Raw genomic sequence first — 144,179 nt, 5'->3', positions numbered from 1 at the left:
GACCCTAACGTCACGTTGTGTAAGAAGCGTCGTGATTCCATAGGTTTGTACACAGAAACACTGGGTGATTTTTTTTGCTTTCCAGATAACGCATTTCATTCTCTTCACTTCTATCACAGAGGGATATCACATATATTTTTACCCACAAGCTTGAATTTATGAAATCTACAGTTTTGAACTAGTTTTTGCCATATTTATTTCCTGCTTACTTGGCGCAAATTTCAATTCTATCTGCATTTAGATTATGTATAATAACTTTTCCTGACATAGCAATTTAGGCCCAATAAGAGCCAAACAAAGAAATCACAAAAAAGTAGTGAATAGTTGTAGGTTTACAACAATTTGAACAGTGAATAATTTTGAGTGCCATTTTCATCTGAAAACGAAAAAAAAATGGATTCATAACATGGAAATGGAAGAAAATACCCAATGCTTTTGTACACAAACCTATGGAACCACAACCCTCCTGACACAACGTGACGTCATCATTTCCAGGCGACATGGGGGTGCTCAATCGAAGCGTACTTTGGAGGAGTAGTTTCTTTGATTTTTATTTAATATTTTTAACTATTGGAAGAATCATTACCTTTATTTTAATATATGATTGTTTTTACACCGGTCAGGGTCTTTATCGAAGAGGCTTCATGTACATCATTGGCAATATCATTTCCTGGCTACCTGTAGCTAGATAATAATGTAGCTGAACAACAAAAATAATTGTACGCATTATCTACATGTTCATGTAAAGTAAATAAATAAACTAAAAGTTCCAAGGACAATTGTAAAGATTTTCTTCCAAAATCTAATGCACGCATCAAAATCCACATTTGTGAGATTAATCTACTTTTAAAAATCAATAATGATTTTTATTCTGTTTTCCTTATCCCTTTCACAGCTCTGTACTAATCTGTACAAAGTACATGTACTTCTCAACCCTTTTTGTCATACTCTCTGACCATGGGTGTCGATCGGTATGCTTGGTTGGGGGGGGGGGGGTGATTGACACAAATGTTCTTGTGGATGGGGATCTTTCAACATTACCCCCACTAAAATTACAAGTTAGGACATTTGAGAGTGGTTGATATGCATGGTGTTCTTGGAAATTGCTTAATGCAAAAAGCATGAACTAGCGTTTCTTCACTGGACGTAGGGGAAAAGTAGGGGATTGTTGCAGTGTACTTTACTTATATAATTTTTTTTTAAATTCAATTTGTGTTACAAGTAAGCTTATTATAAACCCATACGAAAGAAAAATGACAAAAATTGTCTGGACCATGTACAAAGTGATATGTTTATTGAGCATGATGTATACAACTTCTCTCTTAAATCTAACCCGACTGGCAATATCTTTTTTCTTCTTAATGCATGATCATGATAAAATGCACATTCGGACAAAAAATATAAGACTAGCACAAATTACAAACTGTGTGGCTTCTCGTGTGCCATCGGGCTTACCGTCATTCCTTAGACGATTTTAACCCTGGATTTTAACATGAAACAAAAACAAACATTAAAACAATCAAAACTCAACTGTCATGTTATGATATTTCTCCAACATTTTCTTGAACCATCAGTGTGTAATATCAGCTAATATACATTATGTGTTAAAATGAAATTTACGTACCGCATGAGTGTGCTCATATAGAATGTAAAACTGCCATCCCTTTCCAAACTCAAAAGATATTTCTTTTTGCCAAAATAAGAAAAAAATAATCAAGTTTAGTTATTCAAGTCCATAACAATAACAAGAATAACATGAAAAAAACATCCGATGTTCATATCCTCATATCCGCTTTAGAGAGAATGAATGATTATTCTTTCTGAAACCATCAATTGATTTCACTTATTAAAAAAATTGTAAAAATATGATCATATTATATTGAGCTCACTGAACCTCAATATTTTCATGAGAGGTATCTGATGGGGTCACATGATAAAATGTTTTAATATCAATTACATCCAACCGCATACAACAAAGGCACCATATATGAGATACTGATCACCAAACGACCATTATGACTTTTTTTAAAGTGAAATTTTTGCATTTGATGTGGGCTCACTCTTTCATGACTATAGGCACCTCATTTCCACATAGATAGATAATGAGGACATCGATGCTCTCCTGCAAAATATTATTGACCAAAAGTTATCGTTCAAGTCAAGGTATTTGGATATACAAGTAGGGGTGACTTTCGTTTTGTGCACATCTTGCTTTTGGTATATTTTCTTGTTCAAGTTACTGAATGCCGAACTTAATATATAACTACCATGACATACATCGGTAGAGTGTGTATAACCAGGCAAATAAATGAAGTGATAAGCCTATACTCTATAGAAACGCAAAGGTATTTTTCTTTTTCTCTGAATTTTCTGGGAATGAATAAGAAAAAGGTGAAATAGAACAACATCTATTTCAGGTAGTCTCAATAATGTCCGAAAATCTTTCGCCTCATGTCAGACCTCATTGCAAATAACTTTTTATGACAGCGATCCCTGGCGATTTACTTATTTTACATAACTTCAAAAATGAAATGATATTCAAAAGGGTTGTAGATTAAATGGAACAAACATCATGCACTTGGATGTGGGGAGGGGTAAATCTGAGAAAAGTTATTTGTACTTTTTCAAAATTGCGGCCCTCTGGGATTTACGTCCATGGGGTTTTCCCTGTTTACTCCCGTTTATTTTTCCACCCGTTTATTTTCCCACCCTTTTGAATTAATTGATTTATTAAAATGTATTTATTCACCAATGCCTGGTGGGATAGAACACCCTATCAACAAAAGTTGTTTTTAGTTCATCGGGGTCCTTTTATGTCATGTGTTAAAAAATATCATATACATAAACATTTAAATTTTTGTCATCTTGAACCTCCACCCATCTGTTTTAAAGTCCTGGAAAAGAATGTTCTTATTTAATAACAATATACACACATTGCGACGGAAACAAACTGATTGATGGCATACTATAATCATCACTATAATTATCATGATCATACTTTTTCATTTTTGATCATCATTATTTAATTTTTCTACCCTAAATTATTGGGGGGATGATAATACAGGCCATCCCCCACTTGAAATATTAGGGGGGATATATCCCCCCATCCCCCCCCCCCCCCCGCCCGGTGATCGACACCCATGTCTTTGACAGTGAAATATGTGAAGAAGACTTTGAAAATGATATATTTACAAGTGCCCACAGTAAAATGTACCGTGATGTGATCCATTCACAAGAATGAGACTTTAATTACATTGTATGAGTCTAAATTTTCAATACCCATACTAAGACAAAATGCCTTTATGTAATTACATGTGTAGATGAAGAAGAATATAAAATATATCATTCAAACATGTACATTAATTATTCCATCTGAGTAAAGTGGAAAAACTGTCTGTATTGTTTTGAAGTTTGAAATTTGGTACATTAGCACCTTCTTTCATATATCATGATGGTAACATCATACCCACAGATTTAACCAAGATATGCACATAGAGTGAAATAACTATTATGCATGTAACAGTAATTTCCCAACAATGAAATGTCTATTTGTAGCCTTAAAAGTAATGAACTATCTTAAACTGTCGTATGATACATGTACATGTATTCACATCACATAGATCACGGACGCTCACGTCCCTGCGCTGCATAGATCTACTACATCAATCCCACGTGCACAATGTATGCACACAGCTGATAACGAGTGTGCAAAACGTAAACAACGTTGCACTGTTCGGCGCAGCGAGATTGACAAGTAACTCATGCATATTCATGAGCACTCGTCCGTTGACCTTTGACCTCTGACGTCACCGCTGAGCAACTGATCTAGACGATATTTCCTCGGAGTACAGGTTCTCGGTTTTGCGCGCACACTCGGCTGGGCGTACGCACGGAATAGAACGTATATATCGGTGCAAATAAATTCGTTTAATATCGTCTAGAACTAGACTAATTTAAACGCTGTTTCAAAACGCCGATCGTAAACTCACAAAAAGGTGCGTTTGTAAACGTCGTTTGACCAGAATCAGGCTTTCTGGGAGAGTATTAACAGAACCACGATCGTAAACGTGTTTAAATGACGTCATTTGGTACATGCTTCCGGTGAGATGAAAATCCGCGGGCAAATACAGTCGCTTAATTTGCTCCATGGTCGCATGTTACCTCGACGGAATTACCTCTCATCTCCCTTGTTTTGCATGTGTAGTACTATTACTAGTATTACTCTTCCAATTTGTCATCACGATGAAGGTTGAGGGATTTACACCAAAAAATCCTGGAACATGAGTTATAATGAGGAGACATCGCCAGATGCCCCAGTAGCATAAACAAATTGATATTTTATTATTTTGTATACTTAATATTCTTTATTTTTTCTTACTATTATGCTCACCATGGTGGAATTTATATGGCTATATCAAGAAGCTCCATGCAATGACTAAAATATCGGAAATTGTTCGATGTTTACATAACAGTCGAATTACCTTCCCCATAACAACACTCAGAAAAAAAACTTTCGAAAAAGGGCGCGCCCAATTTGACCTCGCTTTCCTGCTCAACGAAAATTACGATGCGAAGCCAGCTGGAGATCGTGATTTCGCCTCTGAAAAGTTAAGCATAAACAGCACTCCCAGAACCACGTTTACGATCGGCGTTTTGAATCGACGTTTGAAAACGCTGATTCTGTCCTCGCAATGGAAGCATAAACACACCCAAAGATACATAGTAAGATGCAAGTAAAATTTTTTTTAAAGGATAAGATTGTACAAGGATATTTACAGTACATGCATAAAAATGAACATGAAATGGGAAGCTGCAAAAGCTGCTGTCGAGGCAGTCCCTATGGACAGTAAAATATAAAATTCAAGACTTGTACTGATAAAATAAACATACAACAATTAGGAAATATGATGGGATAAATCAAATTAAGATGTTGGATGGTTGAAAAGAAAGTTTTTCAGCTTGGATTTAAAGAAATTTAAATATGAAATCAGTTTGATTGTATGGGGAAGAGAATTCCAAATTCAAGGTCCTTTGAATTTAAAAGAAAAGGAAGATGCTGTATTTTTCATTCTTCAACATAATAATTTTCAGGATTTCTAGTGTTATAACTGTGGATCAATATTTTACCTTTGATCATAGAGGCAAGATTATACGGTACTTTATTTTGTTTATGTTTAAAAACCGTTAATGCCATACAATATTGATTCAACTGATATACATTTAGGAAATTAAGTTTTTTTAAAGTGGTTTTGAGGGAGCATTAAAATCAGACATGCAACATATTTTAACAATCTTCTTTTGTAATTTTAACAATCCAAGGAGCCCGGTGTGATATGTGTTCGCCCAGACAGTGTTACAATACATTAAATAAGGCAAAATCATCGAGTGCTTATTACTCTTTTCTTTAAAAATCAAATTATTCGAACAAGACTTCAAAAGGTGAAATACAACATTTATTTTTTAAATCTGTTTTTTTTTAAGAGGACATAATTATTATTTTTTACTCTATTAGGTGGAAGTCTACTTCCTCAAAGTTGAATAATAGTCCAGATGAATAAAAAAGAAATCATAATAGATTGAGTTGTTTATAAATAAAAAAGAGATATTAACTTATTTTGGTTCCAAGAGATTGATACACAAATTAAAGTCTACTCCCTCAAAGTTGAATAATAGCCTAAAGAAAAAAAAATCTTTATATCAGATTGCATATATTGTTTATATTTTACCAAAAGACACATTTTTGCCCAAGTTGAATAGATTTTTTTTTGTAGTTCCAAGAGTGTACCGTACTACATGTAAAGACAGACCCTACTAAGCCTCGGATCACCTGTACTTCTGTTGTTATAGATATATTTATTTTTGGAGAAGTATGGGTGTTCTGTAATGTAAAACGAGAAGAGCAATTTATAAAGTATGTGTATTCCAATATACCAGAGTTAAAGCAGTATTCCTCAAAACTTTGTTACTGATTTTGTTTATTTTCTTCGCTATTTCTCCAAGCATGCATGTACAATAATATTTTGAATATGTTTTAATATTCTGCAACATAATGAACTTTATGAACTTTGAACTTTAAGATTGATACTTGGAAATTTATGATTCTCTAAATAACCAAATATAGCTCTAACTTAATTCATATACCAATTATATATGCAGTAATTATTATTTTTTTAATATTTCCTGATTTGACTCTAGGAATTGAGAGTTCGAGAAGGATTGTTAAACTTTAACCCCACCGAGGAACCAGTTAGCCGAGAGTTATTATCAGAAAAATTCACAGTCCTGGTAAGTTATGTTTGATAATTAATGATGACACCAATGTTTGATAGGTGATCAGAAAAGAATTGAGACCTTTAATACGAAATGGGCAAGTGATGCTCTCAGAATGAACATCAGAGTCGGATCAGTTATTACATGTAGGTGGAGATAAAAAAAGGGATAAATATAGTGTTGGATCATGACAGTCATTTTTGCATTTTAGCTAAGTAATACCACTGGAACTTGATGCACCTATAAAAAATATCACTATTCATATTTAAAACTTCTCATGATGTTGTTTTATACATGTTTTACATTGTTGATATTGAACGAATAGCAAGAGAAAGGAATAAGTGTAAAAAAAACAAAGACATAGATTTTATACACGTCTGAAAGCATGGCCATCTTGCTGACTCAGGTAGGGCAGTTGAACAATATCAATGTCAGTACAACAATAACAATGTCAGTATACATAAAAGTGAAATATATTCATATTTTCCAACTTTAAATGAACAAAATTTTATTATGGAGTGCAAGATTTCTGAGTTTTCTTGCTAAAATGAATCTTCCCTGAAATTATTAAGATGATATCATCCCATTCGATGTAGACCACCATACAACTTTGCACATAGATTTTATACACGTCTGAAAGCATGGTCATCTTGCTGACTTAGGTAGGGCAGTTGAACAATATCAATGTCAGTACAACAATAACAATGTCAGCATACGTAAAAGTGATATATATATTCATATTTTACAACTTTAAATGAACAAAATTTTATTATGGAGTTCAAGATTTCTGAGTTTTCTTGCTAAAATGAATCTTCCCTGAAATTATTAAGATGATATCATCCCATTCGATGTAGACCACCATACAACTTTGCACTGCATGCCGGGATAGTACTAAGTTTATATAGTGCCATCTTGGGGCAAGGGGTGGACAACGTTGTAAGTTTGAGGCTATAGAAATTGATTTGAAATTGAATTTTAAAAATCCTGCACTTAAATAAATCATCCTTCCATAGTTTGATATCGTCCATCAAAGGTTAGAAATTGTAAAATTTTTAAATTTTTATGAGTTGTGAGCATGTGCCATGTTATATTGATTTTGTATTTTATTTTCCTAGAAATCATCAGGTTTTTTTAAGGAAGTTTGTTCTGCTTCTTAAATGCAGATCTTTACCCCATTAGAGGGGAAGTTAACTTTGAAAAAAAAGTTTGTTGTAAAAATAGCAGAAAATATAATGAAAAAATCTTGCCGAAGGTTTGAGAAAAATCCATCAAAGAATTAAAAAGTTGTTAGGATTTTATTTATTTGATTTGTGACGTCATATGCAAGCAGCATTCCTACTTAGCAATTGGTAAAAAAAAATCAATTAATTGTCATTTTCTCAGAAAATTGAAAATGTTTTTTACTGTACCTTTTGTATATCAATCGACTACCGTAATCATTTCACACATGATCATGAAAAGAAAACAAAAATCATGAACCATTAAATAAATGAAATTCATGCGTTTTATATTACATAACATATGGGGCAGCTGCTTGTTTATGACATCACAATCCAAAACTTGAAATTCGAATAACTTTCTTAATCTTTGACAGATTTTCCTCAAACTTTCACCAATATTTTTTGTTATTTTTTCTGCTATTTTTACAGCAAACTTTTCTGCAGGGTGAACTTCCCCTTTAAAGACCAAGACTGGAACTAAAAGCAAAATGGAGTTATTTTTATAATGCAAAATACTCACCTGACAAGCATTGAAAATGCATTAACCTTGTGTGTAGTAGTGAATAAGCTTTCGATACATATGATTTGTCAATTTCATTTTTGTGTCCAGTCTGGATCTTTACGATTACTGTATTTGGGTTATATTGTTCATTGATTGAGCATTATGATCTTTTCCAACATTTCAAAGTTTAATTTTGATAATAACATGAAAATTAACTTTCAATTTTACAATCATATACTGTTTGAATGTGAAATAACTGTAGTTTAAAAAGATAAAAACTTTGTAAGCATTTTAAAAAGAATACATTATTTACTAGTACTACTGAAGTACTTTTTTTTAGGCTTATCAAGAGTAAAGTTGGTTTTAAAAGGGAGCAAATTTTTTTTCTGTTATACATAGATAGTTTTGTACCACTTTAAAAATGTGGAAACCCCGATTGTAAGTACATTATAAAAACTTTAAAACACTCATGTCGTGCTATTTCAAACCTCTAAGCAGCACTTTTGAAACCATGATTAGGATGATGTGATATTCATGTACATGTGAGTCATGACCGATGTAGTATGTGTATGTACGGAGAGCAGCATGAAGTTGTTATGACAAAATTGGAGGCAATTCTAATATACTTCCTTGACGACAGGAAAGCATTTATTGCAAAGACAGATGAATCCCATTAATGATACCCATCTCTTATTATTACAACAGGCTCTACACATTGGTTGTAGGAGCACTTCAATTATATATCACAATATTTTGATCAAACTTCATACTCTTTTTTTTTTTTTTCTCAAATTCTTGGAAAAAAAATGTCAACATGAAATGACATGCAGGGCCATATTGTCATTAGCCTTCTGTTAAGAACGTGTACCGGTAATTGATTATTCTTAGAATCCCTTTCTTTATTTCCAAGATGAGTTGGAGCGTGCTCAGAGAGCGGACTGAGCAGGGGAACAAATACATGGAGGCTCAGGGCGATTTAGCCCCTGAAAAGCTCAAAAGAGCCCTGGAAATTCTTAAAAGAGCCTCGGCAAATCCCCATTCATTGCATTTTTCAAGCTTATACAATGTGAGAGATTTAAGCAGGAAGTTATGAAAAGTATCTCCCCCCCAAAAAAAAAATTGCCTGGGACTGAGACCTCCTGATGATGCAAGTTGGTGAATATTATGAACAGCATCAAGAACTAAAATAAGGAAAAATGACCCAATCCTATCAAAATGGCTTCATGATTCATGAAAAAAAGAATACATACATGTACATATAGGCTTGTATTTTCGAAAGAGGTTTTGATTGTACCATGGTACAAAACCATAATTTGTGCAGATTTCTTGTATTGTGGCGCTTCCCTTTTAACACACTTTGCCGAAAGCGGGCATTAAATTGGATTTTTCTTTAATTGTGTACGTCATGAAATAAGCGTAATTATCTTTTGATAAGGACAATTCTTAATCTTTTCTAACCAAACATATTGGTATTCGAATCATAGTTGGATTTTCTTATGAAAAAATGATGTAAGAGGGTAACAAATAGTAATACTTTTGATGACTTTTTTATTATTTCTGTGGTGATATTTACAAAATTTTGATCTTATATCACCTTTCCCCAAAACATTGCTGTTATATCAACATCTTTAAGATTATTATTGTTTTACGTAGAACTCCTCCACATACATGTTCATATATAGGACTATTTTCTTGACCTTTCAAGATGCTATTGTTTGTTTTGTTACAGCCATTACGAGATGGTGCTGGCGCTGCCATTGCACTCTTCTCAGCTCGCTACCACGCTCCCAACTCAACGCCCACGCAGGCAGTCCTTCAAGCTGCTGTTTTTCAACTTGACCAAGCCCTTAGCAGGTAAGGAACAACCTTAGGGCAATTAATGTAATACTATTATTAACATCAAATTCATCCATGGTGGAGGCCCCGTCTGCAAAAAGAATTGCGATTGATCAACCACAACCACAACTATTGAAAGCCAGCAACGTCAACATCTTAACTGCACGTTTGTTAAGATATTTTCTAGATATGATGTATATATTCGATTGGTACAATCGTTTTCTTGAAAATTCAGTGTGCTTCTCTCTCTTTTCATAGGGCATAGTGTAAAGTGGAGCACACTGAATTGTCATAAAAACGATGAATGTGTGAATATATATCTGTATAGAAAACATTTTGAACAAATATGCATTATTTATGTTGGCATAGCAGGCCCTCCATAGTTGTGGTTGATTTGATCAATCGTAACTCTTTGTAAGACGGGACCCAGGAGTTCAATGCAGACCACTAATAGTGAGACAGGGGGAGCAAATGTTACTTTTGAAATGAATGAAGTTCTGTTCTCACTCCCTTTCTCCATTATATCTTTAGCGCCAAGCCTGGCCTGGGCCCCATTTCATATAGCTTGTTCTTAAAACAAGTTTCCAATAACAGTTTAAAGCTACTGAAATCATTCTATTTGATTGGCTGATACATGTAGTAAACTTGTTATAGAAATTGTGCATCTTTAATCATAGCAAATCTTTATGAAACATTAAGACAGAAGGTCTAATTTAAAAACAAAAAAGCTTTGTTATGACTCAGCCGGGGTTCAAACCTGGGACCTTCCCATTCATAATGCAGACGCTTTACCACTAAGCTACCATGCTGGGATAAAACCTGGCAGGAGGGATTCTTCGTCAAAAGGAAATAGAGAATGAATGTGTACTCTTTGCTAGATGTTTCTTTCAATTTCAGTAGATTGGTCCTGCATCAGAGTTGCAAGATGGTGCATGTTCATGTAGAATCCATGTCATTTGTTGCCATTGTGGTATGTCGCCCTCTTTTGTTCAGAGGTAGTAAATGTTGACATGGTTTCTTGACTGACATGTCTCTTCATGATAGTTAAAAGGGGGAATCTTACCAAAATAAAAGGTTTTTTGAGGGAAAATAAAAAAAAAACAGACAAGTAGATAGATGAACGTTTGTACGATATTGGAAAAAATAGGAAAGTTAGGAATATCTTAAAAGTTGTAGAAATTGGTAATCATTATAATTCAAATTGGCCACATTGGTGATTTCCTTGTGATGTAAAAAAAGGCACAGAATTCTTTTAATTCCATGGGTGAGGACTACTCTTCCAATTACTCCAATACATAAAATGGCGATAATGCTCTTTCTTTTCAAAAGTTTTGCTTGAATTATATTTTCTTTCGTTAGGATTTAAAAGTAAACAATATGCTACCTAGGTATTGATTACTGCCTGGGAGGGGGGGGGGTTGGGGGAGATGTACTTCGAAGAAAATCACAAATCCCTGGTTTTTTTTAGATGCCAATGGGAAAGTTATCCTTATTACTTGCCATAATTTATAAACCCAGTTGCCAATTTGATGTTTGTATAGTCTTGCAGATCTCAATTTTAAAACAGCTATAACTTTCTTATTGCTTGTCCGATTTCTTTCAAACCTTTGCCATTTTGTTTAAAGGTCCCATGAAATACAGCAAAGATGCTGACTTATTCGTTAGCTTAGTGGTTACTTATTACGATTCAATCAAAATTTTACCCGAAAAACATCCCACATCAGGTTCAAAGGCAGTTTTATATTGAAAATTGAGCCAATTCGCCCCGCCCACAAAAAGTCAGCCAGATTTGGTTTCGTATATATCACGTGACAATTATGACGTCCGGGAAGGAAGCTGCTGAGTGTTGTTGATGTTTGGAGCGTGAAGTGCCTATTGTGGTTGCACGTGTGGATTCAAAGTAAATAAATTGAATTGCTGGAATAATATTCAGAACCTGAATCTTCAAAGTCTGAAGAATCAGACGCAGCTGATGACGATGCTGCAGCCATGATCAAAACCTCTTTAAAAATCTAAAAAATCCGTTAAGGATGAGCTCGGTCGAAACAGCAACTACACGAGGAACGTGTACAATAACTAGGGGTCCCGCTGCACAGCTGGGAAAGCCTTCCTTCGATGACGTCACAATGATTGACAGGTCGATCGGTCGGACTCTTTCGAAAATTTTAGTGGGCGTTCCCGTTGAAGTTCATTTCCATGGAATAACTCAACACCGGTTCGTCGTACACAGGAACCGTTGGCAAATTCGTATTTTTCAAGTAAAACTACCTAATAATAGATATGTATCTAGAATAAGATGGAATTGGTGTCATAGTGCCTTAAACTTATTTTTTCTCTTCTCTCACACATTTTATGATCAAGGTTGGGCTCTCCTTAAAAGAAACAATAGAATCTGAAAATTTTGAGATTTTTTTTTTCAGTATTAGGGTTCAAGAAATTGCAGGACATCCAAGGAAAAGAGTGCTATGAAATAAGTAATAATGTTGCTCTAATATTTTATTTAGGAGTTTAATCTCATTTTCTTCGACTTCAATTAACTTTCATAATATTTTCATCAAATTTCTTTCAATATTAGCAAAACTTATATTTGTTTAAAATATTGCTCTTTGTTACAATAAACTCTGATCTGTCTTAATAAGTAGTAAATATTGTAATTTTACCTCGATTATGATTTCATGATTTAATAAAACATACAAATATATATTTAAAAAATCTTCCAATATATAGCAGATTTCACTTTGTGACAGAATTCAACCACATATTTACTATATTTGTTGCACAATCACTTTCGATTGCTGATCAACTTTTAAAAGATACCACTTAGCCCCATATTTGTCAAATCATGATGTATAACGGATATCAAATTGCAGGAAATAGTGCAGAATTCCAGGAAAACTGAGAGCCCTTATCAGGAGAAATAAAAACAACTTCAGTTGTGAATACACTGGTATAATTTTTACTGGAGTAGTTCACCATAACAACAAATCATGTACTAAATTATTTTAGGATGAATGTGTCTGAGTGTTTGGATTGTTAATACTGATTGAAGACTTTAAATAAAGAGAATATCCAAAAGCCTGTCAATCATATTTATTCAGGCTCCAAGCCTTGACTTAATTGTTCGAAAAAAAATGTTATACAATCTGTTCAGGAAATGAAAAACTTTAATCATATGACTATGCCTATGAATAATAATAATAAAGATGATAATACATGTAAATAATTTATGGCAAAATTGCAAATTGCCTCTAAAATGGTAGGGAGAAATTAGAGACTGGAAAGAAAGAAAATATATTGAATAACGAATATAACACATTACAAGTATTCCACGGTTATCATCCATGTCGCCCAGTGGAATGTGCTGCTGGTCCAACTTTGCTGTACTTGTATTAAAGCAACTTACCCACACTTCTGATACATCATAGGTCACACGTTAACGATGTCGCTTCGACATGATTTTTAGGGGCGCAGATTGTGGAGTTGAAAATCAGAAAAGCTAACTTTTGAAATGATTATTACAGCATGCCTATTAAGAAGTTATTATTTTTATTTTGGTGCTTTTGTCTAATTATCACTCCTTGTCACAAAAAATGAACATTTATTTTTCTAATTTAGTAACTCTTTATTAAATGCTTAATAGGACAAATCCACCCAAACAAAAAGTTTATTTTAATAAAAAGGGAATAATCCTACAAGCACAGTTCACTGAAAATTTCATCAAAATCAGATCTAAAATATTAAAAGTCATGATATTTTGAATTTTTGCTTAATTTCACAAAACAGTTATTTTTGCATCCTGGTCTGTACATGCCAATGATGGGACTGATGACTTCATCCACTCACTATTTCATATTTAATATTTTATTATATGGAATATGAAGTATTTTAATTTTCTCCTCTTTGGCCTGTGAATCACGTGTATTCCTTCCTAAACATGTGGAATTACCATTGTTTTAAGATTTTATTGTTCAGTCAAGTTGGTCCTTGTTGTATAATCTGTAAAACTTTAAATATTATGTAATTCAAACATAAAAATAAGCGAAACTTTGAAATGTTATAACTTTCCTATTTGATACGATTCTGATGAAATTTTATGCTTGTTAGATTTTCGGAGTTTGTGAATGCAATTTTTATTCAATTATCCGCATTACTCATTGGAGGATGGGTTTATGAAAGGGGTACTAGATTGGGGTAATCTTGGTTGCAGTCCCACCCCCCTCCCTACTGAGGTAAGTCACTAGAGCACCCCCTACATCTCATCTGGTTTTCGAGGATACTTCACCAGGACTTGAGAGGTTTGGTGTAAAAATGATAGAGGGGCAATTCCAAGCAAAAGTGGACATTTTCCAAAAATTTATATTGGCTCTATTTCAAATCTGGATCAAATTTTTCTATCAAAACTCATATGGAATTTCAAAAATACAAAAGGGGAACATAATTAGCCACAATTTTTTTCTTCTTACGCGTCTCCTAATTAAAACCATACAAGAAATTCTATACATGGGACTACATATATTGTTTTTTACTTAATTTCAATTTAACAGAAAATAATTTTGCTTGTTTTTTGTAAAATTTTCTTTTGGATAATCTGAAGGTCATCATTTTACATCATATCAAAAAAAAATTAAGATATTAGTTAATTTTATGTTGCCTGTGTTTGGATATTTCTGATGTCACTCTGTAACGGTCACTCTGTGAATCGGGTATGGGTTTACGTTTTAAGTCGTATGTAATGAAATAATACACCAATTTTGTAAAAGAATGTAATGCAGCATATTAAAGCTAGAACAACATAGAATCCAATCAATAAATCAAAATTGTGATAGCAATTTAAAGTTCACAGAGTTTGAGCAATATGTTTTCTCCTAAAATATGCATGTCCATTTTGCATCACTCCGTAACCATGTTTATGAATATTCATATCTCATTATTTAAGTCAGGTACCATTTCTTTGCAAGTAACTATTCAAATATGAGTGATATCTTTGTTTGAATGCAAAAATTTGTTTCTGAATGTCACTCCGTTACCTTGGAACTGCCCTGAGGTTAAAATGGTAGAGGTGAAAATGGCAGTAAAACCTCTGCCATTTTTACTTCCGCAATTTTTACCTCTGCCATTTTAACCTCTGCCATATTTACTTAAGCCATTTTTACCTAAGCCATTTTTACCTATGCCATTATTATCTATGTCATTTTTACCTACCTCTGCATATTTTCACCTGGCACCAAATAGAAAGCTTTGAATTGCTTCAAATTGACACAGTTTCCTCATCACATCTGCCTCATGAATTCTAGTCATGCTAACCAGTCAGAGTCAATGAAGACATTGAATTAGTTTGTATACTGCCCTCTTGCGATGTTTATTGTATAGTGTTTTGCCCCAGAGGTTCCTCATAACATGTCCATGCTCATAACAACATACTGCATGCCAGGGTTTCAACTTTTGTTGGTTTTCATGAGATTTCGAGGTTATCAAGAAAAATTATAGAAATTGAATAATTTCACAGATTTTTCAAGGATATTTAAGAATATTAATGATGAGAGTCCAAACTTGCCCAAATATTAAAATATACTTGATTGACACTAAATTAAATGTAGATCTAGGTTTAGATCTAGGTACTGCATATGCCTTTTTGCTTGCTTGCAATTGCAAAATCACTATAGCAAGGCATAGTTTATTTAAATGGTGTTGCAGCAATTAAAGGATATAACTCATCCCCCTAACAACTCATACGTAAAAGAACAAACAAAAGAGAAGTCCTTGCCTCTGACAATAATTTCAGGACAAATGAGGAACTTCCAGAAAGTTTTAGTGTTCATTCCAGGACAATTCATTTTGAAAATTAGAAGCTATGTCATGTGCGCACACTGAAAATATAAATCTAGGAAAAGTGTTGCATAAGGTTGACTGTCAAAATTATATATCATTGTTCAATACAGGAGATACATGTACAAATTGACATAAAAATAATCTAATCCCGCATTGGCTTATTTATGACAGGTGTACAGACAATAGTCAACTTACCTTAAATTGGTATGTAATTTGCAGTGTCACATGGTTTCAGAAGTGTTTTTTTTAATGATATATGGAATTATTTAAAGAAAAAACTCCTAGCTTTAGTTGCTTCATATACATGTACATGTAGTTCCACATTAACAAAACTAGTATAAACAAATGCACCACATTATGGTAATTATCATTATGATATTCTACAGAGACCACTTTTATGGGATATATATTATCTATTCAAAAAGATGCATCCATTCTGCATGTTTGTTTGGAACATGATTATTCATGATCATGTTCACAGTTCTTTGCACTTCAGTTCAAATCAGGAAGAAAAAGGCTTGGTCCCACTGTACTTACGGATGCAGAGAGGATGTAAAACGGAAAAGAATCTTGCCATCCAATGGAAAAAGTTATGTATCCGTTGTGAACTCTTTGCATACGTGTTTCATAGGCTTTCTATCCGTCGAGCATCCGTCCACAGGGATTTCATTGTTCGCCCATCTTGTTCATTGTCTGGAGTGGATGAAAACGGATGGAGCCACCCCGAGATTTTGCTTGTCCGCTGTATCCGTTATGAATTCGTTTTGTGTCCGTCAGCCAGTGGGATCGGGCTTAAGCATTTGAGTAATAGATGTAGAAATCCCTCAGATGTATCACACCTTTTTTCTATCTATGCACATAGGTCCATGAGAAAAAACAGTGCACAAGCATTTTCAAAAGTAAAGGAATAAATGATTTAGGAAATGATGTTGATGGTGGTGTTGGTGTTGGTGATGCTTCTGCTGCTGCTGATGATGATGGTGATTATGCTGATGATGATGATGGTGATGATGATGGTGATGATGATGATGATGGTGATGATGGTGATGATGATGATGGTGATGATGATAATGATGATGATGATGGTGATGATGATGGTGATGATGGTGATGGTGACGGGGATGATGATGATAGTTGTGATGATGGTGATGATGGTGATGATGGTGATGATGATAATGATAATGATGATGATGATGGTGATGATGGTGATGATGGTGATGATGATGATGATGGTGATGATGGTGATGATGATGATGATGTTGATGGTGGTGTTGGTGATGCTTCTGCTGCTGCTGATGATGGTGATGGTGATGATGATGTTGATGATGGTGTTGGTGATGCTTCTGCTGCTACTGCTGCTGCTGATGATGATTATGATGATGATGATGATGGTGATGATGATGATGATAAGGATAAGGATGATTATAATGATGTGATGATGATGACGATGATGGTTATGGTGATGTTACTTTTTTTCTTGAAATTACCCCAAAAGTTAAAGCTGAAGTTGTATTCTAATTTCTTTGTGTAGATTTTTTTTTTATTATTATTATTTTTTTTTTTGGGGGGGGAGGCAGGTTAAGAATTAGGTGTGAGAATAAGGTCTGTACTGGAATAATCTGCAAGAAACAGTGATTTTTTTTGGAATGACATTAATGACTCTATGTGTAAGTAGTATGACTTAGAGTTATACTTAAACCCCAACGCGCACACGTTATATATATATATATGTATGATGGATGTGTGTTCTGTGCGCATGATCTGATCAATTGCGGCGATGCGTTACATACTGAAATTTAAGTGCAACTAAAGTCACACCTAAATCTTTGTGAAACACTCCCCCTCAATTTTTTAGGGTCTTTGTCATTACCGGGTGTTTCTCTCCACAGAAGCACATCTGAAAAGGCACAACTCTTTTTCCCAAACTTTTCAATAATTCAAAATTTTAATATGGGCCAGGTTCAGAATACATGTAGCAATATAGGGGTTTTGATTTATTGTGGGAGCTATAATTTTTATTGGATATTGCTGCACATGCCCTAGCATGTGATTTAAAATACAGAATGTTGGAAAATGTGATATTATTTGATAATAATTCCTTTCTCAGAAATGCTTTTATGTGTTTATGAAATGAAATAGATGCCTGAAAATTAACGATGTTTTACCACTTCAAGGAATGGATGAAAATGGATTCGCCTGCCTCTCAATAAAATAAGCTGCAATCTTGTATGGCATTTCATGGAATCATTAAGAATGCATAGTTTATTTTCTACATCAAGAAAAAAAAACATATTGGAATGATTTTGCAGTTTCATAATAGAACTTTGTTGGAATGTGAACATGATATTATGATATCAGATCCTTGGGCATTTGGGCTTCTTTAATGCAGTATGGGGCAAGTGCAGTGAGTGAATGCTTGACTCTGGGCTTATTAAAAGATATTTTTGTGACCACAAAAGTTGGAAGAAAAATCACATTTGTCATTTATATATGCAAAATGGATTGAAAGTTAAGCTAATACTTTTCTTTCTATAGATCTTTAACTTTTCCCCACAATTTCGTATATTGCAGAAAATTCTTGGACGAGCTTCATAAGGTACCAAATCTTGAAATCCTTGACTTGAAGTTCAAGTTCTGTTTTCCTCAGTTTAAGTCTGCCACTAGCCCCTGTCCCCTTCCCACCCACCCCTTCCCCAAGCAATCTGGTCGTCCCTTTGATGATAGAACTGTCATAAACAAGTGCTATGAATCAGACTCGAAATTCTGTGGTCAGGAAATCAAGAAAAGCAAATATTGAATTTGATGGGTGATTCATTTGTTTTTCATGGTTCAAAATTATGGATCATCGTAGAGTTCATTTTGACATTTAAGTGCAGCTGCCCATCTCTGCTCTGGTGATAAATTCAGCCCCCCCCCCCTCCCTCCCGTCCTCATTTCAGTTGTCGCTGATTGTGGAAGATCTTCTGTGTTGAAGTGGTTCTGATGCTCACCTTGTAATCAGAGGGTCATGTGTTCCAGTCCAACTGTGGCTGAGCACTGTTTGACAAGGCGTCAATCCACACTTTACCACTCTCACCCAGGTGCTAAGTGGGTGCCCACTAGGATGTGAAAGTCATTGTAGCTTGTCCACCATTGTGTGTGCCTTATTGGTGACTGGCTGGAATACTCCTCAGGGAGTGGAGGATGTGCAAATTTTATGTCAGGGGGGGGGGTGACTGGTTGATTCTGATGATAAGGGTAATAAATCTGTTAGCGCATTAAAGGGGAAGTTCGCTTCTTTAAAGAAAATTTAAAGTAAGTCAATACGAACCATTAGAAAATGAAATGTATGCATTTTATATTAAATAACATACATGTATGGGGCAGCTGCTCGTTTATGACATCACAAATAAAAAATTTGTAATTCTAATAACTAATATTTTCGTTGAACCTTCGCCAATATTATTTATTGTTTTTCTGTTATTTTTACAACATTTTAAAGTTTTCGAGATGATGATGATGGTGTTGATGATTATGATGACAATGATGATGATGATGGTGATGCTGATGGTGATGAAAAAGATGAATTTGATGATAATTAGCTGATTTTCATTCTTTTAATTAATAACAATAGTAACAATAATCTTTTCACCCTTGGTGATGGACATACATGTACCTGTATACTGGAAAATCACCTATGTATATGGTATCCTACATGTAGATGAAGTCTTGTTGTGATACATCGTGTATCGGATAGTATTTGCAAAAGAAAATGAGTATTACATTAAAGAAACTGATATAAAGTTATTAAAATCTGAACAAAACTCGAAAAAGGAGCATTTCCAGATTTTGTCTGTCAGAGGTTTAGTTTTTGTTAAGAAGATGTTTTCAAACATCAAATTTTTTGTGGATGGGAATTCTGAAGAGGGTTAGATTTGTGAAGCTGTTGTGTAGGATACTGATTACCACGATTTTCGGCAATCACAAGATATGTTTAGCACAGACTTCAGAGTCTCACCTCATAAAGACTTCAGACTTGTTATAATTACAAATGCATGATCTCTATAACCAATTTGCTATTAACCAATCAGATTGAAGGATTTCGGTAGCTTTTATCTGTTAGTATAAATTTGTAATTTTAACAATTTGTATGAAATGGGACCTAGATGATAACTTCTCCTCAAGTGACAAAGCTGGTTGACAGGTAGCACTATGAATTTTATGTTTATTAGAAGTATGTGTGTGATTGTGATATTTTTAGTTCTGGTATGGCAACAATTGCTCTATAACTTAAATACACAAAAAAAAAACGAAAAAAAAACAATTGCTCCGTAACACAAAGGTCAATAGCGATTAATTACTAAATGAACTGGCCTATTGTTGCATGGGTATTTTGCTCAATAGACTGACTAGGAACCAATCAGAATCGTTCTTTCAAATTAGCAATTAATTGCTAATCTTTGTATTTTGGGTCCCTGATGGAGTTACCCAGGGATATGTCAGTGTCACTTTATTATTCAGTTAGATTCTCATAGGGCTCATATGCTTTGTGTCAATTACAGGCCTAATTAGGGCATTGCCACTTTCGTTAGTACCTGTTAAGCGCAAATGGGAAAGATTTTAAAGGGCACAACAAAACTACAAGGTCAATGCAAGGTCAAAGGTCAACATGGCATCCAAAAAAGAAACCTTCGCGTTGGATTAATTTTAACCCTATAATCACAATTCTTATTTTTCTTTTTTTTTTTCATTCAAATTTTTGTCTGCTCAGTTACGAGACGCAGAGAAACGGATTAACATGGATCTACAACATGACTGGATCTTCTTTCACAAACTTTGATTTGAATATGAGCAAGAAGCTACTGGGCATGCTCAGAGATGGGTATCCGGCAAGATTAAAGCGTATCTACGTCGTCACACCCCCTCTGTGGTTCAAAGCCATGTACAAGATCCTCACGCCACTTTTGAAGGAGAAAATCAAGGAGAGGGTAAGTTTTATTTTTCCTTTTTTTTTTTTGCTCAAGAAGCATCTACTGGATATGGGTTTGCTTTGTAAAAACATACCTGAGACATACCCTTTGGGATAAGTTCCCGAAGTTACGAGTATACATGTGCAGTATAGTCTACTGGATATGGGTTTGCTTTGTAAAAACATACCTGAGACATACCCTTTGGGATAAGTTCCCGAAGTTACGAGTATACATGTGCAGTATAGTCTGACAAGCAGGCAAGGTGCAAGATTCAAATCGCTAGCTTAAGATCAGCCACCCAAGGTGTGGGTGCCCAACTACACAAGTTCCTGTAATTTGCTTTCACACTGCCAAAATACCTGCGACCTAGGAAAAATCCCCGCGAAAGATCTCCTGATTTCGACAAGTACCTACTAGTTAGCGGGTATTTTCTTTCGGGGATATTACGCGTAAAATGCTTTCACACTGCCAAAATTACCTGGTATTTTCTGATCGGGGTAGATCAGTGCAAATTTCCCAGTCAGAGAATACCTGGGACTGACTGAATTCGAGGCAGTCTGAATCCACCTATTGGTGACATCTAGTCTTCAAGCACAGACTCATACTTGACACTTTATAAAAAAAACACAATATTACCATGTCTAGAGGTATCACAGGCCTAAAACATTTCCCATAGACTCGTGTGTTTAAAGTGGCACTTTAAAAAAATTCATATAAGATAAAGGAGGAAATTCGAGGGTTGAATGTTTACTACCAGTGGGTAGGATATATATGTCTGACGTTCCATTTCTGACCAGAAAAGGGTACCTCGACCGGCTCATTTAAAAAATACATCGGCATTTATGAAGACTACACCTGACATGATCAAATTCATCACTTGAGAGAGTAAAATGGCCCTAATTCTTCCACCAGTAAAAAAAAATAGTTCCAAAGTGGTGATATATCTTTCCAATTGGAAAAAGGAAGTTCAGTAGGTCCCCTCCCTTGAATCAGTGTTAGATTGTCATTTATATTAATTCATTTTTGTCAATCAGCAATATCAAATTTAAAAATTGAGAATGGGTTGGCTCGAATGAATATCTTTTGCCTGCCAGTTGTAATTAGGCCCGTGTAACCTACAGTCTGGGAGGGGTATCTTCAGATAATAGAGTTAGAATTCAACTGTTTCCTCTGATATCCTCTTTCTGTGCTTTGTTGTTTTGTTTTTTTTACATGCTGGAAGCCTACTTTTCAAGAGCATTTTTTCTTTCCCCCTGTCATCAGTGTTTTGTTGACACCACCCATTCATATCAATAACAGTTTGAAATTGTTGCTCCAAAGATAAATATAATTTCCAGTTGGACGTGGGAATGAATTGGGTTGGAAATTGATTATAATTCACTTCATATTTGCTGTAAGACTCTGGAATCATCAAAATAATCAGAAAGTAATTTTATTTTGTTGTGAGGCACATGCAAATTACACACGTACATGTATATGGGCATTTTCACCACAGATGGACACAGAGGCGAAAAAATCAAGTTGATATTCATGTCAAATGCTTTATGTTTTTTAATAAAACAAGACCTGAAGTTTGTGAGACAAAAAAATTTTCGGACTCTGGCAGCCATTTTTTATTTCAAAATGGCTGCCAAAGTATGGATACAAATTAGTGTTGAAAATAGTATATTGATACATATTTTGTTTTGACAGATTTTTAAAGAACAGGTTTGATCATGATGTTTTCGCCTGTGATTTAGCTTGCTATTATAACACTTTTTAAAATCCCACAGAAAGAAACACCAGTAATTCATTCATCTGATAAAAAAACATTGATGAAGTATGTGATATGGTATGTAATGTCAGTTACCGAAAACATGAACTTTTTTTCTCATTTCCTGGAAAAGAGGATATATTATATGAAACTTTGTAGATTTCCTCTCTAGGTAACACCCCTCCCTTCTACACCAAAATTAAAGATCACCAATTAACAATGAAGCCATAGGGTACCATTAAATATATGTAATGTCAGTTACCAAGTGGAAAATGTAATGTCAGTTACCGAGATGTAATGTCAGTTACCATGATAAAACGTTGGTTACCAATATTGAAATGCAAATATGTGGTCAATTTTATGTTGAAGAAATATTGTATACTTGTTATTTAAGTCTTTCACTTTAAAAGTCACACCAGAAGGAGCTTGCTATTTACTTTTAAAAGGTATAGTTCACAAGGAATACTATATGAAATTATGAAGGAAGTTGCATTCCCATCGTGCAAAAAAAAATTACTATGAAATTGTTTTGTACATGCACTTACCAAGTACCTAATTGTTTGTATCAGACAATTTTTTGTTTGGTTTTCGGGGGGGGGGGGGTAGGGGGTACTTTTCCCAACCTATTGCCTAAATCTGCAACATTTTTTAAGCTTAACATTGTGATGAAGGGGATTTCCAGGGTCCCTTTTTTTAATTTCTAGCTAAGGATTCTTTTGAGCATTGCCTCGCTAAAAGTAAATTCAATTTTGTTTTTGGTTTACAAGTATAGATGAAAAGTGAAATTTGACAGTTCTGATCAATGTTGCATGGATCTACTAAAACTGTTTTTTTTTCTTCTAATTTACAAATAGTTCAGTTTCAGTTTAGAAGCTGGAGTTTATTTTTGTTGACAGCTTAAAAAAGAAATTAGCAAAGAAAATGATTAAACAAATTATGAAGAGAATTGAAATCCAACAGATATGAACAAGCATTGCTTGCACTGACCAGAATAGAAATCAATAAAACTACATGGCTGCATGAGATTCGGGAGAGGGGTACGTGTAGCCTAGGGGAGGAGACCCTTATTCATTTTGCCTTTTTTTAGGGGAGGGGGAGGTTGGAGAAGGAAAAGGTTTAAAAAGTCAATATAAAACTGATGAATATATTATGGGTGTATAGTCAGAAAAATCCGTGTACAGTCAATGCAATATCAAATTACTATAGGAAAACATGTAGCTGCTATGACCCCCCCCCCCTCCCCCCGAGTAAGTAAAACATACATTTCTTATCTTTTGATAATTAAAAATGTGAAGTATTATGAAACTTTTATGATTTTAAAAAGCCTTACATATAAGTACCAAGAAAATGATGCCTTTGAAAATCATATAGCACTGGTAAATGTTAATGTGTATTGTCAGTTACCGACAAGTAATGATAAAAATGTTCAAATCAAAGGAATTAAGAAAAAGTTTTTTCATTGAAATGTTCCTAGAAACTCTGGCATACATCAAGCTCACTTTAATGTGAAGCCCTGCACAGAAGATACAATGCAATGATTCCACACATTTGACTTCCATGTGTTATCTCTATGGCAAATTAAGTGTAATGTCAGTTACCGTAATGTCAGTTACCAGCATGGTTGTGGAAAAATTATCATAGCCCCCAAAAGACAAAAACAAATTGTTTAATATTTTGACACATCTTAACCTAGTAATGGAGGTATATTCAAATTATTACTCTATCTACTCAGGGACATGAGATATTTCAATTTTAATGAACACCCTAAAATTGCATGTCCTTTTGCGTAATGTCAGTTACCGACACATTTTTGCTTGCTGATGCGTAAAAAAATGTGGTTACATAGGAAAACTTAGTATCAGAGTATACAGCAAGGTTCACTTTATCAACTCTATCAAAAGCAAACTCCCATCATTTGTTGTTTTAGAGATTGTGATTGAAACATTGTGCCGTGTAATGTCAGTTACCGTGAAAATGCCCATATGCATGTATGGGACTAGACACAGAATTTCAGCTCAAGTATGTCTTTTTCATTTTGAATAGTAGGGCAATCAATACAATCGATGGTAATCGTTGCAGTGGACATTTGATAGTATTCGTAAATGACTCAAGATATTGTAACAAACTTTCACTGAAGTTTTCCTCTATCGCGTTATGTTTTCTGGTTAGTCACTGCCTCGCTTACATTCTCATCCTGCATTTTCGAGATTCTTAGGATGATTATGAAACAACGCTCCTGTTCTCATTTGGATTTTCTTGGATACAGTCTTCTTCCTGTTCTTCCCACACATGTTTTAAATAGGAGCTTAACATCTTCAATGAATCCATGCATTACCCTACCCCCTTGTTATTGCATCTATTTTCTGGAACTGCTGAAACCTTACAAAATATGATCTGTGTTATAAAGTAGCAACCTTTTTAAAGTCTCCATAAACATAATTAGTATGTAATAGCATGGACCTACATGTAGTTTTGTAGGTCCATGGTAATAGTCTCTTTTCTGTCTTGTTGCTTTCTTGTGTATCTTCTTTCTCTGTATCTCCCCTCTTTCTTGAAAAGTTGCCTTCATTTCTCAAACATCTCATCCACCAGTAAGACACCTTTTAGTAAAAGTGTCATTGGTCTGGCTACCATTCCTCAATCTGCGAGCGAAGATCTATTTGTGGGACTGAGGTGATAATGGCTCGTGGGGATGCGTCAAGCGTGTGGGAATGCATCTGCGCGAGTCCGACCACAGACTACGTCCGTGGCGTGGCTGAGGGATTAGACTAGCGGAATGCAACGCCTTGCTTACGCACATTGTAACTGACCCACTAGGAATCCACCACATTATTAAAGGTGTGATTTCTTCTAGGAAGTAGCTCCACAACCAGCTTGCTTTTGATTGCTGTGATGTGTCTTTGCTTTCCTCTTGTGTTCAATTTGCGCAATGCCACAAAGAGTAAAGCCATTACGTCAATACGAAATACCGCAGGGACTCCTACTTGTTTCGATCGGTTTCCCTGCTTCACATAAATTACATACCTGGTGATTGATATCTGTTTTACATGAATAGAGAAAATAGTTATTCTTTCTGCTTATCTTTCACAGAATATTTTGGTTATTTGGAGTTGTGTACCATGCAGAAGTAAGTTGTGTTTTGTTATCAATGTGAAACAACATGCCAAAATGTTACCCCATAGAAAAAAAGAAAGATCTTTAGAAATTTGAATGATCAGTTTCAATTTTCATCTTGACATCATGACAGAAGCAAGACAATAGCTGTAAGCTTTTTCCAATCATACTCTTATCCTGATGGTATAAAGTCCTATAGAGGAGGAGAAATCAATTATCACTGATCATTTTGCATGAATCTCAGGTCACAGAATCAAGGCCAAATATAATTTTAGGTCAACAAACATATAAAGGTTTTGTTGTGTTATCAACCTAAAAAAAAAGACTAAACCAAAGAATATTGAAGTCACAATCGCATATGCCTAAAAACTTTCACATAATGATTAGGCCTGTTAATGGTTATCCAGAACCACAAATATATGAAATGAATATACAGTTACCTCAAATTAAGAATAATTTATTCTATACTTGTGTCCTATTTGTAATTATGAATATGAAATTGTGATGAACCAACCAATTAATAGGGCTCATTCGCCCCCCCCCCAGAAATTTAAAATTTTGAATTTTGTTTGAGGGTTGCTAATATGCGTTATTGTTTTAATTCCCAAGTGCTTCAATATAATTTCCATACATGTACTTTCAATTGGAATTGACTTGATTTTCACTGATTGGTTAAAGATATAGTTTGCCTTCATTAAAAATGAATCAGGCTAGACTTTGCAGTTGTCATACGCGAGGTACATGTACATGTAAATTGCCAGTTCGTCCACTGCCAACTTGTCCACTCACCACATGGTCTACCTTCATTTAGTCTTATGTCATTCGGTCCATCAACATTTTGTCCAACAATCATTTGGTCCAATCATCACTTCGTCTAATCACCAGTTTGTCTCTGACCATTTCGTCTCTTAACCAGTTGATCTAATATTATTTTATTTTCATTCATTCTGCCCAATTAGCACTTAGTGATAGTCTAATTAGACCAATGGTATATGGACTAAATGGCTATTGGACCGACTGGTTATTAGACATAATGGTGAGTGGACGAAATGGCAATTAGACCATATGGATAGTGGACGAACTGATGGTGGACCAGATGATAGTAGACAAGTTGGCAATTGGACGAATTGGCATTGGACCAAATGAAAAAAAAACATATGCTTATTGTGCAACATGTTTGTAATGTCTGGTTGCACTGTGAGATGAGACTGTCTCTTTAAAAGAAGGCAAGGTGAAGCAGTCTAACAGATGATCTCCTTCCCTCTCACTAGGGGTGTGTTCTGACTTCCCATTATCAGGGTAAAATCATGTGTTTGTGACACGTATAGTTCAAAATGTGGTTGTGTATTCTCTCATTTTCGTTTAAAAGCCAAGCATTATATGAGCACAAAAAGGTGCCTTAAATCTGCGACTCTTTTGGGGAGCATTTAAACATAACATCAATTCTAAATGTTTTTTATATATATACTGACACAATATTTTCTATTAAAAAAACACATAAAAACTCAACTATATGTAGATTCCCAGGGTGAATGTAGAATCCTAAGTGTTTTGTGAGAGGTAAAAAAAGTAGGGTGCGAACATTGTTTTGTAGAAGTGTTTTTATATAAACGTTTCAAAACGCTTTGTCAAAGAAAGTGTAAACTTTGTCATGGAAAGTGTAAAGGCTAGAAGGAGAATGTTTGGATGCTCTGCATCAGCTGTGCTCAGAGATCCGACACTTCATCTTCTGCAGTGCCTCAAAGCTTTGGTGCGCTTATTAACCCAGGCAGCCGTTAATTGAATTAAAACACTACTGTAATTTGCTTCTGAGAATCCCGCTCATTACTTGCATTCATTATTAAGGAAGCAAGGCTTTTACTTTGGAGAGTGGTATGTATTCGTGCTGTGTGACAACTTGACATCATATTTGGTGTTACGTGCATGGCCTGTATGGATCTCCATCAAGGCTTTGTTTCATGAACCTCTAATAATCAAGCTACTGTTATAAGCAACTGAATTATTATAGCGCCGCCAGTCTCAATAGGATCACTGTTAATTGCCAATGAACAAGTTTTATGAGATGGCTAGGCCTACATGTATGTGAGTGTATTGAAGAGTTCAGTTGAAAGCAACATGGTGTGTAGATGCACAGGTCTGCCAAAGAATGCTGTGGATAATTAATAAATTTGATGATAAATCATAATGATAATGCTAGTATTGATGATGATGATGTTTATGATGGTGATAATGATAAAAATAAATGATAATAGTAAGTGATGATGATGATGATGATGATAATGATGATGATGATGATGGTTGTGATGGTGATGATGATGACGATGATGATGATTATACTAATAATAATAGACTATGATAATAATGATAATTTATTCGTTACCAGCAATCATGATTATAAATTTCTGCACCGTAGACTCACCACCACAAGCAGACCATTCATTCTCAATGTTTAAAAATCATACCGTACCATTCTTACAACAGACTTTTACAAAATCAAGTCAAGAAAGCTTTTAATAGTGACAACTTGTATATGATGATCATAACAATGATGATGATGATATTTGTTTCAAAACTATTCATCTCTTTTCTTGTTTTATTTTAAGAAGCAAGAGAAATAAAAACAAAGCCCCAATGTGGTATCAACACCTGTTCAAGGAAGCTTCTATGCAGTATCACCTGACTTTAAAGACCTTTTTCCCAAATCGGGAGTCTTTATCCTCATGATATGTGCTTTGTATTCTCAACTTTCGATCACTCGGGATAAGGCACTTTCTAAATCCATCATCATTTCATTATTTAGTCATGTCTTTATTCTGAGGACTGTATGACAGAACTATTAAGTATGAAGCTGCTGAATAACAATGAGATAGATGAAATGAAAGGATATAAATATAGCAGCTGCCAATTGATTCATGCGCAAGGTGCGGATCTATGGCTAAATATAGTGAGGAGATGTATAGCTATTTTGAGAAAAGGATTAAACTGCACGTTGGTTTTTCTGCTTTGCTGATGAGTACATTGACACGATTATTTCATCAATTGTTTAGTTTACGGGTGACATGATATGAGGCTTTTCTTATAAAGAATCAGCAGTTCTTGTGCAAAAATGAAGAAGTTACCATGGAAACAGGTAGCTGACTGTTCTGGCCGATGTTTCTCAAAGGTGTTTGTAAGTTTCGAGTGACTTTACGAGCAACTGGTAATTCTTTCTTGTAGTCAATTTTGCACACCAATTTTTCATTAGTGATTATTGATCTCCTTAGAATGGATCACCAGTCGTTCGTAAAGTCACTTGTAACTTGGAAGTTGTATTATAATCTCAGGGGGTGTTTCACAAAGATTTAAGTATGACTTAGATTCGCACTTAATTGCCTAGTTGCATGCGGTATAAAAGACATCACAGCATTGGTCAGATCATGGCAAATGGACGAGCATTACTGCGTATTGATCAATAAAATTGCACGTTGCATATCATGTATGCGCCGGCATTTAAGTGCGATTTAAGTCATACTTAAATCTTTGTGAAACACCCCCCTGATTGGTCATAGCGATCTGTCCATGAAGATGTGGTTGGATCCGTTATTGTCTGAATCAAACATGTCAACCATCCATCCATATTTGGCTAGGGGGTCACTCAATTCACTCCTTCCTTTATATACATGTACCTTCCTTTATATCCTAAAACTACACTATATTTGCATTGATCAGAATTCAGTACATTATACGGGAATCAATTGAGAATCCGGGTATGAGGAAAATGAGTGGGATATCCCTATTTATTGTAAGGTCCACCACACCCTCGGTGGTCTTCCACAGATTTTAAATATGCTCAAAAAGACAAATATTGTCTCTTCTTTTGGTTCTATTTGTTGAATTAATTATATGCCTTATGGTGAATGTGTGAACTTGGACATGGGAACACTGTTTCAAAAGCTTTTGATACCAAAGAATTTTACATTAAAGGCGAAATCATTAAAAGTTTTGTCAAATGTTATTTGCATCTTTTCAGAGAAAATTATTCAAGATCTCCACTGTATCCAAGTATTTACATCCTTTCATTAGCTTTTAAAACCTTATTTATGTTTTGCTCATGAATGAGTAAGTGATAAGTTGAGAGATAAATGCAGAGAGATTCTGAGTTATCTGACTAATTTCCTTTTGTAATGACGAGAGAATGCTACAGGTCTTTATATACAGTATATTTACTGTAATGACTCAATATTTGATGTCTAATTGCTCCGCCAATTAAATGCTTCCAGAATACCATTCCATTCATAGGAAGGTCTTTTCTTCTAGTTTTCCAAGGGACATATGTTTTCAAACACAAATCTTGCTTGAACATTTTCATTTTATAGGCCTTCATGTAGATGAAGTTTCTATGGAATCGTATAGCAAGCATGACTAGTTTCGTTGAACCCAAAAGCACACCCTCACAGTTTTAGGATTTATATGATCGATGTGAAGGTTTATGAAGAGCAACTTTACCTACAATAAGGTGATGTACAATCTTAGGCACAATATCATGCCTCCAACAGAAACACCAAAATATCCATCAAGAATCACCATAAAATATCTTCATATTACTATTCTTTCTGGGCACATAATTTTATGCATTAATGCATTCTGAAATACTGTACGAAAATGGTATTAAGTGAGCTGAATGGAGCTATAGTATATTGCCTCTGTGAGAGAGTTGCAAGTTTTCGCTCTGCAACTTTCGGGGCTTTCAGCGACGTAGGCATATATGGTAAGCCCTATTAACATTTATTCCTATTTTTTATTTTAAATGATTTTTCTATAGTGAAAAAATAATAAAAATTGAATTCTTGGCATAAAAAATCAGTTCTTGGTATCGAAAATTAGGGGGAAATGTTAAAAGGGCTTGCCTTATGCCTGCAATGCTGGAAGCCCTGTACATTACTTAAAGTCCACCTCAGAAAAATGTTGATTTGAATAAATAGAAAAAAATCAAACCAGCATAACGCTGAAAATTTCATCAAATTCGGATGTAAAAGAAATAGTGAGTGGATGACATCATCAGTCTCCTCATTTGCATATCGACAAGGATGTGCATATAACTGTTTTGTGAAATTAAGCAAAACTTTAAAATGTCATAACTTTCTTATTTTACAACCGATTTTGATTAAATTTTCAGTGTTATGCTTGTTTGATTTTTCTCTTTTAATTCAAATCAACATTTTGTTGTAGTGAACTTGTCCTTTAATGAAAAGTCACTATCAATAATTAAGGTCCTATCATGACAAATAAGTTCCTCTGTAAAGGTGTCAAATGACTTCCTGGACAGACATCAAGTCAGCCAGGGATATATGTCTATTCACCAAGATTGACATGTATTAAGCTTGGATTCAATTCTTTCTTTTTAAATATATAACCTACAGATAGCCTAGAGCTAACCTTGGATTTTTTTTCAAAATTTCTCTTTGTTTATTATGAAATAAAGGTGTGACTATTGTGAATAATTAAAAAAAAGTATGTTGTGCTCCATGTAATTATTTGACAGGAGAAATGAAAACTTACTCTCAAATTTATATGAATTGCAGGTACATTTCTGTTGGAAAAAAAAATCAACAAAACAAAGAAATTGTATTTTTGTATGTTTTATATGGCCAAATAAGTTGGACTATGAATTTGTTGTTAGTTGGGCCAAATCAAGTCCTGGATTTATTTTGATGCATTTGCTTTAATCAGTTTCCTCACGGTATTAATTTGATGGAAAGTTCAATCGACGTTCAAAGAAAAAAAATCCACTATTGTCTTCGATGAAGATTCCCTCATATTTTGTCAAAGCTATAATTAAAATGCAGAATTCTGTCACACATCAATCAATTGTTCCTAGTATGGAGACCTTGTAATCAACTATTTTTACCCAAGGACAAGAGATAGGATTAATTTCAGTCAATATTTTTCTTCCCAATCTGTATCAGGTTTAGTAAGTCTATTTCTTGAAGTGCATTTTTACCCCCCCCCCCCTCTTCTGAATATTTGGATTGAAATTAGAAATTAGTAATAAAAGTTTTTTTATTTTAAATATTGATATTTTTCATATTATTTATCAGTAGCTGTGTAGGAACTTATGTTATATTTTGTTCATTTCCTCATTATATTGTATTATTTTTTATATTGTTTATAGTCATTGGTAGTCATTAGCCCTATTGAATCTCTTTAAATTCAACTAACCTGAAAATCAAACAAAATCGATCTCTTTAAATTTAACTCACATGAAAATAGCAAAGTATTTCAAAATTTCATCATCATTGTCATCGTCGTCATCATCATCATCGTCATCATTGTCATTACATTCAAGTGTTAATGTTTACCTAATGCTGGGAGCCAAGCCGGGCTGGAACTCGTAACCCGGCGAGTTAGGGGGATTTCCGCTGGGTCAAGCCGGTCTGGGTTGAGAGCTAAAACAGCAGAGATCGGAAGAAGTAATACGTCAAATAAACAGTGAAATAGTGTAACTATTAATACCTCCATGGGTGAACCGAGCTCATATTTACTCCCAAATAATCCAGCTTAATTGATCTTTAACATGAATTTTAGCCCCATCTAGTATCGGAAATTACCTTATTTGCCTTCGGTCGCAACGTCTTCGCTCAAATTCTTAGTCAAATTTTGCCAAATGAACGTAGAGGGCAGCAACACTGTTGTTGACTTCGTGTTTGCTGGTTCTAGTCGCTAATTTCAGCACATTTAAAAAATAATATACGGCGGAGTAAGACCCTAAATCTGATAATTTGAATGATGAAATCAAGATCAAAGCCGGAATAAACCTGTTCCTGATGCTCAGTGAGGTTGAAACTCAGGTTAAGATCGTAACTTTGGAATTGATTTAGACAAAAATGTAGGTTAATTTAGTTCGCTGACATCGCGGGGTACCAAAGTGCATTTGGGCCTAGCGTGCACCTAGCGAGGCCATGCTTCTCAAGGGGCTGCAGTGGCGGTGTTGAGCGGTGGCTCCGAGTTCCGGGCTGATCCAGGACCCAGAATTTTTTTTTCCTAAACCTTCTGGTCCGGGCTCAAGCCGGGTTTTCTTTCCGGGCCCTAAAATTATGTTTACCCTAGCTCTTAATAAGTTGCAATTGATTTGAATTTCGTGAACTCCATATATGTTGAGAATATGCACTGTTAAATAATTATCTTTTATATCATTTTAAGATTGATATACCAATATTTTGAATTATTCCATCACATTTATTAAGCCATGATTCCATTGATTGTAAATAAAGTCCAATAACATCTGACGAAACAGTGCAATTCTTTTTTTTCCAGTAATGGCATGATTTTTCCATTGGTCTCTGAGTCACTCACTGCAGATTCCTATGGGTGGTATAGCGGAAGAGCTTGATTAAATTGAGTGAATCGTTACGAAGCAATGGGATCCCAATATGTTTTTGATAAACATAGAGATATCACTCATGAGAGATCGTCAGAGCACGGTCGATCAGCGCCGGGGATTTGGGGGTCGGCTGAAGCGAATACAAAAGAAATTCGGACCAAAATACCACCTTGTTCCAATCCCGGGGATGTGGAGATATCTGCTGACAGACAGACCTAACTCAAATGAGTCAACAAAATTTGTGCGTTTACATGTACATCTCCATTAAAAAAACTAGTCAAAATGATTTTTTTTAACAACTTGAACTGATTGTATTGAGTATTCATAGTGGAGCTTGGTGTCTACATATACTAGAAAAAGTTCACTGTTCTAGGTGTTTTGCGGTCTACAAGCATGTTAAAAACTTGCAGTTGAAGATGATATTCACAAAGTATTTATAATGCTTGCAGAAAACAGGGAAGAAAAAGGCATTTCATTGTCCTTTGCCATCAAAATGTCCAGGCTCTTTCTATTTGTTTAAGCCTGACGAAATAGAACGTGAATGATATACCCCCCCTCGAGTCATATCTGGGGCCCATTTCATAAAGAGTTACAACTGTTGTAACTTCACCATTATGGCAACTTCCATGGCGACAGGGCTCAGCAGCCAATCACAATCAAGGTATACTGTCTTGATCTGAATGCTTCCTCAAAATGTAATTTTCTGACACCTTCTGTTTACTCATTTATTCATGTTGTATTTTAAGAGATGGCAGGCTCGTACTGGGCATTGATATTTGTCTGAAATCAATTTATTAGATTAGATATTTAGAAAGGGAGGAAAAGGAAAATAAAAAATGACACAAAAAGTGACATTGGTCTGTGTATTGTGTCACAACAATCACTCTGATTCCCACACCCACGTGAAGAGAATGGTGAACAATAATTAAAAAAAACAATGATAGTTGAAGGTTTTCACTCTTTTTATTGTCCAAGTTTCTTTTAATACATATAGATATTTGGCAGCAATGGGGGATTTTATTTTACAAATCTTTACTGAAACTGGACATGTTGGCCATATTCTGAAGTCTAGTTTGATATAGGCCACGGTCTAACTCTGGCGAAAGTTATGGGAAGCCAAAAACTAAAAATTCTTTTGATGTTGTATGTTTCCTATTTCATTTTCCCTTGCTTTCATGATGAAGAAAAGAAATTCAGTTGTCTTTCCCAGACAGCTATGAATTATTTTAGTTTCAAATAGAGGTGATAATTTAAACATGTGCGATTAGAAATTTGTGCCACTATTGGCTATCCATAGTTAAACCACAACTAAAAAAAAACTAAAAATAATTTAAACCCCAGTTCAGAATACGGACTTATGAAACTACTGCCAATAATCCTCAAGGCGCAAGTTTATTGGAGTATTTAAGAAAATGCATGGAATTAATTTTTGTTTAACCATCAGAAGGTTTTAAAAGGAGCACCAGAAGATATGAGATTCTCTTTGTTCTTTTTTAATTTTTTGTAGCTCCATAAATGTAGTTATTCATTGATCTTCAAACAGGCAACAAAGGCAATGAATAATGCAAGGTGGGCATGCATGTAAATGTATACATCCTCACTGCACGCCCAGAGCAACGGGATCTCCAACTGAAGCTGTAATTTCAGCACTAATTATATCCAAACAAGGGAAAAGTAGAGGGTAGCCCCCGATTGGGAGTAGGAAGCTAGCGGGAGGAAGAAGCGTAAATGGAAGAAAGTGTCTTGGACATCGGGGTAATTTCATTCCCGACAGGATATTACGCATCACAGAGTGGAACTGGGGAGCGCTCGCAAATGAGGAAAGTCGAAGTGGGTATCTTGATTTTCTCTTTTTTTTTCTTCTTCATCTGTTGCTCGATTGCCTTGGGTGTATATTCTTAATTTCTGTAACTGAATATGTTAATGGGAGTGAGTCACTCAATTCCAGAAACTTTTTTTTTCAGGCAATCTTTACGATTGTATTTATGGATTTACCACTTCTTCTTGTATTAAATATGTAAACCTATCTGATTGAAGACCAAAGCTTAGCAATGATCGTAGAACATTTTTCTACGATTGATTCCATTGACTACAATGTACAATCAATCGTAAGAATCAAGCGTACGATTAATCGCTAACCTTTGTGTTACGGGACCCAGGCTGGATTCGGTTATGAATTGATTTGGGATTTAGGCAGCTAAGCATGTAGACCTATATGATTAGAGTGAAAAGGTTATGTACACCTAGGCAATTCCAGTCAAAGTCTTCACTCATCAAAATGAGTATTATTCTGAAATATTAGAGCTATTACAATGACTTAGTATCAAAAGAATCATTATACTACTTCATCTGACACGTACTGTATGTCACTATAAAGGTAATTAATATGTTTATCATCTTAACATTATCATGTTAAGCAGGGCCCGCTGGGAGAACAGTTTTTTAGGTAAAATATGACTTTATTACCATTATTATTTTTATCCAGGATTTTAAACAATGTCACCTCTCCTACTGTTTGTTGTAATGATAAATGTGAAGAAGGGATCGTGAGGAAGACAGAAAAGAGTATTGATGCACCATCAGTGAACAATTTCAAATCAGACCTCAAAACACATCAATTTAATTCATAACAAGCACATCAGTGGTCTTTATAAAAGCACATGATCGTTTCTGTGCGCTTTCCTGTCTCAACTTCTTCTATTTGTGATCATGTGTCTACTCCCAGCCTCATTATCATAATCACAAGAATAGAAAAAACTTGCGGCGTGCGGATTTCGTGGAAGGAAGACCTTGCACATCCCGAGTTGCTCTTGAGCTCATCCCACACCGCTGTCGGGTGACGGAAGGCTCTTCCAAATATGCAAATTGCCTGCGTCATTACCACTTGGAGTGACTTGATTAGGGTGTGGCGTGGGTTTGAAGGCTCTTATCCTCATTTAAAGAAAAGGAATATAGAAGTGACTTCATGTATAATTAGAAGATGTAACGAGCTAGTCATACAATGAAGAACATAGAGAGTTAAAAACCATCATCTGTCACATGCTCCGTATTGTTTGTTCTGCAGGCCTTGCTACTGTCCCTATTTAAGTTTTTGTTTTCAATTGTTACCCCCAGCTGGTCATTATGATTTAACCAAAACATAACATTGAAAACAAAGACAAAAGAACAGCCAAAAATATGAGAAGCAGAAACCCAATTCAAGGCCTCTTGCAATTCAAAATGCAGCATATAAAATGAAAATTAAAAATGTATATATATATATATATAATGCTATGCACATTGTTGAAAGCTATGCAGCATATTGCTGTCATCTTCATTTTTTTTCTTCCTAAATTCAACCCAACAATAAAAATAAAGCATTGGATTTTCCATGGCTTCATTTTGCCTTGGTCCCCATGGTCCGTGGTTTAACACCTTTTCAGTTTATGTAACGTATGAAAAGCAGTTTTCAAAGACTTTTAGTTGAAACCATGGCTGCATGTTTGCAGTTTTCTGTGGGTTGTAAAAAGAAACCGTTTGAAAAACTGAACTTTATGCAAAAAAAAAATGAAAAACTATGTTCTTAATGAGATTTTTCTGATTTTTGTGAAGAAGCACTTCCTGGAAGCCATAAAGAATATATAGCCCAGGAAAAGATGGGGGAAGATTGGTGTAGGCATTGTTGATTGCTTTTATTGGTCAAGAATAGATGTGGTTACAGAGTGAAGGGTCCCTCATGGCTGATTATCACAGCTAGTGGGTCTTGTTTGTTCAACCATCACTTTATGATTATGTTGAGGAGGAGGAAGATGATGATGGTGATGGTGACGGGGATGATGATAATGATGATGATGATGGTGATGATGATGGTGATTGTGATGATGATGATGATGGTGACGATGATGGTGATGATGGTGACGATGATGATGATGATGATGATGGTGGTGATGGTGGTGGTGGAGATTGTGATGATGATGATGATGATGAGGGTGATGATGATGGTGATAATGTTGATGATGATGATGACGGAGGTGGTGGAAATTGTGATGATGATGATGCTGATGCTGATGATGATGATGACGGAGGTGGTGGCGATGATGATGATGATGGGGATGATGGTAATGATTGATGATAGTCATGAAGATGATGTTGAGGAGTAGGATGGATATTAAGTTGGTGATGGTGATGATGATGATTACAAAATACAAGAAAATGAAATATGTATTGCCATGGTGATTTCACAATATATTTTCCATGAGTATTTGTGGTTGGATTGATGGACTTAAATTCATCAGGGAATATGAATGGCCATGCCTGAATGCCAGTATAAAAAAGATAAGATTTTTACCAAGATTTAACTTACCTCAAGTGCAAAAGGAGTTTTGATTTTTCACCCGGTTTAATACTCTTTCATATTTGACTAAAAATAAAATTCCTTTTCATATACTTTGGTTAAATTATGTATTAAAGCTAGACCAGGAATCTTTGCGTAAAAATTACCATGAAAAGAACATACTTGTCTTTTCATTCAGCGGGTGAACAGGCACAAGGGAAACAATAAAAGACACCTAGCTGTGCAGAAAATCTATGGCCTAATGGAGCATGAATTTATTTTGCTCTTGGTATGAAAGGGGAACAAAAATAACACAGCATAACAAATCATCAGGATAAGGAAAACAAAATGGAAGACATGTTCATTCAGAAGGGATGGGTGGGTGGGGGGACAGGGTACTTGGGGTTATTCAGGAGGATGAGATATAGATAGATGCCTCGCTGTGCCTAATCGAGCCGAGATTTATCTTGCTGTGCTCTAAGAGCTTGCCATAGGATACAGTACAAACACTATGGAAAGAACGTGTGTATGGCGTGTGTGTGTTGATTTTCTAGCGCTGCCGAGTGGCAGTGCTGTGAGCTCTGAGTGAGACCAGCAGGATGCAAGCTCATTTTACTGTCTGACCTGTGAAGCAACAAGACCTCTGTGTAGGATTGCAGTTGGGAAGATCCATTGGAATCGGAATCATTCACATCATCTCTCTAATTACCACAGCAGACTCTAGCATCGAATATTGAAAGCTTTGATGCCCTGTGTCTCAGCTTGTTGCTATTCTCCTTCATCCGTCTTGTGTATTTCACATTTTGACATTGTATTGTATTATGCCCAAATCAACTGACTCCTGTACCTTAAGGATTGGGAGCTGATCGGAATATCATTATCATATGATTCCGTTGGCTGCTTGTTGCCATTGGTGGACGGCTTATATCTGGATCCTACATCTGCATTCATGAAAGCATTGACATTCTCCTGCATCATTGACTCGGTATCAATGATCATGATTCATTTAAGGCAATAGATTTGAAAACATTTCGCTTTGGCATATGATAAGATTTATAGAGACGTTTACCCGTAATGCCATCGAAAGCAAGAAGTGGGCGCATCATGAATGCTCTTTTGAAAAAGCTGTCCTTTGGGACTCGCGTTAGCACTTCATTGGTGAGTGATGTCTCTGAGGTAAGGAGGTTACAACATGGATAATATGATATGAAGGCTTCATGTAACATTTATGTCTGCACTGTATAGATCCGAGTGAAGGGTTGAGTAGACCTGTATTTTTACACTCAATCGAGCTACACAAAGACAGTCTGTTGCGTATCATAAAGCTATTCTTAAGCTGCTAATGATTTTTTATGAATTTAAAAGGCATAATGTGTTAATTTTAGTCATGATTTATTGTTAAAGTTGAAATATAGGCCTAGAGTTGCTTCACATTTCTTACTGTAAGATTTTTTAAATCCATTTTAGTACGAAGTATGTTATTTCACTTATTTGCCAGTTTATTAAAATGATTATAACTTGTTGACTACTGAAGTTTTTGAATTCCCATAGAAGGACCACCTTGTACCTATAGCCAACAGGTAAATTGTAAAATGGACAAATTACCTGGGGGCACAGGGCAAATTCACCCCTGAAATGCTGTACAGAGCACTGGAAAACTAATAAAGAGCCCCTGAAATTCACATATGGTCTAATATCAACTAATACATTTTAGCAAAATTGGGCTGGTGAGCTCAAAAGAACCGGTAGCCCCCCAAAAGAATTTTCAATAATATTTTCCCTTTTGTGAAAATTTGTTTAAATATACAGGGAAATATAAATTGACCCATACGATGGCACTTAATATTCCAGTCATCTTAAAAGTCCTGTTTTAGGCCTACATGTATATTTTGGTAGATTTTTGTCTTTTTGTTCTTCTGTACATGTAATTGATTCACGTGATACCTCATGCACATTTTGTTGGAAGTTCTGTGATTTGATAACAAATCAATCATGAATACTTTTACCATTGATTCCATTTTTTTTATAATCATGTCACATATTTCTTGACTCCGACTTGAGTAAAGAAACTTGAATAGATCAGCCTTCCATTCGGTTGAATATTATATTGAAGTGAAAGCATTTTTTTTATAGACTGGACTGCAAATCATGTGTTATATACATGTACCTGTTCTATTTAAATTTGTAGTTCAAAATTATGGCATGAAAATAAAAATCCCTATTTTTTGTTCAAAATAGAAATCTGAAATAGAAATACAACAAAAATTCATTTTGCCCAATTGATCGTGGGCCTGGCAGTGCAGTTCCAGATCGACGTTGCTCTATTCCTTAAATTGTTGAACGGCAAACAGCGTAGCAGCAACTCCCATTAACATCGTTTGGCTCTGATACAGCAGGGGCTTGATCTCCTGACCTCCCAGTTGTGAGACACGGATGATCTACCAACTGAGCCAATACTGGTATAATGCAATTTTAAAGATTAATTCTTAAGAGCAATAATGCTCTTTGAATCTAGTAACTTTTCGAAAGTACAAACAGTTGTTGAAAAATATACAGTGTACCCATATCAGAACTTCAGATTTTGAGATATTTTATACTTACATTGATTTTTTTTTTGTATTTTCTTCCCTTTTCTTTTACTTTTTACCTATTATTCAAGGTAACCCTGGTAAGCGCTGAAAGACTATGTCGATACCTCCCTGCCACCTCGCTACCCAAAGACCTCGGTGGAACGGCAGATGTCAAACACCTAGACTGGCTCAACTCGTGTCTGGACCAAAACAGCGATAAAAACCGCAACTCACGGGACCTCAGTGATTCCCTAGTGGATACTCCAGAGGCCTTGGAGGCCAACCAGAAAGCAGTAGAACTGTACGCCCCAGAGAGGATCGATAGGATTTCAGATATAGACTCCCCTTCGGCTGGATTCTTAGTGGACATTAGCCATAGAGGTAGTACGGACAGTCTACAGTCTAGCCATAGTGGCACACTGTCGGACCCCATACGTGGCAGCATTGAGGACATGAAAACAACTTGTAGTAGCGACAGCGCCAACGGTACAGGTAACGGTCAACTCATCACGGACTCCAGGGGCAATGGCTCCTTAAAAGACCACAGGTTTTGCGACATGGACGATGAGGAGAAGATCCAGAAAGACGCTAAGGAAAAACACGAAACGGAAATTGTCGAGAAGGACGGAGACAGCGACGGGATCCCGGAGGGTCCGCCGCCCAAACCACCCCGTCCCCGACCCAACGATTCGCCACCCCCGGTTCCAGATCGAAAGGATGTACCTGTGTTCTCTGCTACGGAATCGGTGCATCAGCCAACGGATAGCGGCATGGACATAGAGGCCTTGGTATCCTATATCCTCAATATGAGGCAAAGTGGTATTTATAAGGAGTATGCAGCTATCCGAGCCGAACCACCAGCAGGAACATTCTATGCATCAAAGTAAGTACTTGCTCTATCATCTCCTCATGCCATTTACCAAACTTGTATTAATTAACTATTTACATCAAACTTTCATTATCAAAAAATCTGATAATTTAAGATAATTACCAAATATCTTATGCACACATATCCACTTCCAAGTAATACTCAAGGTGCCTGACAATCCAACACAAATTAGAAAAAACAATGAAATCATACATAAATGGAAAATATGAAGTTATCCTTGAAATAAAATTATACTATAATTATTAGGGAGAGGGAGTTTACCAGGGTATTAAAGAGACATTATTAGACATTAAGATATATTTTCAAGTTTCTTTGGAATGACAAAAGATTTGAAAACTCTGGACATTTTAGATGGCAGTTATGTATTTAAAAAAGTTACTTCTAAATCAGAATTTGTCATTGTTTGCATCATAAATCAGGATGAATGTATTGTAAATCTGTATTTTTTTTTTATGTATGGTATAGTTTCTGTTCCAATGTTCATATCATATAGGTGTTGACCAACTCACATGAAAAACTTTAAGAGCAGTTGCTCTGTTCTCAGTAGAGAGGAGAGGGAGAACAGGGAAAAGAGAAAAGGGAAAGGAGAGAAGAAGAAAGAGGAAAGGTCGAATGTCAGAAGGAGGAGAGGGAAATAAGGGGAGTGAGCTATAAAATGGGATAGAGAGAAGGACAGGAAAGGAACAGAAGAGGAGAGGAGAAGTGATGGAAGAGAAGGGGGTGTAGGAATAGAGGGAAACAAGGGGAGAGGAGAGGGGTAAATTGGGTAGGAAAGTACCTCGTGAATAAATTGATACAAGTAAAGATTATCAAGAAAGAAAATTAAATATATGCATTGCCGATATAGTTGCGAATGGAAAAGGGAAAGAAAAAACAACCCATGGTATGGGAGAAAAACTACAGTTTAATATTTTATGTACACATGTATCATACAAGCATATAAACAATATCATATGAGAAATAAAATGAGTGAAGTGACACATTAAGAGTCATGGGCAAGGTGGATTTACTAAAAACTTCCAGTGATTGAAGATATTTCAGGCATCCCGTGGGATAATCTTTTTCTACTGAAGGGGAAGAAAAATTGAGGGGGAGAAATAGGAACTGTTGAATTAAACCAACTGGAAATATCAACGAGTAGTACGTGAGGGCAATGCATATCTTGGTGGATATTTGAAGGCTGGTATTGATTTGTCTGAGTTCAGAAAGTTTTATTGGCCCCCATCTGGAAATAGTATAACTGTAGTCAATATAGTCTACACGCACTATATTATTCATCTTTTGATTGAAATCAGTTAAAGCTAGTCATCATCATGATTGCTATAAAAAGGTACAATGCAAAGGTTTCTGCAGTATCTCGTGAAATTAAGGATTATCATTATTGGGATTCTTCTCAAAGATGTGCAGGTCGTGCATCTGTAGGTCATGTGATAGGAGGCTGGTGGATGATGAATCAAACCTTTACATGGCATTCTCCTCTGTGTTAATTGTAGATTTCATAATATTTAGAGTTGCCACTTTCAATGAAAAAACATAAATTATTGCTGTGCACATTATTTAGTATAAAGCCCCAAATAGGTATGTGAAACATGGTGAAAATATCCCTGTTCAGATAATTACTGATTAATATTTCTTCCTAACTATAGATCATATAAATTCAAATTGAAAAAAAAAAATACAGCACAGGGAATAATTTTCCTGGTATCGCATCACAATTTGCTCCACATTTTTGAAAGACTGCTACATGTATGTATTAAGTCTTTTGTATAGCATATTTTTACATAGGACTGTACATTACTTTATAGTTGAGAGTTTTTCTCTTATGACCCAAAATGCTATTCAAATTGAAGCAAAATTATTCCCTGACAGCGTGTCCCACAAAAATGATGGTCGTCTGTCTTTCTGTTCTCAGAGTGACTTTTGAAGAGAGATTGTTGATCTTGAGGTCTACATGTATGAAAGAACCAATGCAGTCATCACTGTCATTTGCCAGCATGCTCTTAATAGCAGAACAGCGGGACATACTGCTGCAACTATTTGGTTTTGATTTTATTATTTCTATCTGTCATATTGTTTTATTCACGCAGAGATCATGATTTTGAAATCAGCCGTCTTGTTCCCAATGGTGGGAATTTTCCTGAGGATGCTCTCGAGGTGTGTTTATACAGTAAGATTTGTATAAACACACTTGGGTGAAAATGAGCACTGTGGTCCGCAAATAGTGATAGTTAATAATAATAATAATGATGATAATAATAGTAATGATAATAACAATAATAATAATTATAAACAGTTCTTGTACAGCACATATTACATTAAAATTATAACGTCTCTATTTGCTTCCAAAAGACTTGGATATTATTACCCCTGTTTTAGCTTTGCGGGGGTAATTACTTATAGCGCACAAGCTTTTCAAGGAATAAATTCCTACACCAAGTACCCATTTACCTCACCTGGGTTGAGTGCAGCACAATGTGGATAAATTCCTTGCTGAGTTTATGAGAATCGTGATCAACAATTATAAGCTTGCTTGAGCGTCCATTCTACTACCAGGGTTGCAGTTGAGAGAACCTTGGTTAATATTGATAGCACACTTGCAGGCAAATTTTGTACATGCCACATCAGGGGCCCGTAACACAAAACTTAGCATTCATCGTAGAACTTTATTTTACAGTTGATTGCATTTACCACAATGTACAATCAATCTTGAAAATCAAGCGTACGATTAATCAATACGCTTTGTGTTACGGGACCCAGGGGCCTGTTAGACAGAGAATTGCGTTTAAACGCAACCAACAAAATCAAGCGCAAGTCCCTAATAAATCCTAGTGTGGCAAAGCATTTTAATACTGGCATTATTTCATTTTGTGGGTAATTATTGCATCTATGCTTCCCCGGACACTGCATTATCAGATAAACATCTATATCACATTTTTATGGGCATTGAACGGAAATTGTGATTAAAAAATGAAAGACTATAAATGAACCCTGTATTATTAAAAATATATATATTTTTTTAATCAGAAAGGATATGCCCATGTATTATAATTGTAAAACAAGTGTTTCAACATGAATTTTCTGGCTTCTGAATTAGATTATGATATGCTTTTCACACTGCACATATTTTCCCTAACCCTGGGAAATTGGTGGGGCTAAGGGGGGGTCTTATCCCCACCAATTTCCTGGGGTTAAGCTTTATAGCCCACTTCGTTTTCACACTACATTTTAGCAAAGTGGGCTAGCGTGGTAAATAGTACATACCTACATGTACTATCTGGCCTTGCAAAATGCAGGGTTAGCCGGCTTGTTGCGGTGCCAAGATATGCAGTGTGAAACGACACCGGGCTAAGGAAAAGTGGGGCTAAGCATTAGCCAATCACAGAAATCAAAATTTCACGTTAATCATGCCCTGTGTGGTAAAATCATCAATATTCATGAGCTGTGCAATAGTCTGGGGTTAAAGTGTTAAACCCGGCTCAGTAAATAGTATGGGTTAAGAAAGACAGTGTGAAACGAAAAATGGGGTTAAGAATAGTATGGGGTTAAATAAATGCAGGGTTGAAAATACACAGGAGCAACGAGCGATTCCGCCCTCGTGTGCTTTGGAATCGCTCTCGCAACTGCCTAAAACTGCCAAGTACCGAGCGACTCCCAACATGAAAATTGCTCCCATCCGCGCCTGTCCAGTCTCCCATTTACGACTGCATATAACCCAGCGCAGCTGAAGTTTTTACTTTCGTGTATCGTCACGTTCTGACGTGTAACTAAGTGGATTTTTTTTAGAATCACAGGTGCGGGGCTTCAGAAAAATGTATATCGAGTTTCAAACTCTCGATATATTCGGGGTATTATTTTTCAAAAACGCTGCGCGGCACCAGCACTTCGCCATAACTTTGATAGTAAAAAAAATCCTTTTTTATTGGATTAATTTTGAAGATACCATCCTAAATTTGCAAGAAAATAAGATCGTGAACTCAGAAGAAAATCACAGTTTATTTTATTTTAGAGCAATTTTCGGCGACTCCACTTCGTGCTCTGGAAATATGGCGCAGATGCCGCAATTTTAAGACCGAAATTAAGATTTTCAGTGGGGAATTTTGGTGAGTAACAGTCAGTGCCCGAGTGTATACATGTATTGGCGCTAATGCAGTTTCATACCCGCCTGTGTTGCGGTGATGATTGACTGAGAGCTGTGCTGGCGTAGGCATAGCTTAGCTTGAGAAATAGTTGACATGTTGATGTTAGCTGTCAGGCTGTGATGCATTCAATATTTCATAAAATAATTTTCAAGTGAGTTTTTATGAAAAAAGTAATTATGAAAAGGATTCCTCTGAATACAAATTCTGTTCAAATTTGATAAACAAAATTGTAGAAGTTAAAACGTCCAGTTACTTTAATCTACGAAATACAAACAATAAACATTAGACCTACATGTACATGTAAATGAACAACAATAAATTAAATAATAATTTAACAATAACAATGAATGGAAAAAAAAATACAATGTTTATGAATTTGTAAACAAGCAGGACAAAATGCAATGCAAAACCATGCCCTGAATCATGAAAAAAAAATGGCTCTCGAAAACTGAAAACGGCTCTGGTAAAATGAAAAATGGCTCTCATTTGTTTTTCAAAATGGCTCCCTAAAATAAAAAGTAATTTCAACACTGGTGAAAAGCATATAACAAACTTGTCTCCACCAGGTATAGGGACAGTGATTTTCCGCGATCGCGGAAAACGGACGGAATTCACGGAATCGGCCTTTTGAAACGGAAAGTGGCTTTTCAAACGGAAAATCACGGAAAACTTGTTTTTTCTCAAAATGCACAAAATATCAACATAAATAATCCCAAATCCTCAACAAAATACTTTGCAACAACAATCATGACAATCAACACATCGTAACTACATTCGAGCCCCTCCATCACTCGATCGTATCTAAATTAGTTTACACTGACGTCCGCATATAAGGCAGAATACGGCCGTGTGTTGCTGCCCTCTGCGTTCGGTCATAATGCAATGATCACGGTGATTCAACAAATCCAAAATGGCGGATAGGCGAAAGTCGTCGACTACTCAAAACGATGTCCGAAAAGTCCCCAAATCAGCAATAAAATCCCATGTAACCATAAAATAATGCTAATAATATGAAAGGTGAGGATGTATTAATGTTGATTATGTTTCTTTAAATAGTTTTTTAGCTCGAATCTCTTCGATTAAAATGGATTTTAGAGCGATGTTAGTACATTGGTAGATGCAAATTTTGACCAGCGCTAGCATTTTGACATAGCGCTACTCATTGTGTATTGGTTTTCTATGTAAACGGAATTGTCACTTTTTCATGTACACAAAGTCTATGAGGAAACGGAATTTCCGTTTTCTGACATGCTGAAACGGAATTTGAGATTTTCTGAAACGGAAAAGGCAATTTTTAGAAACGGAAAATCACTGTCCCTACAGGTAGTCAATAGAGGATTCAGTAGTCAAGTGGATGAGATCTGTGAAAATATTAATAGTTTTCAGAAGACTTTGTCTGCATTCTCTGCAGTGACGTACAAAAAACATGAAAAAGAAAAGAAAGATATCCATTTCTACCAACTATCACCGCTTCCTGATTATGGTAACCCTGGTTGTTGGAAGTGGAAAAGAGTTTACAGTGGTTGTTATTAGATGTTTGGGATAAATTTAGTAGGCAGAGAGTTGATTAAAGTTGATAGACGCATGCCTCATTTGAAATAAGACGGTACCTCCCTAATAAATTAGTTTTCCCATTAGAATTCGATTGAAAAGAATTATTTAGAATCCTATGCTCATCTTAGTGTGCCCACTTGAATGATACAATTTGGAATAATTATAAATAAATAAGACCGCCCCCGCAAAGAGTTTGTGTGTCTTGCGGTACGTAGCCGGTTGACTACTCTTTGAGTGGGTTCAGATAGATTACTGAGAAAGAGCCTGCAACAAGTTCTTGATGACAGGTCGTAGCAGGGGAAGGTTCCGGCAAACTTTTGAACTTGTTGAGTGGGCTGCACTCAGTATGAATCATGCGTTACACCAATGGCTGGTGTCCCAGACCCTGCGCAGACCTGCCCGTACGGAGGAGAGTTTGTTGTTTTGTTTCCTGAGCTTGAGGCTTGTTGTCGAGCTCAAGGTCCCCTCGTCTTCCTGCCTGGGGTGTCTTTAAAGCCTACGTACTCCGGTCTGGTCCTGATAAAGAGATCATGTAAAGTTCGCCAAAGTGATGTTGTAACTAACTCGATGGATTAGGGAAGTGGACTGATGGTTATGATGGTATCTGCCTTTGATGGCAGTGACATTTCCTCTTGTGCACATCTTTTTTCCAAGTAAAAAAAAGGTATCTGTGGGAGGTTGGTTATTGTAAAACCTCTTTTTGGGTAAAAGGTAAAGATGTCTGTTATACATAATGATAACAATGATTACAATGTATGTGTGAACTGGATATTATATACTTTATCTGAAGTTTCTATGCGCCCTATAGTAATGCAGCATAATTACCCTGAATTTAATAGCAGAGCAGCTGTTATTTTGCTCTGCGTTTAAAGGAGTAAATTTCTACCAGGTGCTCATTCACCTCACCTGGGTTGAGTGTGCACAGCACAATGTGGGTAAATTTCTTGCTGAAGGAAATGGCGCCATGGCTTGGAATTGAACCCATGTCCATCAGATTGAAAGACGAGAATCATGACCACTAGACCATGAGGCCTCCACATAGGAATGATCCAATAGTGCTCATTGAGGGCACTAGGAAGAATTACATGCATAAGGTACAGTCTATGAAACAGTTCCTAACACGTAGACCACAATTACAGTGAAAATTACTATAGTAACAGACAAAACTTTCAACAATAACAGTATAAGACAAAATTGAAACGCTGTTTCAGTGTATGACATAAATATAACAGGGAATCTAGACTGGATCATGAATGAAGAGGTCATTTTAAATAGATTTATTTTGTGTTTTTGTTAATCTTTTCAAATACCCTGTAAGATGGGATTCCAGTCCCAGATACGTGGCATTAACTTGTCGGAAGGCATCTATTGCAGTGGTGGTTTGTGTGACTCAATGTTGACACGTGCGTAAGCTGAGCATACAGATGGAATAATCAAATTGCAGAGAACTAGATCAGTGTAATGCCAAACCAGTTCAGCTGGTCCATCTGTCGTTGTGGCTCTCTCCAGAGTGAGCTTCTCCAGGCTGTCAAGGGTGTCCCTGTGTCCTCTGGGTGTAGGATTCCTGAGAGGTTTGGTTGATTGCCAATCGGGGGGGGGGGGGGGGGGGATGACTCGGCCCCTCCATACATTTCATTTTCAGAGAAATTGTCCTGATGTATCCATGACATGGACAGGTGACCTGGCGCACTGCCACCTATCATGTCAGGTTCACTCTGCTGCCTGCTATGTTGGGTTCAAACTGCTGTCTGCCATATCAGGTTCACACTGCTGCCTACCATGTTGGGTTCACACTGCAGCCTACCATGTTGGGTTCACACTGCTGCCTGCCATGTTGGGTTCACACTGCAGTCTGCCAGGTGGGGTTCACACTCCCGCCTGCCATGTTGGTGTCACACTGCCACCCTCTAGTTGGCTCTATGTTTTTTAATTACAGAGATAGATAGGAAAAACATACACAATGGATAAAAACAAAGAAAATATTAAAAACAACAGTTGATAATTGTTATTCAGGAAGTTTTCAGCAACAGGCTTTCACCTAGAGATTTTCCTCCAAAATCCTCTTTTATTTCTTAGGTTGGAATCGGCAGTACCGGCCGCTCAAAAATGTTGTTAGCGCTAACGATGCAATAACAGAGGCCCGGTTACAAACTAGTAATACCGCAGCAATGCCCAATGTCTGAACAACACCTTGAATCAACGTTTGACATCACAATCTGAAAGATAAGATTGGGGCTTACTGTTTATGCTAACAACGTTTCTGTGTGGTTGGTACAGGTTGTTGCATGGTTGATGAAATGTGTTCACGTTCCCAATGATAATTAACCAAAGGCTTCCAAGAGCTGGGTGATGCCTTCAGTAGATCTTTGGAATTCTATTCATGCAGTCAACATGAACAAGGTACCTCCTCTTGGTATAATGCTTGCTTTTCAAAACAGTGTTTGGACAGTGTGAACATTCTTTCTGCATGGTCTTTGGATTCCATTGAGGTATGAATCAGAAAGAATCCCTTGACGATCATGCCCGTAAACAAAGGATTAATCATTAGTCCTCTCTTTCGGAGCCAGAATATGGACTTCTGTCCTAAAACCCACACGGGTGTGTGTGATTTCTGTATGCTTATGAAGAGGTGACTTGAGCGATCAATTCTGCATCTGCAGCTTGCATTTCTTTTGGGTACCATTTGTGTCATTGTCATTTTGTCAGTTGAATGAGTGAATGTGCCCATCCCCAAGGGCCATCATTCAAACACCAATGTAATCTGTAATTCAAATGTCCAGGGAGCGCGCTAGGCTTTCCATCGTTGACTGAGTGAGTGACATATGATAATTCAGTCAGCTTGGTGAGTCATTCCTCGTTCCTTGTGTAGCTCGAAGTTAAGAACCGTTATTCATCCTTTTTTTTTAAGTTTTAGTTAAAACTAGTTTGCAACCCCTAAAGTTGAGAGAAGCGGTCTCAAAATCCAGTCTGAATTGCATGACAGGGATTTGTGCACAGAAGGTTGCAACTGCATTTTGTCTTGTGACAAGACCAACTTGTCGATCAAAATTTCAATCAGAGTCTTTGCCTGGAATCGAGATTCAAACTCAAAGTTTTGTTCAAGCAAATTTTCATCCTATATGAAAAGAAACCTCCTTCAAAGTAAATATATACTTGAAATGTTGTGTATTAAAAGGCAATTTTTTTTAAATCGAACTTCACATGTTAGAAATTCTTTGTATGGTCTACTTGTGGAGTGTTGTGGCCCAGTCGATTAGTATTCTGACTTTGAAACAGAGGGTCGTGGGTTCGAATCCCAGCCATGGCGTAATTTCCTTCAGCAAGAAATTTATCCACATTGTGCCGCACTCAACCCAGGTGAGGTGAATGGGTATCCAGCAGGATTAATTCCTTGAATGCATGAGCGCTGAAAGGCAGCTCGAGCTAAAGCCGGGGTAATAATGATAATAACATCATGCCTCGGAATAGAATATTTCTAGATAGATGGCGCTATAAATGCCTATTATCATTACTCAATCTCAAATATCGAGTTTACTGACTTGCATTGTAGCCTTCCATGTATAGGGCATTATGGCCTACTCTCCAGGTTGACCTGTTATGGGTCTACAGTACCTGGGTAGTACGATGGGCTATGGCTAGCCAGGCTTGAAATAAGGGAGAATCAGTGTTGATGAAAGATGACTTGAATGCTATCCTGCAACCATGCCTTGTAACGTTCCGATATAGGTACATGTAGGATTCACATTTGTGATTCTTGTTAAAGCATACATGTACATTAGCTTGTATGCACCCTAAGATGCTACGTGCGAGTGTGTTTGTGTGTGCGAGAAAGAAAGTGTAAAGGTATCGTGTGGGTGTATGTGAGAGAGAGAGACAGAGTGAAAGAAAGAGGGAGAGAAAGAGGCAGACAGAGAGTGAAATAAGAGAGAGAGAGAAAGAGAAGCTGCACACTTCAAACCTTGTGAATATTTGATTGAAAGAAATCCATTATGAATGCATACTGGTTACATACTCGCAATTGAAGACATGGCTACACATGCGTGCTAGCCTCTGGGGGCCTTCCTGAATGCATGTCAAGTGAAACAGGATACCAACATGCTATCGAGGGCAACTATCATTAATGATAGTGATGAAATGGAGTACATTTGGACCCTGTTTCATGAGGAGTTGCGATCGATCCAATCATTAGCTGTTATGGCCTTTATTGGCGATTCCATCATCTAAATTGCCTGTTCAAAGTGTTCTCTAAAATGCTCTGTATACCTAGTTCTACATGTACATGTATGTCCATGCAGGGTATTTTCTTTGTCCTGACAAGACAGCAATTTCAGGAACTTTGTGATCTATGTTTCACCAATATTCCTTCCAATGTATTTGATGCATTTATGTTTAGAAAATGCAGATTAAATAATGTTTATCTGTTGAAGTGCCCGGACATCTGACCCCCTCCCCTCTATAGTCGACTTAGTCGTAAATGCATGACTGCCTCTTCTCTTTGTTTCCAAAGAAATTATGTGCATTTCCTACATCGAGAATTATGTCATTGATGAATTTCCAAAGTTGTGATCGATTGGGTTGATCACAACTGGGTTCTGCTTATTAGCAGGTATAGCTTTGTGAAAGAGGGGATGAAGGAGATGGAAACATATAAAAAGGAAAGCGGATGTGTGCGAGAATTGACCAGTAAGCATGCAGAATACAGCTACATGTATTGTGGTATTTGAGGTACATGATGGGAAATGCGCAATTGGAGCTGGATGTCACTGACCGACAAATTGAGCAAATTTTCTCATTACGCATGGCCCCAATAATTACACGTCTGTCCGATCGCGTTAAGAGGTTTCACAGTGATCACAAAAGATTTATACATGACAGGCAAGTGCTAGCCAGTCCTGGGCCGGATCATTGATGGCTTTCTCATTCAATACTTGCCTTGCCCGATGAGCCCTCGCCTCGATTTTCTTTATCTTTTACAGAAACTCATTCAAAATTGTATGCTGTGTCTGTCTAGCCGATGAAATCTCTATGACTTGAAACCTGCGATCACCTTATGCCATCATCAAAAGGTCCATTCCAAAAGCAATTCTGACCAATGTATCAGTAGTATCCAGGCACCTACCTTATGTAGTCTGTTGCTACAGACCAGTTTATAACTAAATATTAGAGTTTGATTAATTTGTGATACATCTTGGTGCCTATAATCTGGATTCATTTTGTGTGTCAATTGGTCCAGTACAGAAGTGAACGACCCTGTTCTCATGTGCGTCCTTGAACTAGTTAATAGTGGAAGCCAGTGTTTAGTGGTAACCACTTGTAATGGGAACGCTCGAAGCGGTCTTGGAAGTGTTCATGATTTGTCTTCCAAAACAGTTTGGAAAACCGAGGATTTCAGCGAATGTCTGTCAAGACCGCTCACAGAGGCTCCCACCCTTGGTTTTATTAAATTGCCTTATTGAGGAATGCCACCCCTTTTCGTCAGGGCATGGGGCTATTAAGACGGGGATTTAAAAAGCAATAGTGTCTGCTGGTGTCTGCGATGGGGATCACAAATGACCAAGAAGACACTTCTCAGCTCCCAGGTATGACCAGTAATAGGTCATTATAAGGGCAGTGATGTCATGCAGGTCTTATGACATGGCATCCTTGGAATCATTATTGGGAGGCATCAGCAGGTGTATTCAGACCGCCTCAATCACCAGAGTACCCGTTAGATTGCGAAAACCTTTTCAGGCTCGAAAGTACCATATAAATTTTATCTGCATTCATTATGACCCTTTCGGGCGAAGTTCTCAAAGTCACGAGCATGCGCAGTATGGTCTGAAAAGCAGGCAAGTTAGGGATTCAAAATCGCTAGCTCAGCAGCAACCTAAGGCGCCCGCGCCGAACTACGCACTAGGCTAAAAATTTCCCGTAATTTTCTTTCACACTGCCAAAATTCCTGCAACCTTGGGGAAAATCCCCGCGAAAGTTCTCGTCATTTTGACAAGTACCTACTATTTAGTGGGTATTTTCTTTCAGGGATATTACACGGAGTTTGCTTTCACATTGCCAAAATTACCTGGTATTTACTGATCGGGGTAGATCAGGGCAAATTTTCTGATCAGAAAATACCTTGAACTGACGAACTTGGAGGCGGTCTGAAAACACCTGACAGGCTCTTTCATTCTTGGTTTGCACTTCAAACAAGTGTCTCAGCAATCCGGACAGGTGACTCTCTGAGCTGTCTCATCAGTGATGACAGACAGACCCTTGTTGATTAACCACAGGTGCTAACTCAACTGTTTTCCAGACTAATGCCCTTTGTTACTTGATTAACCTTTTGGGGATTTTCCCCCGTATATGTATGATTCATGATTTATTTTCCCCCAAGGTCGTTGATCTACTTCAGGTTGTTTCACACCCCTCCTTTTATAATTTTGTGTGTCTACTCCATGTATCATGGGACATAGAAATGTGTATCATGGATTTACATTTTCTCTTTAGGATTCTTCTATTGTTTATTTCCACTAATTTAGCAAACCTTAGATGGTGTTTCACAAAGCTCTTTCTAAAGTTACACACAACTTCACAAATCCCTTGATTATATTCTTAGATGCCAAGTCAGCTATTTACTTGATTTAGCACAAGGAAGGATCACCAGGGTCCCGTAACACAAAGGTTAGCGATTGATCGTACGCTTGATTGTACATTGTAGTCAATGCAATCAATCGTAGAAAAATGTTCTACGATCATTGCTAAGCTTTGTGTTACAGGCCCCATCTGATCATAAAGTCATGTGCAATCTGAACAGCTTCATGAAAATACCTTTTGCATTGACAAGTGTCCACTTGAAGAGCTGCACACAAAGGCAAATATAAAAGCCTAACATTACATATTCATCAATATGCTGTTAAGTAAAATTTTGCTTCTTATTACCACACTTCCACCCATATGGACCTACATATTATTCCAGTGTCTGAAATCGAAGTATGATTGCATCGTTTTTCTCTCTCCATTGCAGACACCGATTAAACGTGCATAAGAACCGGTATGCCGATGTCCTCTGCTACGACCATTCCAGAGTTTTTCTACCTGTACTCAATGGCGATCCTTACTCAGATTACCTCAATGCTAACTACATGGACGGATACAAGCAGAAAAATGCCTTCATTGCTACACAGGGTACGTAGTCCCACTCCTTTCAATAGATGTAGGGTTGTTTAGCTTCTTCATTCTGGTTTCTCAAATTTACCCTCAAATCTCTTTCATGAATTCACCCTCAAATGATCCAGATTTAATGCAGATCGGAATAATGCAGCTTGGAAATATGCTTTCATGAATTCAGAAAATAGTCTGCTATATTTTTATATTAGTGCGGCAAGGAAATAGTGTGGCTCATCAACATGGTAAGCCAGTGAAATACGCGAATGTGGGGAGCAAGATCTTTAACTGCAGACAAACTTTGATGAAAATTTATCGATTTTAAAAGGGATATTAAAGGAACTGTAAGTCTGTACCTGTTTGAGGACTTTAAAATTTACCACCATCAAAGACTTGAGTGACTTCTAGTTCAATAGTTGAGCTTGATAAAGAAAATTTGATAAGTTGATATCTCTTTAGGAAGCTCGATAGCTCAGTCGGTAGAGAGGGGGTTTCGGATTCCAGTGACTCGGGTTCTATTCCCACTTGGTGCGCTAGTGCCCTTTGGTATGGCATTTAATCCTCATTACCAGGTCCCTCGGAGAGGACCTTATATCATAAGTCCTCTGGTTGCTTGCTTACAAGCAGTCATGCTTTCTTAGCAATCAAGTAAAATATCACCACCTTGCTACTACTACTATACTTTTACTTGAAATTCATGCGCAACTTTGATACTGCTTGTTCCTGTAGGCTCCTTACCAAAGACTTTCAGTGACTTCTGGCTGATGATTTGGGAAAACCAGGTGAGAACGATCGTCATGACGACCAGGACGGTGGAAAGAGGGCGGTTGAAGTGCGGTCAGTACTGGCCCCTGGAGGAAGGAACGTCGGGAGACTACGGCAAGATATCTGTTGCCAATTTGGAGGTGGAGACCAGGAGGGATTACACCATCACTTTGCTGACAGTTCACAATAGCTCAGTAAGTCTGAGATAGCTTCACAAGTAGCATTCCCTCATCACCTTCACAAAGTGTCCCAAAGGAATCTACATCAATGAAAATTTTGATAAATAGAAAAAACTGGCATACTGAATTAGACAGTCAAATGTCTATAAAAAAGACATAAAATTTTTGAGTTTTTTAACAGTCTCACCCAATATCTTAGATTTATATATATTTTTAAATTATTTCCAAGAAATCACGTTGCAATAGACCAGTTCAGTATTAACCTTTGAAACAAAGACCTTTGATATCCACAGATATTTAAACTGGGGTGGTAAGATGACAACACATTTGTCGAAACATTGAGCTTGGGTGATCCTTATTTACAACCATCATATGAACACAAAAGAATACACATAATACCTTGAATCCACTACATCTGACTTAGTATATAAGAAAAGATTATTAATCTGTTTCTTATGTGTGACTTTACCTATTTCGCTTACAGACCGGGGAAAGCAGAAGAATTACCCACTTTCAGTTTACGAGCTGGCCAGACTTTGGGACGCCCCGATCTGCACTAGCTATGCTGGAGTTCCGGGAGGAAGTTCGGCAGTACCAGTCAACATCTGTCAAGGAAATGGGAGAGAACTGGACTGAACACCCAGGAGGTCCACCCATAGTGGTCCATTGCAGTGCTGGTATCGGCAGGACAGGTGAATGAACACCAGAAGAAGAAAAAATTACATTAGAGCTCTGGATTGTTTCCCTAGAAATCCCCCCGAGCCCTGGAAAAGTGAAAAAAGAGCCTCTCAAATTCCTTTAGGGCCCTATGTAAACTGTAATAAAATGAAGCAAATTTGGCAGGTGTGCCTAAAAAGGAGTCCAGGGCCCCATTGTACAAAGAGTTACGATTGGTCCGATCAATCGTAACTCTATGGAAATCCATCAGTGTCATAATTTTTTCTCCGGGAAATTTGCAAAATGTCCTTTTTAATCAAAGGAGAACACCCCAAATTGTCAAGAATTCAATGAATTTATGGATATGGATTCATATCTAGAATTTTTTTTGAACAAACATGCATTTCATATGTTGACTTTGCTGGCTTTCCATAGTTGTGATTGATTGGATCAATCGTAATTCTTTGTACAACGGGGCCCAGGAATATAAATTTTCATTTGTTTTAATTCCTTGGATGAGAGAAAAGACAGATATTTTGAAACTTTGAATTTGTTTGTTGATAGTCTTAGGGCAAATATCCTAGAAAATAGTTTCCTGCAAAGGATTGATCTTCTTCACTGTAATATTCTTAGTTTTGTTTACCATTAGATCAGGCATATTTATGCATGTAACTCTCAGGACAGTGGCATCAGATCTTATAGAGGGATCTTTTTATTGATACCTTACTGATACCACTGACATCAAGCATGATTGAACAAACAGATGAAATTTTTCCAAGTTTTGGTTAAAATGAATGAAGTGTATGGAAACTGATAAGTCAGGTAAAGCAAAACTTTTTGTAGTTACGATCAAAGTTGTGATCGATTTGCTATGCATGCTGTACTGTCAAAGTGATCATCAATACTGTCCTCTGTTTGCTCCTCAGGAACCTTCTGTACGTTGGACATCAGTTTAGCTCGCCTGGAGGACGTTGGCACCATCGATGTCTGCAACACGGTGCGTCTGATGAGAGCCCAGCGTGCCTACAGCATCCAGACTCCAGACCAGTATGAGTTTTGTTACTTTGCTCTGGTGGAGTATGCACAGCGTGCCGACAAGCTCCCGTCATCCATAGACTTCAGTGGGTACGAGGACAGTGAAAGTGACAGTGACGACTAGAATTCTACTTCGAAGCTTACTACAGTGACCCTTTGTTGGTCACAAAGACTTATAAAGATGGAAACAGATTAAAGTGGAAAGAGTCTTAGATATCTCTAGATAAAGCAAGAAGAGATGATCCATAGAATCACTGCTAAAGGATGGAGAGGTTCCATAAAGTTGAAATCTTCCCATGATTGGAGCTTTCTTAGAGAGTGGCAGCTGCATTTATACCTCGTCGTCGCTAACTCCTGATGATGGAATTGGAATACGGTGGAATGACACAGTCAGTTTGGCGTAATGCGTCATACAGGTAGTTGTGCCTTGTTGTCCCAAAGTTCTGTTGAGATGTTTCCAATGGTAGAGGCCCTCTAGGAATCCTTGAGGCTTGGACCTGAATATGACCTTCTGGAACCTAGGCAGAAGCAGAGATGGGGTACTCAACAGAACTGTCCAATGGACAGGGATTTCTACACAAGACTGGATCTCAGAGAAAGGATCTTCAAAGGAATGGACCACACTGGTTCAGCTCTACATGTCGAGGATCATAAGCCTGTTGATGACTGAATTCTGTATTCCCTTAGACTTGGTACAGGGATTACCCAGTGCCCGTAGACAACGGCCAAGTACAAAGGTCCTGGTCTGGTAAGGAGTACCACCTGAATGACTCATGTCTCATACAACCCAAGGAAACTCTTTTCTATTTAGAGGTTAGGCCAGCGTAGACTTGAAACGCAACTGTTAACATTATTGTCCTTTGGAACAGGGTAATGGCTTATGTTAACAAGCGTGTCATGAACGTTGACATTCAGAAAGTGAAGATTTCCGAGTGTTATTCTTGCATCCGCTACATGTTGAAAGTCGAGAAGCAACAATTCCCCAGAGACCATGGTGGGGACTTCTAACAAAATATAGAGGCTTGTCCCGCCACAAAGTGAATAAACGTGGGAGTATATAGCGATGTCTGTTCCAAGAATTGCAAAGCATATTAAGCTTTGAAAGACTTTCTGGCCCTCAATGAAAGACATGTTTGGTTCCCAAGAGGGAAGCACGTAGTGACCTCAATGTAGTATCCAGTATTTTAGTAAATTCAGTATAAAAATTATGTCAAATGATTATTTTTTTTCGGGTATGTGCGAAAGGGTTGAAAAGATATTCTGTCATAAATAAAAAAGAGAAAATACTATATATTTTATAATTTCTGCCTATTTATATTAACCATAAGAGGTGGTGTGGTGGTGTACGAGACTGTACGGTAAAATAATAGTTCAGGGGGGTGTTTCACAAAGAGCTAAGTCCGACCAAAAGTTATCTCATTGATAAGAATGTGAAAGCATTCCAGGAGCTTGTATTGACTGGCCAATGCAGAGGTGTATAATGTTTCACATGCAAGATGATTTTTAATCATACACAAGTCTTTATGAAACACCCCCCAAATTGATTATGTCTGTTGCATATGATCGTGTATATATTTATATATTTAAGTATACTATTTAGTTTCAAAGATGTAAATGATACTGTTGACCATGTACATGCTTGTGTTATTGTCATCTGTGTTTGGTATGCCACATGAGATCGTTTCTTGATGGTTGTTGTTGAAGCACAGATTTGCTCCTATCATGAATAATTGTGTTGATTTACAGTCATTTCGTGGCCAATTTGGGTTGTAAGGATCACCTGCTTTTTTCATCGAGAATAAAGATGAATGGAGAGATTTTTAGTTCCCCAATAAAGTTATTGATTCTATAGAGTCTATGATTATTTTGTTTGTCCGATTCTTGGTATTCTAGTTATAAACACAAAGTCTGTCTTGTGAATCATTGCTTAAACATCAAGTCTATTCCATAAAATTGTTGATTTGAATATATAGAGAAAAATCAAACTAGCATAACGCTGAAAATTTCATCAAAATCGGAGGTAAAATAAGAAAGTTATGACATTTTAAAGTTTTGCTTACTTTTTACTAAACAGTGATATGCACAACTCAGTGGCATGCAAATGACATTCGATGATGTCCGTCACTCACAATTTCTGTTGTTCTTTATTGTTTGAATTATTCATTTTTTACAGATTTGACCCACTTGACTGAACCATGTAATATTAATCAATGCCAATTCAACATGTTCAACATGACAATGAGGAGAAAATTAAGAATATTTCATATAAAAAAATACAAAAGAAATATTGAGTGGATGACGTCATCGGTCTCCTCATTTGCATACTGACCAGGATGTGCATAAAACTGCTTTGTGCAAATCAAAACTTTAAAATGCCAAAACTTTCTTATTTTACATCCGATTTTCATGAACTTTTCAGTGTTATGCTTGTTGGATTTTTCTCTTTTTATTCAAATCAACTTTTTGTTGGGGTGGACCTGTCCTCTCGCAAATCAAGATATTTCTGGTTATTTTCATAGGTGGGCGAGACACAAAATCGCTTTTGCCTTGTGTGTAATTGTACCAACCTGAGATTTGGTGTCCCAATGCTGACAGACCCAGCTGGGTTGATTGTAATACCGTACTGGGGCCACATTGTCTGTGTACAGTAGTCAGCTCTTCTATTGTGTCTGACCTGGCTGTATCGAGCTATGTTTTTCAGTAGTGCACAAGTCAAGGGGGGTAAAGTGCCAATTCGTCTACTGGCAACTCGTCCTTTCACCACATGGCCTATCTTCATTTAGTCCAATGCCAATCTGTCCATCAACATTTTGTCTAACAACCATTTGGTCCAATAATCACTTGGTCCAATCTTCACTTTGTCTAATCACCAGTTCGTCTCATAACCACTTGGTCTAATATCCATTTCATTTTTATTCATTTTGCACAATTAACACTTAGTCCAATTAGACCAAATGGTAAATGGACTAAATGGCTACTGGACCAATTGGTCTTTGGACTAACTGGTTATTAGACAAAATGGTGAGTGGACGAATCGGCAATGAGACCATGTGGATAGTGGACGAGCCAATGGTAGACCAAATGATAGAAAACGAGTTGGCGATTGGACGAATTGGAAATAAATCGTCAAGGGGGGGGGAGTATTCAAAGAGATATGTTTAATTCAATTTCAATTAGCAATTCAGTAACATTTAATATCTTTTATTACAACATACCTACATTGTGATCAGTTTAAACCTTTTTTTGCTACTACAATGATTAATAATAAGAATACTTGGTTCTTTCATAGCGAATCATGCATAGCAGATTGCATGTCTCTATGCGCTAATGAGTGTAAACATGGACATCTCAGTTAAATAGAGAATTTGATTTCAATTCATTTTTTATAAGATAGGGTAGGGTAGGGGGTCTTTGTAAATGCTGAAATATGTGATGATATACCTTAACAATTCATATCGAGTTATAGAATGAAGTTGTCATTCTGTATTGAATTTTGCGCATTCATTTTGTTGTGTATATTTTGTTGCACTATGCAAATTGTTTGTAATATAGAGGAAAACAGCTAGTTCCTTTCCTATCTGTATACGTCCACTGTGGTTCACCTGAAATCTTTCATGGACTGGAAGAGCATGGTCGATTATAAGGGAAATTTAGTAAAAATGCAGAAATGGTAGTCTGAAATTTGCCATCTTTGTGATGCGTATTTGGGGTTGGGTTTTTTTTTTTTGGGGGGGGGCTATGATATAATTTTAGGTGAACTTGAAATATTGATAAATATGTACAAGGATTTTGATTTTGCTCAAAATACATTGGATGAAATTCTGTATTGATATCATGTTTCTTGTCTTTAATTGATTGATAGAAGCACCAGTCATGGAAAGATGTCATTTTTTGAAGTTGGGGTGAAATGAAGAGTGAATTCTATCAAATAAAAAGGCGATTCTCAGGGTCTACTGCTGATATTTCCCTTTAAGTGCCATATCAACTTGATTAAAAACGATTACCAGTTAGGGATTCTATTATTTATTTTAGTGTGGTCTAGTAGTGGTTAGAGCACTGGACAAACGATCATGAGGTTGTGATTTTGAATCCCGCTCAGCTGTTATCTCCACTTTAACCAAAAAGGCCCGAGTAATCTCTCGTCTATAAGGTCAGCCACTGTGACTGATAAACTCGGACTTGAAATGTTTTACTACGTAATTGGTTATCCCAGCTTGGCGTGAATGCGATACGTGAGTTCTTCCAATAGAAACATCAATAGGGACTAATCGCAATTGCAACGGGGACTGATTCTACAACTTAGAAGATCTATTGTCAAAAGCCCTTCATGACAAAGCAGCCTCTTTCGAAAATGGGTGAATCAAAACAGCAGTGTCGTCGTGGACTCTGGACAAAGGACATATTTGCATTTTTGGGGGTCAGATCAGAATCTTAGGACGATCTGCTGTCCCGGTTCACCAATTTTCGACAAAAACCTCTAAGCTGTCCATTGTGATATGACGGGCATTTTCAGTAGATTTACTATGTTGTAGAATCTGTCCCCATTACAGTTGCGACAACTGGCTCTTAATCAGCCTACATCCCCCTTGAAATCCAATAAGTATTAAAAATAGCATGATATAGAGGCTGCTGTAAGTATGACATCCTCAAAGTATTTCATTTTAGTTCCATTATTCAAATCTTTTCTTCAAAACGGGGAATCCTCGCATGGCTTAACATTAATACAGGGGCGGTGAATATGAAGTATCTAACTTGCCATTATTAACAGATTCATTCAACACTGGATTAATATATTGTACCTGTTTTGCATATTACATGTGTTATTTGTTTTCTGCATATTTATGTACGTTTCCATGGGTATGGCAAGTGACGTATACCCGTCACGCTGGGAGGGGTTTATTTTTTTCTTTTTGTTTTTTGAAAAATTTATTTGTGAGATGGTTATGTCTGTGTAGCGTATTTGGACATTATTGTTGAATTTCGTCACATATCAAAGTGTTCAAAGAGTCTGAACAAACCCGATATGAATATTAAAAAAAAAATTCACTGTCATTGTAACATCGTGCATTAATTTTTTTTTACTTTTATAACTTATCAAGGTCGCAAGTCTTTTCAATATAAAGTGAAGATTGAAAGTAGAAAAAAAATGAATGTGATAGAAGGACTAATGAATGTAAGAGAGTATGTGGGGAATGGAGTGAACGTGTGTACTGATACCTATGGAGTGCAGACCAGGGGTCCGTAACACAAAGATTTAATAGCAATCATCATCAAACATTTTTCTACGATTTATTCCATTGACTACAATGTGCAATTAATCTTGAAAATCAAGTGTACGATTAATCGTTAAAAAAAACCTTTGTGTAACAGGACCCAGATGCAGATACAAGGATAGGGCTGAAGGGGCCATCCCCCCCCCAAAAAAAAAAAAAGAAGGGGGATGGTAAGAAAGGATAGTAAGGGAGAAAGAGGAAATAAAAAAAGGAAAAAGTCTGTTTCACCCCCTTTGCTGTGCCACCCCCAAAGAAGACATCAACTTATTACAAAAAAATGAAAAGAAAAAATGGACCGATAGGGAGGACAATTAAAGAAGAAATATAATTTATGAATATGGGATACTAAATGCCTTATAGTGCCGCCTCTACCTCCTATTCGTACATGTAATAAAGAGAGAAGGGAAACGGAAAGACGGAGCAAAAATAGCTCACTCATTCTATCCTTAAAGGTCAAGTCCACCCCAGAAAAATGTTGATTTGAATAAGAGGAAAATCAAACTAGCATAACGCTGAAAATTTCATCAAAATCGGATGTAAAATAAAGTTACGACATTTTAAAGTTTCGCTTTCACAAAACAGTGATATGCACAACTGAGTGACATGCAAATGAGACAGTTGATGATGTCCCTCACTATTTCTTTATATTTATTGTTTGAATCGTACAATATTTCATTTTTTACAGATTTGACAATAAGGACCGACTTGACTGATACATATAGTATTAAACGATGCTAATTCCACATGTTCAGGGAGGAATTAATCACTTTTACACTCTATGAATAGAAAATTAGAATATTTCATATAATACAAAAGAAATAGTGAGTGGATGACGTCATCAGTTTCCTCATTTGCATACCGACCAGGATGTGCATATAACTGTTTTGTGAATTTAAGCGAAATTTTAAAATGTCATAACTTTCTTATTTTACATCCGATTTTGATGAAATTTTCAGTGTTTTGCTTGTATTTTTTTTCTTTTTATTCAAATCAACATATTGTTGGGGTGGACTTGTCCTTTAAGTCTCTGCTTAGCTTATTTTCAAAACAGATTTACATTCCATTTGGTTAAATTTTGAGGAAAGGAAAGTAATCAGTGTAACAACCCTTATAAAAAATTAAAGACTACGAGGATCAACATACAAATATTAAAAAAAAAGAATCATCAATGCAATATTGGGAATGTTAAAGTAGTCTTTATATTACCAACAGACTATACTTTGATACAAGAACATGAATGACATGGATTTCAACTTCACATGAAATTATCATAAACGACACCTGTCTACAATTAGTAATTGAAATTATGATCACATTCAAATACATGTATAACATATTCCTAGAAATGGACAAAAATCACACTGCAGTTTTTGGTTTATTGCATATGTCAAAAGGCAGATACTCTATAAGTACTTGGCCGTGGTTTCTTGACCATAAATAGTTGTTCTTGTTACACAGACCTCTTGACTGCAAGTAATTCTACATTCATGAATACATGAACTGCAGTACATGGAGTCAAAGTTAAGTAAGAGTTTCCTCGTTAAAACAAAATAACACCAAACTATTAAAACAACAAGTGGAATGCCTCTGGCCGTCTCACCTGCATCACGCGATTCAATAGAGCAGCAGTGCTGATTTTGAAAACTACTATAACTCGCACAAGACGTTCAGTGATACTTGGTTACTCTTATTTCCACGTTTTATGAACTAGACCAATACACTTATAGAGATATGATGGCAATTCAACAAATACCCCCAACGTGGCCAAAGTTCTTTGACCTTACATGACCTTTGACCTTGATCATGTGACCTGAAACTCGCACAGGATGTTCAGTGATACTTGATTACTATTATGTCCAAGTTTTATGAACTAGACCAACACACTTTCAAATTTATGGCTGTAATTCAACAAATACCCCAATTTGGCCAAAGTTCATTGACCCTAAATGACCTTTGACCTTGATCATGTGACCTGAAACTTGCACAGGATGTTCAGTAATACTTGATTACTATTATGTCCAAGTTTCATGAATCAGATCCATAAACTTTCAAAGTTATGATGGTAATTCAACAGATACCCCCAATTCGGCCAAAGTTCATTGACCCTAAATGACCTTTGACCTTGGTCATGTGATGTGAAACTCAAGCAGGATGTTTAGTGATACTTGATTAACCTTATGTATAAGTTTCATGAACTAGGTCCATATATTTTCTAAGTTATGATGACATTTCAAAAACTTAACCTTAGGTTAAGATTTTGATGTTGATTCCCCCAACATGGTCTAAGTTCATTGACCCTAAATGACCTTTGACCTTGGTCATGTGACATGAAACTCATGCAGGATGTTCAGTAATACTTGATTAACCTTATGGCCAAGTTTCATGAACTAGGTCCATATACTTTCTAAGTTATGCTGTCATTTCAAAAACTTAACCTCAGGTTAAGATTTGGTGTTGACGCCGCCGCCGCCGCCGTCGGAAAAGCGGCGCCTATAGTCTCACTCTGCTATGCAGGTGAGACAAAAATGGTGAGGAATTGTGAAGCAAAACAACTCACTAAAACAATATTTTTTAACCAAATCCACAAGAGAGTTTTGTTAAGCCCTTTAAACAGAAGTTATTTATATGATAATCAATCCTCAAAGCTTCTAAAAAAGATACAATGTAGTTTAATTAGAGAAAGAAGTTACTGTGATATAATTCAAATTTCTTCCTTATTTGTTCAGGCTATTAAAAAAAATAATATATGTGTATTCCAAGAATGAAGCAATAATCACTACAATCTATTACATTTAATAAAGAGATTTCAAATTGCAGATACTTATCTTAGAAAATACACCCTTTACAATCATAATCTCATAATTATAAAATTTATGGTTGAAAATCTTCAATTCATTATATTATAAAATCATCCATATATACAATATATTTAGTTGTATAAATCAGTCTTTGTTAAAAAATTTGTAGATTTCAGTTCAAGAAATTGGGAGCCAAAAGAGGAACTGTCATAATAGCTGAAACAAGTATAAGTCCAATTTGATTCTGCATTTTACAAACTCGCATCCTATATCAGAAATTAAGATTTTAAGCATTAACCGACATATTAAGCGGACCTAATATTGATATTCTATTCAACGTGTAACTCAAATTTAGCAATAATAAAATGCCAAATCAACCTGATGTATTCTCGACTGCACACACAGTAAAAATTCAAGCCTCCACCATTGCCAGATCAGAAATATACTAACCACATAACTTTTAACATTTTCAAATAATGACCTTCATGACCTTTGACATTTAATCTCCCCGATCTATTCATCACCATCTCTCATGCACAAAGGAGCCAAGTTGGAAGTTAATCCTTCAAAAGGTTCTTTGGTTATTGCAAGAATGACGTTTCAATGTATGTGACTTCTGTGACCTTGACCTTTGACCTTGATAGCCATAAACTGATCTGATCATAGTTACTCTTATAAATGCATACTTCAATCAATTTTGATGTTAATCTGTAAAACAGTTCTTTTGTTTTTTGTGAGGCAATTACCGATGGTGGGCGGAGGCATGACAATTGCCATCTAAGTTGATTTCTCCATGTATAATAAACAAAAAATAATTTCACACAAAGAACTCATTTACTGCACTTGCAAATTTACACAGTACACCGACATCACATTGATTATCAAAAATAAAGTAACACAATCTTACATTCATTAATGGTATGCCAAAAAAATTGAACAATTCATTTTGAAATCATCAATCAAAACTTAGATCAAGTTCATCGCACTCACTATTTTACTTGGTTTTATACTAGACTGAGAAAAAATAGAGAGACACACACTGGGGGAGAGAGGGAGATAGAAAGAGTAAAACAAACACACACAAACCAAGAGACGAATATCAATCAGTTTGCGGAGAGAGGGAAAGAGAGAGAGAGGAAGGGGGGAGAGAGAGAGGCCTTGGGATAAACTATTGCAAGGAAACAGCACAACTAAAGCTATGCACAACATCGTTATTTTGAATGCACTCTGATTGCAAATAAATATGAATGAAAAGTGAGGAGATGGGAAAACTTAACCCTATCTAAGCCGGGGTATTTTGGGAGTTTATATGGTCGGGGCCCCCCCATGAGATCTCGGCCGTTGGCCGCGTGATCGCGCTGAAAATTGGCACGCAGGTTGTCTTGGACATAATCTACAAAACTGTATAGTAATTTATTTCATGCAAATTGCTAATAAGTGATTATGCTAATTTATGCATAATTAGTATGCAAAATCATACTTTTCCCTCTTACTCCCTAAAATAAAGCTCCAAATGTTCAAATTTCTGGTATAAAAACTCTTTCTAGAGTTCCTAGCAAGTGTACATGAAAATAATTGCGATATCAGTTTCTTATGTATTTTATTGTTTTTTGCGATTTCTTATGTCAAGTGTGTATTTCTTTGTTATTTGGACCTTTTGGTTTTCATTGTTTTTTTCATGAAATTTCTTGGGGACTCTTCTGAGATCATAAACAGCATAAAATAAATACATTTAGACCAGCAAAACTAAAAATAATCATACATTTATGATTTTTGGTTGAAAACACAATTTGCATTGACTTTGTACACGAAATCACGTTTTGAGCAATTTTTGGTCTGACATGCACTTACATAATGTTGCGTAATTTCGGAACCACGTACCCGGGTGACGCAAAATTGGTCTCAAAAGTTGCACAAGACTTAAAAGTAAAAAGTCAGCGAGCGGCGCGGTAAAAAAATTTGGCGCGGCAAAAATATTGTGCGAATCGTTGAGGGGGGCCTCGGAGGCCCCCCCCCCCCCTCCGGCCTAGATAGGGTTAAGGCCACCGCACACCTTATGACTGTTCGTGATCCGATTTTGGAACAAATCGCATTTTGCTCATTTTCTCAAAATGTGAATGGAATATATCATTTTATTTGAGGTTAAAATTAATTGAAAGAATACTACTACATGTATAACCATTTTGAAAGATTGCAAGCCTTTATTTTGGAGTAAAGGCCAAATTAGTTTCAAATCGTAGCCAATCGTACAACTGCTATGACATCATTACGACTAGATATTAAATTCGCTTTTATTCAAAGAAGGATGATAGCATAGTCACAGATTTGAACATATGTATTCGTACGATGATTTAGAACATTACACATTAAAATATTCCAAGTCTCAATATTAGCATCAAATTCTACTACATTTTATTCTGAAATCGAGTCGCAGACCAATCGTAAGGTGTGCGGTCGCCTTAAGATATACAAGTACATAATGCCAAGCAAAATATATCAAATCTTCTCTGCTCTTGTATTTATTTTTTGTAAAATGATGTGCATAATATAATTTTACAACGAACTTGCTTATCAGTAGATCTGAATACAAATCATTTCACATTTGTAATCTTTACATGAAAATCTATGACAGAAAATTTAAAAAAATTATGAGCACACATATGATAATAAATTCATTTGAATAGGCACTTCAAAATTGTTTAAAGAGTAAAGTGCAATTAACATTAAATTTTGATGAAAAAAAATCAGAGAAATCTATATTGAAATCAGTTGCATTATTCTTGTTACATCTTTTGGTTTCAAGCTTGATTTGATAAACTCTCATAAATAAAACTCATGGAATATATTATCATATGTATATCTGTATTTGTATATTATCATATAAACAAAAAAGCTATAATGTAGTACGACAAAGATAGGAATGGAATCAAAATATTCTTTGGTATTTGCTTTTAAAATATGTCTGTCAAAACCTGCGTATGAATGAATGACAGTGCTGTTATTTTAATACTGCCATCTTTGAACACTTCCAATTATTTGTCCTTTGTTAAAATAATTGGAATAAAATTGATGAAGAAAAGAAAACAAACAAGAGGAATATTTAGATATCATCAAGACCGTGTAATAATAATATGTCCATTTATATAACGCAGTTACTATGTGCATATACTCAACTGCACTTTGATACTTGGTATCATATCATTACCCTGGCTGTAGCTAAGCCGCCATGTTAATAGGCGCTGAAGCGTTCAAGGAATAAATCCTACCGGGTACCCATTCATCTCACCTGGGTCGAGTGCAGCACACTGTGGATAAATTTCTTGCCGAAGGAAATTACGCCATGGCTGGGATATGTGTATACACATATACCTAGTAGGTTAATCAAATCACAATAAATTCCCGCTAATCACTTAATATAACCACTCAATTTCCTTTATTCAGTAGTAGTTTCACAATCAGTTTTATAAGATAAAAAAATTCATGATCTCTTGATCTTTTGATCGAAATTCTGAAGTCAATACCTAAGTTTTATTGATTGATCATACTCCATCCACAGAATGGCAAATTGAAGTACGGGTGGAGTTGATGAATTAGTGAAATAAAAAAAGTGACAAAGTGTATACCACCAAGAACATTAACTGAAATAAATAACAGTAAATATCCAAACTTACATACATACAGTCATGTACACATCTGGGAATTTAAGAAAAAATAGCTCAAAACTTGAGGGGGAGGAAATAATGCACTATAAATTGATTGAAAAAAGTAGAAATATTTGATTAATAAGACGCTTGGTAATCGAGAGCAATTATACATGTACAATCAATTATCAAAGCTATGTATAAAAAGGCCACTAGCGGGGAATATCCTTGGACGGCCAGTCAGTTTGGAAGTACAAGAAGTATGAATTTAATAAAGATGAGGCAAGAATAACGAATCGTGAGAAAGAGCACTCTCTCTTGTGACTTCTGAATATAATTGTATTCTCTAAATGTGGAAGTAAGGATCTTTATGGAAGAGTGCAGAAGTTTTAAGGCCACAGCACACCTTACGACTGGTCCACAATCCGAGTTTTGAGCAAATCGCATTTTGCTCATTTTCTGAAAATGTGAATGAAAACTATCTTTTTATTTGAGGTTCAAACTAACTGAAATATTACTAATATAACAATTTTGGATGATGGCAAGCTCTTAATTTGGAGTAAGGCGGAATTCATTTTAAATCGTAGCCAATCATACAATTGCTATGATGTCAGATATTAAATTTGCTTTTATTCTAATAAGGATGACAGCATAGTCACAAATTTGATCATAGGTATTCGTACAACGATTTTTGAAACATTACACAGTAAGATATTCCATGTCTCAATATTACCATCAAATTTGACGTTTTATTACGAAATTGGGTCGCAGACAAATCGCAAGGTGTGCGGTGTCCTTTGTGAAGACATTGCAAATCAACTCAGTCGGCGTACAAAGACCACTTAGGGCTTTTAGAATGAAGTATGTGTGCAATTTCTCTATGTACAAATTATCTTCTTAAAAAAAGATAAGAGAAACCTGGGGCCCGTAATACAAAACTTAGCAATGATCGTAGAACAAATTTTCTACGATTGATTGCATTGACTACAATGTACAATCAATCATGAAAATCAAGCAAACGATCACTCGCTTACCTTTGCATTACGGGACCCAGGTTCTATAAAATGAATAATAATGATATTAGATATTTGTGTAGCTTAAGGCCCTGTCACATCGATCCGTGCAAGCATTGCAATCACCCGCAACTCGCCCGCAAACAAGTTTTGGACATGTTCAAACCTTTTCTGAGGGCAATTCAGACTTGCCAGCGGTCCTGGAGACAACTGCATGCAAAATACTGCCAATGCAGGAGGCCTGCAGATGAAAAATTAAGTCATTCGCAACTCACGCACAAGGCTTGCACGGAACAATGTGACAGTCCTTAACATATCCGCCAATTATTTTTTTCATGATTCATTTTCAATGATAAATATCCTTTTGAGTTCTGGGGTCTGTATTTTTTCTCAAATTCCTTAACTTTTCTATAAGTTGAGCGGTCACCTAAGACAGAGAAGACTATGGACCTTTTTCATGAAGATTTGCAACTATGGAATCCTTCACTGTGATTGGCTGCTGAGCCCTATAACCATAATGGCAGAGTTGGCATAGGACCTAGATTTTGCAAACATACGTCATTTACCTCTCCTCACTCACACTTCGCCAAAGTGCAACAAAGTTCTGTGGTTACAAGAGATTCCACTATAATAGGGAGATCTCCTTTTATTGTGTAGTTTCTTGATGCAACCATAAGCCACAGACTAACGAGTTCACAGACAGCTTGTTAAATTTTAATTAATGGAATTAAACCTGCATTTCTAAGGAATTTCTGTAGACTAAATAATGATTTCAGAAAAACACATTTAAAATACCTTTCATACGCAATCGAGGATAACCAGTTATTTTAAGCCACCAAGAAATAAGGCATGGGCTACATATACACTACAAGAGAACTGTTGCCGATCTTGCACCATGAATGTCTTTGGAAGGTGTGTGTGTGTGCACTCTATAAATACACACCACTATCATTATACTCTTTGGTAAGGCATTTATCCGCATTACAAGTCCTTCGGACTTTAAGCCATAGGTCCCCTAGTTGCTTGCTTGCTTACAAACATTCATGCTTTCTTTAATAGCAAGCCTGTAAAAAAATCACATTTACCAAAATACCATTTATTATCATCATTGTTGAAATTATTATTTTGAGCCGAGAGATTTCATAGCTGGCTGACATCACAACTACTTTGCTGTTGAATCACCTTGGTCCTAGTCAACACAGAATTGACCTCTGACTCCAAAAAAGCTGGTTAGACACATCTCTGTTTTTAGAGGAAAATGTATTGATGCTAATGCATTTGCTCTAATGAAAGAATAGGAGAGATTATCATTCTTGCTGCTTCTTCTTTAGAGGCAAATCAATTGATGCTTCTATCTCGAGGTTGTTTCACTGAAGAGTCGGGGGAACTTGACCCGAGACGATCAGTCTTGTTGCTGCTTCTTGAAGTTACTTTGTTGAAGAATAGGGGCAACTTAGCAGGAGATAATCATTCCTGCTGCTTCTTCTGTTGCTTCTCCACAGCCCATTGCATGGCCCATATGGCTAGGGGTCTCATGTAACCCAATGACCGGTAGATCTTTTTAGACATGTAGGCTTCGGGTACCTGATAGGCTAGACCGGCTTCTTCGTAACAGGTTGTGTAACATCCCTTGGCAGTCTGGAAACCTTCCTTCCACATACCCTAGTAGAGAAAATTGTTTTGTTACTTTTTATTCTTCATGTGGCATTTTCAACCATACAGTGGTGCTCAAATATTAGTGAACCCTACCAGAAAATCAACATATTTAAAGTATTCAAGTTCTACCATGTTTTCAATATTCAATTGTGAAGTCAGGTGATAAAATATAACATTATTTCAATAAAGTTTGTTTCTCTGGGCTCTCCAAACATTGTAGTGTTATTGTCTGCATTCAAAACTCAGCCAAATAGAATGCATTATTCTTTAGCTTACAGAAAAGAGATAGGGGTGACATGACACTTGTTCCTGCGATATTTGCTCCGATTTTAATATTTCAGAGGGCATACATGTAGGGTTAGAGTTAGGATTGTAATTAGTTTTTGGTTCAGAATGATGTAAAGATAATATCTCAGTCACTTTTGCTCTACGGCAGCCGTACGGCGAGTCGAAAAACAGCCGTTTCATTCATTTTCATTCAAACCACCTATACATGTACAGTATGTAGCTCGTACAAAAGATGTTTAAACATCTGTTTTCGACTCATCGTACGGCCGCAGTAGAGCAAATGCAACTGAGGTATTAGCATCAGGGTTTATTTAATTTTGGAGGGTAGGATTAGGCTCAATGATTTTTCATCGGAGCAGTTGTCGCAGGAGCAAAAGTCATGGAACCGAAATACGTACCTCCTGTATCATGTTGGCTGCCAGGGCGTAGGTGGTTCCGATCCAGACCTCCTCTCCTTGTAGACTAGTGTGGTCCACCTTCCCGCTGGGTCGCATGCCATTCATCGCCCCGAAGGTGCCCTCCTTGATCCCCATCACGTTCATATCAAAGATGGTATGCAGAGCGGACCTGACGTGGTCCACCAGGAAGACCTGGTCCTGATCCGGTACCAGGTCGCAAGCGCGGAGGTACCAGTGACCGCAGGTCTGGTCGGCCATGATGCTGTCGTGGTAGCTCTGGTCGCTGCTGTCGTAGTTGAAGTATCGACCTAGAAGACAAGCAAACTGAAGCATGAAGGGGAGCGCCTTGTCTGCGCACCTACAAATTTAAGTTAACTTCTAAAACAGTGAATAAGATATTTGGGGATTTGTATCCTCTCTTGAGAACAAGATCAGAAGGTGGTGTTGGTCACAGGTTAAGAGTCAAGTAGGTCAAAATATTGTATTTCAACATGTACAGTACATAAATCAATTTTAGCTGGTCAAGGTTACCGGGCCCTTCCGGGTCGAGCTTTGATTCTCACGAATTTTACAATCCGGGTTGGGACCAAGTTGAAGGTAACAAGCTACAGGACTACAACTTATGCCAGTCCATATAAATCACACTTTTGAACAGCACCAAATGAAAAATATTCTAATGATATTGACATGCACTTTAACTTTAAATCTTTGTATTAAATGACCATTTTGTTTGACAGGCCAAAGACAAATAAATACAATCCCATCTACCTCACTATCTAGATTTAATAGACCTACCATTCCAGAGCTTCTTCTCATATGTATTCTTTCCTTTTTGAAGTATTTCAGAATATTGTCGCTTGGCTTGGTCGTCTCTCTGAAGAACGGCCATCTCACACATGCACTTCAGTGCAGCCAGATACAGGCTTCCACAGTATGCACTGTAATACAATCAAATATGATTACCTTGTGGTGGTAACGTGTATAATTGATACTTGACATAATAATATTTTTATTAATACAGTATGGGGAAGGGTTACTTTAAATGTGTTTGATTGTATGTAAGGATAGGACATTAAATGAAGGCCTCGCCTCAAGGAGAGTCACCACATTTGCACGCTAAGAACCCACTGCACTCGGGGAAAACCCGGTGTAGTGGTCCACCTGCACCCCCCACCCCATCAGTTATATTGGGAGGAGAGACCTGCGCTTCACAGCGATTCAGTTCTCTTTTTGCCTCCCAGGCACAGGTGATACCAAACAAATGATAATAATGAGGAGATATAAACGCTACATCACCACACTTTCTACCTTCAATGCAAATTTGGACAAACCTATGTTGGCTCAGAAGGAGAGGTCACATTGGGGAATGCATGGTTTTTTTTTTAAGAGCAATGCCTTTTTATGTTGCAATTTCTGCAACAGAAAAATGGATTTAAAATATCCTTTAAACCTGTTTAGAATTGATGTTGCCTTTTAATATGCATCCCCTGAAAAGGTCTTTCTGGAGAAACACACATTTTTGTGAGTTTACTATAGGCGTTATACGTGTGCAATTATGGTTACCATGTGAATTTCCCTCATTCTACGATAAGAGCTCAAACTCGTGAAAAACTATAGATCGAAATCCAAAAATAGCTGGGGAATGTTCCATGATGTTCCAACAGAAGGCAGAATAAGACTTTGTTGGGTTTTCGAGATGTCTGGGCAGATTTAAAAAAAAATACTTCTGCTTGATCCCTCTCATTAAATGCTGAGCTGGAGCAGATGATCAGCGCAGACTTACTCTACCACTTGATAAGAAAAATGTTTTCTGTCAAATGTCTGTTTGAACTGCAAGTGATAGAAACCCACCTGACTCCCTTAGACGTCCAAGCATCATACGTCTGATCAGCTGTCCCCATGTGATCAATCAGTCCGTCCCTATCTTTGTCTTGGCTATCAGCCTTTGCCATTACAGTCTGCAATCAGAGAAAAAAAAATAACCATTACACCGTATTTAGTCTTTATCTAATAGTGGAGCGTTGTGGCCCAGTGGATTAGTCTATGGACTTTGAAACAGAAGGTCGTGGGTTCAAATCCAAGCTGTGGCGTAGTTTTCTTCAGCAAAAAATTTATCCATATTGTGCTGCACTTGACACAGGTGAGGTAAATTGGTACCTGGTAGAAATAATTCTTTGCAATGCGTGTGCGCTGTAAGTAATTACAGATATGGGTACTTCTAACCAGTTAACAATTACTACTTTGATCATGGTTCACATTTTTATATCAGTCAGAAATTTTGCACATGCTTGCACACACTTTTATGTTTAATAAAACAAATACTACTAAAAATAATATGCAAAATTTATATAGAATTGGATACAATGTTTCAAAGTGCTGCATAATGTGCTATTCCTGGAATCTCTGTTGACAGTGAGGCCCCAATCGCCTCTCTTGATGAAATTATAAAAATAATAAAAATTAAAAAATTAAAATAATAAGAAAAGATAAGATTAATTTATAAAAATTATGAAAATATAATTTGTAATTAGGATTTAAAAATGAGGATTGAGAGAGAATATGAGAAAATAATTTGGGCTCCTGTTGCCACGATGTTACATTCTCAGAGTAGCCAATATATTACCATTATTACAATGTAGGAACTTTCATAACACTTGTCAAAGACACATCTTCCCTTTAATAATCTAATTCTAAAGATTAAAGGTTGTCTCTATGGCATCATATGTTTTCTATGTAATGATAGAATAACAGCCTACCTTGCATTTAGGCCACATGAAGTCCAGGAACTCTGTATCTTTGGTGATAAAATAGTCCCTGTATACCATCAGGACCATCTTCAGGTTCAGATCCTTCCATTCAGCCGTATCGTGGAACCAGTAGCAATTCAGCTTCAACCAAGGATCCTCCTCTATCATGCAACACAATGCAAAGAAAAGAAAAGTATTATGCTCATCCTCTAACATTCACAACAGAAGTCTTACAATTCTCTCTTTGTAACCATAGCAACTATTGAAAACACACAAAAAATACATGTTATTTAATAATAACGTCATATTTTACCCAGGGCAGCCACTTCAGTTCTGAAAACTGTTCTACCAGCGGGCCCTGCTTAACACGATAATGTTATTACTCCGGCTTATTTTGGGATTAGCCTGCCAAGCTAATAGCACGACTGAGCCGTTGAGGTCTTTATTTGATGTCAAATATTCAATGTAATTATTTGAAATCACCTTGTCAAATTATTAAAATGCTTCACAAAACATGAAAAGCTGTATTAAAGTTATCAAGAATTTTAATAAGATACAGTATCTCCACAGGACTGATATCCTACTTAACCCTAAAAAGGGAATCTTGACTCTAAATTTCCCTGTATTTTTAGCCCGGGCTGAAAAAAAAACAAAAAACTAATAAGCGCGAAAACTCAAACCTTTGTCTATTACAATTGTCACAAATGGAAATAATGCAGTCTTAATAATGGGTTCTCGACTTCTATTAGCTCAGGCAATTAATGTGTCTTTTTCAAAAGACCTGCTATTAAACGTACAGTAAAAGGCTAAATTGATTCTCAGGGAATCTGCTACTTTTCATATACAAATTGCCTGACCTTGCATTCCTACATTACCATAAAGCAAGATTTACCAGCTTTACTCCGTAACGATGGGAAAATAATATGTATATTCATTAAATATTGGGAATGGTCAATAATTATTTGTATTCATCCACGCACTCACTCATTCATTATATGCCAATTCACATATTTTTTTAAGTAGGGTCAGTGAGGGGTTTTATTTTTCTTTTCTTTTTTTTTTGCTTTACCTGGATTGCCTGCATCATGTGGGACGCATCCAGTGCTCTTTCTTATAGAGCTCAGTCCTGATGTAAGATCTTGAAATCTATCCTCATCTTTATGATCTACATAGTGACCTGTAAGAGAGAGAGAGAGAGAGAAAAAAAAGAGTTCATCATTACTTCTCACATACTACTACTACTGCTACTACTACTGCTACTGCTGCTGCTACAGCTACTGCTACTACTACTACTGCTACAGCTACTGCTACTACTACTACATGTACTACTACTACTACTACTACTACTACTACTACTACTACTACTACTACTACTACTACTACTACTACTACTACTACTACTACCACTACTACCACTACTACCACGACTACTACTACTACTATTATTACCACCTCGACTACTTATACTGCCACTAATACTACTACTAGTACTACTACTTCTACTTCTACTACTACTACTACTACTACTACTACTACTACTACTACTACTACTACTACTACTACTACTACTACTACTACTACTACTACCACTACTACTACTACTACTAATACTACTACTACTACTACTACTTCTACTACTACTACTACTACTACTACCACTACTACCACTACTACTACTACTACTACTACTACTACTACTACTACTACTACCTCCACCACCAATAATTTTGGCAGATTTGATATTCAGGAAGATTGTATCACAATTCAGTTCATAATGAGTTCATCTAAATATATAGGCTAAGTGGTGTTAATACCATGTGGATATTGAACAAAATGAGCCTTTCTGGAAACTAGACAACTTGGTAAATGTGCTAAAAGGCAAATAACCCTAATGGTATTAGTAGACGAACCAGGTGGGTGTCACATACAGCTCTTCAGAGTGACTTTAAGAATGACTGGTTAACCTTCCTTACGCGCTAAATAATCACTTATAACATTTAATGGTGAATATCATTTCCCACAAGAATGGATCACCAGTCATTCTTAAATTCACTCTTAACTTATGAACAGCTTTATGAAACAATCCCCCGTTGTAGATGAACTAGGAATAGACCATTTGGGATTTGACCAAATGGAAAGAAGACAAATTGGGTGTAGACCAAGTGGTAATTTACCAATAAATCAAAAAAATAAATAAATAAATAAAAAATAATACATACCAAAGTCATACTGCACAGAGAGCTCCAGTTTGGGCCATAACATGATGAGTGCAAAAGAGGCATAGAAATGAACATCATAGGTATTATACATCCTGTATTCATGACCTAAACAAGAAAAACACAACAGAAGACAAGGATTTATTATTTATCAAAATGGCCTTTTTATCTGCATGAGCAATAAAGAAATAAAAGGACATCAATATTTCAACACATTACCTTTATAATGTGAGGGATCAACAAAATACAAGCCCAGCTTCTCAATGAACCTCTCCATTTCCACAGCTAAAGATTCATAATTCACCACAGTTTTGAGCAGTGATTCGTGGTTATCAAATTTAGTTCCAAATTATTATAACAAAATGTTACATTATATGTACCAGGAGAAAGAAATATGTGTAAAACTTTTAGGGCTCACTAGCCAAAACTTGTTACATTGTATCAAAATTTACGATGGAAACTATAGGAATTTCCAGGGCTCTTATATAGTTTTCCAGACCTCTTTTGGGCACTTCAAGGGCGATTTCGACCTTGCACCTCAAGTAATTTTTTCCCGTATATGTATCCTACTTCTATTATTTATTTTCATAGGGTTTTTCACTCCTTTTCTATTTTGTAAATGAGAAAAAAAAAATTCTGACTTTTCCAATGAGACTACCCACCCACAGATGTACACATGGGTAGATAAGCATTGCAAATCTTACCTTCTAAATACCCGAATCTGCCATATTCTCTCACAAGAGAGGGCGCCCTGGTGTGGGTGTTGTTTTCGCCATTAGGGTACTCTTCGTCTACATCGACCCATATTCCTCCGCCGTCCGTCATGAAGTAGAGTTCATTGAAGAGAGCCGACTTGTACCAAGCAGGCAGTAATCTGACAGACAACAAACACAAAATAATAATTGTCAGTCCCCTCGGTAGTGAAGTAATAATAATAATAATAGCCAATTTTTATATAGCGCTTTTCCCAGAACGGCTCAAAGCGCTTTACAGCATATTATTACCCCCGCCATTGGATTCATTTCAATCCAGCCCAAAAAGTACACAATTTCCACTCCTTGGGGAGCATTCCTTGCATTCGTCACAGCCTCATTATGACGCTGGGAAATTTGAACATACAAAAGCTTTCGCATCCTACCATAGATTTTGCTTTAATTAAAGCTCCTGAAAACATCATGGTAATACAAGATTTCCCAGTAAGAAATAACTTTGAGCCATCAGGCATTTACACATTTTAGGGAGAGATTCAATTCAAGTCGTTGATTCATTTTCAGATGTTGCAATATAAAATGTACAAAGGTTAAAAAACGGGTAGCATCTCAAGAAGCTTAAGCTTGTCGAGCAAGGTGCTTCCTTACAGAAAACCGCAGCAACGAAAAAAATAAAATATTGGATGTTTAAATTTCTTGATTCTTCTTAAATTTCTTGATTTTACAGAAAAAAGCTAAAAAAAGACGAATTCCTCCCCCAGAACTTCACACAGAACAATACAGAGTCAGGTTGGGTTAGGGCTGCATCTCAACACAACAAAACCAACGTCTTCTCTCTTGTTGAACCTTTGGCCATCATGCATCATCCTTAGTGGCCTCCGCCTTCAACTTGAAAGAGAAATTGAAGCATGACTGACAAGATTTGGTAAAAACCATTTAACCAACCACTGGTGCCAGGAACCCTTCAGGTGCTCAAGACAATTGTAGAGCGTTGGGTTTCCCCTCAATCGCTTTATACAGTGTAGCGCCGTCCATTTCACAGCCAACAAGTACCACTCAAAATTAGAGCTGTCAGCTACATGTACATGCAAATGTTTAGGCTTCAAATAAACTGCACACCAATATGAGTGTCCCAACCCAAGTCCATTATAGGACAAAGCAGTTCATGCCATCAACGAGACAGTGGCTGAGAAACTTTGTTTATGAAATTTTACCTCAAAAGAAAAAAAAATCAGGAATGCAAGGAAGAGAAGGAGAAGAGCAGAAGAAAGAGAAGAGAAGTGGAAACAAAAGGTTGAAGAAAGAAAAGGAGAGAAGTAGAAAGGATAGAGAAGAAAGAAAGGGGGAAGTAGAAAGAAAAGAGGAGAAGAGGAGAGAAGTAGAAAGAAAAGAGAAGAAAGAAAGGGGAAGTAGAAAGAAAAGAGGAGAGAAGCAGAAAGAAAAGAGAAGAAAGAAAGGGGGAAGTAGAAAGAAAAGAGGAGAAGAGGAGAGAAGTAGAAAGAAAAGAGAAGAAAGAAAGGGGGAAGTAGAAAGAAAAGAGGAGAAGAGGAGAGAAGTAGAAAGAAAAAAGAAGAAAGAAAGGGGAAGTAGAAAGAAAAGAGGAGAAGAGGAGAGAAGTAGAAAGAAAAGAGAAGAAAGAAAGGGGGAAGTAGAAAGAAAAGAGGAGAAGAGGAGAGAAGTAGAAAGAAAAGAGAAGAAGAAAGAGAAAGGAGAAAAGTAGAAAGAAACGAGAAAGAGAAGAAGAAAGAGGAGAGAAGTAGAGAGGGAAGGAGAGAAGAAAGAGAAAAAGAGAAGAAAGAGAAGTAGAAGAAAAAGGGAGAAGAATAAAGAGAACAAAAAAGTGGAAATTAAAAGAGAAGAAAGAGAAAAGGAGAAAAAAGAGATGGAGAGAAGAAGAAAGAAAGAGTAGAAGAAAGATAACAAGAACAGTAAAAAAAGAGGAGAAGAAACAGGAGAGAAGTAGAAAGAAAAAAGGAGGAGCACAAGAAAAGTATAAAGAAATGAGGAAAAGAAGAATGTGAAGAAGTGAAGTAGAAAGAAGAGACGAGAAGAAGAAAAAGAACAAGAAAAGTAGAAAGAATAGATATGAACAAGGAGGAGAAGAAGACCATAACTTACTCATTCTTAAGAATAGGATCCTGCCATTCATTAATATGTTTCTCCCAATCCTTATACTCCTCGAGGGCATGACTACACAAGGCAATGGCTGAGTTCCCGTCCCGACCAAACCATCTCGTGTATCGCCTACGGATCAAAACAACAAAACAAAGAAACAAATCAAGCTTTGATTAATGTAAAAATCTCTGATAGGTAGAGCCACAGAAGTAAGGGACTGTCTGCTCAGCTGCTAGGGTCCAAAAGGAAAGCCATGATAGAGGCCCATAGTGGCATTTTGATTTGCCTAGTTCTCAGTGTAGGTCTACTTATTATTTTAAGTACAAAATACCCCCCCCCAAAAAAAAAAAAAAAAAATCCTATTATTATTATTCCTAAAAATCTGCATATGGATTTTAGAAATTATTTCAATCTTTGAATTAATATAGAAATTATTTGAATCTTTAAATTTACATCTACCGAGTGTCACACCCCATGACCCGATTACACTACCTACATGTATTATGCATTCTATCATACATAAATACAAGATGCTACATTTACACAAATACATAAATGTCTGTACATTTCAGAAACCCCCTAGTCAAGAACTGGTAGTTATTACAGGTATATTGATTATTTATCATTAATTTATCCAGCGAAATGAGTTGACGGAAAGTGTAATAATGACCAAATGGCAATTACACGAAGTTAACAGTAGACCAACCGCTGGTAGACCGCTGGGGTGTTGCAAGAAAATTGCAATCGATTGCAAATCCAATTTTGGTCCCAAAATCAATCATTATTATTGCAATTCATTGCAAATTTTGATACTCAAATGTTGATCTGCTTCTTTAAAGAAGAATTTCAAATCAATTTACTATAGCTAAAATTGATATATCAATCGTAAATATTTGTGACAGGAATCTGCAACTAATTGCAAATATTTTCTGGAACACCCCACAAGGGCATATACAGATGTATACCTGAAGTATGATGAGCTTTCAAACTGGACCTTAGGCATATCCCAGGAGAGAGCAAATTCTAGTAGACCCTGTTCATTGGCTTCTACATGGCAAGATGATACTACGGCACCACCTAACGTTTCACCTTTCTCTGTCCGGTCACTGGGTCCTGGTAGAAATAAGAACATTCATTTAATAAAAATATATGATATGGTCTACTTGTACATGTATATCGCAGCTACTATAATTGCATATACATGTACTATGCTCTACTGCGCTTGATACTTGGTATCATATTATTACCCCGGCTGTAGCTGAGCCACCATATACATGTAGGTGCTGAAGCATTCAAGGAATGAATTCCTACCAGGTATCCATTCACCTCACCTGGGTTAATTGAGTGCAACACAATGTGGGTAAATTTCTTGCTGAAGGAAAACATGCCATGGCTGGGATTCGAACTCACTTCCCCTTGATTGAAAGGCAAAACTTTAACCACTAGACCACAACACTCCCATTTTAGCTTAAAACACCATTTTTATTAGATGTGTACATGAAATCCTCTTTTTGAGCATTTTGGGTGTGACAGATACATGTATATGAAATTATGCGTAACTAAAAAATCATGTAAATAGTGGACACAAATTTGGTCCAAAAAAAAAGGCACGAGACACGGAAGGAAGCCGTGGCAAGATGCTTTTCCTACTCTAAACATGTCATGGGAAATGTTCAGGGGATTGACCACCCCCCCCCCTCCCCCCGCCTGCTGCCAAATCTCACCCTTGGTGGTGTTAAGTTGTCCATCTGCTTTGAGGTCATTCCAGAGCTCTTTGAGTTGAGATGAAGGATTAAAGGATGTACATGTCGTCACCGTCACGTCATCCTACACATAAATTGTACAACAAAAGAAATCATATGAAACCAGAATTAAAGCATCAATTATCTTACTCGAAGAAATATATATCAAATTAGGTAAAGAAAGAAAAGATGAATATCTATGAAAGATATTTCATGCCCAAAGTTTGAGATAACATTACTGTTCTAATGTTCTAGTTCACCATTTTAATTGGACAGTATCTCTCTGGTTTTTGAGGAATTACATGCACTTCCACCGGTATCCATTAACCTCACCTGGGTTGAGTGCAGCACATTGTGGATCAATTTCTTGCTGAAGGAAATTACGCCATGGCTGGGGATTCGAACCCACGACCCTCTGTTTCAGAGTCTGGAGACTAATCCACTGGGCCACAACACTCGATCCACGTAAAGTTCTAGACATAACTTGGCAACTTACCCCATCAGCTGCTGCTATACACATAGTACATGGTTGCGTAGGATGACCATCATGGAATAACACACCAGAGGTAGAGGCAGAAGAATAGCCTGTGTTCCACCTTCCTCCCTTCCTAAAGAATTGGGGGGGGGAATGGGTTAAATGAGAAATAGTTTTAATAGATGAAAATGAATTGAATTTGAATATCTACAAAAGTACTGACACAACAGACCAAGGCCATTAAAATGACATTTACTTTTAATACATGTAAATAATTGTAATTTCAAACCTATGAAATAAAGGTTATAAGAAAAATGGTTTTGAAAATATCAAATTTTATTGAATTTAAATATCTACAAATTCAAAGTACTAATAAAGACAGACCAAGGCTAAATTACATGAAATAAACCGATGAAATACATCACAAATGTTCCATTACATTTGCTCTGATGGAAAATCTGCATGTTAAACCAAACATAAAACCTAACTTTTTTTTTTAAACATTATTCTGAACAAAAAACTCTACTACAATCCTAACTATAACCATATACCCTCTGAGATATTAAGACTGGAGCAATTGTTGCAGAAGCAAATGCCGTATCACTGAAATAAAATCTAAATCTAAAATTGATTACACAAGACCTGTGAAATCAATAATTTAATTACATTTTAAGACATTTTCACTTATGGTATATTAATTTACATCGAGGTGAGTGTAAACATTTTAAGACATTTTCACTTATGGTATATTAATTTACATCGAGGTGAGTGTAAACATTTTAAGACATTTTCACTTATGGTATATTAATTTACATCGAGGTGAGTGTAAACATTTTTAAAGGGAAAATGTAAGTCATTCATGGGGCACCGCTATTAAAAGTGATTCTTCTTGAAGTGCATGTGAAATGACTATTCCATGTTTTTAAAATGTGGCTAATTGAAGTCATTTGACTAATGATTTAACTATGAAATGGTCAATGCTGGTCTGGTATAGTATTCCAATTTATGCCTGCACATTGCAGCTACTAGCACTTACAAATTATAAGCTATTTCCTTCGCCTGCTTTTTATATTCGATTGAGGCTTAATGAGCTGAATCTTTTCCTTCAAATTTTTTTCCCTACACTTTATTTGCTATTAGCCTTTATTTTTGCAATATTGCTTTTTCGATTTATCATAATTCAATCAGAGATCAACCTGGGCCCATAATATAATAATGATGATGAATAAATAAATAAATAAATAAATAATTTAAATAAATAAATAAATAAATGAATAAATTAATGAATGAATCAATGAATAAATAAATAAATATATGGTAAATAAATACATAAGTAAATACATAAATAAATATATATAATGAATAAATGATTAAATAAAGAAATAAATTAATTAAATAAATAAAATCAAATCAAATCAAATATAATAAAATAAAACAAAATAAAATAAAACAAAAGAAAATAGTAGAAATAAAAGAAATAAAACAAAAATAAACAAAATGAAAATGAATAAACAAATATATCAATAAATGAAATCCACTTTGGTGAAATACAAAATGTTGCTATGAAATATTCATGTCATCATTTGAACAATCTTGTATACCTAACCACTGTTTTGTAAATGTACATTGGTTTGCGCTTAAATTTGTTAGCACTCAAGTCATTTGGACAATTTAATTGTATGCTTGATCTCTGTACAAATGGACATAAACCTTGTACTTGCACTTTCTTAGATATTGTCTAGCATAGCACCATGTATATACTGTGCATGTGATAGTGATTGAAAACACAACATTTTGGGATGTATGTGAGGACCAGGATAACTCCTTAAAATCTAAGACATCCTAGAGAGATAGACCTTTCAAGTTGTCAGAAAGGCAAGCAAAGAGGTTACATGTAGTTTGATTGCTTATCTATGTATTTGTATAAATTGTCAGAGTTAAAGTAGAAAATAGATGATCTTTGAGTGGTACTTCACCAAGAAAAATGTTGACATGTATGATAATGTATGTAGACCTACAGTACATCACTACTGCAAAGAAATATGTGTGGATACAAAGATATCTACGTGTTTTGATAGTTAACTTTCATTTGCACCGATTTGAAGTAAAAATATTCATTGATTTAAAGGTTCAATTTGAGAGCTCTCTAATACTTCCATTGGTTATAAATTCATTCCATAAATGTTCAGTCAACTTGTGTACCCATATCTCTTATAAGACTAAATTAAGGCCAGTTTTTAATTTCATGTGACATACAATTGTACATGTACAAGTCAGTCTGATTAAAACATAAAGCAAGTGAATAGTTGAAGTTAAGTAGGTAGATTTAAAGATCATGTTACAAATTGCAGTTTTATGTTGAATTTCAAAGAAATGTGCGCATCGTACTTGTATTCATGATCCTATGTGATGACTCCAATTTTCACAAAATTTGTATTCTATTCACTTGCTTACTGCAACCATCCTGCCTGTGGGAAATCTACAGGTAGGACTATGGTATGCCCATGCCAGTGCTTTGTGAAAGACCCCCTGTTAAAAAAAAAATGGACAACGACAGAATAACTTACTTATCTGCAGAAGTGCCTGTCCCATTCTTCCATGTGAACATAATAGAGACATCGGCCGCTGCTGTTCCGTTGTTATACACATCCCATACGAAGACGCCCACTGGCAGTGAAGTCTCCTATTGAAAAAAACAAATCAGGGGGCATTACACAAAAATGGTGAAGATTTTTTTATCTGATTGCTAAGAAAACATGAATGCTTGTAAGCAGGTAACCAGAGGACCGACGGCTTGAGGTCCTCTCCGAGGGACCTGAAAATGAGGATTAATGCCTTACCAAATTGCACTAGCGCATCAAGTGGGAATCAAACCCGGGTAACCAGAATCCGAAACCCCCACTCTACGGACTGAGCTATCGCGTCTCCCTAAAGATTATAGTCTGACAAGAAAATATAGTGTTGCAGGAAAATATCTGCAATAAAATTTCAGTGGCAAATTCACAAGTGATAAATCAATTTTAAGTATTAAAGAAAATCAATTGAAATCTGTTGATCAATACAAGAAGCAGACTGTCCACTGGCAGCAAAGTCTCCCATTGATCAAGACAAATCAGTAGGCATTACACAAGAGATTGTAGTCTGACAAGAAAATATGGTGTCGCAGGAAAATATTTGCAATCAATTGCAAATTCACAGTGATAGATCAATTTTAATAAGCAGACCTGGGGCCCGTAACACAAAGCTTAGCAATGATCGTAGAACATTTTTCTACGATTGATTGCACTGACTACAATGTACAATCAATCGTGAAAATCAAGCGTACGATCAATTGCTAACCTTTGTGTTACGGGACCCAGAAATCAGAGTATTTATGTCACATCTTACTATTATTTTCAACCGGGCATCAGGGTGGACCTCCTTCAAATACAGAATTAAGATCAAGAAATTACAGATGAGACTGTTAAAGCTGTTAAAGAAACAATCTATTCAACTCAGCTATGCCTCATGGAATATAACATTTCTTTTCACCTTAGGCTTATGCTACATGTATATTTTGTACTATCGCAATCATGCCTATTCGCTATTTAATACCGTCACACTGACCTGATAGTTATGTGGAAAGACAGGCGAGATCTGCCGACAGACGAGGGTGATGTTCTGTCCCGGTAGTAGGTACCTGGTCCAGGCCCTGGGGTATAGACCATGATAGGATGCTCTGTTACCAGGAAACTGCCACTCCCAGGCCTGGGCTAGGTTCTTGTTAGTAGGCTTGTTAGGGGAAAGGACCTGCTGGTAGACTGTCTTACCCCCTCTCCGAACACACACTGTAAACTGTAACAAAAACGCACAATTTATTACGTGTTATTGATACTTATTTGGCCATAAGAATACAAATTGTACAATGTAAACATGAAAATACAATTTGAATCCACTATCAATTTTAAAGGCAAGTTTATTTTTTAGAAATAGTATATTTCATTTTTTAAGCATCTTGTGATTGATTATGTAATTGATTATTATATATTCTTGTATTTGTTTTTGTAAAAGATTCTACATTCAGTCCTAGGCTGTGAATGAATTTCCAATAAACATACTATCAAATAATTGAATATGAGTAAGTTAATGACAGAAACAAAGTAGAGCGTAAAAAATGACATTCTATTAGCCAAAGCTTGCACATTAAAGTAAAATTCAATACCGTTGCTACAGTGCTGCCAACCAAAACAAGAACATTTCAGTATTGTCAAAGCTGAAAATCAGTATTCTGGAAAGAAAATCAGTATTTTCAAAGAAATACCATCGGACAACACATAAACTGAAACTTTAGAAATCAGTATTTTGCATAAAACCATCAGTATTCTTCTCATGTTTGAGTACTAAATACAGAAAATCCATACTACTTGGCAGCTCTGTGTTGCCCAGAGGCATACAAGCCCTCACAGAAAACCAGCCAGAAAATGTTTCACATTTACCGGTATACAATACCGATTACAATGTAGTACAGGTAATAAAAATTCAGTTTAAAAAACCATTCAATCAAAGTGATGTAACCATGGAGACTCACAGGCCCGTATTCTGAAGTCGGGTTTAACTTAAACTCAGGTTTAAAGTTGTGGTTTAAGTGTGGACAGCCAATTGTTACATAAATCACTAACGGTAGAGATATCATATTTCAGCTCATTTGGCTATCAAATCATTTATAATTGTCTAGGAAGTATATATAGATTATTGTCTTCACCATCGATGAATCAGGAAAGAGCACAGTAAACATAAGAAACGTACAACTTGATAAAAAAATTTGATACTTTTGGCTTCCCATACTTAAACCACAACTTTAAACCTGAGTCTAAGTTAAACCTGACTTCAGAATACGGGCCACAGGGTAAGTCTGAAAAGCCAGGTACGTTATGATGAATTATTCAGAGTAAGTATAAAAATTACGAAAAAGAAAAAAATTATGAATTACAAAGAATTAGTAAACCCATGCCTGGCTGCCTTCAGAGAATAGGCCTAAATATGTGTTAGTTTGGAAAAGGCATGTTCGACTCAAAAGTTTTAGTTTGAAGCTATATGTATAATCACACTTGCTGTTAGTACAAAAATCAATTACAAATCAATTACAAAAAAGTGAACACGAAGAAAACTGAACAACAAAAATACCGCCTGAGAAATCATAAATTACCAGAAAGGGGATTTTCGGTTGCATGACTTTGCATGACACAATTGGATCAAATCAAATCCTACAATGTATATAGAAGTTAGTTGAGAAATATAGTAACCTTTCTTCAAATAATTTTGCTACGGATGTTTCACTGAAAAGTTATGGTATTTTTTTAAAGAGGGAAGTTTCTTTTTTAAAGGTTCACAAAACAAATAATACAATGTAATTTTGGTCTTGTGTTAGTGGCAGTTTAAATAATCACAAGGCGAAGTAAATACAACAAATGTGATCCAAGACTGAAATGAAACAAATAGGCCTAATGCTTCATCGTAAATGATAAATTTATTCTATCAACAACATCATACAAATGCAATGATATAATCTTGTATCATAACAGTAATTTTAAAAATTTTTCCTTTTTATAGTTTTCTTGACTCATATCATCACCATTACAATATTCAGAGATAAAAAAGGAATGGTAATGTGTGATAGGCATGGAATCATGGCATTTCTGAATATCAATGAGTGTTTTCAGAGTGTTCTGAAATAATCACTTCAACTTTTTCACTGCATAGCCATAGGAAATTATTATGAAAGCAGCTATTCAGTAAAAAAAAATACAAGTTTTATGGATTTACAGAACCCGTCTTCACACGCACTACAAAATCTCTGTGCATAAATAAACACATATTGCTTTGCTTGATTTATATTGAGATGCATGCTTCTACAACACACAATAGTGCATCCATAATCATGCTTATTGCATGCCGCTTGGAACAACAGAAACATTATGTTGAAAAATAGGAGCAACGATGCAATATGCAGAAAGATTGTTCCTGCACGTGTAGAATCCAAGCGTTGATGACAATAATCTTTTGGAAATAATAATCTCTTATTTGTCTTGATGCTCGATGGTAGATGGGGCTTACATGTAGTTTGAATGGTTAGAAAATGGTCTCAGAATGAGAGGAGGAAGAAGAGGTAAAGTAGAGATAGAGAAATGATTAAAGGAGAATGAAACTCTTGGAGCAAGTTAGCTTTTGTGAAAGCAGAAAAATCAAAGAATAAGATCAACAAAAGTTTGAGTAAAATAGGACTAGCAATAGAAGAGTTATGAGCATTTGAATGTCGAGATCACTAATGCTATGGAGATCCTCCTATTGGCAATGCGACCAAGATCTATGATGTCACAGATGAACAACTCTCCCCTTTTGGACACTGAAAATATACCCCAAAACATCTCTTTTTGCTCATTCTAATCATATGACAAACGATTCATCAATGATATAATGTTGGGAAACCTCTGTACCCGGGGGGGGGGGCACTCAGTATATAATGCATAGTGGGTATGTGCCGTGGAGGGGACCCCCATTTTTACACTCAAATTTCCGTTCCTAGGCATAGCATTTTTGTCTTATTGAGAAAAAGATCAAAGAAAGCCGCTCCAAAGCATAGCATTTTCTTCTTATCGAGAAAAAAGAAGAAAGAAATCCGCTCCGAAGCTGAGCGTGATCGGTTCATCACGGACGGACATTTGATAGATTTTGAAAACTTTGAAGGCTTGTAACAAATTAGGAATAAGATGAACATGGTTCCTTTGTGTTTTATAGTGAAGGGTAGGGCAAAGTATGTTGAATGATGAAAAAAATTTGTTGCCATGGTTACCTACAAACATAGGTAGCAACTAAATGTGCCATATCACGGACGGACATGATAGAAATGTGGTTTTCAGAATTTTTGAACATTTTTATTGTTTCTATCTAAATAGCTTAACTTTGACCAATAATTGTTAATGCAACTTACACTCGGGTATGTTAGCTTCTATGTTTAGCATATTGAATTCTTAACCAATATCAAACTTCCGAGAGAATTGCAAATATTTTCCATCACGGACGGACATCTCGGACGGACATCACGGACGGACACAATTAAAATACATTGGAAGTACCTTGTAAGAAGTTCTTATTACTTGTTTGGGGGAACAAATGCTATTGTATTGATGATTTGTACATTCTTTATATGATTAAACAATATTAGTTGCACAATCAAGTTGCTACAACTTCAATCAAGTTGCTACAACTTGATTTAAGTTGTAGCAACATGATTTCTATGCTAGACACACAAAATAATCTAGCCATATGATTGCTTTTAAACACAGTTCTTTTCAAAATCAAATATCCTAATTCACATTGTCTTCTTTTCAATTTAGAGAATACTGTAGTTGGTACCAAATCAACATCCAGTGGATCAATGATCATGTTGATACTTTTCATGATATATCATGATGATACATGTATGTTCATACATTTTTAGGCATTAATTTTCGAAGAGCACAGATTTTTTTATGTCCAGTAACTAAATCCAAAAGATTCACAGGTTGCTTATCATTATGCTTGTTTGGTGGATCAAGTATGACCACAACACTTGTCTAGGCTCTCTTCAAATTCATCTTTTGTCCATATTAAAGTGGAGGGTTACACTTCGTAATTCCGAAACACGCAAATTGCCTATACCTCGATGTTCGTTAATTCGAAAACGTAAAAGGGTTCGTTAGTCCGAACATTTGTGGCGTTATTCCGAAGGTTCGATAATCCGAAAACAAAATAAGGTTCGATGTTCCGAAGGTTCCTTAATCCGAAAACGAAATAAGGTTCGTTGTTCCGAAGGTTCCTTAATCCGAAAACGAAATAAGGTTCGTTGTTCCGAAGGTTCGTCAGTCCGAAAACGAAATAAGGTTAGTTAATCATTTAGTTTTTGGACTAACGAACCTTCTGAATTACAAACCTCATTTCTTTTTCGGATTAACGAACCTTCGGAATTACGAACCTCACTTCGTTTTCGGACTAACGAACCTTCGGAATTACGTACTTCATTTCGTTTTCGGACTAACGAACTTTCGGAATTACAAACCTTCGGAAATACAAACCTTCGGAATAACGAACCTTCGGAATAACTGAACCTTCGGAATAACGAAGCTTCGGAATTACGAATGTATGGGAAAGTGGAGACACCCCTTCACATCAACAGCCCTCATGTATTTAGGCCCTGACTGAATCCAAAATTGAAATCAGATACCAATTAAACTTCTAAACACTGCAGTGCAAGCTTTATATGAATTGTATGCATTTTCACAGATTTCTAGATCAGCAATTTGCTCAAAATTAGCTCCAAAATGGACTTTAAAAAAAGGAATTCCTGTACTTTTCACAAGCCTCAAGGACGTGATGTCATGTTCTGTTAGAAGCATTGTGAATCCATGGAAAAAAATGATGATTTTTTTTTTCTGCTTATCGGAATATGCATTCTCCTTTCTTCTTTTCCATCACTTTCTGCAAGCTTCAATTGATGAAATATACAGCTTTTGACTTATTCTTGCTCTATTTCATTTCCTGCTTTTTGGCATACATGTAGCTTCCAACTCTATCTGCATTCCAATTATGTTTTTTTTTTAATTCCTGACAACAATTAAACCCCAATAACAGCCAAAGAAAGATTTCACAAAAAATTGTGAAGAGTTGTAGGTTTCCATCCATTTGAGTTCTGAATAATTCTCGGTGCCATTTTCACTGCAAATTGGAACTAAAATTAAATTCATAATCTGCTCAGTATTTGCTCATTGTCTGTCCGTGATGAAATTAATGTCCGTCTGCGATTAATTTGATTGATTTATGATATGGATAAAATGTATGGATTTTAGCTATATTCAAATGAAATGATGTACAGTGTCTAGTGAGATGCTTCTACACACTTTTATTTTCGTTTCTATTCTGATAAAGAATAAAAAGCTGAATCCATACATATTATCCATATCATAAACTCAATAAAAATTATCACAGACGGACATTGATTTCATCACGGACGGAAATTTCAAAATGGAATGTTATTAAACATCTAGCAGAAAAATTTACTTCCCATATTTTTTCTACTAATTTATGTTTGATGATAGATTAATGTTCAGAGTACAAGAAAATCCAAACCAAATTGGAGTAACTTTGAAAACAATAAAACTAGAGTGAATTGAATTTGAGTGAATTTACATTGTCCGTCCGTGATGAAATTAATGTCCGTCCGTGATCATTTTTGATTGAGTTTATGATATGAATAAAATGTATGGATTTCAGCTATGTTCAAATAAAATGATGTACAGTGTTTAGTGAGATACCTCTACACCTTTTTATTTTTTATTTCTATTCTGATAAAAAGTAAAAAAACTTTTTATATTTTTTTTCATCACGGACGGAAATTTCAAAATGGAAATGTTCACACCTACCAAAAAAAATTACTTCCCAATATTTTTTTTCTACTAATTTATGTTTGATAATACATTAATGTTCAGAGTGCAAGAACATCCAAACCAAATTAGAATAACTTGAAAAACAATAAAACTAGAGAGAATTTAATTTGAGTAAAAATGTCCGTCCGTGATGAGAGTTAATAGCACCCCCACAAATAAAATGGACTATTCCAGTACTTTCGGATTTATCAATCTTCATGAAACTGAGTTCTTTGAAACCTGAGATATCAAAGATTGTCTTAAAAGCAATTTTGATAGAAATATTAAAAAAAAAATTTTCACCTCAATGCTAACCCTTAACCGATCATGCTCAGCTTCGCATATTTTCCGTTACGCCGTTCCGGCCGTATTAATCTGCTACAATGAGCCGCAATTTTGGTGAAAAGCGGCCGCAGACCGCTGTCCGACCATCGCCTCTGCGCTGGCGGACCCGGCGCCCGTACCGCCGGGCTAGCTACATGCACGTTCCATAGGGATGCATACGCACTCACACACAGGCGACCCGTTCCAAGGACCCCCGTTTTCACAGACATTTGTAGTTCCGAAGCCCGTTCCGAGGACCCTCCTTTTTACAATAAGCCCGCTCCAAGGCCCCCGTTTTTTGTCTCGCCCGCGGCACACACCTACTACTTTTTTGGTCAAGTGCCCCCCCCCCCCCCCCCCGGACTCTGTACTTGTCCTCTCATAAAGAGAACACCTCACCTTGTGAGAATATCAGTGAAACAAGTACTAAAGTAATGAGGGAGTTGTACGTGTGTGACATCACAGATCTTGGTCGCATTGCCAATGGGAGGATCTACATGGCATTAGTGATCTCAATATTCAAATGCTCATAACTTTCTTATTATTCATTCAATCTTCCTCAAACTTTCAACAATATGTTTCTTTGATTTTTCTCTTTGATATGGATTCAGCTGGTTTCAAGGGTTTCATTCTCCTATAAGAGGAAGAGGAGGAGAAGAGAGGGGGTGGAGAAGAAGAAGGAGAAGAAGAAGAAGAAGGAGAGAAAAAGAGGAGGTGGAGAGGAAGAAGAAGAAGAGAAAGAAGATGATGAAGATGAAGAAAAAGGAAGAGGAGGAGAAATAGAAGGGGGAGGAGGAGAAGGAGAAGAAGACAAAGAACAAGATAAAGAAGAAGGGGAAGGGAAGGAGGAGGAGGAGGGGAAGAGGAGGAGCGGGAGAAGGAGGTAAGAAGAAAAGGGAAGAAGAACAAGAGGAAAATGAATAATCAAGAGGAAAACAAATAATAAAGAGAAAAAGAAGATTAAGAAACAGAATTAGAGAAGTATAAGAAGAGCAATGGGGAGGAGGAGTGGACTTTGTTATCTAAATACCTACCATATGCGCACACACCATCAAGTTCAAAGCATTCTTATCAGCCATTAATAAAATCTAATGATTCACTAAGTTGTAGCACTATGGGTTTACAAAGGAATGATTAATCATTAACAGTATTATGACCACATTACCTCATCCATATCTCAGAACAATTAAATTGAATCACAGTGGTATTATCACCATGAAAATTTCTGAACATATACATGTACTGCATAGTATGTGAAATACAGCCAAATGCAGACTTTTCAAACCCAAATGAAACATAGTCAAAATACATGTTTACTGTACATGCAATTTAAGAATGTAGGCCATAATGCTAAATAACTTTCTGAGGCCACTTTTTTAGCTCACCAGCTAAAATTTGTTACATTGGACCCTAAGGGAAATTTCAAGGCTCTTCTCTTTTAGTTTTCCAGAGCTCTTTTGGGCATTTCCAGCCCTACACCCAGCGTAAAGGTTCCACGACATTTGCTCGGGCGACATTTGCTCCGATGGAAATTCTGCACCTTAAGGCCAAACATAAAACCAAACCTCAAAAGTTTATCTAAACCCCAATCCTTGCCTTTGCAATATTCTGAACCACAAACTCTATATTACAATCCTAACTCTAACCCAATGTCCTCTGAGATATTAAGACCGGAGCAAATGTTGTGTCATCCCCCCCACTACGTGTAGGTGACCCTGATATCAATAATATTGCCCATATTGGAATGACGGGTCTAGTATAATAAGGTCTGCATATGTACCTGATTTAACTCCACATTATCATAAGTGTATCGACCTGGAGAGAGAGACCACCGACAGAAGTCTCCTTTCCAGCCCCGATCTATTGCACCGCACCCGATACCACCTACCGGTACACCTGCACAACAGAAACGCAGCAAGATTGAAATATAATTATTAAAAAAAAGAAATGCAGATTAATACGCAAACAGACACAAAAGAGAATGTACGACTTAAGCCCCCCCCCCCCCCAGGTTCCGATTTTGGAATAAATCGCATTTCGCTTATTTTCTTAAAATGTGAATGAAATTACATTTTTATTTGAGATTCAAATTGACTATGAAAATATTAATTTGACTTTGCAAGCTTTTATTTTGGAGAAGAGGCCAAATTGGTTTCAAAATGGTAGCCAATCGTACGATTGCAATGACGTTATTATGACTACCGGTAGATATCCAATTCACTTTTATTCTAATTTTATAAACATATTCGCAAGATGATTTAGAACTTTATACAGTAAGATGTCTGTCTCAACATTCGTATCAAGCTTTACTACATTTTATTCCAACATCGGGTCACAGACCAATCTTAGGGTATGCGGTTGCCATTATACATTACAGAAAATACAAAAGAAACTGAGGTTGAGATTGAGATATTTGTAAGCTGGGTATATGCAGAATAATATGCCAATAGGCACAAAAAAGAAAATATACATGTTTACAGAAAATACAAGGACAAATAGGAAAAATAAAATAAGAGGCAGAACAAAATCACACATGAACCAAAGATTGTTCCTCAATTCGGTGGATTCACAATACGGTGCGCCATCTATTGGTTGCAGCTGACAGGCTAAAATTAGCAATGCATCATGGGAAAAAGTCGACATCTGTTACGCATTCTAGTACTAAAGTGAAAGCATGCGATTATTCAGCACTGGCCGACGCGGCTCGACCGGATATGCTATTTACTAGGGTCCAGGAGGTAGGAGAAAAATTTGCCTGCATATTTCTCTGTGAAATTTAGACCTTTTTTGGTGAATTCTTGCCAAATGGTTTTCATTTTTGAAGCACTAGCACTGTGCGCTGCCTGCGACTGCGCATGATGTAACCCCCACAGTTAGAAATTTGGTCTGTTCGCTGCAACCGATAGATGGCTCACCATATTGTGGATCCACCAAATTCTGTACAAATAATGAGAAAAATAATAATAATCTGGTTGTCTATAATGCGCTTAAAGCATATATTGTACATGTCTGAGCAAGAAACTCCAAGCAAATATGTATAAAAAGGGTCAAACATTAAAGTTTTCAATTTTTTTTTTTCCATTTTCAAATATTGAACATAACAACAAACATATGTGAACTTAGAAAACTGGAAAAATGTCATAAGAAATATTTCAATCATTAATAAGAAAAAGAAACAGGAAATAAATGAATCGTTGTTTAAATACACATATTGATAATTTAACAATTTACCGATTATAATTTTGAAAATATGAAAATTAAAATGGGCAACTTATTAAAAAGCAGACGTGGGTTTGGTAGAAAGCCCCTCTGAACATAAATTGTATTCTTAAACATAAGTAATTAGCAGTGTGGGGTTGGGATAAACATGATCATATAAGAAAAACAAATTCAGTTTTTTTATAACAAAGAAAAAAAATTAGTGACACACACATATCTCAACTTACACACATTGAACAGGTTTAGGTATTGTTTAATATAAATTCTGGACAATGAGCCTTAATTAACGCTAGCAATTTTAATTTATGCACTGACAGAGCAATGAAGAGGCCCCTATCAATGACTGACATAGCACCAAACTTGACCCCTTATTCTTTTCTTCTACATAAGGAGGCTCATATCAATGACTGACATAGCACCAAACTTGACCCCTTATTCTTTTCTTCTACATAAGGAGGCTCCTATCAATGACTGTCATAGCACCAAACTTGAATCCTTATTCCTTTCTTCTACGTTGGGAGACCCCTATCAATGACTGACATAGTGCCAAACTTGACCCCTTATTCTTTTCTTCTACATAAGGAGGCTCCTATCGATGACTGTCATAGCACCAAACTTGAATCCTTATTCTTTTCTTCTACGTTGGGAGACCCCTTTCAATGACTGACATAGTGCCAAACTTGACTCCTTATTCTTTTTTTCTACATTAGGAGACCCCTATCATTGACTGACATAGCACCAAACTTGAATCCTTATTCTTTTCTTCTATCTTAGGAGGCCCCTATCAATGACTTACATAGCACCAAACTTGAATCCTTATTCTTTTCTTCTACATTGGGAGACCCCTATCAATGACTGATATAGCGCCAAACTTGACTCCTTATTCTTTTCTTCAACATTAGGAGACCCTATCAATGACTGACATAGCGCCAAACTTGACTAATTATTCTTTTCTTCTAAATTGGGAGAACCCTATCAATGACTGACATAGCACCAACCTTGACCCCCACCCCCAGACCCCACTTACCATATACCGGTTTAAATTTCTTTGGATGTAACACATCAATGAATGGTCTTTTTCCTGCTCGCCGCATTTTAAGGTGTAGTTGGGCATATCTGAAGTATCAAAACAGAATCAACGTCCATTATTGTAAAAGGGATGAGGAAATGCCGTTCAACTATAATCAATCATTGCAGGTGGACCGTTGTGGCCCAGAGGATTAGTATCCGAACTTTGAAACAGAGGGTCTTGGGTTCAAATCTCATCCATGGTGTAGTTTCTTTCAGCAAGAAATTTATCCACATTATGATGCACTCGACCCAGGTGACGTATATGGGTACCTGGTAGCAATCAATTCTTTGAAAAAGGGTGTGCGATGTAAGTAATTACGGCCGCCAGGGTTATACATGTAATATCGAAGTCCTTTGGAAGCGAATATTAAAGAGGTAAAATCAATTCATATCACTTTTCAAATATACATAATGTATCCTTAAACATATCATTCATACCCCCTTCTATTAGAAACATTTTTATTCATCAAGTTCCATTTAAAACAACAGGAAATCAAAATACACGATATAGATGGGGGAGCTGCTAGCTTTAAAAACTTTTACTTTTGAACGTTCATAACTTTCTTAATATTTTTGATGGATCATGTCATCAAACCCGCACCAATATTTTTTATTAAAACCAACATATCATCAAGGTGAACTTCCCATTTTAGAAAAAAAATGAGCTAATTCATCATCAGCTCACTAATTTGCTCCTTTTTTTGCAGGGGATAATACTCTCAAAACAAACATGGACAATTTTCAAGATTTTCATTTTCATGTACTGATTTTTTTCATCTGATTTATCATTTTCATTATTTTTTAAATTCAGGGGTGAAAAGATTGAATCCTTCATACTTTGATTGACTCAAGTCTTATAGTGAAAGGGTTGAAACTCTTGGTATTTTGGATTGACTTTAAGACTAAAAATGAGTGAATTAAAGAGTTTTAAAAAAAAATTAAATCCTTGATTACCTGACCGACGGAAGAACAAAGCTCTTCATCTGGTGTGCTCTGACCCTCATCAATGGCCGCCATTTTTCTTTGTATTTATGATTGAGATGTACCGTCCAAGAGCATTGTGGGATACCAAACTGAGCCAGGTTATCATTTTTTAGGGTATTCCTTGATTGTAAACTGTCGCTTTGTCCCGAATTGTTGCTTCCAACGTTCATCAGGTCTATTTCGCTGTCTAAGCCATTCAGGTCTTGGTCCTCACTTTCATAGTCTCCATTTTGGTCTTCATTTTGGTCCTCATTTTGGTCCTCATCTGGTTCCGAGTACTCCTTGTCCATTATGACATCATCAATGGCAGCGGCCATTCTGCCAAGGTGTTCACGCTAAGCACCAGGAAAGGGAATCGATCTTCCTTTATCGACTGCCTTCCTCCATAAATTCACACCAAAAACACAACACTGCACATTTAATAACATGAGTCAATGCATGGAAAATTCTCTAAAAAACATCACAGTTCTGCTAATGACGACCATCAGTATACCACTTCCTGTTTCTTTCATACAGTGTGTATAAACTACAATGGCTGAACCTCTGCATACCTGTAATATTAAGAGATAAAAGGAGAGAAGCAAGAGAGAGATAGAGACAGTAATTGGTGATTAATATACAATAACATTAATGCTTTAATACACTACAACAAAGTCAAATTGTCAATATTACAATGCATACCTATCTCAATCTGTGCATTGTATATATTGTCATGCACCATAGGATCCCAGCTACATGTACATGCATGTGTATCACATGATCAATTCAAAACAAGCTGCTTACATAACTTTGTAAAAGTTTATGTAAAATGAACTGAGAGAAAAATCTGTCAAATGGACATACATGTACTAAACAGCAAGTTCGTACTGGATTCTTCGGACCTCTGATGTGCTCAGGCCAATGTTTATTAAAAACCAATGTATTGCAATACAGACACTCTTTAAAACCCGCCTTTAGCTTTGAAAAGGGGTCAATGTGGGCTACACTTGAGTATATTCTAACATTACAATATCATACATGCCTACCAGTAATTGAATGCATTTTTATCCATTAGAATTTAATTATCCTTGCCATTACAAATTAAATTTGAGTCAAGTGCCTTCTCTCGATAATGTTTATTATTACTAACAAGTGGAATGCCTCTGGCCGTCTCACCTGCATCACGCGATTCAATATAGCAGCAGTGCTGATTTTGAAAACTACTATAACTCGCACAAGATGTTCAGTGATACTTGGTTACTCTTATTTCCACGTTTTATGAACTAGACCAATACACTTATAGAGATATGATGGCAATTCAACAAATACCCCCAACGTGGCCAAAGTTCTTTGACCTTACATGACCTTTGACCTTGATCATGTGACCTGAAACTCGCACAGGATGTTCAGTGATACTTGATTACTATTATGTCCAAGTTTTATGAACTAGACCAACACACTTTCAAATTTATGGCTGTAATTCAACAAATACCCAAATTTGGCCAAAGTTCATTGACCCTAAATGACCTTTGACCTTGATCATGTGACCTGAAACTTGCACAGGATGTTCAGTAATACTTGATTACTATTATGTCCAAGTTTCATGAATCAGATCCATAAACTTTCAAAGTTATGATGGTAATTCAACAGATACCCCCAATTCGGCCAAAGTTCATTGACCCTAAATGACCTTTGACCTTGGTCATGTGATGTGAAACTCATGCAGGATGTTCAGTGATACTTGATTAACCTTATGTATAAGTTTCATGAACTAGGTCCATATATTTTCTAAGTTATGATGACATTTCAAAAACTTAACCTTAGGTTAAGATTTTGATGTTGATTCCCCCAACATGGTCTAAGTTCATTGACCCTAAATGACCTTTGACCTTGGTCATGTGACATGAAACTCAGGCAGGATGTTCAGTAATACTTGATTAACCTTATGGCCAAGTTTCATGAACTAGGTCCATATACTTTCTAAGTTATGCTGTCATTTCAAAAACTTAACCTCAGGTTAAGATTTGGTGTTGACGCCGCCGTCGCCGCCGTCGCCGCCGCCGCCGCCGCCGCCGTCGCCGTCGGAAAAGCGGCGCCTATAGTCTCACTCTGCTATGCAGGTGAGACAAAAATAGCGGTTTTAGCATTTCCTTTACATATAAAATGGATTCTGACAAAGATTACATCCTGAAATCTTCAGCACATTCAATGCTAATATGCTTTTCACACTGCATTTCCTTAACCCCATACTATCCTTAACCCCGGACTATCCTTAACCCCATACTATCTTTTTTTCGATTCACACTGTCTTTCTTAACCCCATACTATTTGCTTAGCCGGGGTTAACACCTTAACCCCGGGCAATCACACAGCTCATTAATATTGATGATTTTACCATACAGAGCGCGATTAACGTGCAATTTCGACTTCTGTGATTGGCTAATGCTTAGCCCCACTTTTCCTTAGCCCGGTTTCGATTCACACTGCATCTCTTAGCACCGCAATTGTGGTGCTAGCACCGCAATATGCCGGCTAAACCTGCTTTTTTGCAGGGCCAGATAGTACCGTACTATTTACCGTGCTAGCCCACTTTGCTAAAACGTAGTGTGAAAACGAAGTGGGCTAAGCTTAACCCCGGGAAATTGGTGGGGCTAAGACCCCCCCTTAGCCCCACCAATTTAGGACAAAAAGTGCAGTGTGAAAAGCATATTAGATGTTTAAAATAAACAAGAAAAAAATATTCACACTTGTTACAAGAACCACAGATAATGGAAATATCATTCATTCATCCATTGTTCTGTAAAAAGAAAATGATCATACCTCTAGACATTTTAATTAGTCTTTCACAGCATAATTTGCCCCCCAAAAAAAATTATGTGGGTTTTTTTCAATTCTACATGCGACTGTATTACCATTCATGAATGAGTAATCCTCCTAAAAAGCATTTAAAAATGGCAAACAAACATTCATGTCTGAAGTCCACGATTATTTCCATGTACTATATCAAATAGCTTTGTTAAGCACTTAAGCACACACCAAATGTTTTTCTCTTGCACCTTTGCAGTGTGAAAGACAACAAAAGGAAAATGATAATCCCACATACTGTACATGTACATACATGAAAGCAAACTTGCTTGTAAAGTCCTTGAATGATAAATTCCTTGTACAGAAGAAGTAGCTGCAACACAACTAAATGAACACATACAACACATGAGCAAAGATCAACACAGACACTGGGAAAGATCCTCGACTCATCCACTTGCTCGCTCGCTCATCAGCCGGCTCTATGAGTTGATACCAGCTTGTGCACTATGACAAAAGCTAAGATAGTTAATGTGTAACTAGTACAAGGGAGGATCCACCAAACTGACTGATGGAAGAAGATTTGATATCTAATCTCAACGATAATGAGGCTATTGTGGAGCCTCATTAAAACAGAAAAGGATGTTACACGGCTTTAGCCGAGGAAATGACTGGAGATGATACAAGGCAAAGCTTACAGCTGTGGAAAGGTTGTTTGCGACTTGAGGATCAAGCATAAAAAAGGGCAACATGAAGATTAGATATTACCCAGCAGGAAGTGATAATCATTTCATGGTTGCATCTTTTCCTCTCTTAAACAATCTCTCAATCTTTCTGCAATATATATATTTTTGCTTTTCTGTATATTGCCTCTAGCCCTCTACAGTACATACATCCATTTGATGAATTATCAGTTGTTTTACTACCACTTGGTCTAATAAATTCTCGTTCGTCCAACGTCACATGTTCAAAAGCCATTACGTCTACATGTACAACCAATTTTTCTGTTGTCTATTTCGTCTAATTTCAACTTAGTCCAAAACCTAATTCGTCTAATGACCAGATGGGCTATTATTTGATCTAATTCCCAGTTGGTCTAACACCACTTGGTCTAAATTCCACTTCGGCTAATTTCCACTTCGTCTAATTTCCAGATAGTGTAACATTGACTTTGTCTACATGCCACTTGGTCTAGTATTCATTTGGGCTACACCCAATTTGGCTAATATCATATGGGATCCGTTTCATAAATAATAACAAATTTGCAATAACAGTTTCAAGCTACTGAAATTCTCCAATCTGATTGGCTGATGGTAAATTTGTTATAGAAATTGTGCATGATCATAACAAGTCTTTATGAAACCGAACCATGATGTTCTTATCACTTTATAGTCTAATTGCCATTTGGTCTAATAACCAGTTACAGTGTAGGCTACTTATCATTTAGTCTTATTGACATATGGTTGAATGACTGTTTGGTTTAATGTCCATTTAGTCTCATATATGGTCATGGATAAATGAATTCAGATTCAGATATTTTTATTGTCCAATTGCGATCGTGTACAAATGGAAATTCAATTTGTTCGCACAAAATAATTTAGAATATCACATGATACACACAAAAGATTACACGATACATATAGTAAACATTATACAAATCAACAAGCAAAGATAAGAGAAATTAAGATAAAGGCAGGAAGGGGGGGGTAATTAAATTTCAAGTAAGGCTATTAAATGCACGGATTGAAACTGGAACGAAAGAATTTATGAAGTGTGAGGTTCTGCCGGGGAAGGGATCTCAGACGTTTGCCTGACCTCATCAAATTATATTTATGGAGAGCATGGTTTCATTGGTCAGGACCTCTTTAGCATTTTAAAGGACTCTACCTTCATTCTTGTCTACAAAGCACCCTTTTTCTTTTGTTATTTTAGAGGCTTGCTTGAATATAACATGCAGCAGTCAATGCCTGCCATCAGGAGGGGTAGGGTGGTGGTATACACACAAAACCTCTCTATGCAGTCCTACTGATGGCAAGATAGTTGCTCAATGCTTTATCATAATGAAGTATGATTTTCATAATATGTAATACTGATATATATATCTGTGATGCTGAAAATTATAACAATACTCATCAGAAGAATAAAGACATATATTATCATTATTAGTAGTAGTAATTGTTATTAATATGAAGCCTAGACACAGTATTGTTCTACTAAAGTACTACAGCAGTAGATCTAGTAGTAGTAGTTGTAGTAGTAGTAGTAGTAGTAGTAGTAGTAGTAGTAGTAGTAGGAGTAGTAGTAAAAGTAGAAGTAGTAGCAGTATTAGTAGTAGTAGTAGTAGTACTAGTAGTAGTAGTAGTAATAGTAGTAGTAGTAATAGTAGTAGTAGTAGTAGTAGTACTTAGTAAAAGTAGTAGTAGTAGCAGTATTAGTAGTAGTAGTAGTAGTAGTACTACTAGTAGTAGTAGCAGCAGCAGCAGCAGCAGCAGCAGCAGCAGCAGCAGCAGCAGTAGTAGTAGAAGGAATAGGAATATTATTATCACAGCAATCACCGTCCTTATCATCATCATCATCATCAAGTGCTATAGATTCTATTTTTGTGTGAACAATATGTTGGGGAGATAGCAGCTTATAACGGCGGAATGGCAGGGGTTTCATCAGAATTACATGATTCTTACTTCTTAAGCCTGAGTCAAATCGATTTTAAAATCGATGTTCGATCGACGTCATTGAACGCCGGTGCAGATTTTGCAAAATCGGTGCATCGAACAAACAAAAAAAAAGTGGAACGCCTCTGGCAGTCTCGCCTGCATTACGCGATTAAATATAGCAGCAGTGCTAACTTTGAAAACTATTATAAAATAATAATTTACAAAAACACCATTCATATAATGACATAATACCACATTCATTGACCATAGATGACATTTGAACGGTGACTTAAGACTTGTCAATTACACCCATGTCCACATTTCATTCCCTCTATCCATAAACTTTCAAAGTTATGATGGCAATTCAACAATTACCCCAACATGGCCAAAGTTGCATATGGTGCGCAAACTTTCTCTGCCTCAGCACCTTCTCTCTGGAATAATTTGCCTATATATTTAAGAATGATACCATCACTGGAGACCTTCAAATCTAAAGTGAAGTCTTATCTTTTCTAACAGTATTAGTTATTGGCACTTTGACACTCATCCAAACTTTCTTTCTTTCTTTTCTTGTGCGCCTCGGAATAGAATATTTCTAGATAGATGGCGCTATATAAATGCCTATTATTATTATTATTATTGACCTTAAATGACCTTTGACCATGGTCATCTGACCTGAAACTCGTACAGGATGTTCAGTGATACTCGATTACTCTTATGATCAAGTTTTATGAACTAGATCCATACACCTTCAGAGTTAGGATGGTAATTTAACAAATACCCCCAACACGGCCAAAGTTCATTGACCTTAAATGACCATTGACCATGGTAATGTGACCTGAAACTCGCACAGGATATTCAGTGGTACTTGATTAACCTAATGTCCAAGTTTCATGAACTAGATCCATAAATTTTCAAAGTTATGAAGGTAATTCAACAAATACCCCCAACTTGGCCAACGTTCATTGACCCTAAATGACCTTTGACCTTGGTCATGTGACCTGAAACTCAGGAAGGATGTTCACTAATACTTGATTAACCTTATGTCCAAGTTTCATGAACTAGATCCATAAATTTTCAAAGTTATGATAGTAATTCAACAAATACCCCCAACTTGACCAAAGTTCATTGACCCTAAATGACCTTTGACCTTGGTCATGTGACCTGAAACTCGAGCAGGATCTTCACTAATACTTGATTAACCTTATGCCTAAGTTTCATGAACTAGGTCCATATACTTCTAAGTTATGATGTCATTTCAAAAACTTAACCTTCGGTTAAGATTTTGAAAATAATTCTCCCAACATGGTCTAAGTTCATTGACCCTAAATGACCTTTGACCTTAGTCATGTGACCTGAAACTCAGGCAGGATGTTCAGTAATACTTGATTAACCTATGTCCAAGTTTCATGAACTAGGTCCATATACTTTCTAAGTTATGATGTCATTTCAAAAACTTAACCTTAGGTTAAGATTTGATGTTGACGCCGCCGCCGCCGTCGGAAAAGCGGCGCCTATAGTCTCGCTCTGCTATGCAGGCGAGACAAAAAATACGTCGGCCGGCCGATTCATTTGGTTCACACAATCAGACATCAAAATAAACAGTAAAATCCAACTTGACTACTACTTACTTCATTTATATTGCCCCCAAAATGAAACCAATTGTGTAATTATGATGCCTATTCACCATTAATTTAAAGTTTATTTCGATCATAGTTCGAGTCTTACTCGTCTGCTCGTGCCGAGATAATTTATGCACGATGAATTTATGAATGGAAGTCACCATTCATCCTGCATGCGCAGTACTGTGCTTTAATCAAATCAGAAAATGGCCGGAAAATTGATTTGATCAACGTAAAGTAAATCTTGCTTTTCATGAACAATATTAATATCATGACGATAGAACATGATTTAATCGTAATATTCAACAATAATTTGCAAATGATAATCATTAATATGAATTTAGAGCTTGATGTGAAACGTTTGTATTTCGTTTCAATTTTCAATGGCGGACATCACATGACGATCGACTTGAGTGAGTGCACTTGTCTAAAAAAATAATTATCACGTCAGGATTGATTATCGAACATTGTCCTTAATATTGTTTCATTTTAAACTTATATGTTATCATCTGCAAATATCATTGTTGAAGATATTTTGGGAAGAATTCTGCATTGCTCCCCGGCCTTTTTTGCGTTTTGTGATCATGGAAAATACAAACGAACTTTGCTCTGTCATTTGCTTTTGCAACGCTCACCCGGACAGCGCAGACCGTCAGTGCATGTAGTGCATGCATAGCGCATGCATCGACGGCCGGCCGGAGCAAAAAAAAGACTCGATTTTCTCCGCCTTCAAATTTTGATGCATCGATGTTCGATCGAATTAAAGCTGTCGAACACCGGTTTTCAAAATAATCGATATGACTCAGGCTTACTATGAAGAAAAGAATGAAGATTTCATAATGTAATGTATCGTGTGGATACGTATCTGGTAAACGTGTTAAGGCCTTTATATGATTATTGTTATGCACCATTACAGATGATACTTGAACTTGAAGAAAAGTAGGCATACAAAAAAATAGTTTGTGTAGTATTGTGGGTTTCTAAAAATTATAAAGCCATTAGATCATCTAATTTTGTTTTGAATAATTTTGTAATTTTTGTTAGTAGTCATTCATCTTGCCTTCTCATTCTGATTAATTATACGAGTACCGGTAGGTATATTTCTATTCCTTCCCCAATCCCCTCTAATTTCTAATTTACAATAACATTACAGAAAATGTATAACATAAAGCCTAAAGCAGACAACATGCGATGCAAAAATGAATTCATTCAGTGTTCATGGTCAACCATGAGAAAGAAACACACAAATAAACTATAGGTAGGTGAAGGCCTAACTATAGGTGAAAGGGGGTACCCCCAACAGGCCATTAGCCCCGGGGGGCCACTTCCATTGACGAGTGGATACCATGCACGACCATGGGGTCTCGAAAAGCACCCTAAACACGTATTTTCCATGTTCTGAAAATACACCCCTTAACAAGTATTGGTGTGTGTGAAACCCTACCCTTAACAAGTATACAATACTCTTGGCAAGTATTCCCTGAATTGACCCCCTAAACAAGTACAACGATATTTTTATTGTTATGTGCACTGTCGTCGGTTTTACCTGATTGGGTTTAGTACAGCCCCTGCACCTCCCACATCTCGCGCAAAATCATACTCTAAACACGAAGTGTTGACTCTTGGGGCAAAAAGTACATCCTTTATAAAACATTTTAGTCTTAATTTTTTACACCCTCGCAAATTTGACCCTAAACACGTAGCTTTCCTAGCGAAAATAGATACCCTTTTTTCATTATTTTAGTGTTTTTGACACCCTTTATTACGTTACGTACGTAACGTGCCCTATCTTGAAAAAGACATCCTTTTTACGTGTTTTTTTGGTCATGCATGGTATCCACTCGCCAATGTAAGTGGCCCCCCGGGCCATTAGCCCAAGTGGAAATGAGACAAATTGATATTTAGACACATTGGCAATTAGACTTGAACTGCACATCAAAACAAAAATGCAATATAGACAAAATGAATAATAGACTAGTGGGATGAGACGAAAAAGCAGAACTTTAGACCAACTCGTATTATTAGACTAACCGATAATTAGATGAACTGGTAGTAGACCAATCGTATTATTAGACTAAAACCGATAATTAGACAAACTGGTTTAGACCAACTCTTATTATTAGACTAACCGATAATTAGACGAACTCGTTATAGACCTTTATTAGTAGATTATCCAATAATTAGACGAACTGGTGTTAGACCAACTCGTATTATTAAACTAACCGATAATGAGACAAACTGGTATTAGACTATAAAAAATGCAATTGTACCAAGTGGCAATAAAACACATTAGGTGAAATGAAAATTAGATCAAGTGATGATTAACCCAAGTGGCCATTCGACCAAAATATAGCCTCGGTCTCGATCGGCCATTTTGTTTTGAATTTTGAAAGAAGGAGAGGTATCGCAGCAGAACTTTTCATTTTTTGAGGTTCCAGTCTGTGCCTCAATGTCAGGATTTGTGTGTCACGATAGACCTTCATCCATATAATCGTGGTAAGTGTATAATTTCTGTTTCCACATTTTATTAAGATTAAGATTACTATTGAGACCCCAATCTACCCCAGTGTCTCCCTCGTTTTGAACGGTCGACTCCCGAGTTATTATAAATTGTGTGATTTTACATGAACAATTTATTTTGATCAGTTGCCGAATAAAAACAAAATATCTATGTGGTTTTTCCATGTGATATAAAACCTATTCCAAAGCATGGACTGGGCTAGACAAAAAGCTTCGGTCCGTTATATTGGTTGTTCCGCTGAACTCTGTTGGCTCCGCTCAACAATTACAAAGACCGAAGTTCTAAACTCGATCTGTACAGGGACTTGATGGCCATATGTTTATGTATTCAGTTCGGATAAACCAGGGAAGTGGAGTTGCGCGACAGCCGAACTAAGTCACTGTTTTTTGTCCTTTTAAGTTGATTTTTTCCCGTTTTGGTGCATTTCAGGCCAAAACGGAATAATAATCTTTATTTTGGTCTAGTTCTTTTAATATATTTTTATGACATAATTAAGACAAAAATCGATGAGCCCCGTCGGGTGATTTTTTACATTTTGCCCCTAATGGCGGCTGCACGATCGCGAGCCGTCTGTGTACGAGGAGAAATACATAAAAATGTAAAACAAAACTCCTCGAAACAGAGAGAATTGGCGTTTAAAAAGAGATCAGATGGCTACTACAAGTTTTTAAGATTGGAAGAATAGACATGACACACTTGAAACTCAATTCACACTAATGACCTTTTACCAAAGCTAAAGACAGGTTTCAATCTGCCTGGGTTAAATTCATAGTTGTAAAATAGCCTTAAAAACTGACATACTGAAGCTTTCCAACCTGCACTCATCGGAGTATAAAAATCGCATGAATGATTAAAATGCTAGAGCAAAACAATATATAATAGAAACGTAACCAGACAAGGGACGCTAAATGGCGAGCCGTTTATCATGCGATTTTACTCCAATGAGTGCATGTCGAAAAGCTTTGTATGTCCGTTTTTAATTAAGGCTATTTTACGATTTTGCAGTACCAAATTTATAGTTGTAAAACACATTATCAATTCATACCCTTCACACAAACAGTTATGATTGTAAAGGATAAATGAAAATGTGTTTTACAGTATAAAATTTGAATGCAAAAGTCACTTTGAGCTTGAGAAAATGTAATTCATTACAAAGTACCAGTAGTAAGACGGCTGAAATCCATCTTTTTTTAATGAGAAAAAAAATGTGAAAAAATTCCTCGAAACAGACAGCTGCCAGCTGTCTGGGCCCTAGTAATAGTATTTTTACTTTCTTGAAGCGCTATTAACACTGAGAGGTGTACTTGTGTGCTTTATAAGTAGCAACTATTGTTATTTATATTATCAATATCATCTTTATTGTTAAAATTCCTTTGTATGGCAAGTTCCCCCAAGTCTGTGCGTATCTGCGCGATTAAATTAAAAAAATTAAAGTAAAACTAAAAGAAGATATGCAACGAGTACGAACTTTACACATGCAATGCATAGACAGGTATTGATAAAAAAATCCAACTCAAAATGGTGGTAAAATAATGAATTTAGGGCACTTAATGTTACGACCTCAAAATGCAGCCTTTCTCATCAAAATCCCTGAATCGTGTGCAGAGTGAATGAGTGCGCAGACATGGGGTACCATTTTTTTTTTCAATCTGAAAATGACTGCCCGAGGTTTTTTCAAGAAAATCCTATATTTTCTTTCATTTTTTTAATGAGAAATTTGGTACACTTACTCTTGATAATATAAGGAACATTATTAACTGAAAGATTTTGTGAAATATGAAGAAATTCATGTTAAATCTTAACTTAAATTGTTAGGTGCGCAGACTTGGGGCCCTCCATCATTACGCCCATCTATATCTATACCCAGTACCCTACACGAACTTACATTATGTGGGACACACGTATTTCCAGTATTCATAGAGCAGAGTGGCAGAGCGGAGTCAGCAGATTGTTGAGAAGAATAAACAGCTAAAACCTTGTTCAATTTTTCCTGCTGCCTGGACTTTTCGAACTGGTTTACCAGAGAGACAGCGAGAATTCAAGATCTAACAAGTTTGAGTACCGTTCGGTAAATATAAACTTCAGATTCTAGCCTCAGACAAATGTGGTTCATGCGATGAGCTTGGCTGAGCAAATTTGACCGCCGCGATGCATGTGAGCGCGGCGCACCCACTTCAGCCAGCCGGCACTGGCGGCGGCGTAACCCAGAGAGCTCCGGACCGCTTCGCGGGCTGGAGCCTGACGACAGATGCATTTACTAACATTACATGGATACCTTCAAGGTTGGGGGTTGGGTACAAAAAAACACCCAAATTTAAAGAAAAAAAAGAAATCCTGCACGCACCTCAATTTTATCTATGAAAGTTTAATAGACAGCAGAATCCTGACATCATCGAGCTCGAGGCAGTTGCCAGACCACCGACCAGGCCAGGGGCAGGGTGACCAGATATTACAAATTATAAAATAGGTGTATTATTTCAAGCATCGCGATTGGCCAATACGCGTCACATGACACCCAACTTTTTTGGTGCACTGCACGGTCGTGCAAAAGGTGCAGGTGCGCAACGAAAATTGACATTGCACGCTCAAGCAAACCAGTGCGGTAGAAGTCCCGGGAGAAGTCCAACAAAACTGTACTGTAACTTTTCAAGAATTTGTTTCTGTGTTGCTATTTTATAAAACAAATAATGCACTTGCTCTGTCGTGCGTAAAAGTAAATGCAGAGAAAGCTCGGTTTCTTCAGATGGTGCACGCTGGGCACTCGCCGCCAGCGGCTCGTGCACAGTGCGGCACCTATCTAAAGAAACCTCGCGTGCTCTGCATTTCCACTAACGCACTCGGCTGCATGCATTATTTGTATAATGATATAGGGCCAACGCCCGGGCAACGGTACAATCAATTGACCAAAAAGATCAACATAAAAGAAGGATACACAGTGTTAATAGACTTGTGAAAAAAATATAAAGAATTGGAAGGGACTTTAAGGGATGGTGAACAAAAGAATGAAGGAGAGAAAGAAAAGAGATGAATTCGAATTGAGAAGAAAGAAAGAAAAAATGAAGGGGAAAATGAAGAAAAGATAAAAAGAATAAAAGAAGGATGAAATTAAGAGAAAAAAGGTTTCTGTCATTCTTTAAATTGAATATAAAAAGAATGAAAAAGAAAGGAAGGGAAGATGAATAAATGTGTGAAAGACAAAATAAAGGAGAGAAAGAAAAAAAAGTAAGTAAAAAGGAGGAAAGAAAGAATGAAGGAAAGAAAAATATTTCCTTCATTCTTTGAAAGAAAAACAGAAAGGAGTGGAGGAAGGGAAAGGTTAAGGGAAAAGAATTAGAAGGAAAAATAAAATAAAGAATGAAAGAAAGAAAGAAAGAAAGGAGGAAAGAAAGGGAGGAACGAATGAAGAGAGGAGAGAATGAAAAAAAAATAATAATAATGGAAGGAGAGAAAGAACGAAAAGAAAAAGGAGAGGAAGGGAGAAAGAAGCAAAGAAAAGTTTTATAAGGGAAGGAAATAAAAAAAGAAAATTTAATAAAGAAGGCAGGTAAAAGAAAGAAGGAAAGGAAGAAAAATGACCACAGAGAGAAAGGATCAGGAAATATAGGAAATAAAGATAGATATTGGAACAAAAAAGGGCAAGCAGGAAGGATAGAAGGATGAAGAAAGAAGGATAAAAAAAAGAAAGAAAGAGGAAAAAAGTTCAAATTTCAAGCAACAAAAACAATCCAATCATCTAACCCAAATCATAATGATATTTGGTGTGTTTTAAATATATTTTTAAAATTTTAAATAATTAAAATGTTTTAGAAATGAATAAAATTTCAAAGTGAAACCTTGTCAACTTAAAAATTAGATGAAAAATCGCGGCATCATATTAAGACTCAAAACGAAAGCTGAAACAACTAGATCTAGTTATGAAAACTCAACTTGTTCCTCCGATTATATCTCCAAATAAGTAATCTGAGAATCCATAATATAATTATACAAATTTTCCGCTGACCTTGTGATTATTTGGGTGGAAAAACTGTTTATCATGTCATTGTTTGCACCAATTAGAATCTGCTCCGATCCTACATGTACATGCCTAGAGAATAGCTTGCCACACACAGGCAGGAGGCCAGTTCGTTTGCAAAAGTTTAGTTATTTTATTTTATTGTTGTCTCTGCTTCTTCATCTGTTGGTTAGTTGATGAAAATTTGTTACTATTAAATGTATTAACTACATTTTGTTCAATATTCTGAAATACGGGACAAATAGGCGTCCCGGGAAGGATTTTTCGGGACGTCTGGTCACCCTGAGCCAGACCCTCAAAAGGGGAAAAAGGCCGCGTACGTTCATTCACTTTCAAAATAGTACACCAAACTGGCCGATCAATATATAGGCATACCGGGGGGTGCATGCGCAAATTTGGCCAAGTCTATTTTATGCATGCGCCATCGGTATATTGATCGGCCATTTTTTTTTGCAAGTTTGAAAGCAAGTGAACGAACGCTGTCCTTTTCCCCCTTTTTTGAGGGTCTGGCTACTGCCTCGAAGTCAGGATTCTGCTGTCCATTAAGACCGGATTCAAGCCTTCATTCATAAAATTGAGGTGGGTGCATGATTTTTTTTTTCTTTTGGGTATTTTTGGTACCCCAACCTCGAAGGTACCATGTTAGTATTTGTTACATGTGGGAGCCTATGGTTACCTTCTGGGCTCTCTGGTTTAGCGGCGGCACAGCCGCCAAGCCAGGCTAGCCAGATCATGGGAACAAGCAACAGCGTCAGGGACATCCCGATAGTCCGTAAGTCCACAGGTCCCATTCTAAATAGCCCTGGGCAATCGCCCCTGAAAACTACTCCAAAGGACCGCATGTTATAGTTCGCGGGGCCGATAGACGCATAGTCAGTTAACACACAATAGTAACAGGGGAGGGGTATTCTCAGGAAAAGTTGTGTAGGGGTATTTGCCTATAATTTGCCCTTGGAGGTGATTGTCTAGCCTAGGGTACGGAGCCTTTAAAGTGCCATCGACTTGACGACTTTGGGAGATACTTCATCTTGCCATGTTGACTTATAACAAGTTATATATGGCAAGATATTTTATCTTGACTAGTCAACTTATAAAAAGTTATATGGCGAGATATCTGGATTCTCGCCGGGACTTGTTCACTTCATATCCCACCTTGTCAATTTCAATTTATTTCATTTTCAACAGAACAAAGTAAAGTGGTCGAAATAACTACAATGAACTTATACAGACAATATAAATTGAGGCATGTACAATACATGACACTTTTCCCTAAGTAAAACAAAACAAGGTATCATATATAAGCAAAATATCATAAACATTATAAAATAAAATTCTGAGTAAATGGAGGGATCCACTAAAAAGAAGTGCTTGTATTGTGTGGACCCCTCTGAATAATTATTGAAGAATTGCCTACGAAGACGGACACAGAGGTGACAAAACAGAGAACAGCAGAAAAAAAAAGAATCTTGACATATAACGTTTTATAAGTCGACTTGGCAAGATAAAATATGTTGCCATGTCGACATGATTGTTATGTCGACATGGCAAGATAAAATATAAGCTTATTAAGTCAACATGGCAAGATAAAATACATGTATGTCGTCAAGTCGATGGTATTTTAGATGCTCCGTACTAGGGGTTATTATCCAGGGAAATTGTTGGGGGGGTTTACAGTCTCCGGCGGTAAAAATATGGGCTAATGTTTTCCTTGAAGCAGTTGTCAGGGGGTGATTGCCCTTTGGGTTATTGTTATAGAACCCCATGGTCTCATATGCGACAAGAATAGCACTTCAATGAACAATTTGTGAAGGTATTTGTTGCATTTCTACTTTGAATGCCTAAGTTATAGAATTTTGCTATTACAATGTGCTTGGCCAACTATACCAGTCTCTAGTAGATGCATTATTGCTTTCTTGTGAATTTAATGAAGAGCACAATTCAAAAGAATATATGAACAATAAAGACATCAAAGTTGGTGCTTACCTCATTGAATATTAAGCCACTATGCCTCTTGAGTACAAATAATAATAATAATAATAATTATAACATTTGTAGGGCGCTTAATACAGGTGTTTCTAAGCGCTCAGTTTTCTGCCTATCAACTAAATTACCGGGGGGAAAAAAAAAAAAAAAAAAAAAAAAAAAAAAAAAAAAAAAAAAACCTTGATATATTCAAAGCAAAATTTTAAACAAACAAATGCAACTAAGATGTGCACCTCAATATAGACCAACCCACAACTGATACCTATACATTAAAAAGGTGGGTCTTTAGCAAGGTCTTAAATTGATCAAGGGAGTTGGCATTATGGATGTAAGATGGTAATTTATTCCACTGGATTGGAGCAAAAAAACGGAAAAGGCTCGATCCCCATAACTGGTATTTGTACGTGGTCCTAAAGTAAGCTGCAAGGTTGTTGAAGAACGAAGTGGTCTGAGTGAGCTAGAAGAGCGGAGAGAAATGAGATTAGAGAGGTATTCAGGAGCTAGGCCATTGATTATTTTATACGTCATGAGAAGAACTTTGAAAATGATGCGTTGGCGTATTGGAAGCCAATGAAGTGATTTCAGAATAGGTGTAACATGTTCAGATTTTCTTGAAAGAGTAACAAGCCTTGCAGCACTATTTTGAATTCTTTGAAGTGGGCGTAAATGTGACAGTGGGATACCAGAAAGAGCAGAATTGCAGTAATCAATGTGGGAAGATACAAAAGCATGGGTAAGTTTAGCAGTTGTGGGTTGGTCGAGTAGCCTCCTCATTTTTCCAATCTTAAAAATACCAAAGGAGGCAGACTTACAAATATTCTTAACATGCTGTTGAAATGTGAGATTCTTGTCAATTGTCACCCCAAGATCCCTTACCAACTCATTACACATCAAAATACTATCGCTAGTGCTACTTGTGGTTGAGAGCATTGGGAAGGACTCTGTGTTTCTAAATTTGGAGGAGATGTGGATCATTTCAGACTTGCTTTCGTTAAGACAGAGTTTGTTATCATGTGACCAGGCTTTGATGTCCTCTAAGCAACTATTGAGCTTCTGTGCAGCTTCATGTTTACCAGTGGGTTTCAAAGTGATGTAAAGTTGTGTATCATCAGCATACAAATGACCTTCTTCTGATCTTGCGCAGAATGGAACTGTGAACTGGCTTATTTTACACACACCACGGATTATCGGACCCCTGGACTATCGGACCCGCGGATTAACGGACCCACGGACTTGTGAACCCGCGCACTATCAGACCCTCGGACTATCGGGCTGTAACCACAGCGTCGGCCGTCAGCGACGCTGAAGTTGCGGGCGGGGGTAGATTAGACCAATAAATAGATCTATTGCTGTCAGGGATTTGCTCCGCTGAGACTTTGTCTGGGTCAGCGGCATCCCTCCATCAATAGACTGATGACGGCCATTGAGCATTGGGCTCATACATGTAGACAGTGCTGGAGCTCCACACCGATGCCTTTACTACAGCGTCCATGAGAATATGGAGAAAAGGGTGCAATATCTACTCCTGAATTTTGCTTTTTGACAGGAAAAAGGGAAGATATAGTAAAGATAGAGCCCACATGCATTCAGCTTACTACCTTTCCGAAAAATATGCTGGAAAATAGCAAATTTTGATGACAAACAGATCAGGGTCAGCCAGGTTCTTCTTCAACCACTCGATCGCCATCAGCGCAGCGAAAGCTGAGCGTACAAAAGTGCCTCCCAATCCTTGCACAATAGATTCGGTCCACTGAATCTATTGTTCTCTGATGAAACAGGTAGTAAAAGAATTGTGACTGGTACTGAAGCTGACGGTGATCGAGCGATTGAAGAGAACCTGGCTGATCCTGATGCGTTTGTCATCAAAATTCGCTATTTTCCAGCATATCTTTTGGAAAGGTGGTAAGCTGAATGTATTCAATATAAGTTTATCTTTATTATTTCTCCTTTTTTCCCCGTCAAAATGCAAAATTTAGGAGTAATCGAGGAGGGTGCATAGGCGCTGTAGTTAAGGCTTCTGTGGAGCTCCACCATTACGAGCGCAATGACCATCATCCGTTTGTGTAGGAGGACAAACAAAATCAGAAAATTTTGAAAAACTCCTCTGAAACAGCAGATTTATCAGTCTAGGGGTAGATATACCCGAGTGTCTATCATGCAGTTTATAATTATATGATAGTGATGCTGGTATTCTATTGGATTCTAGGAATCTCCAATACAGTGGAGGGGTCACCTAAGAGAGAGAGATAGCTTGGTTTTGGAGCTTTAAGTTTAATTTCTATATAAATCTCCGGGGCTAATGCAGTTTCACACCAGCCAACTTCGCGAAAAATTTTCCCACCACTAAAGCCTGTAAAAGGCACCAGTAACTTAGTCAGTAGACTACATTGTTCGCAAATTTCATAGCAATTCTTGCAATCACATTTCAAGGTCAATATGCCCTATGATTTTCTGAATGATACGATCAGGAATGACTGTATTTCGGATTCAATCTCGTGTGTGCGTCATCATTCAAATATTCGGCCAGACAGCGCTTCGCTTGGATTCGCCATAATTTTTAGATGGACTGAAGTTAGTGACCTACAGCAGCTCACCTATTTGTTGCAGCATGTTCACATGATTTTGTTCACTAACTTCTGGATGTCCGGCTGAAAATTTGAATGATGACGTCAAGATCAAAGCCGAAATACAGCCGTTCCCAATCGCGATATTCGGAAAAGCAGTGGGCATATTGACCTTGAAATGTGATTAAGAGACTTGCTAAATGCTATGACATTTGCAAACAATTACTGGTGGGGAAATTCTCTTGAAGTCAGCCGGTGCAAAACTGCATTAGCGCCAAATCTCCTGCTCCAAGCAAACAAAATTTGTTTCAGCATTATCATGAAATTAGTCTGTCATCAGTATAAAGGTGCCCCAACAAGTCTGCGCAGTGCCCCTCTTAGTGGATGGTATAATAACCAAACACTTTTCATAGATTCAATCATATCAAACACGATAAAATTCATCAAATTTCCACCATAGCCTACATACACAAATACCTATAGAATATAGATGTAAAGATGTAAAAATTTTGCTGAAACAATTGTTACTTTTTACGAAATCAGCTCCCGATTGCACCCCTCTTCGCATGTGAAATATTTTGGCTGCTTGATGGTATCAACTATCATATACCGATCGTTTGTTTCCTGTTGGAACAGTTGAGAAAACAACAAAATCACAGATGAGCTATTTTTACCATATTTTTATGATATAGACTTTGAAAGTGTGTTTTTGACCATTTTTCATCACCTTTCCAGTTCCCTTGATAAGGATGTTGCAAAGTTTTGAGCGTATGATCAAGTATCACTGAACATCCTGTGCAAATTTCAGATCACATGACCAAGATCAAAGGTCATTTAGGGTCAATGAACTTTGGCCATGTTGGGGGTATTTGTTGAATTACCATTGTAACTTTGAAAGTTTATGGATCTAGTTCATAAAACTTGGACATAAGAGTAATCAAGTATCGCCGAACATCCTGTGCGAGTTTCAGGTCACATGACAAAGGTCATTTAGGGTCAATAAACTTTGGTCATATTGGGGGTATTTGTTGAATTACCATCATAACTTTTAAAGTTTACGGATCTAGTTCATAAAACTTGGACATAAGAGTAACTAAGTATCACAACACCCTGTGCGAGTTTCAGGTCACATGACCAAGTTCAAAGGTCATTTAAGGTCGATGAACTTTGGCTATGTTGTAGGTAATTGTTGAATTGCCATCATAACTTTGAAAGTTTATGGATATAGTTAATGAAATGTGGGCATGGGGTAATCCAGTACTTATCATTGCTCATCTCGCACAAGTTATAGGTCACTTGATCAAGGTCAGATGTCATTTAGGGTCAATGAACGTTGTAGCATATTGTATGAATGGTGGTTTTTTGTGAATAATTATTTTATAGTCATTTTCAAAGTTGGCACTGCCTCTAAATTGAATCGCGTAATGCACGCGAGACTGCCAGAGGCACTCCACTTGTTTGTTTATTTACATTCTTGATTTTTTTTTTTCTCTCTCTCTTAAAATGCAGGATACTCCGAATTTACCCTCCCAGCTCTGCATGTACCTGTGTGAAGGAGATTTACCCCAAGGCTGTAATACCTGATCTTACAGATCTTCATAGGCTCCATCACAGACAATGGTAGCATGCATGGGATATCAACCAGACAAGTCCTGTAAAAGTGCAAAATGCTTGTGGTAGGATGGATGGAAGAAGAAGGTATGATGGACAACACCATCCTGGAAGGGATCATGATGTCAATCATCAATTCCATCATGGACACTTGGCTTACAATGACCAGATGATGGACAGAGAAAGCTATGAACACTTTATGAGGAGAACTTCCCAACCATCATCAAGGTATCATGGTGGGATGCCATACTATGGAAACCAGGGTGTTCAAGGGTCACCTTATTCAAATTGGCAAGGTCAGACAAGGGGTCGATCCCACGCACAGAATACATATCATCCTCAGGTACTTCCTAATTGCTATGGCCAAACTAACTTTCCAAGTGGACAAACTGCTGGACAGTTCTCACATTTTGGATATGAGGGATTTGGGAATGCTGCTGATGGGATTCCTATGCATGCAAGGCATTCATTGCCAAGTGGTTTCGGTGCTAATGATAGCAGGCAGGGCTTCTGGAATAATGAAACGTATGGTGGTTCAAGTCGGGCAAGAATTTATGAGTCCAGAGGCTACCCGCCACCCTATGATCCATCTGGAGGCAACGCAGGACTTGCCTCTTCACAAGTTCATCAAGGAATCGAAAGCAGCATCAATGCTACAGACTTGGCTGTGACTTTCAATGATAGAAGTATTAGGAATCCACACTATACTGAATCCCACAAAGGTAACCCACCTTTGGATGCTGGTTGTGTAACATCGGGATATCAATTGCAATTAGAAAGTAGCAAGTCAGATGTACCCATACCGTCTGTATCTTCACAAAGTTATTCTTTAGGTGCTCAGCTATCGAATCTTGGATCTCCTGACAATGTTCCTTTGCCGTATTCATCAAGAAATAACACTGGTGGAAAGAGTCCCTTACCTTGCTTTGACAATCAGGAGCATGTTACTGCTGATAATTGTTGGATGCATTACCAAACAAAAAATGTTCCTGACAGTGGAGGGAAGAGGACAGAATCCCATTGTCCTAGCAAGCATTCATCATCTACACCATCATTGCAAGGGAGTGGCAAATGTTTTGGTGATGACGCTCATGATCAACTGGAGGGTCCTGTTGATCAGGATTCTCTCAATGTGAAAAGAAAGGAGCCATCTTCTACCAGTCACAAATCTTCAGACCATCCTGTAAAGATTCCACAAGCAGAATTAAAGAATGATAATGTCTCCACTGATACAAAACACTTCAAGGAAAGAATTGTTGAATCTGAGAAAATGCTAATTTCAAGTGAAGGTGAAAATGAGACGAAATTGGAAACCCATGAGTATGTGACCAAGAATTTTCCTGAAATTGCTGAACATAAGGAAAGTGACCCACCAGTATCTTTGCTGCATGATCATAAAGATTGCAGTGCACTATTAGAAGATACAAGGCATGAAGTTCAGATCTGTGAGGAGGCTTGCTCACGGCAAGAAAAACATGTAACACCCACAGAGATTTGTGATGATCGTCATGATGCAAAAGAAGGAAATGTACCAAAGAAGACTCCTACAAAATCAGTTCGAGCAACAGTAGATCTGAGTGCTTCGGAACTTGGCTGCAGCACTTTGGTTCAATTCGAGGGTGGTACATGCACGTATATCAAAGGAGAGCCTACAGGTCAAAAAGGCGAAGGAACATTCTACTGTTATGGTCAGCAGGATGATGATACAGAACCAGAGCCAAGAGTAGGGTCCCCTCAAGAGAAACGTCCTCCAGCAATACAAGAATATAAAGATTTGACAATAGCCACAACAAACCCACAAAGTAGTCAATACCATCTTCATCATGATGACATCTCTATGGGAAAGCTCCAAACGATGCCCGAAGTGAAGTGTCGGCTAAGAGAAGGAGATGGCAATGGTCAAAGTCCAAAGGAACTTGAGTGTGTCTTAGATGCTCCAAGACATTTTGCAGTTCCTTTGGCTATTCGAGAACATAGCACAGTGATGGATTGCAACAATGATTTTGATGCCTTGCCAGTTGAAGCAGAATACCAGGTACTTTTACACACAAATTATAGTAATCTTCTGGTTGTTAAAAAGACCCAAATAAAATCATTGTATAATTTGTAATTTTTTAAATGATATTTTGGGAAATGAGTATAGACTATTGGCCTAATCCAGCTTTTCAAATGCCTCACATTGATATCATGATAAGAAACCGCTTTTAACAGCCAGGCAACACTACAATAGGGGGGAGGGGCAGGACCACAATTATTTTTCAAGTGGCAAATAAAAATAAAACAATATAATTAGAAAGGAGAGTAAGAAAAAGAGAGTTCTACTCTTGGACATGTATCTCTATATTAAAAATAAAAAACATGCCGCACCCCCCCCCCCCCCCCCGGGTCAGGCCAACCATTTCTATGTATATTAAAACAATGGTGTTCATTGATCAATGGTCCTAATCACAAAGACTTAAGCGTGACTTAGAGTCGCACTTCAATTCCCAGTTGTATACGGCATAGAAGACATCACTACCATCCATCAACCAGATTGCGCGTTACATATCATATGCACGTCAGAGTTTAAGTGCGACTCTAAGTCATACTTAAACCTTTGTGAAACACCCCCCAGGTATCATTCCAACCCCAACTACATGTAGTTGCACTTTCATATTATTTTAATTTTATCAGTTTTCCTTGTCAGATATGAAAATTGGCTTTCTCTATTTCTGATTCATTCTTATTGTTGTTGAATCATTTGTGTTGCGTATAGTTATTCAACCATTTGGTGAAGTCATGCACTGTACAGTAGTAAGGCAGATTGTTAACAATTTTTATATTACATTTCAGTCAATTGTTTCTTCTTTCTCTTTTTTGGTAGGAATTCATCAATTCTTCAAAATTCAACACAAGACATGGCCCTAATGATGATGGTAAGTTAAGTGATTTCCTACTGAACGATTGAGTGGTTTTGGGAGGCATTGGCCTGAATTCACAAAGGTGGTTTTTAAAACCGTTGATGGAACCCATGGTTTATGCAAATTTCCTGTATAAATTACACTTATTCAACGCGTATATGAAAAATTCCAATGCTGATGCGCGCTTGTGTCACAGTGCGCCAAATTGATGCATGTTGCCGTGGTTATCCATGCTATTTTATTCATGAGTCCACTGTTTTGAATTAATGAGGCGACTATTCAAACAGTGAACTCATAAATAACCACCATGGCAACAGGTGTCAGTTTGGCGCACTGTGACAAAAGCAGGCATTGGACATTTTTTAATACACGCAGTAAATAATTCATACATGTACAGGAAATCTGAATAAACCATGGGTTCAACTGATGGTTTTGAAAACCACCTTTTTTAATTCAGTCCATTATGCTTTTAGGTTGTCCATCCATCCCATTTTTATTTGATAACTAAAAAAGAATCAAACATATTGGAAGGAAGATGATCTGACAAGATTTTAGGGTAATGTGGTCAAAGGTCACAGGAGTCTTTCTTTGCCTGACAACATCTCATTCTCATGAAAGTATGGAATTGTTTGATGGATCAATTTTTAGCTTGGTTTATGAATATATGTGAACACTGAACAGCCACCCCAAAACCAATGTCGCCAGGGAAGGTTGTCTGTAAATAGCCAAAATAGTAATTTGGTCTTTAAAAAAAAGGTAAGTTGAAAGTTATTCTTCTTCTAGATAACATACTGTCAAAATTTGAAGTTGTTAAGTTGAATAAATGATACAATGATAAAAGATTCAAGAGTTCCTTTGACATCCTATTTACAGACTACTTGGAAGTTTCAAGAGATTGTGCGCATCTCATGCTTGAGTGATCTCCAAGCTTCAAACCTTGTTTTTTTCTTTATTCTTTAAAGCTATCTGTGAATTTCTTCTCCATTCAATCTATTAGTTGAGTGGGTTGAATTAATGTTGGTCAATTTTGATAAGTGAATATCATCTTGAAGCTTGGGATTTGCTTTTTCAAGATCAATGAAAGTCTCAAATTTCATTTCTGGCTACTTGTTGGTTTTGGGGTCAAATATATTGGAGGGACAGTGAATTTGGGGTAATGAGGTCAAAGTTTACTGGTGGTTATATGCTTTGAAATATCTTGTTATGATAACCAATGAACCTCTTGATCAGTGATGAATGTGTAAATTAAAGATAAATACCAGTTGTGGTAACGATCTAAAAAAACAGACTCCAATGAAATTACCCTCAAAAGTGTTTGTTTGTATAAATAAAAAATAAGTGTCAAATAGCTCTGGAAGAAAATTGGTAATTGCAGAGAAATTTGGAAAATAAGCACGGAATTCCATCAAATGGTTTTTTTTTTGCTCGAGTGTGTGCGCTACTAGGTGGCCCAAAAGAGCTCTCTCCAATTTCTTCTTTTTATTGCTGTTACTGTTGCCGGTGATATATATATATATGGTCTATCACGTGTTGGAATATAAACCACTGACTCATCAGGACCAATTTGGAGTTATTCTTGTGCATTTCAAGTAGGATTTCTGCAGTATTTCTTTTGAAATGTCATATGTTCTACAAGTACACAGCCATGTTATGTAGTATATAGCCCTACTGTAGTATATGTGGTGCACTTCTATATACTGCTTCTATTAGGCCTATTCACCGGATTAAAGTGATTATCTTTCATCTGAGCTGAGGCATCAAACTTGACAATGGAGAGGTGTGCTTTAATCTTTTTGACCTTTTGTATGTGGATTGGTTCTACTACACAGTGTGAATATATCATTAACTCAACATGGAATCCGCATGATATCAAAAGCAAAGATGTCAAAGCCAAGTATGTTGGAGTTAGAATTAACTACTACCCTAATTCAGTTTCAAGTTTTAGATCTACATTGCTACAAGCAGGTGACATCGATCCGAATCCTGGCCCAAATGTGTCAGAAAACAGTGTCTCCCATGGCCACCCGCCAAACTCCAATTACATATCTCAAAATGTAATACTTGATAACGGAGTGTGCTTGAAATACAGTGTAGATGATTTATTGAAACTTAATGTTCGCTCATCATTTACACAACCTACAAGGCAATTATGGGAAGTCATCAATAACCTTGGCATTGCTCGAAGACGAAGAACCCACCGAGGGAAGCGTCGACCTCGGAAGTCTTACGATAGACCGCCCTCTACTGTTGAGTTACTACAACCTAGTCACACTAAAATAGTGCCCTCTGTTGTCGAATCGCAGCTACAACACGATCCTCCCATCGATGGCTCTCAAACCGCTCAAGATGCTTCTACGCCGGACATTCATCTAGATCCTGTAACCCCTTCCCACTATCAACAATGTAACTTAAACAATCACCCCGTCCCCAGTAGTGAAAAAACACAGTCGAATATTGCTCTACTGTCCTTCAATGCCAGAAGTATTAGGCATAAGACTGTCTCCTTTCAATCTTACTTGCAAACTAACCCAACTGATGTTATATCAATAAGTGAAACCTGGCTAGATGATGAATACAATTCTAGTGAGTTAGGACTTCCTGATGACTATTGCATTTTCCGTAATGATAGGCATAACCAAAGAGGGGGAGGTGTTCTCCTTTCGGCTCGATCTCGTCTCCTTCCAAAGCGTCTACTGGACATTGAGTCTCCGGATATGGAAATGGTTATTTGTGAAATAACTCTAAAGAAGAAGGTTAAGTGGATTATTTGCTCAATCTACAGACCACCAAACTCCAAGACTGAATTTTTTGATAATCTTGAAAGGGCGGTAGATAGTATGCAGGCCCAAAGTAGGAAATATCAAGGTATTGTCTTTGTAGGGGACTTTAATATAAACTGGAAAGATGAGAACTGTAGAAATAGGGATAGACTGCTTCAGATATTTGAAACAATGAATATGACCCAATGTGTAACCGATATAACTAGACCACAGCTAGATGACCCAAGTAAAGGTTCAATAATTGATCTTGTTTTCGCTAACCGTCCTGAACTCCTTCAAAGTATTGATGTCACTTCAAACTGTGTCATTAGTGATCACCATGCAATATTAATTAGATTTCATGCTAGTACACCTCAATTACCTAAGTCAATTATTCGGAAGTTTTTGTGTTACCAAAAGGGGGACTATGAACATCTGAACAATCTTCTTAGGCTTGCTCCCTGGGACCTATTCATGAATGACAATGATGTTAATGAAAGCTGGGAAGGTTTTTTTGACTTATATCAAGCTGCTATCAATGACTGTATACCGCATAAAATCCAAAATAAGAAACGATTTTGCCCTTGGATAACCCCAGAAATCAAGCGGCTAACTAATAAAGCTAAGAAGCTTTTCATTAGTGCCAAATCGCATGTGAATGATGAAGAGGGTGTAAGGAATGAATGGTGGGCTAAGTACAAAGCAGCTCGCAATCTCGCCAAGCATGAATGTAGCAAATCTTATTGGAATTATTTAAATGGGCTTTTCTCCATGCGAGATAACAGAAAACGATTCTTTGGATACATGCGCTCGCTGAGACGCAACCCAACTCCACCAATAATTTCTAGTCATAATGACAGAGTATTGAACAAGCCTGATGAGATTGCCAATTGTTTCTCTGATTATTTTGTTTCAGTGTTTAGTCCATGCGATTCTGACAATGTTCCGGAATTGCCGAGTGTATGTGATTTCCCTATTGATTCAATGAGTACCCTTGATTTCCCTGCAAGTGAAATAATGAAGCTAATTGACAACCTATCATTGAACAAATCTCCAGGTATCGATGGAATTACGGCTGTTGTACTCAAGAAAGTTAAAAAACCGATATCAGTGGTACTACAGCGTATGTTCAGGATTTCACTTTCACTAGGTCAACTTCCCATTCAATGGAAACAGTCCATTGTAATCCCAGTTCATAAGTCTGGTAATCCCTCTGATTATCATAATTATCGTCCGGTTGCACTCACCTCATTAGTTTGTAAGATGATGGAAACTTTTATTGACAGATCAATAGTGTCACATGTCGATTCATATGGTTTGCTCTCTCCAAAACAACATGGTTTCACTCCCAAAAGGTCATGTGTTACCCAATTACTTAATATCACCCATGATTGGTTAACGTCCTTGGAAGTATTGCCCACTCCTTTAATCGATGCCATTTTCTTCGATTTTAGCAAGGCGTTTGACCGAATGCCGCATAGTCTTCTACTAAATAAATTATCAAAAAACTACAATATCCAGGGCGATACATGGAAATGGATTAAATCTTTTGTTTGTGGGAGAGAACAATCCGTTCAGTTCCGGGGGTCACGATCATGCTGGTCAAAAGTTACTTCAGGAATACCACAGGGAAGTGTTCTAGGGCCAAGATTATTCAATCTGTTTGTTAATGATATCACTCATGTAGTAAAATCGCAATGTGTGCTCTTTGCAGACGACACGCTCTTATACCGTATAATACGAAACGAGTCCGATAAACAGTTACTCCAAGCTGACATTTCATGTGTAATTAAGTGGTGTGAATTAAACAAAATGCAACTTAATGCTGCAAAAACTAAAGTTCTTAGGATTGCCCCTCGTAAGAAAAATGTTGGGCAAACAGAGTATACAATTGATGATACAATGATAGAACAAGTACATTCTCTCAAGTACCTCGGGGTCACCCTTAACTCTAGTGTGACCTGGGATGACCAGGTTGATAATGTAATTAAAAGGGCTAATAGAATGCTAGGTCTTATATCGAGATTAGGTAATGGCGTGTCACAACAGGCATTATTCTGTCTGTACAAATCACTTGTGTTGCCAATCCTGGAATACGGGATCCCGTCATGGTATGTTTTCACAAGGAAACATACTGAAGCCCTGGAAAGAGTTCAGCGAAGGGCAACACGAGTAATCTTGAAACAAAGGCAACAGGAAATGCCTTACCCACAGCGCTTACAGAGCCTTTCTTGGTTTACTCTTGAATCCAGAAGGAAATATCTAATGATGTCATTTGTAATCAAAAACCTGTATAACATTGTATCATGTGAGGCGGTCAATGACAATATAACTGTACGATCACGCCAGAGTGAACACACAATCCTATTCCACCACATGAAAGCCAGAACCGAACGTTTGCACCAAACTGCAATACATAGATTTCCGATTATATGGGAAAGTATGCCCTCACATATCAAAGATGAAATTGTATCTGGAAACATCTCAAAACTTCTGAACCTCCTTCGTCGTGAAATTCTTTCTGTTTTTTGAATGATTAGATGTCCGATTTATAATGATATTTCCTTCGATAATGCTTAATTTATTATTTTCCCATTGACAAATTTCAACAAAAGAGCAAGTTTATTCATAATTTATACACTAAATCTAATCCGGCCTATTTCAACTTCAACATTATGTCATTTGATCGCTCTTACATGGTTTTATATATTCTTATTGTCTTATATCCCTTTACTTATGGTAGATGCAGTATTATATATCTATAATTTCAAACTTACGATTGCTTTAATGTTTGATGCTTATCATTCTAATGCTTGTAGATACATAATGATGTGATTGGGGAAGTATTGTGGGGGTTGGCTTGAAGTGACCAAGTTACATGTATGACCATTGTATTTTGCCGATTCTAAATATCTTCTTTTTATTTTCACCATTGGTGTTATGACCTGGATGGGGTTGGGAGGTTTGGGGAGGAAGACCTGTGGGTTATGGCTATTAAGTTAGCCTTTTCCATACCCAGGCAGCCTCTCCAACTCTCATCCAGGTCTTATTTTCTATATCATGTACAAGTTTGATTGATACTGTCTCTGATCTGTTTGTACTCTTATTTTTTTTAATGCCAAATAAAATAATAATAATAATAAAAAATGTCGGGTATTTTTTTAAGCAATATTAATACACTGTCCCACATATGCTTTTCTGTGTTACTGATCATCAGAATTATCAATTTTTAACTAAGATTTCATGATTCTACAAAGATAGGTTTACATTAATGTACCAGATCTAGATGTATGATAATATTTTGACAATTAACCTTGATTTAAAAGACTTTCTCGAGAAATAATTGTTTGCTGCAACTACTGTCTTTTACATGGTCTGATCCAGAACTGGTTTATTTACATTTAACCCAACTCTGTGAATTCATGAAAGCTGAAAAGTGACCACACTGGAAATTACCAACACAGATTAGCACATGTGGGGCAATGTATACCAGTTACTTGGGGGAGGGGGAGACCTATCATGAGTTGAATACTATGCTTCTTTTGTCTATTTCTTGACATGTTTTCCTCCAAATCAATCATTTGTCACATAAATTCATACATACTTTTACTAGATTCAGTTCAAACTCATTCTAGATCATTTCCACTACTGGCATTTATCTTTAAGATCTTAATATCCATGTAGAAATTCTAGACTGATTCTCTTACTTATTTTATTCCTTACAGTAATGTTTGATAGATGCCCCTCATGCTGTGAACTGGTAGCCTGTGATGACATGGTAGAACATTCATTTAAATGCAAGGTATCAAAACCAGACCCGGGTGAAGCTCCAGGCAACCTCCCTGTCGACCTAAAACCACCAAATGACGATGAAGCAGCTATGAACTGTCCAGAATGTGGAGTTGGCTTCCAAACAACAGACGACCTGGTCATCCATCTGCGCATTCATGAGATGTTGGCTAAGAATGCCAAGAAAATTCAGGAAGCAGACCAAATGATGTTGATGACTGAGGAGATGGAGAAACAAATGACAGAGATGGCTGCAGACATCTCTGAACAACAACCTGAAGAATGTGATGTGTGCTACGAGGTCTTCACTGATCCTACAATGATTCCGTATCACAAGATGATGCACCAGCAGTTTCCCTTCCATTGCAGGAAATGCAACCTCTTCTTCAGCACCCTTACGGAACTGTACAAGTCCCGTTGCGCCGACCAGAAGCGCCACAAGGTCTTCAAGTACAGGTGTGAGAGGTGCAAGGGTGTCCTCCTGGACTCGTATAAGATGCGGAAGCATCGGAAGAGATGTGAGGGAAAGATGGAAACCTGTAGGCTCTGCCAAGAGAAATTTCCATCCTTCAGGCAGTTGGCTCACCATGCAGAAATCTTTCACAATGAAAAGATGAATAACATTGGCAAGGATAGTGGAGAAATCAATGAAACCAACATTGATCAGGCAGTTTCTGAAACTGAAAATACTGATCTTCAAGATGGAAATGCTCAAGATGAGAAAGTTGCAGTCCAACATGTTCAAGATGATGAACATGTAGTCCACAGTGCTGAAGGTCATCACACTTCAGATAAAAAAAATTCAGATTCTATGTTGGCAGAACAGGATTTGTTACAGCATGATACCAGTCTAGAAATTAAATCAGAAAGTAGACATGTCAAGGATGAAATCGGAAAAACAACTTACCAAAATGAGCGTACTGTTTCTGAAGGACCTGGCAGGATGGAAGAGCCTACGGATGCTATGGAAGCAAAAGCCAGTCCTTCAGAATACGGTGGTGTGATTCTGTGTAAAATCTGTGGAAAAGAACTACCAATGTCACATAGATATCATGGACGAGCGTGCAAGGAAATTCCAGAATACTGCAAGACTTGCTCAAAAACAAGAACAAAGAGAATGTCCTCTCGAAGCATAGGATCTGAGAAAGAGAAAGAGCCGGGCCAGAAAAGAACTTTGCCCATATCGGACAGCACATCAGAAGAGGACACATGTGAGAGTATAACCACGGAACCATTAGAAAAGAAGCGCAAGAAGGGTCAAACTGATGGTGAGACATGTGATGCTTGTGGGAAGTGGTTCAAGAACTTCTCAAAACTTGAAAAGCATGCTGGAAAGTGTGATGGTGTAAAGAAGCAAAAGGACAGAGGGGTTTGTCAAGATTCTCCAAATCCAGATGATGAAATTAAAATGAACTGGAAGTCTTGGGATCATGAGGTCAAATGTGACAGGACTTGCTCAAAAAAAGAAAGTACAAAAAAAATGCCATCTCAGAGCTTCGCATCTGAGACAAAGAAAGAGCCAGTTAAGAAAAGAACTTCGCCCCTATCTGATAGCCCATCAAAAGATGACACATTTGATAATAAAATCATTGAACCATTAAAAAAGAAGCATAAGAAGGATCAAACTGATGGAGAGACAAGCGGTGCTTGTGGAAAGTGGTTTAAGAACTTTTCTAAACTCGAAAAGCATGCTGGAAACTGTGATGGCGTAAAGAAGCAAAAGGACAAAGGGATTTGTCAAGATTTTCCGAAAAGAGGTGATGAAATTAACTTGAAATGTTTATCTGGGGGTCTTGGGGTCAAAGATCACAAAATGAAATCTCAGAGCTTAGCATCTGAGACAAATAAGGAGCCAGTCAAGAAAAGAATTTTGCCCCTATCCGACAGCACATCAAAAGACTACACATTTGATAAAACCACAGATGGCGAGATATGTGGGGCTTGTGGAAAGTGGTTCAAGAATTTCTCAAAACTCGAAAAGCATGCTGGAAAGTGTGATGGCGTAAAGAATAAAAAGGACAGAGGAATTTGTCAAGATTCTCCAAAACGAAGTGATGAAATAAACCTGAACTGGAAATATCCTACAACACATCAGTGTCCTAATTGTAAACGAATGTTTTCAAAGGAGAAGAGGTTAAAAAAACATGTGAAAACTTGTCTGTGGATTCCAGAAAGCACTTCTTCGGAACCAAGTGTACGCTCAAATGCTCCAGTTGATGACGTATCAGATCAAGAAGATGAGCTTTTATTGACTGCCTTGGAAAATACTGATGATGCTGGTGCCAGAGATGCAGTTAGGTTTACCAATGCTGATGGTGTTGATAATTCATTGGTTTCCTCACCTATTGAATCGGTGGAAACACCTATTGAGGACAACAGTATAGAATCTGTGTTTGCTGCCGAAATTAACCAGCTGACTATGAACAAAGAAGAGTCTGATCAAAGTACATGTGACGTAGCTGTTGGAGAATATAAGCAGGAGTTAGTTAAGATGAAAGTGCCTGATAAAAGTAGCTGTGACATGGTAGATGCAGAAGTTTATCAAGAACAAGTAGACAGAGGAGAACCTAGTCAAAGTAAATCTGTAACAGAAGCTAAATGTAACCCAGAGACAATGGTCAGCGAAGATTCTGATGACAGTTCTCATGGATTACCTGTTACCAAAGTTAATCAGGAGACAATGGACAGTGGAAAATCCAAAGACACAGAAATTTACCAGCATGCTTTGAACAGTGGAAAACCCATTGGAAATGAAATTAACCAGGTTTTGGACAGTGGAAAGTCCAAAGAAACAGAAGTTAACCAGGAGGCTTTGGACAGAAAGAAGTCCAATGAAACAGAAGTTGACCAGGAGACTTTGGACAGAGAGAATTCCAATGATACAGAAGTAGATCAGGAGGATTTGGACAGAGAGAAGTCCAATGAAACAAAATTTAAACAGGATTGCTTCAACCGAGAGAAGTTCAAAGAAACAGAAGTTAACCAAGAGGCTTTGGACGGAGAGAAATTCAAAGAAATAGACGTTGACCAGGAGGCTTTGAACAGAGGGAAGTCCAAGGAAACAGAAGTTAACCAGGAGGATTTGGACAGAGAGAAGTCCAAAGAAACAGAAGTTAACCAGGAGGATTTGGACAGAGAGAAGTCCAAAGAAACAGCAGTTAACCAGGAAGCTTCAGACAGGGGGCAGTCCAAAGAAACAGAAGTTAAACGGGAGGCTTTGGACAGAGAAAAGTCCAAAGAAACAGAAATCAACCAGGAGGTTTCGCTTATGGAAAAGTCCAAAGAAACAGAAAAGGCTTTTGACAGAGGGGAGTCCAAGGAAACAGAAGTTAACCAGGAGGATTCGGACAGAGAGAAGTCCAAAGAAAAAGAAGTTGACCAGGAGGCTTTGGACAGAGAGAAGTCCAAAGAAACAGAAGAGGCTTTGGACAGAGGGAAGACCAAAGAAACGGTTAACCAGGAGGCTTTGGACAGAGATAATTCCAAAGAAATAGAAGCTGGCCAGAGGACTTTTGACAGAGAGAATTCCAAAGAAACGGAAATTAACCAGGAGGCTTTCGACAGACAGAAGTCCATGGAATCGGAAAGTATACAGGATATTTCCACAATGCGTGCTACCAATCGAGTTGTGTCATCCCACAAGGACAGATCACCAGTCGCAGAGACTAACATAAATCTTGTACAAAACGCTTTTGTTACATCTTGCGTCCCAGAGACCTCATCAGGGGGTGAAGAGTTGCCTGCAGAATCAAGTAGTGAATGTGATATTGCAAAATCTGTAGGACAGGGTTATAAGGGGGAAATGTCAAACTATGATGGAGACTTAATCGCTGATCCTTCACCAGCATCGAAACAACTCATTAATTGTAGAAGTGAGATAGTGAACTCTGTATCTGAACCTACCAAGGCAGTTCTTGGTCCAGATGCAAGAGGTACAAGAGACACTTCATCAGATAAAATTATTCAGGAACACTCATCAGAAGGGGATTGTTCGCAATTGTCCTCCAGAGAAGCAATGACACCAGACCACTTGCCATCTGGTGGTTGTCCCATGACAAATTCACCATTGTTAAAGGCTAACAAAAACACTGAGATGGACATCTCTGATTCTGCATGCTGCATAGCTGAGGAAACGGGATGCCTAGAGGCTGATTTATCTTCTCCATCAGCAGGAGCAGATGTAAAGAAGGACTCTTATTTGGCAGAGGAATCCAAATCTGCTTGTCCAGAGGTTAACAAGGGGAAACACACTAACCTAAGAGAAGTACTGGTCATCACAGAGTCTGTAGATCAAAGTGTTAATAATTCAGCAGAACCTGAGCAGGCATCAGGAGCTGATGATACAGAATTCCTTTCTGTGGTTGATGTAGCTGCTGGACAGCTACTTAGAAAATCTTTAGATGATGATGATAACACAATTAGTTCTGGTTCTCAGACATCTTCAAATTTGATGGACATCGACACTTCTCAAGGAATGTCATCAAATGCCCCCGCACATCAAGAGCCTGCCCAAACGTCATCCCAAGACAGTTCAGGGAATACTACCAAGGGATCCATTGAAGTTATTACTGATATCGAAGAGAAGGGCCACTTCTCTGGGCTTCAGGATAAGAGCATTACAGGTTCACCATTGAAGGTTGAATACACCATGGGTTTAGAAGCTGTCGATACTATTTCTCTAGAATGTGAAACCATCCCTGGACATCACTGTGTCTATTGTGCTGCGCAATTTCCTTCCAGGAATGACCTTTGGAACCATGCGAGAGGCTGCCGCGACAACCATCTTATGTTAATAGCTAATCGGGTTGCTGGAGAATCCAAACCCGGCCTTGTGATTGAACCTGTAGTCTTGGAAAAGGTGCCCTGGCAGGTACACAACGATTACACCAAAAAAGAGGCTATGGTTATGAGGACTGAGATTGGAATCGACCTTAATTGTGTCCTACCTGCTGTTGGTTATAAACATCCGCCCAACAAACCTCCTAACCCTCAAACTGCCAAACACAAGAAAAGGAAAAAGAAAAATAAGATCAAGGAAGATGTAGAAAAGGAGAAAAAGAGAATGATTGAGAGAAAGAAGAGGAGGGAAAGGGATGTACAACGAGAGAAGATCCGTGTCCAAGCCAAACTGCAACAACTTGAACAGAAAAAATTAAAGCGGACAAAAAATAATGAACAGGAATCATTGAGACGTGAGCTGTGTGATAGGTCATTTCATTCCATAGATACGTTTGAAGAACGCAAAATTGGTCATGTGACCATCCCTCATAAGAAAGCTCTTACTGTAAGTGTTGAGAAACTTAAAATGGGAGAGATCGTAGGTAGCGAACAATTCAAGTCATCTAGTAAACACTCGGACACTATCAAGTTAAAAGAAAAGAAATCTTCAAAAAAGAAACATTCTAAAATTCCTGAAAGCAAGTCAGTTGCCAAGAAGATACTTTCAGTGGAGGAAGACCTATATGTGGATGTTGTAAGTTTAGACGACACATCAGCTAATGTGAAAAATCTTGATAAAAATGTACTCAAGAGTACTGGAAAACCTGATATCCCTGTAGCTGCAGTTGCAACGCCCAGAACTGCCACTGGGAATGCGACAGGCACTGAGAAGGTTGTAGATACGGGGATCTCACATGGGAACTCTAAAGCAACGGTGTGGAAGAAGAATGAATTTGGTGTGCAATTTCCTGTTGTTATTGAGGTAGAGTGTCCAGACTGTCAGATGATTTTCAGTCACCAGTCCACATTGGACAGGCATAGGAGGCTGCACAGAAAATAAACCCATCATATGTGTGATATTCAGAATAAAGGTAACTTGAACCAATAATTGAAAAGGGAAGATAAATGGACAGGAGCTGTGACGGGGATTTGTGCCCAAATATATTTATAAAAAGCTTCCCTTCATTCTTTGCAAAAGAGGTCTTATTCATAGTTCCAATTGTTCAATCCAGGTTCCTATTCACCTTACCTGGGTAGAGCTCAGCACAATGTGGATCAATTTCTTGCTGAAGGGAAACGTGCCATCATCATCACCATCCTTATCATTATTGTCATCACCATCATCATCTTCGTTATCACCATCATTTCATTATTATCACCATTGTCATCATCTTGAACTTTAATATTGTTATCACTCTCATAAATATCACCATAATCAACAACATCATCATCATCGTTGTCGCCTACATGCGTACTTATCATAACAGTGTCCCCTAAATCATTTCAACATAAATCAAAGTCCTGTCAAATTGTCTATACTATACATGGTCACTCTCGATTTTTCCCATTCAAAAGTAGGTAAATTGGTGATGGCAATATTCCAAACCTATTGACATGAAGTGTGTAAGTAACAAATTATTGTTCTTTATTTTTCTTTTTTTATTCAATATTTGGAAATGTTTCATGATATCTCTGATAAGTGCAATGTATATGGGTTAAAATAATTGCGATCATTCTCTCTTTTACAAATGTATCACCTATTCATAGCCAATCAAAAGTTTTCTGTGATGTCACTACATTGAGAATAAGTTTTGCTGTAAAAAAAAAAATATTACATAACTAATCACAACTTGGATTATAAAGTAATTTATTCATACATGTATTAATACTTTAATATTAGATAAAGAATCTGATTGCAGTTAGACTTTATAGTGTGCAAAATAATTTGAAAATGAAAGCAACCCAATTGTCAATATTACAACTCATTTGTATTTTAAGTCTTTGAACACAAATTACAATTAGACAATAAACACATACTGTAATCCATAGACCCCGGTCAAAAGATATTTAGAGCACAGTGCTCAATAGGTCAGGCACATAAGTCAAAGCCAGGTCTTTCAAACAGGAACCCCACGAGCAACTTTTCATTACCTATTCTCACATTACATCATAGACAAAATAATAGGAAATGTGCTATGAAAAGATGCATAAGGCCTTCATAGCGGGATTCCTGCCAAAAGACGCAGTCCAGACTTTGACAAGTTGCCTTGAAGTAGGAAAATTTTGAATTATTCCTGAAGTTTATTCCAATGTTAATACATTATTTGAAATTCCTTTTTTATTGACATAAGAAAAAAAATTAATATATTTTTGTCAGGCGCCTCGGTTTTGAAAGTGGGGGGGGGGGCTGATCATGTAGAATTTCAAAATCAGATGGTCATTTTTATGTGTGTGTTTTTTTGTACACGGTTTTTGACAAAACAGTAGGGGGGCTGAAGCCCACCCAGCCCCCCCTCCCAGTTCCACAACCCCTGTCTATTACCTTGTCTTTCTCTCTTCATCTCCAACTGTTTCCCCTTTTCTTACAATTGACCTATATTGTCACTTTTATTCTCAGTATTCTTTCTACTTCTGTCTCATTTTCCTGTTTGAGAGTTCGAATTTTAAATGTGTTTGCAGAATACTACTGTTATTGTGACACAGATGAGTGTTTCACGAAGGGCATAATACATAAATGACTTTACAAATGACACTTTCTTGTGCTAAATTATATATCCCTACATCACTTGGCACCGAAGAACATGTTCCAGTCGTGCGTAAAAGCCACGCGTAACTTTACGAGCAGCTTTATGAATCAATCACATCTCTACAGTATGATGGTCCTGAATTCCATACCATATGTACATCATGATTTTTTTGGCCAGTGTCTGTTTTGTCCAACCCATTGTAAATCATCTTGCAAGCATTTTTTGTAAATCCTGCATTTTGTTGTCTGTGTGAACAAGGGCCATCAGAGCCATGTGTCGTCAATTGCAATAAAATTATGGAACTTTGTTCACATACTTTCCAGAAAGCCTTTTCCACTTGAGTGGAAATTATAAAGAAATATGACTGAAAATTTCATGTTTTTAGATTTTTTATATTTGATTGAGAATGTACTTTATTCTCAAAGGTCAATATTCTGAATTGAAATATCCGTGGGCCCAATCTCACAATGAGATACAAATGATCCGATCAACCACAACTATGGAAAGCCAGCAACGCCAACATCAAAAATCCAGTGTTTGCTCAAAATGTTTTCTAGTTATTTTATCATGACAACTCTGTGTACTACTTCCTCTTCGTCAGTTCCAAAGGATGTGTAAATGTCCTGTAGGAGAAATTATGACAATGATGGATTCCCATATAGTTGAGGTTGATCAGATCAATCAGAACTCTTTGTAAGATGTGATCCAGATTTTGTGAATGTGGAGACACCTTTCCCGTAATGTGTATATATATTCTGTACATTGATCAGTATTTAGCTACTCACTGCCATTTTCTAATGACTTGTAGTATACTTGTATTTTGAATTGAAATGATTGTCAAATGTATCAATTGAAATGTGGAAGGTCGGCCGACAAAAGGACGTAAATCACATACTTTGCCATTATGAGCTTATGGTACCAATGAAAATGTAATCAGTAAAGCCCTAGATTCTGAAAACCATAACACCTAATGTGGATTCAACTACCTATTGCCTATCACCACATCTCAATATGTTTGTCTGATAGGTGGTTATTAACCATCACATCTCAAAATATCTGTCCTTTCAGTTAAAGGCCTTCTATTTTTCATCCTTCTATAGGCCTATATGATATGATTTTAAGAGGAAGGATATTCTTCAAAATAACTAGTCTGAATATTTTTCCCCCAAGAATCAGCAATCCTTTTTAGTCAACTGATTCTGACTACCTATATATATATTTAATTCCAACTCTCAACTTAATAATAGTTACATGCATGGCTTGGGAAATGATTATCAAATCATACTATATGGGGTATCAAGAGGAAAATGATCTAACAATTCCCAAACTGTAAAATATATTACCAAAATATTCAGTCGCTGTAGTACATTGGCTGTTTCACTTTCTGCAGTGGCTCCAATTACCTCTGTGCGCAAATGGAGAAAAAAATAAGAAATTAATTGATAAATCCCCAGAACATAATGTACATTCATTCCTTTCTAGATGAATAACAGCAATACATAAAGCTTATTTTTCAGCTGACTTGGTACAAATGGCATACAGTAATATGAATTTTAATTATTTCTTTTATTTTTATTTCTCATCTTTTCCCTGTTATAGTAACAGGAGAATAATCAGATTTGTTGCTGCTCTGTGCCCTGAGTGCTCTCTTATGTATTTTGTTTTATTTTCCCAAATTGTATAAAAATGTTATGTAATTGTAATGCAGTTACAATGTGGTATGTATAAAATCTGTTGTTTCTTTGTGGATAGTTTTTTCATGTTCCAAAGATGAAATGTTTCCATTTATTTTTATGTACGTTTTATGTACATTTTCCCCAGATTGAAATACAATGCTTGAATTGATGTATATTCAATTAAATGATTGTAAAACATGCTTTAATATATAACATTTTGTGTGTAAATAATTTTTTTTTGTATTTGTATCATTGTGTTTGCCCAAAAGATTTAAAAGATTATAAAATCACTTAAAGAAATACATATTTTCACTTTTAAAATATTTGTCAGAATAAAAATGAGACAGGTGTTTGGGAAAAGGAAGGCTGCCTTGCAGGTGGGTATGTCAAAAGAAGTTTGTAAAATTACAATTGATTTTATAAAACGTTGATGATAGAAACCTCAAAAGGATATTTCAAATATTTTAGTTGGTCTAAACTAAACAAGACTTGGCATATTATGTACATCAGGGCCCGGTAACACAAAGCTTAGCGAATATGAAAGAAAACTTGTGATTGGCTCCTGGTCAGTATTTTGAACTAAATGCGCATGTAACATTGATCTTAATTGGTCACTCCATTTAGTTATTGATCGCTAAATCTTTTTGTTACAGAGCCATGGGTCTTTTCTGCCCAACTTTGGCAAAAGGAAGCAAGTGGCACATCAGTCAAATTTGTTATTATTTTGAAACACCAAATGTATTGTTGTTTTGAAATTGAAACACCCTTTGTATCAGTGTTTCACGTTCAGGCAAAATTTGAGGAAGAAATGACCGTTTTATGGAAAGATATTGAAGAAAATATGCTGTTAAATTGCATTGACGTCCATGTAAATTTCGAACACACATTGCTCATTTACAATAAATGTTACTTTTGTAACTTGCTTCCTTTTGCCAAAGTACGGCAGTATTAACATGCCATGTCTTGAGAAACACAATTCAAATTCTTATTATTTCAAAACGGATAGGATAAAGAACATTGCCTTTTTATATCATGATTCATGAAATCTTGTTATACACAGAAAAAAAAGGCAGTTTGACATTTTTATACAACGCTGTTAACTATATGAACCTTGCAGTAGTTCAAAAAATTTAAACAAGTGTATAAAATCTGAAACAACAAAGTTTAAATACCAATGCCTAATTATCAATGAGTTAAGCATGGTTGCTTAACCAAGTACTGTAAGGTTCATATCATAAAAACTTTGTATAAAATGTTAAACAGCGTTTTTACTGTGTACCAAGTTATTTTTGTTGAATAGAAAGGATTGATATATGATATGAATGAGAGAGAGAACTAGGCATAAAGGGATGAAGGAACAATGAATACCGATCTTTGAAAAAATAATTTAAAACAAAAATCTGCCGATCAAGTATTGATGACAAGATGGGAGTTGAGGAAGGATGAAAATGTATAAGAGGAAAGAGGGGGATTATGTATGAGAGAAAAAATAGGTAAAGGTACTCTGTAATAACACTTTAAAATTTTAAGCAATGTTATTTGAGTCCATCACTCCACCAACTATTGTCAAGTTTACTGAAAACAAGTTTGAACAACTTATTTGAAAGTTTAACCAAGAGTGATGGGCTTACACAATTTGCTTAAAACTTTTTTTAACTACCGTAATATATCTAAACTGCACAAGATTCTTGTCACTTAAAAAAAATCAATCTAAGATATCCCATAAAATATATATCTCCATCTAATTATAATAATAACAATATGAATTTCTAAAGGAATTTTCTATATATATATATACAAACATATACATATATATGATGCCTTAATTATTGACTTATTATTGACAATAATTATTGAATTATCATTGAATGCTTGAATTATTTACGCCTATATATATATATATATATATATATATATATATATATATATATATATATAGTGCCATATTATATACAATCGATATTACAGGTGCTGTTCGAAATTCAATTGAATAGGAAGAAGAAGATGGTATATTGTTAGTCAGATATCGTGATTCCCCGCCTATCAGGGAAAATTATTTTACTTTTTTCCAGTCGGGGAAAATCAGAGAAATTGATTTTCAAAAATACCTCAAATCAGGGGAAAATGCCTCAAGGGTAGTCAGTCAGACTGTTATATTTTTGTTGCATATCAAAACAAAATCCATTGAATGACTAAAATGGCCGGTGTTTTTGGAGTGTTTACTAATTTGTTTTACATTATGTAATACATGTAACTCACTGCAACAACTTAGATAACATGTGAAACTGGAAATGGGTTTAATTGATTATCAGGGAATTTTTAAACTTCAGGGAAAAATCAGGGAATTTGTTTTCTTGAAAAGCTGGGAACCCTGAGGGGTATACAATAGGCCTAACGCCTTTGCCTCTTACACATTTCAAGCACATTTCATTAAAAAATGAACTTCTCAGTTGCTTAATGGGGCAAAATAACTCAAAAACCTGCCAGCCGAGCATAAATTTTGACCTATTTAATACAAAAATCTAATTTTGTGACAATGTTTAATATCATACCCCATCTCTTTTCCTTGCTTTTGTTTCCTCTTTTTTTTTTTCTTTTTTTTTTTGATGGGGGCGGGGTCGAACACATGCCCCTCCTTCCCCCCACATGTACGTCAGTTCTTTATATATTAACTCCATTTAACTTAACAGAGAGGCGAAAGAAAACTTGAAGAAGTACATTATTCCCAGTATTTGGCTTTGCAGCGCTCTTTCATCAAGGTATTATTAACAGCGCCATCTCATTAAACGCGTTATCATGTTGTCTGCCCATATTAAAAACACATATCAGAAATATCTAAATGGAGATTAAAGAAGTTAATTTTCATTTCCATGACAAATATAAATCAAATACAAATCAAAGTATGAGTACAAATTCAATTTTACGTCAGCATAATTATATAATAAAAGCTTGTATAAAATACTGTAGAAGCTGTTATTTTCGCGGGGGTTTTATTTTCGCGGATTTCGCGAAAAAATATTGACACATTTCTTAGTCAGTGCCAATGTCCCCAACAGCAAAGCTTTACTGTAGAAAACATCCTGTGTAGTGAGTAATGGTGATATGCACCTGTATATGTACAAAAAATAAGGCTTAGAAAGTACAGTTAGTGATTCAAAAAGTTAGCTAGAATTTCACTTTTTTTGATTTCTCAAACAAAATCAGAGCCTAAACTATTTTCTAATATTATTTTATCAATATTTATATACTCTCTGTAATATCAAAATGTATTTTTCATGAAATAATTTGATTTTATTTTCATCTGATTGACTCTATACACACGTATTGGCAGCTATTTGCATACTCATTAATATTCATAAGTCACATGACCAGATCTTTTAAAGGTGAAGATTCTGTTCACAAAATTCCACATTTTTGCATTTTTACCAACTTTTTGAAAAATGAATCGAACAAATTCCAAAGATTGGTTAACCCTGTAGATTACAGATCTAATTGTGGCATGATGAATTTTCAGATCTAAAGGTAAAAAAAGTGAAATTCAAGCCACCTTTTTCCACAGTTTGTAACTGTTTTTACAGGGACATATTTATGTACAAAAGACACATCAGCCTGGAGGCATTGAGGATTGCAAATTTGCACGTAATTTGCACTAATTTTGCTTCTTAGAAATGCTGTGGAAATGTTTTGTACATCTTCCAATCGCGAATTTAACAACCCGCGAAAATGTCGGGACCCCCGCGATTCGCGAAAAATTCTGTACGCGAAAATAACAGCTTGTACAGTAATATTAAGCGTGTATGGAAATGAGGGAATCCACTAAAAAGCATTGCTTGTATACCGTAGATGTGATAAGAGAGTCCTAAATTTAAACGACTGTTTCTTTCTTTCTTTCTTTCTTTTTGATAGATCAAGCGGTTTTGAATGCAGTACAACGCCATAAACGGAAAGGGAGATGACTGATTTTAATGAAAAAAAAAAAATACAGTCGAGCCTATTCAGGCCTATTTGAATTTCAATTTCAAACTTCTTCTTCTCCTCCTCCTCCTCCCCCTCCTTCTTCTCTTCCTTCTTCTCCTTCTTCTTCTTCTCCTCCTCCTCCCCCTTCTCCTCTTCCTTCTCCTCCTCCTCCTTCTTTTTAATGTAGGGCTTCTTCATTCAACCTTTATTCTAATTTCTTCTTAATTTATTTTTTCGCTTGTCTTCCTCCTACTCCTTTATATCAAAATAGGTTTAAATTCATTAATGCATTTTGCGTAATCACATAAAGAAAAAGTGTGATAATTGCATTTAGGCCTTAGTGAAATGGATTGGGTGGGAGTGGGGCAAATATTTTAGTAGGACCTAATTTTGCTACCCCGTGATACTCCGTGGTCCCTGCCCTTGAGTGTATTATAACTTTAAGTTTAAATTAAGATGCCAAAAAACATTTTTCAACATAAATAATAATGATAAAGCATTATTCATCCAATTATGTCTTCTCTGTTCTGTACAAGGGCGAAAAAAGAAAATGTGGGAAAAATGCACATGTTTCACAATATGAAATACATTACAAAGAAAAGATAATTAACTTTTGAAAGCCATCATTTCCTCCACGATTTTTGGGGGGTCTGGGGCAAATGCCCCCGGTTCCACTGCCCTTGACCTGCTCCTGAAGAAGAATGCAGATCCCCCCCCCACCGCTTTTATTAACTATTCTTTGAAGAGGTACTTTAAAAAAAAAATTCACAATCCTTGACATGATTGAATTATCAAATGATTTGTTTGTTTGTTTTTCAAAGGAATATGTAAATGGAAAAAGCGGCGAGGCTGCAATATACCCTCTGCAATTTTTACTCACTGTCTACAAGGAAGCGCATAGCAACCGAGCGAAAAATTCTTGTTTGAATATTGGAGGTTAGCTTAAAAGGGGTACTCCAGGCTAAAAATTATATGATTTGAACATAATTAAAACAAAAATCAGACAAACAATACACTGAAAATTTCATCGAAATCGGACATGGAAGAACAACGTTTTAAAGATTTGCATTATTTCGGGAAAACAGTTCGGTGCATGTCTTCATGAATATTCAATGAGCAAAACTGTTATCATATTGCCACTTGTTCTTTTGTCTTTCATAATAGACTGAAAATTGAATTGACAACTGAATTAATGCATTAGATATTATTTGCTGCAACTTATTACATTATAAGGGAGACATAATCATTCACACATAATTTATACAAATAAATTATGATTTCAAGTAATAACATAAAAAAAGGCCTGGGGAAAGTGGGGGTGTGACATAATCAGTCCACTTGATGAATATTCATGACGTGAATAAAGCTGTTTTCACAAACTTATTGCTAAACTTTAAAATTAAGAAACTTTGTTATCAGATTTTTATGAAATTTTCATCTTTTTGCTCAACTTATTTTACTCTATTTATTTAGATTTTTTTTTCAACCCGTAGTACCCCTTCAGGAAACGTTACTATTTATTTCGTCTCAAATTAACCCTCGTGTATATTATAGGCATGAAAGGCCTAATGTGTAGAAACACAAGCAAATTTATTTGACGGTATATACGTTTTAGAAATACTATAGGTGTAAGTCCATCTGTATACATGCAAGCATTATATACCTCTGTTTACAAATAATTGCGACCGCGAGCCTATTCTCATATTGAAGGGTGAATTTTAGAGAATTTTATACAGATTCATAATATGGGCTTACAGTTTGTTATTAGGATTTAAGAGTGGTTTTTAATCATACACTGTAAAAACGCTGTTTATTTTTTTAACCATGTTGGTTGAGCCCGTAACTCTAACAAGTATTGTTTAAACATTTTAAACAACTATTTAAACTTTTTAAACAAGTTGCTTAAAAATTTTAAACAATTACAAAAAGTTTAAACAACTTGTTTTTAAAGTGACAGGCTTAAACAATTTTTTTTACTGTGTTTGTTTGAAAACGCGGTTAGGTACAAGGAAAAGTAAAAACAACAAAATACTCAAAATAAGTAGAAAGCGGTATACAACCACTAAAAGTGATAGGGTTAGCAAAAGACACTTTTTGCCTCTATTTAACTTATGAAAAAAAAAACATGCATTATATTAGTAAGCCTATTTGTTTAGGTATTGGAATCATTACTTGGAAGATATTCATGGATTTATCAATGAGAAAAGTGTTCGCCTTAATCACTTTTATCACTCATACAAAAATGTATAACTTAATTGAAATGATTTAATTTGTTCTTGATAATTTATTTTATTTGGTAATTGGTTTATTTCTAGTTGAGATTTCTTTTCTGACGCCATGCATTCGAGGAAGTGACAGTGAGCGAGAGATTCCGACTCTCCTGAGGCTACCTTAAAGGGGAAGTTCAAATAATAAAAAATATTGCCGAAGGTTTGAGAAAAATCCATCAAAGAATAAAAAAGTTATTAGAATTTAAATCATTTTATTTTTGACGTCATAATAATTATGCGAGCAACTTTTCTACACAATCCATGCGCGTAATCTGGAGGGCGGGTATAGGCGAAAAGGGGAGCGCCTAAAAGAGGAAGAAAAGAGAGAAAAAGAAAAGGGGTAGAAAAAGGAGGGAAAGAAAAAGAGAAAAAGGAGGAAAGGAAGACAGAAGGAAAGAACAAGAAGAGGGGAGGGGGGATGTGGCGCCGAATTGATGTTCGACCTAGGAGCACGCAATCGAAGTCCGATTTATGGGGCGCGGAATATTGGAGCGCCGAATTGATGTCCGGTCTATGGGGCGCCGACTTTATGTTCAACCGAGGGGGCATTTCTGGAGGTGCCGGGTAAAAATGGCAGAGGTAAAAATGGCAGAGGTAATAATGGCAAAGGTAAAAATGGCAGAGGTAAAAAATGGCAGAGGTAAAAATGGCAGAGGTAACAATGGCAGAGGTAAAAATGGCAGAGGTAATTGATAATGGCAGAGGCAAAAATGACAGAGGTATAAAGATCATGACATGCTAGATCAGCAAGGAAAATATATAACCTTTCTAGTTAATATCAGTCATAATTATTGACCTTGAATGGACTCCTATCGACAAAATGAGTATTATGAACTGATGAGATATTATTCGGATTTTTTTCATCATTTTAGGTCTATACTTTATCGTTGATATGATTAAACTCAAACATTTTCATGCCAAAATGATTTCAATTAGTGAGTGATGAATAAATTTATCTTGGCCACCTCGTAATATAGTAGAACAGCACTTCATCACATACATACCAAACTAATTGTAATGTAAAAGCCAATGTGCACTACCATTAACACACTGAAATAGACGATTTCGGGATTTCTTTGAACCACTTGCATAACTTGGATAACAGAAAAATAACAAAACGTTCTGTAATAAAAGTAATTTTTCACATTTCAACATCATAATGGATCCGAATAGATATTGATATGGTACGTATAAAGTTTAATGTAAATGATATAATGATAGCAACTAGTGTTCATTTTTTCAGAGTTATACCTCATTCATGTCATTGCAGCTAGTCCACTGTCCAAGTGGATATCAGGTTCCTTAACTAGTTTCTATGGTAACGGGTATCGCATGAATTTTGAAATGTGTAGCGAATCAGGGATTTTAATTTATAGGTGTTTCTTAGGTACCATTCTATCAACCTGTTTTGAAGGGGAAATTCACCCTGACGATTGGTTTACTGTAAAAATAGCAGTAAAATATAATGGTGAAGGTTTGCGGAAAACCCATCAAAGATTAAGAAATTTATTAGAAGTTTGAGTTTTTGATCTGTGACGTCATATACTAGTAACTACCCCGTATTTTATGCACCAAAATGTCTACTTTTCAAATTTTTTAATCAGTGGTTCATGATTACTAAAAAAATCTTTTAGGAGCGGATGTGAAATTATTTGTATGTTTATATACTTAAGGTACAATTAAAACCATTTTTTTTTTTTTTTTGAAAATGACATTTCATTGATATTTTTTTATTACACCATATATGGGGAGAACTGCTCGCAAATGAAGTCCCCATTAACATGTAAAATTTGAGTAGCTTTTTAAATCTTTGATGGATTCCCTAAAACCCTCACCTATATCATTTTGATAAAGTTTATGTCAGTGTGAATTTCCCCTGTAATGAATTAAGTACAATAATTGGGATCCAAAGTGTTCTTCAAATTTGAATATTAGAAGAGCGATTTGACATGAGAAGGTCGTGCATGTTAGTCCAGGAAAAAAATAAGAAATACTAACTCAAGTGTTATCATTTTTACCTCAGCCATTTTTACCTCTGCCATTATAACCGCTGCTATTTATTCCTCTGCCATTTTTACCTTTGCCATTTTTACCTCTGCCATTTTTACCTTTGCCATTTTTACCTCTGTCATTTTTACACCGAGCCTTTCTGGAGTTTGGTTTTATGTTCAACCGAGGGGGCATTTCTGGAGTTTGGTTTAATCATTAAAAAAAAAAAAAAAAAAATGTTTAATCATAAGTTCATTTTATTTGTCTTCCAACTTTGAGTTTGAATACATGACAAACATACAAGTGTGTATGAAACAATGAGCAGAGTTCATGATAAAACATACAGGTATACATAAAACAGAGTATGCAGAAAACATTGTTTTTAAATACATTATACAGCTTAAGACAGAAAAGAAATAATTTTAAAGGAAGACGAGGAGACCTAAGTGAAGCAATGCTTGTAAATTAAGGTTCCTCATTACGAATTAAAAAAACATTGGATAAACAACACAGAAATGGCAATATAATATACTATGATAACTAAAGAGAGAGGCGGGGAGAGAAGAGGGACACATTTATGTACAAAAGGGACAAAAAGGGGACATGAGGACAGAGACCAGCCAGGCCCGGGAAAGGGGGGGGGGATGAAACGTATTGATAATTTATCATTAACTGATAAATAACACACGAAAAATAGGCTTTACGAATCACTTCCATAGTTACTCAGTAAATAACATTTCAATTTTCGTTTAAACACTGTAGAACTGACAGCATGTGTAATGTCAGGGTCAAGTGCATTCCAAAACCTGGGTCCAGTGCAAACTAGAGTGCCCAAAGTGAACTTTGTTCTTGCACGAGATATATGGAGAGTGGAAGATTGTCTAGTATTGTAATTGTGTACTTGACTATTTTTCTTAAATATCAGTGCCAGGGCTGAAGGGAGAATTCCTGAATCAAAATCATACATAAAAGATCCTAGCTGCATAAAGTAAATATCTTCCACTTTCAATAAGTGATTGTCATGAAATAAAACATTTGTATGGGCACGATAACTGACATTACATATATACTTCTAATAGCTCTCTTCTGAACAATGAATAATTTTTGTACTTGCGTTTTAAGTGAGTTGCCCCAGGCAAGCACACCGTAGTTTAAGTGAGGAACAATTAATGAGGAATATAATATAAATACAATTTCTTTAGGGAAAACTGATCTCAACTTGTATATAACACCGGTATTTTTTTACAACAGTTTGCAGAGATTATTTACATGAAGTTTCCAGTTCAATTTCTCATCAATAAATAACCCAAGAAATTTAGTTGAGGTTACTCTTCAAGACAGACATTATTAAACATTACATTGCCAGGCAGCATTTTTAAGGAATTGCTAAAAAGCATATAATTTGTCTTTTGAAAATTAAGTGATAATCTATTGGCTTGAACCCA

General features: G+C 36.6%; 3 protein-coding genes across 6 annotated transcripts; 2 read left to right on the top strand and 1 right to left on the bottom strand.

The window, feature by feature from the left end:
• Window positions 1–37,713: 37,713 nt before the first annotated feature.
• LOC129262432 (tyrosine-protein phosphatase non-receptor type 9-like) lies at window positions 37,714–61,131 on the top strand. Of its 2 annotated transcripts, none has more exons than XM_064099817.1 (6): window positions 37,714–38,303; window positions 39,805–40,598; window positions 53,298–53,458; window positions 54,167–54,396; window positions 54,866–55,073; window positions 55,965–61,131. In XM_064099817.1, the coding sequence occupies exons 1-6, from the start codon at window positions 38,220–38,222 to the stop codon at window positions 56,195–56,197; spliced, it is 1,710 nt and encodes a 569-aa protein (XP_063955887.1). In that variant the 5' UTR covers window positions 37,714–38,219; the 3' UTR covers window positions 56,198–61,131. The 2 variants fall into 2 exon arrangements, with proteins under 2 accessions (XP_063955887.1, XP_063955886.1); XM_064099816.1 differs by having other exon boundaries at window positions 37,720–38,321.
• A 6,548-nt stretch (window positions 61,132–67,679) lies between these two features.
• LOC129262433 (non-lysosomal glucosylceramidase-like) lies at window positions 67,680–99,671 on the bottom strand. Of its 3 annotated transcripts, none has more exons than XM_064099812.1 (18): window positions 99,278–99,671; window positions 96,151–96,731; window positions 95,153–95,241; window positions 92,687–92,802; window positions 84,752–84,979; window positions 83,713–83,828; window positions 81,167–81,278; window positions 80,653–80,755; window positions 79,894–80,041; window positions 78,932–79,057; window positions 76,808–76,977; window positions 76,107–76,211; window positions 74,957–75,064; window positions 73,897–74,048; window positions 72,992–73,098; window positions 71,936–72,078; window positions 71,141–71,448; window positions 67,680–70,460 (listed from the first exon to the last, which is right to left on the bottom strand). In XM_064099812.1, exons 2-18 carry the CDS (start codon window positions 96,495–96,497, stop codon window positions 70,266–70,268), a joined length of 2,673 nt encoding a protein of 890 aa, XP_063955882.1. In that variant the 5' UTR covers window positions 96,498–96,731; window positions 99,278–99,671; the 3' UTR covers window positions 67,680–70,265. The 3 variants fall into 3 exon arrangements, with proteins under 3 accessions (XP_063955882.1, XP_063955883.1, XP_063955884.1); XM_064099813.1 differs by having other exon boundaries at window positions 99,294–99,447; XM_064099814.1 differs by lacking the exon at window positions 99,278–99,671 and adding an exon at window positions 96,862–96,931.
• Window positions 99,672–107,652: 7,981 nt separating this feature from the next.
• LOC129262434 (uncharacterized) lies at window positions 107,653–134,731 on the top strand. Its single transcript, XM_054900552.2, has 4 exons — window positions 107,653–107,826; window positions 115,827–117,963; window positions 118,792–118,843; window positions 125,313–134,731. Exons 2-4 carry the CDS (start codon window positions 115,999–116,001, stop codon window positions 131,153–131,155), a joined length of 7,860 nt encoding a protein of 2,619 aa, XP_054756527.2. The 5' UTR covers window positions 107,653–107,826; window positions 115,827–115,998; the 3' UTR covers window positions 131,156–134,731.
• Window positions 134,732–144,179: the final 9,448 nt, after the last annotated feature.

This window comes from Lytechinus pictus, chromosome 5 (genome assembly GCF_037042905.1).
Source record: "Lytechinus pictus isolate F3 Inbred chromosome 5, Lp3.0, whole genome shotgun sequence".
Taxonomy (NCBI): Eukaryota; Metazoa; Echinodermata; class Echinoidea; order Temnopleuroida; family Toxopneustidae; genus Lytechinus; species Lytechinus pictus.
This window is presented reverse-complemented; position numbering and strand designations above follow the sequence as displayed.

Coding starts and splice junctions, on each gene's coding strand:
- LOC129262432 (XM_064099816.1), top strand. CDS start 38,220: ATGCCATCGAAAGCAAGAAGTGGGCGCATCATGAATGCTCTTTTGAAA. Junction 38,322..39,804: donor TGGTGAGTGATGTCTCTGAG/GTAAGGAGGTTA, acceptor CTATTATTCAAG/GTAACCCTGGTAAGCGCTGA. Junction 40,599..53,297: donor GGAACATTCTATGCATCAAA/GTAAGTACTTGC, acceptor TCTCCATTGCAG/ACACCGATTAAACGTGCATA.
- LOC129262433 (XM_064099812.1), bottom strand. CDS start 96,497: ATGGCCGCTGCCATTGATGATGTCATAATGGACAAGGAGTACTCGGAA. Junction 80,042..80,652: donor ACAACTTAACACCACCAAGG/GTGAGATTTGGC, acceptor TATTTCTACCAG/GACCCAGTGACCGGACAGAG. Junction 76,212..76,807: donor CAGATTCGGGTATTTAGAAG/GTAAGATTTGCA, acceptor TTTCTTGTTTAG/GTCATGAATACAGGATGTAT.
- LOC129262434 (XM_054900552.2), top strand. CDS start 115,999: ATGGATGGAAGAAGAAGGTATGATGGACAACACCATCCTGGAAGGGAT. Junction 117,964..118,791: donor CAGTTGAAGCAGAATACCAG/GTACTTTTACAC, acceptor CTTTTTTGGTAG/GAATTCATCAATTCTTCAAA. Junction 118,844..125,312: donor ACATGGCCCTAATGATGATG/GTAAGTTAAGTG, acceptor TATTCCTTACAG/TAATGTTTGATAGATGCCCC.